The following is a 133,514-nucleotide window of genomic DNA, read 5'->3' as shown; positions in this document are numbered from 1 at the left end:
CAGGGTGGTGGTTGGCTAACAGGCCATAGTCAAGAAAAGGCAGAGCCCAGTCTGTATTTCCAGCTTTTAGACAGGAGCAGTTTCATGCCCCAGGAAACAATGGAGACGAAACGCAGGAGTTCATTTTGCAGATGGGTGTCCTCCGTATTCCTGGGAAGTGGTTTCATCTTCCACCCTTGGGCTTGCTCTGTTTTGGTTTCATGACTTGCTTCTGCATTCTTGCTTTAGAAGTGTCTGAAATCCAAAATATTGTGGATTCTGGTTGGCCTGGCTGCTCACCCCAGCTTTTAATCCCTTTCTTGTCCAGGCAGAGAAGATGCCCATATAGTATCAACAAAATTACTTACCAGGGGAAGTCTATGAATGTCTACATGAACCTGGTGAGGTTAGAGCAGATACATCTTAGTAGATGAAGTATACTCACCAAACTTTCTTGGCTGTATCAGTACCAGCACAAGGTATGCATCAGAATGTGGATGAAACACACTTCACTGCACCCTCACTGTACTGTACGCCTTCTTCCATTTCCTTCATGAACAGCAGGTGTTTAAATATGGATCAAGCTTGCAAGATGCAGAATCTTTTCCCAAGGTGGGGTTGGCCCAGGCAGAGGTCAGGCACTTTCAGGTTCAAATAATTCTGTTGTTGTCTCCAAAATGCATTATCCTGTCTCTGTCCATGGCTAAGTCCTACTCATCTATCATGGGACTTTATTTCTCGTGTAACCTTATGCCTTCCCTTCCAGATCTAATGTAGGTACTAGCCTTGGTACCTGGTCATGAATAAAGGTTCTTCTTTACTGGTGGTTGCAGGCATCTGGTGGTGTACATTGCTAAATACTTTGTTGTTGGTGTACCCTACACTTTTACCCTACTGTTTTGGGTCCTCCCTCAATCTTCCTCAGCATTGAGAGCAAGACGTAAAGGCAGACAAGTGCTTCTTGCTATCTTCAAACTGCCAAGCATGACCACAGAATCATAGAAGCATTTCAGCTGGAAAAGACCTTTAGGATCATTGAGTCAAACCATTATTTAAGTCTGCCAAGTCTGCTGCTAAACCACATCCCTCAGCATCTTTTAAACACCTCCAGAGATGAGGATACAACTACCTTCCTGGGCAGCCTATTCCAGTGTTTGAGAAGAAGTGAAGAAGTTTCTTCTAATATTCAATCTAAACCTCCTCTGGTACAACTTGAGGCCATTTCCTCTTGTCTTATCACTTATTACTAGGGAGAAGAAACCAATCCCCACCTTGCTCCAACCTCCTTTCAGGGAGTTGTAGGGAGCAAGAAAGTCTCCCCTCAGTCTCCTTTTCTCCAGGCTCAGTAGCCGCAATTCCCTCAGCTGTTCCTCCAGTTCTCTAGACACTAATGGGGCAACATCTTTGAAGGTGAGACTCCAGACAACGCCACAATTCCCACAGTTTTGAGTAGGATGTTCTTGGGTATTGCCAGTTGTGATTCTTGCCCTAGAAACCATAAAGTGCTCAGCAGATTATAATGGGGGCAATCATTTCAAATTTCTTCACTGAAAGGGCATTGGAACAGGCTGCCCTGGGAAGTGGTGGAGTGTTTAAAAGATGTTTGGATGAGGAACTTAGGGACATGGTTTAACAGCTGTGTATAGGGATATGTTAGGTTGTGTTTGGACTCGGTGATCTTAAGGTCTTCTGACCTTATGTGATTCTATGATTTAGGCTAGGCTTTCCCATAGGAAGCTGGTGTGCAGCTTCTCTCAGCCCGTGCCACCACATTCAAGTTGCTTTTTCTCAAGAAGGTGATTGAATCAACTGTTTCTCGAGCTCCTCTTACAGCCATGCATAATTCTTTTGTAAAAGTGAAGATTGAATATGTCCAGTTTCTAGCACTGGTCATCTAGCTTCAGGTAGAATCACTTTTAGAACTAGATGCTCTACCTTTTTCCTTTCAAACTTCTCCTAGGTTTCACAATTTTTGTATCCTCAGAAAACTAAGTTATGGGTCAGGTCTAGTTACATCTCCAATAACTCATTTTCATTTCCTCTTTTCACACATGATGAAGAGGTTTAGCCCTCTTTGTGACTGTCCCCTCCCACAGAAAAAAATCCCATGCGAAGAGTAGAGAGAGAAAGACAAAAACATGTTGAGTGATCTCATTGTCTATCTACTGTAGAGATGTCAGTCTCCAAGAAATAGGAAAGGTCAGAGCTGTTTAAAGTGAGGGGGTTTTTGCAATACAGCTGAAAAACCCAGAGTGGAGCTGAAGAATTCATGGTATCCTCATTCCTTGTCTCAGCTTTTCCCAGACAGCCTGGTCCAGTGCTCTGCTACACTCAAATAAAAGTTTTTCCTTATTTTTCACCAGGCTTGGATTTTCCAAAAGAAAACAGTGAAATAAATGACAGATGTTTGCATGGGAACAGTGCAAAAATGTTTTTCCCCCCTTTTAAATAAAACAAAAAGTTTTCTCCCAGAGCTTCTCCTACGCATAACATAACCAAATCCTGGACATTTTCATTGCACCACAACAATTTTATTACTTGGACTAATTAGCCTGGATGGTCACCAGACTTTGCGCAAAGGATAGGAGAGGTGGTGGGTGGGTGAATGGATCCCACCCACGTTCTCTGTGGTGGGTCAGAGGATCACAGGGTGTTAGGGGTTTGCAGGGACCTCTGAAGATCATCAAGTCCAACCCCTCTGCCATAGCAGGACCATAGAATCTAGCACAGGTTGCACAGGAACACATCCAGATGAGTCTTGAAAGTCTCCAGAAAAGGAGACTCCATGGCCTCTCTGGGGAGCCTGTTGCAGTGCTCTGTGATCCTCACAATGAAGAAGTTCCAACTCATGTTGGGGTGGAACCTCCTGTGCTGTAGTTTATATCCATTACCCCTTGTCCTATTACAGTGGGCAATGGAGAAGAGCCTGTCCCCTCCCTCTTGACCCCCATCCCTTAGATATTTTTAAACATTTATTAAATGCCCTCTCAGTCTTCTCTTCTGCAGGTGGCAGGATGGTTGAGATGCTGAGAGCTGCGTCCCAGGCAACTGGTAACGCAGGTCACCCATAGCCTCACTGCAGATGGTGTCAGCCTGCTGGGTGGCTCTGAAGCCTGCCTTTCCTTTAAAATCCTCACTCTACAGCTAAGATGGTCAGGTGGCTCACCTACAGCCACCACGCAGCGACAGGCGCCCGTTAAAAATAGCACCCCTTGATCTCTATCTGCGAATTACAAGGAAATGAATAAATCGAGGTGATGGAAACCGCAAAAAGGAAGTTTGAAATCAGCCTGGAGCTGTGATAGGTCATCTCCAGCCCAGGGACCCTGCTGAACCTTCACCATCCACGGTGGTGGTGACGCAGTCTCCAAAGACAGCCCACCTGTCCTGGCTCCCAGCACGCAAACCCTCATGCTGCTGCCTGCCAGGCATCTGGCCTGTGTCTGCTGATCCAGACCTGTGCCATGGGGGAACCTGCACCCACACGGGAGCCAAAGGCAGCCGTGAGACCGACCACAGAGAGGAGGTTTTCTGGAACCCAATGAGCTCATTTCTGAGAGATGGTGGTGCAGGGTGCTTCAGCACAGGGGGTGTGAAGAGGATTAATGCAGGAAATTGGGGGAATGATTTTCTTTCTTTTTTTCTTTTTTCTTGTTCTTGTTATTTTTCCTTTTTCTTTTTCTTCCTCTTTTTCTTTTTTCTTTTTCTTTTTCTTTTTCTTTTTCTTTTTCTTTTTCTTTTTCTTTTTCTTTTTCTTTTTCTTTTCCTTCTTTTTCTTTTCCTTCTTTTTCTTTTCCTTCTTTTTCTTTTCCTTCTTTTTCTTTTTTATTCTTTTTCTTTTTTCTTTTTCTTTTTTTCATTTTCGTCTTTTTCTTTTTTTCTTTTCCTTTTTCTTTTTCTTTTTCTTTTTCTTTTTCTTTTTCTTTTTCTTTCTCTCTTTTTTCTTTTCCTTTTCCTTTTCCTTTTCCTTTTCCTTTTTCTTTTTCTTTTTCTTTTTCTTTTTCTTTTTCTTTTTTCTTTTTCTTTTTCTTTTTCTTTTTCTTTTTCTTTTTTTTTCTTTTTCTTTTTCTTTTTTCTTTTTCTTTTTCTTTTTCTTTTTCTTTTTCTTTTTTTTTTCTTTCTCTTTTTCTTTTCCTTCTTTTTCTTTTTTATTCTTTTTTTTCTTTTTCTTTTTTCTTTTTCTTTTTCTTTTCCTTCTTTTTCTTTTTTATTCTTTTTCTTTTCTTTTTCTCTTTTTCTCTCTTTTTCATTTTAGTCTTTTTCTTTTTCTTTTTTCTTTTTTTTCTTTTCCTTTTTCTTTTTCTTTTCTTTTCTTTTCTTTTTCTTTTTCTTTTTCTTTTTCTTTTTCTTTTCTCTTTTCTTTTTCTTTTTCTTTTTCTTTTTCTTTTTTTTTTCTTTTTCTTTTTCTTTTTCTTTTTCTTTTTCTTTTTCTTTTTCTTTTCTTTTCTTTTTCTTTTCTCTTTTTCTTTTCTTTTTCTTTTTTCTTTTTCTTTTTCTTTTTCTTTTTCTTTTTCTTTTTTTTCTTTTTCTTTTTCTTTTTCTTTTTCTTTTTCTTTTTCTTTTTCTTTTTCTTTTTCTTTTTCTTTTTCTTTTTCTTTTTCTTTTTCTTTTCTTTTTCTTTTTCTTTTTCTTTTTCTTTTTTCTTTTTTCTTTTTATTTTTCCTTTTCTTTTTCCTTTTTATTTTTCCTTCTTATTTTTTCTTTCTTTTTTTCTTTGAAATCTGAAGCACAGTTTCTATGCTACTTACCACCCTGCAAACTGTGAGGTGCAGATATTTGCCAAGGTTCATTAACTCCACTTCATTTCTGATTAGGAAGGTGGGGGTTTTGTGGGGCTATTTATTTATTTTTTTATTGTCTGTGCAAGATTTATATTAAAGCCAGAATCATAGACTCATAGACTGGTTTGGGTTGGAAGGAGCAGTTAACAACCTGTACTGGAATGTTTCCACGGATGGGGCACCTTTCAGGGCAAACAGCGCCAGGGTCTCACCACTGTCAGTGTAAAACGTTTCTTTCTCCTATCTAGTCTGAATCTTCCTCTTCTAGTTGAAAACCATCACCCCTTGTCCTGCCACAACAGGCCCTGCTAAAAAGTCTGTCCACATCTTTAATATTGGCTCCTTCAGGTCCTGAAAGGCCACAAGAAGATCTTTCCAGTGCTTCTCTTCCCCATGCTGAACAACCCCAACTCTCACCTGTCCTCACAGCAAAAGGGTTTCAGCCCTCGCACCACTGCTGTTGCCTCCTCTGGCCCTGCTCCAACAGGTCCACATCTTTCCTTTGTTGAGGATTCCAGAGGGCCCAGCACTGCATATGGGGTCTCACCAGAACACCAGAACCATTAAGACATGAAGGCTTTGCATGCAATGTGTGTGTGTGCACTTCACAAGCCACCCTCATGCCTAAAATGGCATTCTGCACATCTGGGCAGGTTCACTCCACATGAATGTGGAAGAGGGTGCTGATGATGCCTGAGAAGTTCTATGAAAATCCTGGGCTGGGGAAAGGAGAGAAAGTTCAAGTGAGCACATGTGAATGGGCATCTGCTGCAGGCTGTCCATACTTTGTTTTTGAGCCTCCCCCCAGGAGGAGTGTCCGTTGATGCCTTGAGCCTTATTAAAACCTGGAGTCTGTGTTGTAGGACATGGGCAGCTACTTGTGGTACTCCTGAACTCCATCTTTCCTGCAAGGCCTTATGGAAAACAAAACTGCATGTTCCAAAAGCCTCCTGATAAACCAGTTTCTCCTTCTCCCACATGCTTGATGTTCCCAGGATGAAGACTGCCACTCTGGTACCAACAAACTCTTCCCCTGGTCACTAGCTGGAGGAGGTGGGCTCAGCTTCTGGCAGGGCAAGAGAGTGATTGTGTGCAGCCTCTCATCCTTCCATCTTCTCCTTCCAGCCTCTCCAGCACACCCAGCACATAGGCTGGAACTGAACTGGCAGGATGGAAGCATTATTGGCATTGTTCTTTACCATACCAGCCACGCTACATCTTCCCCAGGAGAAACTCTTTAGATGGACAGAGCCAAGCAAAGGGCTGCAGACATGGACCCAGTGAATGCCAGGAGCAAGCATGGAGGAGGACAGCTGTTGGAGGACAGGACATTTGCCAGGTTTAGCTGGAGATCATTAGGGTCATTTAGTACATGCTGCTGTGGTGACTTAGCTTTTTACAACGTCTGGAGTGGAGAAGTGGATTTTGGCCAAGGAGGAGAAGTCAGCTAGTTCTCAGAAGTAAGGTGGCAAATGGGGAGCAGGAAAAGCATGAGAAAAAAAAAAGTCAGTGTTTAAAGACAGCTCTCACCACTGCTTCCCCCCACCAAAAAAAGGGAAGAGAGAAGGTCAAAGTGGCTGGAGAAAGGTGAGGGCAGGTCTGAGCTGCTGCTTGTGGCTGCACAGAGCAAGACAGTTATGGGGTGAGGGGCAATGGAGCTGCTGAGGGGTCAGGAAGAGGTCTGTGAGGGAGGTGTGAGGAGGCATATCATGAAGGAGCAGGCCAGGAGCAAGCCTGGAAATAGCCTGGGGGAAGATGGAGGAGGGAACAGGGAGAGAAAAGACTCCCCAAGAGGCAGCAGTGGAAGTGGACCATGAGGAAGACGTTGCTAGGTGGAGGTGTTTGGGGAATGTGGTACAGTGACTTGTCCTTGGAATAGGGGAGAAAGCTTGAGAAGGAGGAGAAGGTGGCACAGCAAGAGGAATGGTGCAGCCACTGTTGCAATCAGGAGGGAGGAAGGAAGGCCAGAAAAGAGGAAAAGGATAGAGGATGGCGGTAGTCAGAAATAAAGAGCTAGTTGTGTTAAGAGCGGTCAGTGCTTGTGGCTAGGTCTAGAGGAGCTGGAGGAGCAGGTTATTGGAGGGCCTTGCCAGGAGGCTTTCAGCCACACTGGGAGAATGGGGAAAAGCAGATCTCAAACTCAGAATAGAGCTATGCAGAATGGACCCAGGGCTAGAGAGAGAGAAAAAAGCAGGAGAACTCAAAGCTGTTGGAGAGGTCCTGAGGGAACTTAGCTTTTCAGGGGGCCATGGGATGGCTGAAAACAGCAGCAAAGCCATGGCCAGTGGTTCAGGCAAGGTCATAGCAAGGCCAGGCAGAGAGAGACAAGAAGATGATGCTAAGGGAGAGAAGAAGGTGACCATGGAGAAGGAACCGAGAGCCCAGAGATCAGATAAGGAGCAGTGTGTAGCCTGAAGAACGTCTTTAAGAGGAGTGAAAGTTAACAAGTGGTCCTCATGTGGTGAAGCCCTAGTGAAAGTGGGATGTTGAACAATTCCTCAGTTCCTCAACAAAGTCAAGCAAAGCTCCCTTGGCTTCAGGTAAGCATCTCCCTACAGCACCCACATGTTCCTGCTCCTTCCAAGCTCTCTCCAGCTCCACGTTCCACAGGAGAAGACAAAGGATATTACTCTTGGGATAAAGACAGCAATTTCTGCTGGGTGCATCAGGGAATCTCATCAAACCTGTAAAGGGTTTAATGGGGCAGGAAGGCTGATTTGAAGCAGTGAATGGTTCAATTAATTGTTCATTCTATTGCCTATGATGCAAAGATACCAGCTGCCATAGCTAATCAATACTGCTTCCTTTCTAGGATGTGCCAATCCCTCGGACTCAATGCCATTACTGTGCTCTCAGCAGAAGCCATGGGGAGTTGCATGGGTAAGCCCAAAATGCATGAGATTGCTTTGGACAAGCTGGTTCAGCAGAAACCATCCTGTCCTTTCCATGAGCACATGGAGAGTCTCCATCTCCTCCAAGCCCCTTACATACATTCTGTGGTCTGGGGGAACCATCATTCCTCTCCTGTATCACATAGGCAGAGGGGAGAGATCAAATGCATCAGGCAAGGGGTATCTTCATGATGCTTGAGAAGGATTCACACTGATGGAAGTGCCTGTAAACCTCTCCAATCTCCTGTGTTTTGGGTCTTGAACAAGCATGGGTCAAGGTACTCTGCATGGCAAAGGAGAAGGTTATCCTGAAGTGTCATGGGGAAATGCTTGGTGAAGTTCCTAGATAAAAGTTTATGGTAGGTGTGCAGGCAGCCCATGATTAAAGACTATTCAAAGTGATCCTTCCACCCTTGAAATAGTCCTGTGCTTGTGTGTGAGAACTTAGATCTGCTCTTAACCACCCTGGAAGCAGGTGTGTTTTAAGACAGATGCCCAAAGCAAACATGCCACTTGTCACTTCTGCTGATGCTTAAAGCAAAGGTTTTCTTTTGTCCCTACAGAATGTTGGGAGCTGTGCTCAGCTGTGTTAATGGTGACAGCAGTTACAAGAGCAGCCAGAAGCATTACTTTAGTGGAAACTGAGGTGTTAGTGAAACAGAGAATCATAGAATTGTTTTGGTTGGAAAAGACCTTTAAGACCATTAAGTCCAAGTGTCAACCCAACACCACCATGCCCACTAAACCATGTCCCAAAGTGCTGTGTCTACATGTTTTTTTGAACACCTTCAGGGATGGTGACTCCACCACCTCCCTGTTCCAAAACCTGGTCGCTCTTTCAGTAAAGAAATATTTCCTAATATCCAATCTAAACCTCCCCTAGCCTGACTTGAGGACATTTCCTCTTGTCCTACCACTTGTTATGTGGGAGAAAAGACCAAGCTCCAACCCCACTCCAATCTCCTTTCAGGAAGTTGTAGAGAGTGAGATCTCCCCTCAACCTCCTCTTCTCCAGGCTCTCCAGGATCTGTCAGCTGATCTCATAAGACCTATTCTCCAGACCCTTCATCAGCTTTGTTGTCTTTCTTTGGACATGCTCCAGCACCTTAATGTTTTATTGTAGTGAGGGGCCCAAATCTGAACCCAGTATTGGAGGTGCAGTCTCACCAGTGCCAAGTATGTGGAAAGGCTGAGCTGGGGTTGTTCAGCCTGCAGAAGAGGAGACCTTGTCACTCTCTACAACTACCTAAAAGGAAGTTGTAGTCAGGTAGGGGTCAGACTCTTCTCCCAGGCCACTTGTGACAGGACAAGAGGGTATGGTATGAAGCTGCACCAGGGGAGGTTTAGGTTGGATATTAGGAAGCACTTCCTCACAGAAAGGCTGATTAGGCACTGGAATGGACTGCCCAAGGAGGTGGTGGAGTCACCATCACTGGAAGTCTTTAAGAAAAGTCTGGATGTGGCACTTGGTGGCATGGTTAGCTGATGTCATGGTGTTAGGTCACAGGCTGGACTTGATGATCTCAGAGGTCTTTTCCAGCCTCACTAATTCTGTGATTCTGTGAAACACAAGGGGACGATCACTTTCAGTCTGAGAAAATGGAGTGGGGCAGAGCTGGGGTGGGGGAAGCTTAAAATCCTGCTTCCACTGACATTATGGGGTAATTTGTCACCCTTGATGGTAAAATCTGAGTTTTTAATAAACAGAGATGACTTCAGTTATTTGGGAACAGGTCTGTGGTGTTTCCTAAATGCCGGGGACATCCCATGACCGCTCCAGCCTCCCGTGTTTCGACGGTCAGCTTGGAAGCGAAGCAAAGCGATGGGGTGGAAATAATTATCTCACCACCTGATTTAATCACCCTGGCAAGGTGCTTGCAGAACGTAGCTGCCTCATATAGGACGATAGAAAAGCAGCGGGCTGGCTAATTGAATTCAAAGCAGGGAGCTGCAGCCCAGGCGCTGACAGCACGTGGGAGGAAGTGGTGTTTCCACTGTGACTGGCAGTGAGCGACTAGCAAAAACAAGGTGGTTTGAGGAACGCTTGCGTGTGAATGGCATTTCCCTGCTCTGTTTGTCAAGCAAAGGTGGGAATATAGAGTCAGAATTTACTTGAACTGGTTGTTTTACAAGAAAAGAGGAGGGAACTCCACAGGAACGGTGCTGAAGTGTTGCAGCGTGCAGGCAGTGCCTGGAGCTTGCCTGCAGAGGGGGTGTGTGGGAGGCTGTCCTGGTCTGAGGTAGAACTTAACCAATTCTCTTCAGGGATTTGACTTCTCAGCTCAGTCACTACTCAGTGATGGCACTTTCCGAAGTTCAGGGTAGGTTTTCACAGACAGTGGCTGCTTCTAGCAGTGATAACGCTGATAGTTAGAGTTACTGCCAAGGGCTGGGATGCAGAAAGGTTCTTGCTTTGACTTGCTCCTGGGCAGACCAAGGACACTGCTAAACTTTGTCCCCCATGTTGGGGTGTGGGAAGATGGCACCTGTGGGAAAGAGTGAACAGGACAGGTGGCTGTAAACTGACCAACAAGGGATTCCATCCCACGGATGTCATCTTCAGCTGACTTCATCTAAAGCTGAGGGATCACCATGGTCAAGCCTCTTGTTCAATAGCTGGTGTCTGAGGAGGACTCTGAACATTCTGCCTTCAACCCCTATTCATGTGTTCCTGAATCCAGTTCCCAAATCCATCTCCTGAATCCAGTTCCCATCTGCTGCTGAATCCAGTCTGGGACTTCTCCAGTGCCTGCCCTCAGCATCAGTGGTGATGATGTTGTCACTGCCATCAGGGGCTGGGTTGGATGTTGGTTTGTATCTATTTAATTTTTTTGTTACTATTTCCATTCAAGTTGGTTTTGTTTTCTTTCCCAACCTGTCAGTCTCTCCCTTATTCCCTTTCCCTTCCTTTTGGGATAGGAGAGGGGTTCATAGGGAGCCTCTGTCACTCCTCTGGTGGCCAACTCAGCCCTGACCCTGATGCAGCAGATACCTGAACAAAGTCCCTGTGGATGAAGCACAAAATTATCTCGCAGTGCACAGGGTGGCTGACATGGCAGTTTGTGTGCTGGAAGCTCTGAGCTGCTCTTGCTCTCTTTCTCCCTGCTACAGCAGGGTTCCTGCTGCCAGGTGGCCTCTTATAGATAGAAAAAGGCACCTGTGGTATGGCTGGTTGTCTTTAGACCTGCAGCAGTTGTGAGTCCATGTTGCAGCCATGGGTTCAACAGTCTGCACTGGAGTGTTTCCAGAAGTGAATCAAATGATGGCCATGTCAGACATGATAACCCAACAGTGTGTAACAGCATCTTCCTCCATTTCTGCCTCTCTGTCTGTTCATCTTTCCCTCATTATTAAGCTAAAAAGGACAGAATCGTAGATTGTGCTGGGGTGGAAAGGACATTGAAAGATCATCTAGTCCACCCCTCTGCAGTCAGCAGGGACATCTTCAACTAGAGCAGGTTCCTAAGAGCCCCAAGCAACCTGACCTGGAATGTTTCCAGGGATGGAGCATCTCCCACCTCTCTGGGCAACCTAGGCCAGTGTCTCACCACTCTCAGTGTAAAACATCTGTTCCTTCTGTCTAATCTAAATTCTCCTCTTCCAGTTTAAAACAGTCATCCCCTTGTCCTGTCATTTGATGAGGCACCAGCTGAGAAGTACATGATGCCTCTTGCACTGGGGCAGGGATTCCTCTGGAGCTCTGTGCTCCCACTTACATCTCCTACCTAATCTGAAAACTATCACCCTCTGACTAGTACCCAACTTCTTCTTGTAGGCCAAACTAGGTCTTGTTTCTCCTCAGAAGCATCACAGTAAAAATAAAATATATAAGTAGGTTCTTCCCCTTCCACCACAGCTAATATATTTTGGCAGTTTGAACAGAGGAGAGATGCCCCCAACTTCCCCCCATCATGTTGGAGACAAATAAAGTGGTGTAAAGTGCAAAAGCTCAGGCTTGAACTGACATTACCTCTGGCCTCCCCTCTGCCCATTCTCATCTTCCCCTTCTAATTTTGATGATTTGTTTTGCCTGCACCTGAGTTCAAATTAGACTACAAGCTCTCGTGTGTGCATTTCTCTACCACCAAGAGCTTACAAGCATGTCCTGCAACAGCCCCTGCTGCCACCAGCCAAGCTTGGGTCATCCCCAGGAAAATAAGGTAAGATAAGGCAGAGAGTCTTTTGTGCAATTTGAGGTATCTTAATACTATTGAAATGAGTATTCAGGACTCTTGAAGTTGTTGCATATTAAAAAAAAAATCATAACCTAAAGATATGCCCAAAGCAAGAGCATGGCCATGTGATGCACATGGCTTTACTGCACAGCTCTAGCTTCTTCAGGGCATTTCAGCCACATACTCTAAAAGCATGTTCACAGCTGATGGTATTAGACAATTTGGCTGTCTGAAACCATTTTCATTCCCAGCCATCAGAAGGGCAGCTCCTGCTGCTCAGTAATGGGGATCACATAAAGTGAGCATCGCTAGGGAGGGACCAGGATGATGCACTAGGGGAGGTCTAAGTTGGACATCAGGAAAAAGTTATTCCCCAAAAAAGGTTTTCAAGCCCTGTAACAGGCCACCCAGGGCAATGGTGGAGTCATGTGTAGATGTGGTGCTGAAAGACATGGTTAATGGTGACCTGGCAGTGCTGGATTAATAGCTGGACTTGGTGGTCTTAAAAGTCTCTTCCAACCTAAAAGGTTCTGTGATTCCACCTCCAGGTAGCTGTTGTGAAGCAGTCATACAGAGGCAGCAGCTACCTGACCACATTAACTGAGGTAAATCCAGCCCTGTGGGATGTGGAAAGCCCTTGTCCTGGGTGATGGGAACAGCCCTGTGCCCCAACATCTTTCAGCCATGTTCGTAGCATCAGCTTCATTCTTGGGAATTGAGTTGCATTCTTCCTGGGAGAGGGTTTGTGCTTTTTCTTTCTTGTTTTGTCTTCGTTTTTTCCTTTTTTTTCCCACTTCTCTTGCAGGTCCATCTGCTTTGCCTCTGCCTGTCAATAAGATAGGGCTGCTGGACAATAAGAATTCTGTTTTGCAGAAGCAGCATTGAATTTTGTGACATTTAGGGTTTGGGCTTTTGGTTTTATTTCTTAATTCAGTGAGGGAGGAGTGTGAAGCAAAATTTCATTAAGATTTTTCCTGGGGGGTAAAACCTCCAACAAAAGGAAAAACAAAATAAATAAAACAAAAGAAAATAAAAGAGCAGCCACTCAAAAGCTTGGATAGTACTCCAGACCAGTAGGGAAGCTGGAAATCATGAGGTGAGTGCTGGCCCAGCCCAGTCTTCCCAGTCCCCTATCCGCTCTGGCATGGATACTCATGCTGTCATGACTCAGCAGGTGTCTCAGCAGAGGCATTTACAGAATCCCAACATGATGAAAGTTGGATCACTTACTCCAACACCCTGATAAAACAGGGTCACCCACAGCAGGTCACCCAGGATTACAATGTCCAGGTGGGTTTGGAATCTTTCCAGAGAAGGAGACTCCATTCTGGGAGCCTGGGGAGACAACCACTCTGAGCAGCCTGGTCCAGCGCTTTGGCACAGTGCTCTGGCACCTTCACAAGTAAGTCCTTCCTCGTTGTTCAGATAGAATTTCCTGAGTTACACCTTGTGCCTATTGCCCCTTGTTCTGTCTCTGGGCACTACTGCGAAGAGTCTGGCACTATCCTCTTGTTCCCTGCCCTTTAGCTATTGATCAGCATTGAGAAGATCCCTTCTGCCTGCTCTTCTCTAGGCAAAACAGTTCCAGGTCTCTCAGCCTTTCTTCCTCAGAGAGATGCTCCAGTCTCCTGAGCATCTTTGTAGCCTCCACTGGAGTCTCTCCAGTAGTTTCCTGTCTTTCTGGAACTGTGGAGCCCAAAATTTGACACAGTTCTCCATTGGGACACCCATACACCTCTGTCCTTGGAGGAAGGCCACCCATAGAACCATAATGAATCATAGAATGATTTGGATTGTGAGTGACCTTAAAGATCATCTAGTTCAGACTCCCCCACCATGGGCAGGGACCCCTTCCACTAGACCAGGTAGCTCAAGGCCCTGTCCAACCTGGCCTTGAACACCTCCAGGGAGGGAGCATTCATGACCTCCCTGGACTACTTGTTCCAGTGTCTCACCACCTTCATGATAAAGAATCTTTTCCTAACATCCAGTGTAAATCTACACTCTTCTGGCTTCAATCCATTCCTTTTCATCCTATCAATACAAGCCCTTGTAAAAAGTTCCTCCCCAGCTTTCTTGTAGGCCCCCATCAGGTACTGGAAGGCTGCTATAAGGTGTCCTGGGAACCTTCTCTTCTCCAGGCTGAACAGCCCCAACTCTGGCAGCCTGTCCCCATAGGGGCGGTGCTCAAGACTTCTGGTCATCTTTGTGACCCTCTTCTGGACCCCTTCTAACAGTTCAATGTCCTTCTTGTGTTGGGTGTCAAAGTCAAGTAAGAGAGGCTTGAACTGGATGGAGAAGAGGCTCAGTGATAAAGAGGACACCCCTTCAAGCCCCTGCATTCCTGCTGCCCAGTTCTCTGGTGGTCAGAGGAAAGCCTAGATGGGGAGATACTACCTTGGGAGTCAGGACTGGTCCTGCAGGACTCAGCAGGAGTGTGGTTTCAGGTGCTTGGATGGTGGGTGAAGCAGGAGACTGGAAGCCAGTGGATTCTGGTAGCCCTGTAGCAGGGTGCATGGCTTCTCAAAGCAGTAGACTTAGTCAGAAGCAGAAACAAGGCACCACTCACCCTCACTCCATCTCTTTTGGCTATTGTCCCCATTTCTCCTGATCTTGCCTCAGCAGTTACTGTTTGAATTGCAGCTCAGAAGTAGTGCACAGGAGGAGGAGGGGAGCGAGAATATCTGGGTGGTGCTGGCCATGCTGGAGCTGCTGGTTTGCTGTAGGCAGTTCCATCTGCAGGGGCTGTGTCAGAGAGCAGCCTTCATCCTTCATCCACTCAATGGTGCTTGGGGTGTTTGTGTGGCTCATGTTACCTGAAATGAAACTCGTGTCCCTTTCTTCAGGGACAGACCATTACCATTTTCACCAGAGCTCTCCTTCCTGCTGTTTGTCTTCCTTCTTCGGGTTTTAAAAATTAATTTTTTTAGAGTACAGCCAAGCTGCAGAAGATCTGCAGAGCTTTCTGTCCCTGTAATGCAGGACAAGACACAGCTTTTTTGGTATGCGCTTGGATTAGTCTTCAGGCTTCTCAAGGGAGGTGCCTGATGCCACCTCCAAGAAGGCTGTTAGCTCAAGTGGAAGGAAAGAGAGCCATGGTGGTTTGACCTTACCTGAGATACCTTGATGCTGAAGGTGCCAGTAGGCTGCTTTCAGTTTGTCTCCATCACAGAACTGTAGAATGGTAGGGGTCGGAGGGGACCTCTGGAGATCAACTAGTTCAACCTCCCTGCTAAGACAGCTTCACCTAAATCAGGTTGCACAGGAATATGTCTGGAGAAGGAGACTACACAGCCTCTCTGGGCAGCCTGTTCCAGATCTCCAGTCCTGTCAGCCAAATCTCTTGAGAAACCACATCATTCCCATTAGCCATATCTGACTGGCTAAGGCTGCAGGTCCTTCAGGAGCAATCCTGACTTCCAGGGTGGCATGTCTCCATCTAGGCTTTCCTCCAACCATTGGAGAATGGGGCAGGAAGGATGCCGCCATTGAGTAGGGTTGAAGGGTTGTCTTCCCACTGCTGAGCCTCTCCTCCATCAAGTTCAGTCAGATGCCCCTTCCAACCCCTACCACCCTCTGATCTGTGTGATTCTTCCCCCAGCACACCTCATGATGATATAAGTTGGAGCTGTATTTACTTCATGAGTCCCCAAATCAATGGATCAAGGTCTCTGCTTGTGACAACAATCCTTGAAAAACTCAAGAGGTTTGACTTTACCTCCAGTGAAGCTTGAGATCATCAAACAAGACTTTCAGGCACATGGGTACTTGGTTTTCATTAATTCTCTCCTTTGCTTTGCTCTCTAGACATGGAACCAAAATGAGGTTACTCAGTGCAGTAGAATCTAATAAGGGACGCTTCTGGTCCTCAGAATCTTCCTCTCAAAATCCACAAGGTAAGTCACAGGTGAATGGAAGCATCACTAATTAGATCCCTCCTCCACCACCACCTTTGCCAAATGATGCAAAGTGAGGCTTGATAAGAAAGAGATCAAGGGTCTGGTAATGAAAAATAAGATAAAAGAAAAAAAAGAAAAAAAAAAGGGCTCAGTATCTGGGTGGTGTCTTTTGAATGGAGTCACAGTGATAGGAAATGGCCTCAAGTTATTTCAAGAGAGGTTTAGGTTGGACATGAGGAACAATTTCTTCACCACAAGGGTTGTCAAGCACTGGAACAGCCTGTCCAGGGCAGTTCTGAAGTCACCATCCTTGGAGGGATTTCAAAGCCACATAGAGATGGTGCTGAGAGACTTGATTTATAATGGGGACCTGGCAGTGCTGAGTTAACAGTTGGACTTGATGACCTTCAAGGTCTATTCCAACCAAAGTGATTCTATGCCTCTCTCTGTCTGGAAGTGCTGGGAGTAACACGAGAGCCCTTTTCAGCCCTGTGGTGACATCTGAGATCTCGACACCACACAGAGAGGTGAGCTTGGTGTGGAGCTTGTGAGGCTGCTTCAAGATGGGACTTTCACCTGTGTCTGAGGTGCCAGCCAGCCTGATGGTGGGATGGCATCTAGTGGTTGTGTGGCAGCAGTGAGAGGGAGCTGTAGGCTCAAGGTTTCCTTCAAACTTGCATTTGAGTGGACTGATCAACTTGCTTATGATCACAGGGGAAAAAGAGCTGTTAACCTGGGAAGCAAAGCAAGCTCCTATGCATCATTTAAGCACCATATCAGAAAGGTTTCTCCACCACGTCTTGGAGAGATGGGCCCACAGGGAAGCATCAGAATGGTGGTGGTGATGAATACAGAACTATCTGAAGTAAACGCAACCAATGCAAACCCCCACAACCCATTTTTGAGGGCAATTGCATTCTTTATCCTAAATAAGAAGGACATCCCAGAATTATTCACAAAGACTAGGGTTGACTGAAGGCATTACCCTCTCCTCCTGGTGGCAGGGATCTCAGTGGGTGAGAAAGGAGGCGAAGAGAATTGAAGAACGCAACTACAGCACATGAGACATCTCTCTGTCAAGGTAGGAAAGAAAATTTGAGGTAAGGGATGATTTGGGCAAAGGTCTGAGAGTCTAGAAAGATCTCATTGCCCATGTTTCAGAGGTGCTGACCACTGCTGTAACTCTGTCTGACCTGGTGCTTGTGCAGCTTGTCAGAAAGTCAACCAACACACCCTTCACAAGTCCACTTACTTACAAAACCTGTTGGTGTAAGTGCCTTGCTTTGAACTCTCACAGGAAGTCTCTTTAATCACAGAAGTTTCAGATCACTTATTTGCTTTGGGTTGGCTTTTCTTTTTATCTATCTATCTATCTATCTATCTATCTATCTATCTATCTATCTATCTATCTATCTATCTATTTATTTTATGCTACACTTTATGTTCAATTATTACACCTTATTACATCTTCATCTAGAGCAAGTTGCTCAGAGCCTTGTCCGACCTGACCTGGAATGGTTCCAGGGGTGGGGCATCTACCACCTCTCTGGGCAGCCTGGGCCAGTGTCTCATCACCACCCTCAATGTAAAAAAAATTCTTCTATCTAGTCTAAATCTCCCCTTTTTTATTTAAAAATATCACCCCTTGTCCTGTCACTGCAGGCCCTTTTGTTGTAATCTGTTGCTTCAGCTCTTTGATGTCCTCTAGGTTGCCATCTTCATGACTAGCTCTCATCCAGCATGTCCCCTCTATGCTCCAGACATTTGCTCTAGCCTTGTCCCACCACCAAGCCACATCTGCCCTCTCCTCCACCTCCAGCTCCTTCTGCTCTGCTGCATGCAGAATGGTGGAACCTCCCTCCTGGGTGAAACTACCAAAGTCTCATGGGACATGGTGGCTGTGAGACCAGAATAAAGCTTGGGAGGATTTTTTTAGCTGTCTGGCTTCAGTGAGCACTTGTTAGGAAGATGATTTATGTTCTATAACTTGGCAACATTTGGTGGGAGATTTTTTTGCAAGCAAGCAGCACATTCCTGACAAAGAAGCCAAAATCCTGCCATGTTTTAAGTCCTTTTCCCAAAGCCTGGGGGGCATGAAGGAAAGGTCACCAAGTTTCTTGGAACAGGGTGTGGGGGGGGAAAAGAGCTGATTTTCTTCCAGCTGAATGATCAGCAACCACTTACAATATCCAGGCAGAGAAAAACACATTGGAGCAACTTCCAACCTGGGATATTCTAGCCCAAAGAGCTGTCAATTATAAGTGACCAAAATTAGGAAGCAATAAGCTCCTGCTGGACTTACTGGTGCCCCATCAAAACATGCTTTTTACATGGCTCAAAAAATGAAAGCTGCTGTGCAGGTGTGTTTGCTCTGCTTGGGAAGAAGTTGTTTTTCTGGGCTTTTCTTCCCCACCCCAGCCTCCTTTTTTTTTTTTTTTTTTTTCTCTTTTTTTTTTTTTTTCTGAATGAAAGTGTTTTACAAATGAAAAATGAGGTTTCCTGAAATGAAGAGCTGCCTTTAATTCTGAGCTGGTTTCCATGAAATGCATTTGAACTTGCTGTGGGGTGACAAACAACTGTCCCATCCAGGCTGGCTCGTCTGGACAGAGTTCAGGGGTTCTGGGCAGCCCCAGGAAAAGGCTTGATGTGCTTTTTCTTCCCTGACCCCACATGTGGAGTCCAACTCCATGGTCCAAGGGTTGGTGCCCCTCTGCTGCCCACCCAGACAGTATCACCTACCCCACCTTGGCACCAAAGGGTTCAGTTTCCTGGATCTAGAGTGGGGATGGTGTCCCTGGACACTAGGGATGACCTGCACTTGCCATGGGCACTGCTGGCAGACTTAACCTCCACGCTTTCTGATTCATCTCCACCTCTTTCCTCCAGGCTTTTCTCTCTTCAATAACCTGAAAGTTACTGAAGTTAAAAGGACAGAAAAAGGTCTGCATGGAGCTTCTGGTTCTCCAGGTGGAACAATCCCAACTCTCTCAGCCTGCCCTCACAGCAGAGGGCTACCAACCCTTGGACCATTTTTGTGTCGTCCTCTGAACCTGCTCCCTCAGGTCCATGTCTCTCCTGTGCAGAGGACTCAGAACTGCAGGTGAGTGCTTTCCCTCATTCATAATGCAGATGGGAAAAGTACAACTGTGCAGGAGAAGAGAAACCATCTTGATGAATTAGGAACTGCAGGGATGCTGTGGTGACACCTTCTACCAGGTAGACAAGAAGGACAGGCTCTGCCCAGTGAAACTAGAGCACATATTCCTCCTTGCCACACTCAGGAAGGCATGATGGGTTTTAGAGCAGCTCTGACATGAGTTTTTGCCCTGTGAGGCCAACATAAAAGCCAAGGAGTGAATGTTTGCATCTTTGAGCAGGGAATAGGTCTGAGGCAATTGAGTCTTTGTCCACTCCTCTCTCTCTCTCCCTCTCTCATAACAGACCCACTCCAACAAATCAAATGCATAAGCAATCCCTTCCCAGTAAAAGTCCAACCAAACCAACCAAACCAAACCAACCAAAACACAAGCCCCTTAACAAAAGGACAGCAGTTGGGGTTTGGTGGAACATGGTGAACTGAGCAGAAGAAAACCCAAACAAAATATAGATATGGAAAGTGGGAGGAAACAAAAAACCCAAGATGAAGAATAGGAGGAATTAAAATTGCTGGGGCATCCTTCCAAAATGCTGAACATTTTGTGGCGTGACAAGTCACTCCAAAAGATGCTCTGCCAGCCCCGTGTGGCTGTGCTCCCCTCCCCACTCTCTGCAGCAGGATAAAAGCACAGGAAGGATGTTGGCTTGCAGGTTGGCCAGCAGCTACTCTCAAAGGGCAGTCATTTAGTGACGTTCACTCATACTTGTATGAGCTGAAACAAAACAAAAGAAAACAAAAAATAAAAGAGCCCTGGTAAAGCAGCCTGACTGATCTTGCAAATGCATTTCGTATCGGGCCTGGCTGATGGGAAAATCTCTCTGTTAGAGAGAATGTAGCACCATGACTACTGACAACACCTCCCAGCCAGCCTCAGGCACCCAGCTCCAGATGAGTGTTCACCACCAGGCAGTCAGCCAGGGCTTGCCATATCATGTGCATATCTGACTATTGCAGACTGTTACTATGAGACACTGGCCCAGGTTGCCCAGAAAGGTGGTAGATGCCTCACCCCTGGTACCATTCTAGGTCAGGTTGGACAGGGCTCTGAGTAACCTGCTCTAGTTGAAGATGTCCCTGCTGACTGCAGGGGGGTTGGACTAGGTGACCTTGAAAGATCCTTTCCAACACAAGCCCATCTGTGATTCTATGATTACAACCCCAATCTTGTCTTGAGATATTCAAAGCCCACCTGGATGTGTTCCTGTGTGATCTGGTATAGATGATTCTGCTCTGGCAGGAGAGTTGGACTGGATGATCTTTCAAGGTCCCTTCCAGCCCCTAACATTCTGCGATTCTGTGATTCTTTGATTCTGTAAAGATAATTGTGTATGGGGTGGGGCTTTTGCCTTGTCCTTCACTTCTATTGCATAGTAGAGTTGTCATGCTTAGCCCAAAATCTGGTAGCTGTTCAATCCAAAGTGGTCAAGCTGGCAAAGAAGGCTGCCCAGAAAGGTCAAACCATTTTAAAGTCTACATTTATCACTTGCTGTCCTTGGTAGAAGCTGGTCAGACCTGAGGCTGTAAGAGACAGAGCTACCCACAATATCTCTTCAGTTTCTATCAGAGAAGCTAAGAAAGATTTTTGAGGCTGGATAATATTTCATTCATGAGAACTGGGGTGGGTTTCTAGTTGGTTGGGTTTTTTGTTTGGTTTGTTTTGTTTTGGAGCTTCTCTTTCTATTTCTCTTTCTCTTTCTTTCTTTCTTTCTTTCTTTCTTTCTTTCTTTCTTTCTTTCTTTCTTTCTTTCTTTCTTTCTTTCTTTCTTTCTTTCTTTCTTTCTTTCTTTCTTTCTTTCTTTCTTTCTCTTTTCTTTCCTTTCTTTCCTTTTTTTCTTTCTTTTTGGGCATGGGGACTCTGTACCCCAACACAACCTATGGTAGAGGAGCATGGCTGTGAAAGGCAGAGGTGTTCTCCTGTTTGTGAAGCTGGGTGTGTGGATTATGGGATTGGCACTGGAAAATACACAAGTTCTGATATGCTGTGAAAAGGGTCCCCAGGTTCTTTCAGGAGGCTGAACCAAAGCTTCTGCATCAAGGTATAGAATCATAGCACCACAGAATCATGTTGGTAGGAAAAGACCTTGAAGGTCATTAAGCCCAAACATTAACCCAGAACTGCCAGGTCACCACTGAACCATGTTCCTCAGCACCACATCTACATGGCTTTTAAATCTCTCCAGGGACAGGGACTCTACCACTAACCTGGAAGACTTTTCCAGGGCTTCACAACCCATTCAGCAAAGATATTTTTCCTCTTGTCCAACCTAAAGCTCCCCTGCTGCAACCCAGAGTCACTTCTTGTCCTATGGCTTGTTCTTTGGAAGAAAAGGCTGGTCCCCACCTAGCTGCAGCCTTCTTGCAGGGATTTGTAGAGAGCCAGAAAGTCTCCCTTCAGCCTCCTTCCCTCCTGGATAAACAACCACAGTTCCCTCAGCAGCTCCTTACAAGACCTGTTCTCCAGCCCCTTCTCCAGCTTTGTTGCACTTCTCTGACTTGCTCCAGCACCTCAGTGCTCTCTTATCTTTCAGCATGTGTGGGTGGAGATGTCTGACGAGACACGGAGGAAATTTTTTCATCCATCTCTCTGGTCTCTATTAATTTCTTTTCATATCTACATCTGCCTGTCAGGTTCTAAACATAAGCATCACTGTTAACATTTTGAATTTCAATTATCTCCTGAATATCTGAGAAGATAAGCTGGAAGGGGAAGCCCCTCTGTGAGCAGAAGTGCAGTGTAGTTAAATGACTACAATTTAGCAGAAAAAATGAGTAATGAACAGTGAGGAAGCCTTGTCTCATTTTGCTAATTTTACTTTACAAATTATCTGATTTCACGTTCTGGGCTAAAAAATCTTCTCATCAGCCAAGAAGAGCAAGGAATGTAATTCTCTCGGCTGCAGCAGAATCTGTGGCCACAGAAGTTTTGATGCACTAATGAAGCCCCCCAGCCACCAAAACGTGGTTCTGCTGAGATAGAAATCACCTGGTCTGCTAGGTCTGAGTGGACACAGAGCCTCTAGATAACCTCCTGGGTATCTGCAGCCACTTCAGAACTGCTTGAATTTCACTGTACAGGTGTCATCATGGCACAGAAGTTGTAGCAAAGTTGTCCTTGCCCCTACCTCCACCCCCAAGCTCATTTCAGGTGTGAAAGCAAAGATAATACTTAATTTTTAATATGTATTTAATGCATTTTTTAAAATGAGCTATATTGAAACTATCCTTTCATTCAGGTGCTTTTCCCTGGGACTGGTAAAAGACTCCTAATGTTAAAGTTATTTCAGAAGAGGTGAAAGGGTGCCAAAAAGGGCTATAAAACTAAGCCTGTGTTAATGGCATCTGTTGCAAATAAGGGCAGATTCTGCTTTCCATTGTCTTACTGCTTTTGTCCTCAAGTTGTTTAAATTTTCCAATTCAAAGGAATTTGGCTAAAGATTCCCCCTCCTTGGTCCTGACCTCAATGAGGGTTGCTCCTAGAGGAGTGGTCAGGAAAAATAAAATCTGTTCCATGCCTTTCAGTAGTGAGGGGCAGGAGAGAGAAGTAATACAAATATCTTCTTGGATGTTCAGGCTAGAACAGATCAGATGCAGTAAAGGAGTCCCCCCACCCCCTCTTAACTGATCTCCACAACAGACCACAGCAGATCTGTTAGTGCTGCTACTCTAGAAGCAGCATTTCCAGGCAGAGATAAATGTCACAAACATTGTCATTTAAGTTGCTCACCAGCTTCACCAGAGGTGAACACACATTATTTTTGAAGGGCTCCTAAGGTGCATTGATGACTCTTCAAGTGAAAGTCCCCTTGGACTCTTGAGTAATACTGAGAGAAATAGTTTTAGGTAGCCCTGCAAGGAGCAAGGAGTTGGACTCAATGATCATTATGGGTCCTTTCCAACTTGAGATAGTCTATGATTCTAAGTATACAATTTATACAATTTATTCCAGAACAAACACACTGTCCTGGGATAAATACACAGTTTTGGAGACACTTTCCCAGTATCTTCATTAGAGACAAGCTTTTGGATCTCTGAAGTCTTAACAGCAGAAAGTGAAAGGGAGCTTGATTGCACAAACCTCTTCTTGAACCTTTGGCAGCACTGCAGAAAACCAGAACTTGAGAAAAGCAAAGCAAAGCAGACAGTAACAATGCTCCTGAGGACAGAGCAGGGCAATCAAACCATCTCCTTATCAGGATATGAGCAGATTGGAATGCAACTAGGGATACATGTTGGAGCAGGAATTTTTGGCACAATTTTTTTCTTGAATTATAAGCCCACCAATGTTTTAAAAAGAACTCTGCAAGTTACAATGGTTTTTATTTTCTTTGGTTTTACTTTTTCTTGGGTAAGGGTTGTCACCTAGAGCTTCTCCAGGTACACAGATAGGCCAGAAATGCCAAAAGATTGAAGGATCAAAGTCCTACTTGAAGTTTGTCATCACAATGAACAAATCCCCAAATATTTCAGCCCACCTGGAAGCCTAACTCAAAACATAGAGTCACAGAATGCCAGGTTGGAAGGGACCCCCAGGATCATCTGGCCCAACCTTTCTTGGCCAAAGCACAGTCTAGACAAGTTAGCCCAGCTCCTGTCCAGATGAACATCAATGGTGTCCAGTGTTAAGGGGTCCACCAGCTCCCAGGTTATTTCAATGGCTGATTGACCTTGTGAAGATTTTTCCTCTTGTGTGAGCCATAATCTCCCCAGATTTGGGTCTTACTAGTTAAATACATCACATGCAGCACTCAGAGCCTATTATTAACTCCTGGCTGATGCTAAGGCACTACAATCCCTAACACTTAGGAGCAGACTGCAGATGTTCTACACCTCAGGGGTCCCTCTTTCTGTCCCAGAAGATGCACCTGATCAGATCCTACAAGCCAAAGCTTTACAGTGTTAAAGATCCAGATCTGAATTTTGAACCTCAGGCTTTAGCAGGATCTCTGCACTAATTTTTGCAGTTCTGATGTGTTCTGAGAAAGTTAAAGCTCTTTTTCTTCTAGTTTTTAGTGGTGTTAGAGCCTGAAAAGAGCAAAACGTGTATAGTGTGTAAAATGTGTAAACCTCCTCATTGCTCCTAGGTGCAGACACTTGTTTGGACACAAAGACCATTTGCACTGGTTAATATTCCAAGGAAAATCACAGCACTCAAGACTATTTTAGCAGGACAGGTTCAGAGAAGTTGGCTGGAGTTGACTTAAACGTGGTCTGGCAGCAGGTTTGGAGGCATAAATTCCCTGTTTCAGCATTGTCTGATGATTGTGTGTAACCATGGCAAAGGATTGGTGTCCTGATGTTTCCTTCTTCACAAGGGCAGCCAGAAGAGCCAATAGCATCCTGGCCTGTATCAGGAATAGTGTGGCCAGCAGGACAAGGGAGGTTATTCCTCCCCTGTACTCAGCCCTGGTCAGGTCACACCTTGAGTACTGTGTCCAGTTCTGGGTTCCTCAATTCAAGAGAGATGTTGAGGTACTGGAACGTGTCCAGAGAAGGGCAATGAAGCTGGTGAGGGGTCTGGGGCACAAGCCCTATGAGGAGAAGCTGAGGGAGCTGGGGGTGTTTAGTCTGGAGAAGAGGAGGCTCAGGGGTGACCTCATTGCTGTCTACAACTACCTGAGGGGAGGTTGTAGGCAGGTGGGGGTTGGTCTCTTCTCCCAGGCAACCAGCAGCAGAACAAGAGGACACAGTCTCAAGTTGTGGGTACAACTCAAGGGGAGGTATAGGCTGGATGTTAGGAGGAAGTTCTTCACAGAGAGGGTGGTTGGCCATTGGAATGGGCTGCCCAGGGAGGTGGTGGAGTCGCCATCCCTGGAGATGTTCAAGAGGAGACTGGATGAGGCACTTAGTGCCATGGTCTAGTTGATTGGATAGGGCTGGGTGATCTGTTGGACTGGATGATCTTGGAGGTCTCTTCCAACCTGGTTGATGCTATGATTCTATGATTCTAAGGCTGACCATCTACATTCCGAGTGAAAAAGGAGGTAGATCTGGGAAAATTTTATATTTTCTAGGACTTTCCTTAGCTAAGTGTCAGACATTCCCAGGCAAGAATACATCTCATTTATCAGGGTCAGAAGTCAAAGAGCAGTATGAAATTCTTCTGTCATAATTTTGGAGTCCTGGGGCTTTTTATGTTACTTAAGGAAGAATGGAAGGGGTTTACCCCATCCCAGAATACAATTCAGCAGACTCTTCAAAGAGAAAAATCCTTAAATCCCAGCATGGTGGGGCTTGGAAATGACCTCTAGAGATCATCTACTCCAATGCCCCTTCCTAAAGCAAGGTCACCTACAGCAGGTTGCCCAGGTGGGTTTGGAATGTCTCCAGAGAAGGGGACTGCACAACCTCTCTGGACAGCCTGGTGCAGTGCTCCTGCACCCTCAGGCACATGAGGGCAATGTTAGAAAATCTTCTGAGCCAGCAGTCTCATGTCTACTCAGAGGCCTGACATTCAGCACAAGCATGAAACTTAGCAGAATTGTGGTTCTTTGAATTTTTAAGCTCTGTGGCTTCTATAAAGCTGTAGGAAGGTGGCTAACGATGACAGTGCCGCACTATGAGTGCAGTGTCTAAAGTTATGTTCTAAAGAGTGCAGATGGAAAAAAGAAGCACCTTGTGAGTGAGGAGGGGCAGATTTCTTGTTTCATGCTAGGCTGGAAAAAACCTTTAAGATCATCAAGTCCAAGCATTAACCTGGCACTGCCAGGTCACCACTAAACCATGACCCTCAGCACCACATCTACACAGCTCTTTAAACCTATCCAGGGACAGGGACTCCATCACTTCCCTGGGCACCTGTGAGACTTCTCAATTGTACATGCAAATCAACAAAGATAAAATCACATCTGCTCACCAGACAGCTGCCTGGGGAGGGGTGTGATGGAAGACCCTCTGGAATGTCTGATGAAGATAAAATCACCTGTGTTCCCCACAGAGACAACAGCTGCCCAGGGGGTGAAAAGACTATGAAACAGGTTGGACTTTGATGATCCTTGAGGTCTTTTTCAACCTTATTGATTCTGTGATTCTTTGAAACAAGGCTCCTTTGCACATAGTCAGCAGCCTGCTCCGGGGCTTGACAACTCTTGCAAGGATGAAATTGTTCCTAATGCCAAACATAAACCTCCCCCTGGCACAACTTGAGGCCAGTTTCCTCTTGTTTTATCCCTTGCTACTTGGGAGAAGAGACTGACCCCCACCTGGCTCCAACCTCTTTTCAGGGAGCTAAAGAGAGTGAGAGGGTTTCCCCTGAGTCTCCTTTTCTCCAGGCTGAACAACTTCTATTTCATGAAGTTAACCCTCAGGCATGTATTGAATTCTTCCCTGCTATTTTCCCCATCATTTTACTAGAGAATTTAAATATTTTTCTGTTTCCTTCCTCCCCCCCTTACATCAATACAACATTTGCTTTTTATTAGTACTTCGCCTCCCTCTTGAACTGCTCATGGCCATAGAAAATTAATGTTTAAAATAATAGGAGAATGGCTCAACATCTCCAGAGGCTGAAGATCTCAACACAGCATATTACAGCCGAATTTTCCTGTAAGTCTTAACCTACTTTTCACAAAATCCATTTTGCAGCCTTAGCACTTCCTATATTTTTCTCTTAAATGAAAACTAAAGCTCTTCAGATTTTTAAATGTTTTACCAGTCTGTTTTGATTTCAGATTTTTCTAGAGGTTCCAAGTTCATGTAATAATTCACTTTATTGTCTCTTGTTCTCCACATTTACCTCTACTTCAAATGTCAGAGCCTTTCACTTCTGTTACTTTGATTTCTTTCCTGCCTCCCATTTCTTTGCATGCCCCCAGCTGCCTGTGGATTTCAGTGTGGTCTCCCCATCTTTTCCCACTTCCAATAATATTTGCTAAGCCTTGTTCTAGCTCTGTACAGCTTTGGTTCTTTTTGTAAGACATCCACTGACCACTTCTTGTTTTTAATGGTCATCTTTGCAGAGGAACTGCAGAAGAACATTGGCTAGGGAGTCTTGGCAGTCCCAACTCTTTTTTCAGGTAGAAGGATTCCAACACATCCTGCTGCACACTGAATTCTTTCATTCCACCAAGTGGATTTATGGTAATCCAGTGCTCTGACTTGATCACAAGCATTTATTTCATATCAAGTTGAATTCATGTAACATTTTGGTCCTTTGCACGTATCATGAGTGTCAAGAGGATGGGGGCAGACTCTTTTCAGTGGTGCCCAGTGGCAGGACAAGGAAGAATGAACACAAACTGGAACCCATGAGTTTCAATCCAAATATGAGAAAAAAAAATTCTTTACTTTTGAAGGTGCAGCCCTGGAGCAGGCTGCCCAGAGGTTGTGGAGTCTCCTTCTCTGGAGAGATTTCAAACCTGCCTGGACATTGCAATCCTGGGCAACCTGCTGCAGGTGACCCTGCTTTAGCAAGGCAGTTGGAGAAGATGATCTCCAGAGGTCCCTTCCAAGCCCCACCATGCTGGGATTTGAGAATTCTGATTCTGTGAACATATATCAGTTCAATACAGATGACAAAACATGTTTTTAATACTTAGGAGCATATTTGATACATGAGCACTGGCAAAATTCATAGAGAAATGTTTAGTGGAGAGTGAGAAATTCAAGAAGAGCTTTTGACCACCTTTCTTCATATTTTATTACTCTGAAATCTTTTACAGATGGAGGTAACTGGGTGACTATTTTAGTTAATACCAACAGCTGAGACTACAACCAACTCAGAAAGGACAACACTTAACAAACCAACCTTACTCCAGGAGTTTAACAATTCTCCTGGGAGCCAATAATGACATACAGCTGAAGTTTCAAACTTCCATTCACACGCTATTACTATTTACACACAATTTTAATGAGTAGATATATGTGCACGAAGCTGTTTCTCCAGTATTTAATGTTGAAGGAACTGAATGCTGTGTTTTAAGCACATAACTGAACTGACAGAAGAAAAGAGTCAACATCAACAACCCGTTGGAAAGCTCGGTGCACTGCTTCTAAGAAGTCCCACTCCAAAGGGCTGCAAATGCAGAATGAATAAATCATTACTTCATGATTTACCTGCTAGTTGTGCTTTCAGCTATTAGATAAACCCACACCTCAACCCCCTGGACTGCTTCTATTAGTTGCTGTGTTCTTACAGCTTCCTGCATCGTCTATCAATGCCCCAAAAGAAAGTCAGTGTCAAATCTCCCCTTGGGAAAATGGTCCATGACATATGTGTGTAACTAGAGTTCAGTGGCCCCCAAATTACTCTTTCCTTCTGAATCCCTACTCCCCTGCACACCAATTCCATAAGTGGTGGTGAGGAGAGACTAACAAGAAGGAAGAGGAAGATGGTGGTGGTGAGCCTGTAAGAACAAGACAAGACAATAGGAGTGAGAAGCAGCAAAACCAACAGCATGTTGCGCTTCTCCTTTCTTCCACTGATGTGAGGGACTAGCAACTTTTCTATGTCTTAACACCAAAGAGCATTTCATGTGAACATTTCTACCAATCTTACAAACTCTGAGTGCTTTTCTTTAATTACCAAAGAAAGAAGAGTTTCTCTCAGGTTCCCATCAATATTACAATAGAAGGGAGAAACAAAAGATGCAGGAATATGTTTAATTAAAAAAAGCAGCAAGAAAATAAAAACCTCCCACAAACTCAGACTTAAGACCACTCAAAAGACACCAGGAAAAAAAATGATCCTTTTTAAATGCAAGAGCAGAAGTGCCCTTCTCCATACTGTATCTGAGCACTGTATGTAGTAATTTTTATTACATATTTCTGAACAGTTTACACAAGTTGGGTTTTCCAGTCACACCAGTATTGTTCTACAGCGAGAAAGTGACAGGCTGATACATTGAACAAAGTGAGTAATGCTCAAATTCGAGGTGACATTTGCTAAAAATACATTCCAGTGGGTTAAAAATACATTTTTAACAACTGAAGCTGAGATTGCAGTACCCCACTGAGTATTTCCTCATAAATGTACAGCCAAGAGGAGTGTATGTAAACAAAAGTGGCTTACTTCTGTCCTCAGAATGAAACAGAGTGGACAGAAAATCATTTTGTTAAGGTATCTATGTCCAAAAGTCTCACTCAGCAGGATTCCCCACACCGTTACACAGAGTTGTATCTCATGATCATTTAAGTGAAATTCCTTTTTTCTCCAGTCTTCAAAGGAATTGAAGAAGTACTCAGAAAACAGCTGACGTTTCTCTTCTGAGCTGGCTGCATTGTGTTGTTGTCTATGTTTTCATTGTTGCTGATGAAGAAGCTTGAAAACAGGTCAGCTGCAAGTGCATGCTGCTCTTGAACTTGTTTAGCAACTCTTCCAGCAACCTATAAAAGGGAAATTGTTACAACTTCCACAAACTCTCAAAACAGAACAGTTACCAAAAGTTTTGGGTATTCTGAGACTTCAATAAAGGGCCTAAAATTGGATCTGTTCAAGCATCTGAATATTGTAGATATTTAGAAGTGTACCAACTGAGTTGGGATGATCTGCAGCTGGAGGACAATCTAGGTACAAAGATGTGTCTCAGTTTTAGGAGCAAGACAAGCTCTCCAACTCTTCTCAAAGTAGTTAAAGAAAAACTCCACACAGGATTGGATAGAAATACAGAATGTTGTTGGACATTTAAATGGAAGTGCTATTCCTAAACTCCGTATTACAGTGCAAAGCGTATAAAACACAAAGAAACCCATTTGCCACTGTTATCCAAGAACCTCCTGAGGCCAAAGTTTCCCCAACCTCCACCAAACCAGGCCAAAATCCAGGCCTCAAATGCCCCCTCCCCTATAAAGCCTCCCTGCACCCCCATTACCAAACCTGTGTGATGCAGCTAAAATTCAGCCAAGGCCAGTCAACGCCTCGCTCCCCTACATTGCAAAGATAAGGGAACAGCGTTGCGAAGGAGAGAGAGAGGGAAAGGGGAAGAAAGGGATAGGAACAGCTTGTGTTGCCCCCTATAAATGGGAGATGCAGGCATTTGGGAATGAAATAACAAAAATTACACTTCCCAGTCCACCTCCTGGACCTGCCTAGCCTCTGGAGGCCTGTACTCTATGGTTTCTCAAAGGCATCCAATCTCAAACCAAGACAAGATGTTATCAAGGTGATAAAATGTGTACTTCTTTACAGATAAAGATCACCTTAAGAGAAACATCTTTACAAAACACAGTGGCCACAGGACTGGTGGAGAACATCATAAGATACTTCTACAAGGAAAATCCAGAAGCTGCCTGTGTGCCACAAACTCAGCATCATCTCTTCTCAAGGCCATGGCTTCTTGTGTGTAGCTTAATTTCAGGTCTTTGGAAGGTATTTTGTAGATTTAAGTACCATGACTGAAAACTTGAAGCTGGTTATGACTCTTCTAGGAGAAACATTAATTCACTGGAAACTGTGTTCTTGTCTTGTCTAGATAAACTATGTGGGCATTTACTCTGGAGGATAACAATGGTCCCTTTACATCTGCGTAGCTGCCATCAAGGTGCTTGGTGCAACGGACAATATTTATTGTAATCTGCAAGTTGCAGGTGTGGGACCAAGGATGTTGATGGCTCTGGTGTAGGAGATATTTATGGTAGTGGAGATGCAATAGGAAGTTTTTTGCCCTTGCCTGGGTGTTTTATGTTCCCTGCATTCCAGGGAAGAATGAGTTCTCTGAATTTCTTGCTCTGTTTCAAACCCAAGCTAGACAGGGCAGACAGGCATCACCTCAGCTGTGATTGTTGAACAACTGATAACGGAAGAAATTATACAGTGTGTTAAAAAAAAAAAAAAGAAACCCAAGAACAACAAAGTGAACCACAAAATCAGTCTCTGCTTCCTCATTAGGTCCTCTGGAAGGTGACTATGGCCACACTCACCAGTTAGTGTCACAGCAATGCCTATGAAATAAACACATGAACAGTGAACTGCTCATACTAACAGGCAGAAAGGAACAGCTCTGCATCAGGGTACAAATGGGTGTTACTTCACACAAACTGATGACAAGCTGCCTGGAATGATGACAATTAGGGTGTAACAACCTGGGAAACAGGACCAGTTCTGCACTGTCTAGGACTCAGAACTCTGAGGCAGATGCTAAAATGATGCAGTTCTTAATTCTCATCTGTCCTATGAAGCTCAGATGCTTGTGATTAAGCGTAACACAAAATAATTCTACAGGTGTTTCAGAAAGTCTGACCTGAAAGAACGCTCCTCACTCAAAACTGGTGCCTATCTCTAATAAGGAATAAGAGCCAAGTAAGGCAAGGAGGCAACTTAAGACATGTGGCGAGCAAGGAGCAAGTTTGAATAGATAGAGGAGATCTGGAAGAAGGTACAGCCCATGGAGCACAGGCTGCACAAAGAGTCTCCTCAGGTGTCTGCAAAATATCCTAAAATTCTGACTGTTAAGTGTGAAATGACTCATGGATGCAACTCAGTTCCTGAAAGCACCAATCTCAAGTTCTGAACATCTACACTTACACCAACAAATTTGTTACAATCCCATTCTAGCTTTACTTTGTTCTTCTTTATGAAGCTGGGCTTGTAAACCAAACATGGCATGCTAAGTGTGATGCAGCAAAGCAGCTGGGCTGTCAAAGATTGCTATGGTGTGGAAGGAGGAATCCAGAACTCCTGATGTGTAAAAAGAACCACAGACTCTTACTTGTTTCAAAATTTAAACAGACCAATTTGGGGTGTTGTCCAAATACCAGCTGGCAAAAGCTTGGATTATTTTCCTTGGCTTTTTTTTTTTATTGCTGTTAAGCCAATAAGAAAATACTCTGGACCTCATAGAAATTTTAAAATGAAAAAGACTAAAATAGACTGAAATGACAAAATAAATACAAAGCTAAACTGAAATGGTAAGACTTGGATGGGCAAAAGGGATGTGTCACAAAGCTATCAGCTCTTCTGTGTGATTTAACAGGCCATGGTGAACAAAACTTGGTTTATATGTAACTCTGTCCAAAGAGGTTTATGCTCTGTAATTCAGAAGGCTCAAATATAGTAAAGGCTGACCCTCTTATAACAAAGTTCTCATAAAAGAGTAAAAAGAACTGATTCTAAAGACCAGAGAGGAGGCAAGAAGGCCCATTATTACACTTACTTTTTGTCAGTCCCACTTGAGAGCTGAGGCAAGGCTTCCAAAGCTTGCTTGAAGCTCGACCTATGAGGAAAACAAAAACATTAATTTTTCCCTGGTACAAGTCCCAGCATTCAGAGTTTCTCTCTTCACATTCCATGGAGATAGGTTACTGATTCTTATTTCAATAAATTAACAGAATATTAAGTTGAGAACTGATGTTCATATGCAAATTGAACATAAAATAGTCACAGGTGTGATGTTCACCATAATTCAATGGGAAGTGTTACAACAGTGGCTGATTCAAGACTGTGCTTGATGTTCTGGACTCTTTAGGAGTTACACATAGCTTCCAACCTCCCTCTGCCTCAAATTACGTGACCATCAGAGCATGAAACATGAATAAAATATGGATTTTTTGCTTTCTGTGCTCAGGTCACTGCATTCTACCCTACAAAAGTATTGCAGTGGGTTTGCAGTGAGGTAGATTAATAGAATAATTTAGGTTGCAAGAGACTTCTGGAGGTCTTCAGGTCCAACCTCGCTTTCGAAGTAGGGCCAACTTTGAGATCAGAGGAGGTCTCTTGGGGCAAGTGTTGAGCAACTACAAAAATGGGATATCTACACCTCTCTGGGCAGCAGATGTAGACCAGAAGTGCAGGAATGATGAACTGTGTCAGCAAAAGGTTAATATGGTGATGTGTGGCAACTGTTACTAGTGACAGTCCAGGTTTTGTTTTTTTTTTTGGTAAATTTGCCAAGTTGTCACATACTCTGGAGTGTGTCCAGAGCAAGGCAATGAAGCTAGTGACAGTCTAGACAAGAAGTCCTATGAGTTGCTGCTGAGGAAACTGAGGTTGTTCAGTCTGGAAAAAAGAAGGCTGAGGGGAGACTTTCTCACTCTCTACAACTCCCTGAAAGATGTTGGAGCCATGTAGGGACAAAAGCAAAGAGTCTCAGGTTGTATCATGGTGGGGGGGAGGGTTAGGCTGAACATTAGGAACAATTTGTCAGGCCCTGGAATGGGCTGCCCAGGGCAGTGGTGAGTGGAGAGGCTGAGGGATTGTTTAGCCTGAAGGAGAGGCGGCTGAGAGAAGACCTTATTGCTCTACACAGCTACCTTAAAGGAGTTGTAGTGAGGCTGGTGTTGGCCTCTTCTCCCAACTAACTAATGACAGGAGAAGAGGTAATGGCCTTATGCTGTGTTGGGGAAGTTTAGATTTGATGTTAGGAAGAATTTTTTTACTGAAAGAATAGTTAGGCATTGGAACAGGCTACCCAGGCAGATGGTGGAGCCACCATCCCTGGAGGTGCTAAAAAAGAGAATGTGTCACTTCAGGACACAGTCTAGTGGTCATGAAGGTGTTGGATACAAGGTTGGACTCGATAATCTTAGAGGTCTTTTTCAACCTTAATGATTCTATGGTTCTATAGAGGTGGTGCTGAGGGACATGGTTGAGTGGTAATCTGTCCGTTCCGGGCTAATGGTTGGACTCGGTCATCTTAAAGGCCTTTTCCAGGCTAAATGATTCTGTGAGTCTATGATTGTATTCAAAGTAAAAGTCCTTATTTTACATTCTTTAGCACGTGTATTGAGGATTCCATTACCCTGAAAACCGGATCCTGCAGCACATCTTACCTGCTCTCAGGTGTCAGGTATATGGCCACAGTGTCCCTCAAGGCACAGATTTCAAGTCTTGCCTAAAGACAGAAATACAAACATTGAAACAACATCATCAGGTGAACACCAGTATGCCAAAGCTTCATTTTTTTAAAGGCAAATATCACCATACACTGCAGCTGTGGCTTTGAACAGTTTGTTTCCTGTATTTTTCGTTGCCAAGCTGCTGTGTGAAGAAGACTGTGAAAAGGAACAGTTTCCTACTTTTGATTCAAGTCAAAGCGTTTGTTACTGAGAGAAACCAATGTTTTTACTGCTTCACTGTGAAGCAGTAAAAACATTGGCTTGTCTCAGTAACAGCAAGACATCTTCCCTGTACTGTGACAGGAAGACAGAAGGACACAACCTTAATTTTTTTATTAAATACAGTGAGATTAACTTCTCACATCGCAGCCCAGCCACAAAGAAAGAAAACACAAGAGCATAAAAATCTGTCAATGTACATTGTGTTCTTGCTTTTCCTGTTAAATTCATTATTTTCCCATCAGATGTGTGCCTGTCACCTGGTGGGCACACAGGCTTGGGAGTTTTACCCCTGCACTTCAATGTGTGTCTTGGTGTTAATTTTGACCTGGGCAGACTGTGGTGGAGGATGGACTCAAAAGATTAAAGTGATTTCATAGATGGTCCTTTAGTCTTTGAAAAAAGAAAATAAAATCATTATCATCACAGATTTTACATGGAACAGAAACATTATGTGTGTGACCAATACTTTAAGTCATTTCAGTGCAGAATTAGGCAGTGGTTTGACTTGATTATCTTAAAGGTCTTTTCCAATCAAAACAATTCTGTGATTCTATGATTAAAAAATATAAAGTGAACTTCATCCAAATTTACATTGTTTGTGTTAATGATAAAGATAAAATTTAACCCAGTTAGCTATTACAGAAATTGATCTGTATTCAGACCTAATCAGGCATTAATCTTCCAAAACAAAACCTTTTATAAGGTACCACTGACATCTAATTCCAGTTCTAACAAAAGGCTTTGGCTTTTGGATCTTCCCTTCACTTCCTCCCCAGATAGGAAGCCAGCAGAGATTTCAGGTACGTAACCAGCTGGGGTTTAAGGTAGGAAGCCAGCTGAGACTTACGCTTTTAGTGCCAAACTTTGTGGTACAAAATCTGACAGTGCCAACCACCAATTTTATACTCCTAAGAAATGATTTGCTCACCACAGAAGGTTTCATCTCTTTTTCTGTGGAGTTCCAAGTTGAATAGTCTTGGACATTTTGAATCACTACCTATCAAATTCTGGAGTCTTTCCTACATTTTAGGAGGCAGCAGCACCACGGGGAAGTGGCATGTTCTCAAGTACCTCAGCCTAAACAGAGGTGGTGGAAAACCAGGGGTTATGGGATGTGGGAATCAGGCTTCTCTCTGGGAACAGGTATTTTTGACCACTCTGACCAGGCTCAGTTAACTCACGCCGCTGCTCTCTTCCAGACAAGAGTTTCAGAGGAACAGAAAATGACTGTGACTGAAAAGTTTACAGTAGGGAGAGGAAATCCAGTTACAGATTTAGGCAGCAAGTTCTTACAGTGGGTTATCTACTCGAAAATGATGTATGAGTAGCTTTGATTTGGTTCAAATAGATATTCACTGATCTGGCTTTAAATGGGCAACCAGTCTTATTTGGCTGTGATCTTTCTATATTAATTACTACCAGCAAATGGAAAATAAGGCTTGCAACTGGGCAATCACTCTCCCATCATAATGCAGAATGGTGCCATGTACAATGGAAACTGCGAGTTGGCTCTTCTGGCTTGTTACAGCCACAGCAGTCAGTGTATCTCACACAATAGAGATGACTTTTTATGCATGCAGACACAAAGACAACACCAAAATACAGTCAAACCCAAGAACCAGTATTCCAAAGGGTATTCATCCATGAATCTGGAATAGGTTGTATACTGGTATCTGATCCTTTTTATCCACTTGCCCTTGCTGCTGCAATAAATCCAACAACTACAAAGGTGATCCCTTCCCTCTGTTCTTCTCAGTGTTCTAGACTAAGATGTTGGACAAAAAACCCAAGTACCTGTAGAGCTCCGTTTTTGCTGAAGGATGACACACATTGCATCAGTCGACTCAGCTCTTCAGAGACTGCTTCTACAACCCTTGACATCACCCGAGGAACCAAGTCTTTGGAAACGGTAAACACCTGATTTTTGTGAAAGAAGCAGTGTGAACACAATAGTAGTATGAACAGAAATATCTTCTACAGCAGAATTTCAGTAGAAAGCTGAAAGGAGACTTTTTACAAAGGCATGTAGAGACAGGACAAGGGGTACTGGCATTAAACTTAATTTAGATTAGACATTAGGAGGAAATTCTTCACCATGAGGGTGGTAGGGAACTGGAACAGGCTGTTCAGAGAAGTTGTGGAGGCTCCAAGCCTGGAAGTGCTGAAAGCCAGGTTGGATGGGGCCTTGAGCAACAAGGTCTAAGTAAGAGGTGTCCTTGCCCATTGCACGGGGCTTTGACTAAATGACCTTTAAGATCCCTTCCAACCCAAACCATTCTGTGATTCTATGATCAAGACCACCTTTTTAATGCTTAATTTTATAACTTTTTAAACTGGTACTTGGATTCTTCATGTGAGGTTCAGAACAGCAGCTGCAACACAACAGTCATACAAAACTAAATGTTAGATCTATACCTGAAGGAAAGCATGAAGAGACCAATTACCCTTAAAGGGAGCTTGAAGGAAGTGAGAAATTGTTGGTGAATTAAAAAAAAAAAGTATGATTTTTCTACACAGCATTGAGGAAAAGGGAAAGAGGTTGGAAATAAGAGGAAGTGAGATTATAGGTTAGACAGACCAAACCTGTGTCAAGACTCAGAGGTGATCATAAAGCTGTCCTAAAACTGCACAGGGTTAGGGGAGATTATGACATAAGGAACTGAAGATCATAGAATGGTTTGGGTAGGAAGAAACCTTAAAGTTCATCTAATTCTAATCCCCTACCATAGGCAGGGACACAGATGATACAACTGGAGAGATGCAAGAAGGAAAAATCAGCTGCAGAGTTTTTAAACACTTCTCTTCTGATATTTGCCTTAAAATTATCTAAAAGTTAAGCAGCAGAACAAAAGTTTAGCAGTCTTGCTAAAATGCTTTGGATTTGTGTGAAGTTTTGATCTCCTGACAAGGAGATGCAGTAATTGACAAAAACTATTCATACATGTGTGTACAAGTGAATTAGGGAGATAAATAAATAAATAAATAGATGCAGGATTTAAGTAGTGAATCATGTATCAGGAATCCCATAAAGCTGCTAAGTGCACTGACCACCAATGTCAGCTCTCAGCCACTGAATTAGCATTGGATAATCCAAACATGAGCCTGTTTTAGCTTCTGTGGTTCAAAGCAGTTAAGTGACACACTTAGCTGTACAGTAGGAAAGAAGTCAAACAAGTGACAAGTTGGGAAGGGGTCACCTTACTCAGCAGCAAATATTGCCGAGCAATTCAAGACAAACATACCAGGAACATGACCCAAAATCTTCTACTGAGAAAAGAACACTTGCATCCACAAGAAGCACTCTTGAAGTTACTATACAAGATCCAGAAAAAAAGAATTCTCAGCAGTGGTGAATCATCAAAAATTTGCAGTGAGAAGCCCTTATTTTGATCGCAGTTGAACAAGAATTCAAAGGCAGAGAAACAACTTTCTTTCCGCTCCAAGTCTGTGCTTGCTGTTCAGCTGATGGTTAATTTTTTGCTGTTTCAAGCTACAGAAACTTGCTGCCTTGCTAAATAAACTTCTTCAGCTCACAGAATTTCACCAGAAAACAGTGGAAATGGGAGTTTCATCTTGACACACATTCTCATCTTTCTGTAGTATTTCACATTTAGAAATTTATTTGGGCCAAAATCAGTATTGGTGCCGATGAAATCAGCAAGGCAGAACACTTCTCTGTGGCAGCAATCTAAGGAGTGTGCACATTTACAGGAGCAGCTCACAAATGTCTTTGACTCTAAAGCAAAAACTCACGTTTTTATTTTCATTATTTTCCACTATACTGATAAAACCAATGTTGGGATATATTTTTGCTGTTGCTTATTCCCTTTTTGGAAGCCGTGGGTAAGATCAGCAAAGCTTCTGTGAAAACTGCTCTGAGTAAATACTGAAACTGAATAAAAACTATTCCAAGTGATATTTAAAGCTTCTGAAAAGATTTCAGTTTATGTGAATTCTGGTAATTTAAGGAGGAATGAAATTAAACTCCCAAGTGAATTTCATCAGAATTTAAGTGGATGGAAAAGGTAGAGCAGCTACACTTGTTGTGTGTTGAAAAGGACCAACAGTGATCTGGTAACACTCATGATGGTTAGAAGGAAGGAGGCTGGAATTTAAAGGACTATAGAAAATTCCTGCATATTACCACAAAAGGCCAAAGAACTCAGCTCCTCGAGCATATTATTTTAATAATTTAATTATAATATGCAATCCCTATTGTAAGCCACTACCTACCCAAGTATTGAAAACAATTTGTGCTGCTCATACACTGTAAAACTTTCTGGGTGAAGGTTTCAGTATTTTATTGTACAAGAATGGCATGTATTCCCTTTTCATCCCCAGGGGCAGGTGTTGATCTTCTCTTCTGAAGTAAAGCACAAGCTCATTTCCATATGTTGTGCAAAATAAAGTTAATTAGAGAAAGTCAGCATGGTATCTTTCTATATCTCTTTATAGATATATTTAAACTGCATGAAAAGGGAAGAATTGAGCTTTACACTTTGGCTTTCTGCTTCATCAGAAGATGGAAACTAAAAGGTGTGATGGAGTGTGAGTGAATATAAACAAGAACTGCTCTGAGAAGTCAGCAGTTGCCTACTTGGTTGGCTAAATCTAACCCAAAGCATCTACTTCTCTAATGAAGACACTTCAACAGAAGTTCAGTTTTCAGGGGTGATGAAGGCCAGGATTTACGAGGCAAAGCACAGTAAAATTACCATAGGAATGCAAGAATGGAACCATCTAGATTTTCCTCACCTCTGCGTGCACAGCAATGATGTTCACTAATGCTTCCTTCAAATAGTTCCTGACACCTGAAACAAAACAAATGGGATAATTAATTACTTTCATCCTGTTGTCTCAGCAAAGATGACTTTTTCTTTTCATTCTTTCACTAGGGCTTTTGCGACCAGAGGCAGAAAGAGAAAGTTCCACAGCCACACCACCAGTCTATTTCCTTTTTTCAAATCAAATGGAGAAAGGCATGTTTCCTTACAGTAAAAAGTTAACAAAGCCAGCAGGTTCCTGTTGTGGAAAAGGATGACAGGACCCCCCTGCATGATGAATGCTTTCATTGCCTGGGTCTACACTGTGTGATGCAATGGAGTTTAGGCTGGAGGGGGCTTCCTGGAGAGTCTCCTGTTGGAAGCGAGACAGCTTAGGGGAAGCAGAGGGAGAGGTCTTGACTGGTGACTCTTGTTCTAACGTGCAGCTGGGACAAAGCTGAGCTCTGCACCAACACAGCCTCTTTTCCAGAAATTCGTAACAAAGAAGTGTCAAAGAAGATTTTACTGCCCTCACTAAAAGCAGCTTGGTTTTTGAACACACAAAAGAATTAAGATTTTTTTGAAAGGAATGTTCTGTTTTCAATCTAAGAGATATGTGAATAACAAAAAGGTAAAGAAAAACACAAACCTTTCCCCAAACATTCCAAAACATCTCTAGTGCCTTATCTCACTAGCTTTACTCTTGAAAAATCTCACTTTTTCCATCTCAACCAGCAAGCCAAACAGCAGAGTGTACTAGGTGGCAAGCCTGTAATTTCTCATTATCTTCATGATTTTTTTGCAACAGGAAAGGAAGGGAGAGTGAATTAGAACAATACTAGAAATTTTCTGACACTGACTTTTTTTATCCTCCTCTGTAATGTGCAAAACAAAGTATGAATGCTACACACCACTACTCGAACCACACCAAAGGATCACAGGTATATGTGGAAACACAACACTCCCTTCCTTTTTCCTCTTCTACTGTTGTCGTCCTCCTACTTCACTCTGCCCCAGTTTAAATCCTCTGCAGGCTTCCTATCACAGAGAACATTTGTATCACATCCCCCAAGCAAATACAACCTGAAGAGACACTGAAAGGTGGTATGCAAATCACTTCAAGAGGTATGAGGAAAATTTGGGAGCTGGTTTGCAGTTAACCTCAGGGTGCAGGGTGTTGATTTTGGTCTACGAACCCATGCAGTATTCAGCTTTTTACTAGCATCATCTTGTAACAGCAAGAACATTCATGTGGAAACCATGTGTTTTCACTTTTGAACCCCTGCTGCACAAAATGAAGACTTTGAGGGTCTCCCTTCTCTATGGATGAGTCATGGATTAAGTTGAACCTACTGCTGTTCTAACAGAATCCTAGCATGGTGGGGTTTGGAGGGGACCTCTGGAGGTCATCTAGTCTACCCCCTACTGCTAAAGCAGGGTCACTCACAGCAGGTTGCTCAAGATTGCAATGTCCAGGTGGGTCTGGAACCTCTCCAGAGAAGGAGACTCCACAATCTCTCTGGACAGCCTGCTTCAGGGCTCTGGCACCTTCACAGCAAAGAAGTTTTTTCTCATGCTCAGATGGAACCTCCTGGGTTGCAGTTTGTGCCTGTTGCCCCTTGTACTGTTCCTGTCACCTAAGCACCACTGAAAAGATTCTCTCCCCATTCTCTTGCCCTATACCCTTTAAATACTGTTACCATTGAGAAGATTGCTCTTCTGCTCTTCTCCAGGTGAAACAGCCTGAGGTGTCTCAGCCTTTCCTCCTCAGACAGATGCTCCAGTCCCCTCAGCATCTTTGTAGCCTCTACTGGATTCCCTCTGGTAGCTCTTTACGTGTCTTGAATGGGGGATCCCAAGAAAAGGGAGCTCAGCACAAGCTCAAGCATTTACTCAGCTTCTTAGACAGGTTTTGCAATTTAAGAGCAGGTAATTCAGCACAAACAGTGCAAAGCTGTGCAGTTTACAGACAGCCTGTGTACAGGAAACTATAGCTGCCTTAATTGCAGCATTTAATAATCTAAAAGACCTTGTCTTGGTAAGAGAGAGGATGCAACTGCACTCCTAAAATGCCAGCACTTGGAAGCAGACAAGAAGAACAAGCTGAGGAGAAGAACAATGCTGGCACAAGAAAGAAAGGTAGAAATGAACTGACCATCAGTGAATTGAGAGTGGAAATTGAAGGTAATGGTGTAACAGGTTTGCTCTGACTATGCTGCTCAATAGATGGTGTTGTGACAACCACTGCTACTGGGCAGCCAGCTTCCTACTGAGAACAGAGCATACAAAAAAAAGGTATTTCCCCCTCCAGCCCTTGTTTTTGGTCTTATTTGTGAAGGATTTTGATTTCTGCATGTGGAGACAAACCCAAACATATCTGAGAGTCAGGACCTGCAGGCATGTAACAACTGTACTGCATTCTGAAAAATTACAATTAAGAAATATCCAGTTTCTGATTTATATCACCACAGTGTTTGTGGCAGGCTTCGCTGAAGCAAAGCATTACTTTCCTGGAGGATGATTCACTGGAAACGCAAGCAGCAGCACCCAACTGTGAGTTTGTTGTGAAATTCATTTGAAAAAGTAGAAAAAATTCTGTCTGGAATAGAATTTGTGTGCAGCTTTCTGTAGGCCTACTCAGCAGCCCACGCACTTACAGCTTTTGGGACACCACGCTGCCAGCCCTATTATACAGCACTGAAAGCTAACGCACCACGTAGCTGTAGGTTGCAACTAGGAGGCTAACTGAGTGAAACACAACATTCTGAAGATGAAAATACCTCTTTTTTAGGATATTGAAGCATAAACACAATGCCTGCCCATAGCTCCTGACAGAAAAGTGGTAAAGAAAGTCTCGACAAGTTGCAGTTTCTCTCCTGAAAATGTTATTATTGTTACAACATCAATGCATTGCACTCCCACTCCCACTCGCTGAGATTCCAGCTGCCACTAACAAAGCCCCAGTGCTGCTTGAGAGGAAAATGGATGGGAAGACTTTAGACATAAAAATGAAGGACAATTTCAGCCATCAACCATCACAATGGCTGACAGAAACTTTAAAATAGCACCTTCCAATTTTGGGCCCTCCTCTCTAGACCCCTTTACACCAGTAAACATGTAACAAGATTATCCATTAAATTTAACTCCCAGTTTACAGCACCTACTAATTTACCTTTTTTTTTTTTTTTCCCTCTCCTCTACAAATTAAATCTATCACCAATTTTAACAACACTGTAAAACTATAGCAAAGATGCTTGTGTGAACTATGGGAAAAGCAGAAGGGAGAAAGATTTGTGGTTCTGAGGAGTAACGGAAACTCAGCTTCGAGCTTGCCAATGCGGGAGTCATGCAGAAGATCTTCAGATGGTGTACTGCTACCAGTTGTCCCACATGTAGTTCTCAGAGCTATGTTTCCCCCAAGTACACAAATGACACCATGCCACTACAAAACCTCCAGAGTGGCTGAATAAGCCTGCAAGGGCTGGAACTGCACCAGCAGATGTGTAATTTTAAGACATGGAGAGGCTAACAAAAACTGCATGCACGAATAGAGCAAAAGTCACACATATGGTCAAACTGAACTCATCAGGATGCTGCTTCTGTGCCAGAAGGCAACACAGGTCTTCAGATGTTCCCAGTCCTTCTAAAGTAACTCAAGAGGGAGGATATGAGCATAAAACATGTCTTCAAAAGCTCAAAGATTGAACTGAGATTCAGCAAGGACAACTAAAGCACACAGGAAATTTTAACCCAAGCATATGGGTTTGACACATTTAACTCTTCTGAGATTGGAACCTCCTCTGAGATGGACAATTGGGAAGCTGAGGCAGGAATATTGTTGGTATTGTTGGTATTATTGATAGGACAAGAGGAAATGGCCTCAAGTTGTACCAGGGCAGGTTTAGGTTAGACAGAAGAATAACCTCCCTTGTCCCGCTGGCCACACTATTCCTGAAACAGGCCAGGATGCCATTGGCTTTCCTGGCCACCTGGGCACACTGCTGGCTCATGTTCATGGTCTACTATAGACCAGCACCCCCAGGTCCCTCTCTGTCTGGCTGCTCTGCAGCCACTCTGTCCCCAGCCTGTAGTGCTGCTTGGGGTTGTTGTGGCCGAAGTGCAGCACCCTGCACTTAGCCTTGTTAAATTTCATCCCATTGGCCTCTGCCCACCCATCGAGCCTGTCCAGGTCCCTCTGCAGGGCCCTCCTACCCTCCAACAGATCAACACCTGCTCCTAGCTTGGTGTCATCTGCAAACTTACTGATGATGGACTCAATCCCCTTGTCCAGATCATCAATAAAGATATTGCACAGGATGGGGCCCAGCACTGATCCCTGGGGGACACCACTAGTGACTGGCTGCCAGCTGGATGTGGCATCATTCACCACCACTCTCTGGGCACGGCCCTCCAGCCAGTTCTTGACCCATTTCAGAGTAAAAATGTAGATGTGGTGCTGAGGGACATGGTTTAGTGGTGACTTGGCAGTGCTGGGTTAATGGTTATACTTGATGATCTTAAAGGTCTTTTCCAGCCTAAATGATTCCGTGGAGGAGTCAGGAAAGCCATCACTGGGAACACAGTTTGACAGCTGTCACTCAGTTTCCTTTTTTTTTTTTTTTTTTTTGAAAAGCAAAGAGAAGGAGCCACTGAAGAGGAATAAATGGTTCTTCGTATGTCAACCAAGCTCCCAGTCCTGTTTCAAGACTTAGCTGATGGACTTATTAGAAACCTAAGCTGTGAGGGACTGAAACAGTACAGAGGTAGGCACAGAGCCACCAATTTAGGAAACAACAGAGAGCATTTGGCCTCTGCAGGAGGGCAGCGCTCGCATGGGCAGCAATATTCCTCAGTGCCTCAGAAAACAACACTAAATTTGTTGGCCTTGGGCCTTGAACATGACTTGGTTGAGCTGGGAAAATTGATGCCTGGGAGTCCAAAATTTCAAATTTTAAACCTATCCAAGGGCATGAAATATTTTTACAATTTATTGTTCTGTTGGTGAGTTATGCCAGCAATGGTCAGACAGCTCAGAAATTTTTTTCCTCCTGATTACTTTTTATTAAAAACTTTCCTCAAAAATAACAACAAACTATTTGATTCCAAAAGATGAATATTTTTCACACCTAGCTAATGTATTTTATACTATATTGCTCCTGTTCATTTACTATGCTGAGAGTAAATTTAGAGGACAAATGGACAGAAGTTGTCTGACACCCTGTTGTCACATTTAGCTGAACTGATATTGGAAATGGTGCTCTCCAAGCTTTAGCTGTGTCATAACCAAGCTTCATTGCAAGTCACACACATAGTGGTTTGAACCATGTGTCATTTAAGCTCCTGCAACTCTTGAGTTTTTAATCTGCTATAGGAAACCACTGGAAAAAAACACCAACCTGCAGACATCTACTGCAAGTCGTTAATCAGTGCTGTGTAGCACACATTAAAAAAGAAACTAAAGCATGGTATCCACAAAACCATGGAGCTCTGTTAAACAGTCTGATTTTAACTGTTCCATTTCCTCCAGGTTCTGGCTGTTTTGCAGGTGAAGCAACAGCAGCATTTACCAACTACTCTAACTGCTAGTGTGATTTCCAGTGGGTCAGGATGTTTTTTCCCCTGTAGAACTTCATATTACACAAACAGGATGGGCTAGCAGGATGCCCTGCGTGATGGCAGCCCATCAACTGTATTTCTGCAGGTCTTAATACTTCCAGTGAGAATTGTCCTGCCCATGCAGAAGGCTCAAGGAGTTGAAATACAGGTTGGATGGATGTTTCCTGATAGACAGCCTGCCCCACTGCTTGGCACACCACACAGGATTTCACTTTTCAGTCTAACCTAACCCATAACTTCCGACTGAACTCAACATAACTTTTTTTTTGCAAGGTAAACCACCAACAGGTAAGATAAAATGGATGGGAGGGGAAAGAGGCTCTATGAAATGAAACAGTGCTTGAGGTCACAGTGGGTCAGAGTTTCCTGCATGTAGAAGCTGCTATATGAATTTAAATGAAGAATCTGTGCAGATATGACTTGGACACAAACTTTAATCTAAGAGATGCACAGAATAGCTTCAGACTTCCTGCAGCTACATATAATCCCTTCCAGAGCACAATGAAGCTCTATCCATCAACTACCTTATCCAAAGAAATAAGCAAGAGGCTGTGCAGATTAAAAGTGAAAATTAAGATGAACACTAAACTACTTTTGTTTTGACTATGCAGCATTCCAAATAAACGTGACTTACAATAATCCTTAAAGTGTAAAACATTTGAGGCTATAGAACTATGAAGTACGTATAGTAAAAAATATTTTTCATTATGTTGGTACTGTAGAATCATAGTGACATTAGGGTTGGAAAATACCTCCAAGATCAAGCCCAGCAGAAGAGCATCAGCTTTTAATAACAGAGTTGCTTAGACTGGAAGAGACTTTTAAGATCATCAAGTTCGACCGTTAACTGATCCCTGCCAAGTCACCACTAAACTGTGTCCCTCAGCACCACATCTACACAGCTTTTAAAACCCCCAGGAATGGGGAGTCCACCACTTCCCTGGGCAGCCTGCTCCAGGGCTTGACAACCCTTCTGAGGAAGAAATCATTCCTTATTATGTCCAGCCTAGACCTCCCACAGTGAAACGTGAGGCTATTTCCTCTTGCCCTATCACTTGTTCCTTGGAAGAAGAGACCAATCCCCCCTTCACTCCAACCTCCTTTCAGGGTTGTGATACTATTTTGAAGAAATTTACGTATTGAGTCTTCCAGAGTACTTAACCTGGATTGGAAATGAAACAAATAAACAAACCAACCAACCAATCAACCCCCAACTCTCTCCCCCCCCAAAAAGGTAAAGAAATTAGAACTTAGAATTCCAGAATAAGATGAAAGAAGAAGGTGGCATCTGATACAAATGGGGACCAAAATGTGCTGCAGACTACACGAAATACATCTGAATCAAGGTGTTGTCCCCCAGAATTATTTAGAAATCTGACATTTATAATCAAGGAAAATTTAATGTGACTGAATTTGTTTAATTCCAACATAGGAATTAAAATTCCATGATGAATGAAATGCCCTAAGTTATTCTACATTTCTGGAAATAATTTTAAAAGCTGGGTATTATTTACAATTACTATAGTGAATACAACACCTCATTTAGAGAAACAGTGTTTAGATTTCCAAGAAGCCTAAACCTTTCCAGACAGGCTGCTAGCCCTGGAATAGCCAAAAACTTCAACTCATCTACAGCCCCAAGCCTTTCATGGACTATAGGACTGACATATGAGGATGTCACATTAGTTTAGTGAAGGGCCCCCACCTACACAGTGACATCACCTAACCTGACAATTGAAAAAAACCACAAAAACCCCCACCAAAAACCAAAGCTGAGATGTAACTTGGAACTTCCCCCTGGACATAACAAAGCAGCTTCCCTCTGCTCGCAGGTTTCTCCCTTCAGATGGTTGATAGGAAACTGGCTTCGGATGCCAGTACCACCCATGGTCTGTTTTCTAAATTAAGACAAACTTGTTTGCTTCTTCCTAATTGCTAAAAATTAATTTGCTTTCATGCTTTGCTGTTTGCCCTGGATAAAAACATTTTGAGTGGATTCTTAGCAGGATGTTAAGAGCAGAACACAGATCTGGCGGCAGCTCTGAAAACAGAACTCCACCAAACCATGACTTTTACCACCACTTTGGCTGCTTTATTTATTGTATTCTCTCCTTGTTTTGACTCATGAATAATTGTCAAGTAGATTTTAAATAAGCTAATAAATAGTAGCTGTCAAAAACTTAACAGAATGGTTTTAATTTGGTTATTGCTTCTGCTTTGCCCAAAGAAATTGGACACCACCTCTTGGAGAACTAAATGGACATCATCATGTTCAGTAAATTCCCTCATAGCAAGTGTTGAGCAGTCTGATTAATAGCACTATTTTTACATTAATAACACTATTTTTACATTAATAACACTATTTTTACTATCTCCTTCTCTGAAGAGAATTCAAACCCACCTGGACCTTGTGATCCTAGGCAACCTCCTCTGGGTGACTATTCTGTTTTAGCAGGGAGCTGGACTAGATGAACTCCGTGGGTCACTTCCAACCCCTACCATACTGTGACCAAATGTGACTGGATATTAACAAATAAAACCAGCCTCAGGTTAAAAACAAACAAAAAAAAAAAGGGTAAAGTAGGAGAAAAATGATTATATTATAGCAGTGTAGAATTGAATATACAATTGCAGCATTCACAGACTTGTGGATTCATATGATACACCTGACTAAATGTCATACAACTGCTCCTGTGTTATCAGAGCAGAAAACAACCCACTTACAGGCAGGAACTCCAAAACCTCATTTGATTTTAACCAAGAATGTAAAATTTTTCACTAGGCCACTTCCTGCTGTTGATGGAAACATTCCCTCCTTTAAGCAGAGCTGGATTTCAAGGTACTGTACTTAGCAGTGTTGTTTTGAGAGCACATTCAGAAGAAAATGTGAACGTGTAGGCAAATTGGAAACTCTCTGGAGAGATTACCCAGTTATTTAACCACATTTCCTGTTTTTTAACCCATTTGTCCTAAGTCAGTCCTTAGCCTGCTGACAAAAATAGATACGAGTGTGCTATAAATAGCTTATTAGTGTAAAACTGAAAATGTTTTGATAAATCTATTGTTCTTACTAACTTCATGCTAATAAAACTGTGAATTAGATTAATGTTTCCTTGAAATCCTCTGCATAGCTCATGGTAATGATAAATACACAATGTCCTTAAGAGTCAGAGAAAGTCCTAAGTGCTAATAGGGACCTCAAAAGTAGCCATCAAGAACTACTGTTTAATGAAGAAATTACTGGCAATGTGGGCAAGTGTTTTCAGAAATCTTGGAAGCAAGGGAGGACAGAGCCTGATCACTGAGAGTCAGAACCTAGATAACCATGTTGAGGTCTTAAGGTGATACATCTCTGAAGTAGGTGCCTTGCTTTTGTTTTCAACCATGACACTATGTTGACGCAAACCAGCAGATATCAGTGGAAGGACCTGAGAGAAGTAGCCCCAAAACTTCCTTCCAAAAGCATTAAACACAAAGGCTTGCAAGACTTACATGACTTGTAAGGTTTGAACTATTTTAATTCAAGCAACAGAAGTTAATGCCACGTTGTTCAAAGAACCTGAAAGTTTCTGTGTTTCAGCTGTCTTGGAATAGCAAGAGCTCCACCAATACTGTGATTAATAACTTTGTCTATGCATGGATTTCACTTTACAGGAGGAGAACATCAGGAGAACAACACTGGTGCCCCATGGCATCATCCAAACTAAGATGTCTTTTATAAAAAGGTGCTGAGGGAGTTCTGAACCTTCTGCTACTCCATCCCAAGAACCAGAAGGATTTGAGAGACATCTCAAGAAGTCTGCAATACAAATACTTGCTGCTTTCTGACCACACACATCAAAGTCCACTGCTTTTTGGGCCAGAAGATAATTTGCTTTATCATTAAGAAGATGAGGAGCATTTTTGGCCTTTAAAGGCCAAAAAGATTAGAAATGAGAAGCCCAATGGTGCTTCACTTGGGAAGAGGCTATGTTTGCTAGCAACTCTGACTTCAAAGCTGTGCAGGTGCTGAAGGTCAGTTTGATAGGTGTGCATTTTCTTGAGAGAATTTGGGTAAGATACAGAGTTACTTTCGTTTTTCCCATCAAACACAGGAACAAAATGTAAAGGGCCTTTTACTAACCCAGGCCTAAAGGTCTTGAGGGAAGGATGCATACAAAAGACTGAGAGGGGATCTAATAAATGTATATAAATATCTGAGGGCTGGGTGTCAAGAAGGAAAGGACAGGCTCTTTGTGCTTGAGCCCTGTGATAGGACAAGTGGCAATGGACGTAAATTATAGCACAGGAAGTTCCACCTCAACATGAGAAAAAATTTCTTTACTGTAAGGGTCACAAAGCACTGGAACAGGCTCTCCAGAGAGGTTGTGGAATCTCCTTCTCTGGAGACTTTCAAGACCCATCTGGATGCACTCCTGTGTGATCTGCACTAGATTCTATGGGCCTGCTCTGGCAGCAGGGTTGGACACAATGATCTCCAGAAATCTCTTCCAACTCCTAACATCCTGTGATCCTGTGACAATAAGACATTGAGAACTGAACTGTAGAGAGTCTCAAATTGCTTGAATTACTGCAGAATAAGCCAAATTTCAATCTGTTAAACTGGCAACATGAAATGTAAGTGACAAAAGAAAAATTAAGTAATCAAAACCTTCTAAACCACACAAAATGCCTGTGCACTGGTGTAAGAAACTACTTATTTGGGAGCCTAGAGCCAAATCAACACCTCTTCATCTGAGCACACACAGGTATCAGTTCACCCAAACCACCACTTGAAAACAAATAACCCTTAGCCAAACCCAGTACTTGAGATACAGAAGCCATAGAAACCTGTCCTCTTATGACTGTCATTTAACTATTAACATAATATGGCACAGCTGCAGCCATTAAAAGGTGCTCCTCAGGTACAGTTGCCCCATCAGCATGCAGCTGTAACCCATAAAGGTTGAGACCTTCAGACATAACAGGAAAACAAGCACTTCAGAGCCAACACTGTGCTGACCTACAGCACTTAAAAATAACTTATCATTTCTACTTCTGCATTAATGGTATTTGGGCTGTTTAGTCTTTTTTTTTTTTTGGTTGCATTTAGTTGGCTATCTATGTTTGACTTGAGGGGAAGCCCAACGGTATCAAATACTCACACCTATCAAATATTTTAAGTAGCTGGTTTGAGGGAAATGAAAAAACCCTGCACCACAAGAAAAGACATTGAAGCTACAACATAGCATGTGCCACCCAAAACAAAGGCATTGCTCTTCCTGATGGGGGCCAAAAAGGTTCTGAAGAAGAAACTGAGTCTTTCCAGGGGGGTGGAAAGAGAAGAAGGAGAATTTTTTCAAATGCATGAATGTTAAAAGGAAGAGCAGACAAAAGTTGGGCCCACTACTGAATGATATGGGAGATATGATAACTGATGATGCAGAGATGGCAGAGTTGATGAATGCCTTCTTTGCCTCAGTCTTTACTCTTAAGATCAGCCCTCAGGAACCTCAGTCTCCAGAAGCAAAGGAGCAGAACTGGAGGGAAGAGGATACTCCAGTGGTCAGTCAGGACCGGGTTAGAGATCTCTTATACCATCTGAATACACACAAATCCATGGGCCCTGAGGGGGTGTATCCACAAGAGCTGAGAGAGCTGGCTGATACTGATAACCTCTCCTCACCATTTTTGAAAAGTCATGGAGAACAGGAGAGGTGCCTGATGACTGGAAGAAAGCAAACGTCACTCCAGCCTTCAAGAAAGGCAAGAAGGAGGACCCAGGCAACTACAGACCAGTCAGCTTCACCTCCATCCCTGGAAAGATGATGGAGCAGCTCATCCTGGAGGTCATCTCTAACCACATGGAAGACAAGAAGGTTATCAGGAGTAGCCAACATGGATTTACCAAGGGGAGATCCTGCCTGACTGATAGCCTTCTATGAAACCATGACCAAATGGGTAGATGAGGGAAGAGCAGTTGATGTCATATACCTTGACTTCAGTAAGGCTTTTGATACTGTCTCCCATAATATCCTCATAGAACAGCTCAGGAAATGTGGCACAGATGGTTGGTCTGTGAGGTGGATTCAAAACTGGCTCCACAACAGAGTTCAGAGGGTTGTCATCAGTAGCACAGAGTCAAGTTGGAGGCCTGCAGCCAGTGGTGTTCCCCAGAGATCAGTACTGGGTCCAGTTTTGTTCAATATCTTCATCAATGACCTGGGTGAGGTGATTGAGAGTACCCTCAGCAAGTTCACTGATGATACAAAACTGGGGGGGTGGCTGACACCCTGTCAGGCTGTGCTGCCATCCAATGAGATCTGGACAGGCTGGAGAGCTGGGTGAAGTTCAGTAAGGATGAGTGCAGGGTTCCCTGTCTGGGTAGGAATAACAAGAGACACCAGTACAGGTTAGGGGCTGCCCTGCTGGAAAGCAGCTCCATGGAGAAAGACCAAGGTCTTTCTGTCCTAGTGCACACCAAGTTCTCCATGGATCAGCATTATGCCCTTGTGGCCAAGAGAGCCAATGGTATCCTGGAGTGCATCAGGAAAAGTGTGTCCAGAAGGTCTAGGGAGGTTCTTCTCCCCCTCTACTCTGCCCTGGTGAGACCACACCTGGAATACTCTGTCCAGTTTTGGACTTCCCAGTTCAAGAAAGACAGAGACCTGCTGGAGAGAAACCAACAGAGAGCCATGAGGATGATTAGGGGACTTGAGCATCTCCCCTGTGAAGAGAGACTGAGATCCCTGGGGCTGTTTAGTATTGAGAAGACTGAGAGGGGATCTCATCAATGTCTATGAATATCTGAGGGGTGGGTATCAAGTGGATGGGGCCAGGCTCTTTTTGGTGGTGCACAGTAAAAAGACAAGAAACAATGGATACAAGCTCCAACATAGAAGATTTCACCTCAACATGAGGAGAAACTTCTTTACAGTGAGGGTGACAGAGCACTGGAACAGGCTGCCCAAGGAGGTTGGGGAGTCTCCTTCTCTGGACACATTCAAAACCTGCTTGGATTCATTCCTGCGTGGACTACCCTAGGTGATCCTGCTTTGGCAGGGGGGTTGGTCCAAACGATCTCTGGAGGTTCCTTCCAACCTGTAATGTACTGTGATACTGTGAAATGTACATGTGAGATTCCTAAATGCAACAAATCCTTCTTGACGTGAAAACGAATACATCCAACAATGTCTCAGTATTACCCAAACTTTTTCACAAGCAATCCATCAGTTCTAGGATGGCTTTGTAAGTAAATATTGCTTACCAATTGTTAGCCAACCCCCTCCATCATTTGCAGCATATAATAGCCATAACATTATGGAAATTCTAATATCACTAGATTTCTCTTACAACAACAGTTTTGATGCTGAAGGATTTTCTGTTGCTAAACCTTACCAATAGGTAACGTGCTGAAAAATCCACAGGAAAAATGTCCCCGGTATGACTGTGTTCTCACTGATTTGTAAAGCAGGATTCAGCCTGAGTGTGGTAGCTTGTCCTGTTCGGTGGTCCTTGCCAATCCCAGCCACATTTCGCTTTACAGACACGCAGGTTAATACCCAGTAACAAGTCCCAGTGGTTACTGAGGTCAGCAATACAGACCAAGCCCTTCACACTGCCCTCAGATATCCTCCTGTTTAGAAAGACTTATCACAGAATGTTAGGGGTTGGAAGGGACCTTGAAAGATCATCTAGTCCAACCCCCCTGCCAGAGCAGGATCACCTAGAGAAGACAAGAAACATCACTTACAAAGTATGTATATCACAGATAAAAGAAGGTAGCTTTATGCACCAGAAAGATACAGAATGACCAATTCAATGGGAAAAGCAAGTCACTGCAGTAATTGTAAGGTATACAAGAAATCAACAGCTTTATCAAAACTGGAACAGTTGAATTCAAAAATCTCAAGCAATATTTCCTTTCATTAACACAAACCAAGCATAGTCTGCAAGAATATTCATTTATTTCTTTCAAACACATCATTTTTGAGGCACCCCAGAGGTGTCCTTTCATGATTTTATAAAACCTAGAATTATTAAAACCTTTCAAAACAGAGACTTGCGCTTGGGAAGCGGCGTGTTCTTCTCAGAATTCCTGAAGCCAACGGTACTGTAATAATAGCCTGTCACATGCAGAATGACAGCAACTTCACAAATGAAGAATGGGCATAGAGATATACTGTGTTTATGAATTTACTTTGCTTGTCACTCAAATATTATTATTATAAGAAATGAGAGAACTGGAGCCGACCGATCCAAAAGAGACCAATTTCAGAGAGAAAGTATTTGGAACTATATAAAATCATAGAATGCACTGGGTTGGAAGAGACCTTTAAAGGTCATCTAGTCCAACCCCCCTGTAGTCAGCAGGGACAACATCCCCGACTAAATCAGGTTGCTCAGAGCCCCATCAAGCCTGACCTTTAATGTTTCCAGGGATGGGGCCTTCACCACCTCTCTGAGCAACCTGTTCCAGTGTTGCACCACCCTCATATAGTAAAGAACTTCTTCCTCATGGCCAATCTAAATCTACCCTTCTTTACAGACACTAATGATTTCAGTGTCTGGTTATGTTCTGTATCTCTCTAACCTTCAAGCTTCTGAGAAACACCTCAGCTACCAGTGAAACATGTCGCATGTTTATTACAGCAACTTAAGGCAGGTAAGAAAAGACAAACATGGCAAAAGGAAGTGGAGGATGGCCTATTTTTAAAAAGGATATTTTAAAGTAGAACCCTTTAAACATGGTGCTCTCAGCACAGAGAATTCTAGCAGCAATAAGACACGCAATTTTCCTGTCTTTTACGGTATCACAGAATCCCAGCACATTGGAAGTTGGAAGGAACCCTCCTGACTCTGCAAAGGTCTGACTGTTCTTAAACAAATGATGCACCGACAGGCATCACAGGACTGGCTGTTAATATTTTTACATCCTTTCTTCCCAATTGCTTTGTGCTCCATTTGTGGATACACAGAATTATCAGTCCTTACTAAATTCAGCAAATTTGCAAAAAAATCAAAGGTAGTGTTACCTTACTAACAGGTATACGGTGGAAGTATCAAGTCACAGGAAAGATCTGATTGAAGCAAACCTTGGCTACGGATGTAGTGGATTCTTTGGAAGCTGTGGAAGGAGGTTGTACTCTGCTTAACTTCATCATATTCTCAAATCTGAATTCTATGGTATAATCTAGGTGGTTGTTTTATCCAGACTTCAAAGTTTGGGATGACACCGAGGAGGAATTCATCAGCCTGACTTTCAGCCAGCATTTACAACTGTACCATATAATGCAGTCAAATGCAGGTAGATCAGCAAATCAATAACAATAACTCATGAGAGTGTACCTTAAATTTATGGGAAAAAATGCCACAAACTGAATTTCAGGTAGAACTTTACTTATCTGTCTAAATAAACAGTGAGTTGGGACCAGACCACAGCAGCTTTTAGAGATATTACTGCAGTAAAAACCAAACTGACACCAACAACCCAACCCAACCAAACCTGATGTTTTGGGCTCTCTGCTCTGCTAAGAAAAGGTAAAATGGGATAAAAATAGTTGTGAATGCACATACAGTATTCTCTGGCCACATACTTATCCTATTTATTCAGGCAAAGGTGAGAACTTACACTGGCTTCCCCTTCCAAGTTTCACTGAATCCCTACAGCATTTTGAAAAGGGCACAGATTTGAAACGAAGAATGTCTTTGCATGACCTGAACAATAGATTCTTAAAAATTGTTTGCATCCAAAAATCGACATTTGGAAGCTATCTGGACTGAGGAGTGACCCACAATAACTGGAAAGTTTCAGCTTTTTTACAGTTCAAAGTAAAGGCTTTTAATAATTTTGAATTACTTCAGGCACTGATCAAGTCCAACACCATAATTTCGTTCACACATCAATAAAGTTTAAGTGTTTCATTAAATTTAAATTGCTGTTCACCGTGTAAAGAAATTGTAAGCTAAGGAAAAGCTTTTTATTACACTGGATCTGCTGCACTCTTCGAAGTTTACCATATTTTCCCACTTAAAAAGTAAGAGTTCAAGCGCTTGATAACTTGGCTACAGAAAGAATATGCTCCCGGCTGAATTCTGTATAGAAATTTTGTATAGAAAGCTGAGATTCTTCATTACATTAAAATTCTCAAAACCAAGCACAGCCCTGGGCAGAAAGTGCTGCAGAAGCACCAAGCAGCTATATGCTGACTCTGATAGTTTGGCTGTTCAGTGGCAAGATTCAGCTTGGAGATTTTATTCCCACTAGTGTTTTTAGTATGTTAATAACTACGGCATCCCTAACTACTGCAGGTATCAAGGGATTAGGAGGACAATCCTGTTTATCACTCCTCTTCTATCATGAATTCGGTATTGTGTTATGCTTGATTATAAACCCCTTCAGCACCATTTCAAACCACAGCCAAGAACATGAACTGACCAGTGAGTTTACCAAGGGCCTCTCCTGCTGAGCTGCCTCAGGTAAACCCCAGAGATTTTAAGATCACAGAAACCCAGCATGGTGGGGGTTGGAAGACACTTCTGGAGATCATCTAGTGTAATCTTCCTGCTAAAGCAGGGTCACCCCAAGCAGGTTGCCGAGGATCGCAATGCCCAGATGGGTTTGGAATCTCTCCAGAGAAGTAGACTCCATAACCACTCTGGGCAGTGTGGTCCAGGGCTCCAGCACCCTCACAGGAAACAAGTTTTTCTTCATGTTCAGATCAAGCTTCCCATGTTCCAGTTTGTGCCTGTTGCTGGATACCACTAAAAAGAGTCTGCAGGTGTTCCTCCGTCCAGGAGATACTACAGCACTGTATTTTGTATGGCCCTTGAAGTATCTCCACCACAAGACACTGAACACCTTTATCAGAGAACACACAGTATTTTGGATTGTTTTTAACTAGTGCTCACATGCTAGAAGTTAGCAAGACAAAACTGTTCCCTAAGCACAAGAGTGAGAATTAGAGGCGCCACGCAGGCAGCTATCCACACAGACACACCCGGTCCTTTTAATACAGATGTCTTTAGTAAGAAAAAGAGTTCAGCTGTAACTTGGGAATTCCCATTTAAATATCACACACATTAATCTTTTATAATTTGACAGAGATATGAGTCCTTCAGCAACTTTATTTGCCAACGCAGAGCATTTTTTCTTCCTTAATATTATAGTATCTATTTCTTAGGTGCAATAGAACTGTGTTGTTGTTTTCTTCTTGTTCACATACTAAGAATAACAGGCATGTTACAGTCCTGCAGCAAAATAGCAGAATTTGGCCTTTCTTAAGCACAATAGGCCAAGCCACAGTTAGCCTGGAGAAGAGAAAGCTCCAGGGAGACCTCATTGTGGCTTTTCAGTACTTAAAAGGGACTGATAAGAAAGATAAGGACAGACATTTTGGCAAGGCCTTTTGTGACAGGACAAGGGGTGATGGTTTTAAACTTAAAGAGGGGGATTTAGACTAGACAGAAGAAAGAAACTGCTTACACTGAGCCTAGTGAGACACTGGCCTAGGTCACTCAAAGATGTAGTAGATGCCCCATCCCTGGAATCATTCCAGGTCAGGTTGGATGGGGCTCTGAGCTACCTGCTGCAGCGGAAGATGTCCCTGCTGACTGCAGGGGGTGTTGGAGTAGACGACCTTTACAGGTCCCTTCCAACACAAACCAGTCAGTGATTCTATGATAAAAGACAGACAATTCCTAAATCCAGGACATCACAGTATCACAGTGTATCAGAGGTTGGAAGGGACCTCAAGAAATCATCAGGTCCAACCCCCCTGCCAGAGCAGGATCACTTAGGGTATTCTGCACAGGAATGCATCCAGGTGGGTTTTGAAAGTCTCCAGAGAAGGAGGCTCCAGAATCCCCCTGGGCAGCCTGTTCCAGTGCTCCGTCACCCTCACTGTAAAGAAGTTTCTCCTCATGTTGAGGTGAAATCTTCTATGTTCAAGTTTGAACCTATTGTTCCTTGTTTATCACTATGAACCACTGAAACGAGCCTGGCCCCCTCTCATCAACAGTTTCAGATCTGTTGGGAGTTCAAAAGTATCTATGCCTGGCAAGATAATTCTGAAGCCAGACATTTGAAGTGTTAGAAGAAATCTAAAGGGTTACAGAGATTTGAAACCAAACTATTTTGTATGTTTCAGTCAAAAAATAAATGCCTATATCTCAATAATAATAATAATAATAAAAGGATTTCTACTATATCCAAATGTTTTTAAGATGTAAATGTACTTGTCATCTTGCATGTAAGCAGGGTGCTGGTGCCCCAGATTAAACAAGAGAAGAAAAGTTAGGGTTGACAAGTATGTCACTGTGTAACTACAAATTAAATATGCCTTTTCAGAGTTCATTTTTAACTGTTGAGTCCCTTTTCATCAGGTTGTTGCCATCACATGTTTTTTATTAGATTTTTTAAATTAGACAAATAACAGATAAGAGATGTGACAAGTATATCAAATCTGATTTAGCAGATCTGACATGCTTAATCTTTTACTTTAAGAGTGGCATTTGATATATTTGAAATGTTCCAAACAATGCTCCCTTAACATGCCAAATGAGAAGAAATAGAGATTTAACTCTATGATATTCAATTTATGCCAAGTGCAGAATGAATAGATGTAAAGCACAAACAATCAGCTTTCAGCTGGAAGTGTGAAATCACCTGAAGATTTCAATGCAATGGGAAATTTTAAATACTACTAAAAAATACAACCCAACATCTGACACAACCAGCTAAACAGAAGAGATGTATTTTAAGTTTGTTAGACTAGCCTCTACAACTCTGTATGCTGTCAGCTTTGAGTGAATGTTGGCCAGACTGCACAGCAACTGCAGCTCAAAAGTAATTTATGAGGAGAAATCACAATATCTGAATACCTCAGAAAAATAACACCCACTTTTGTGTAGTAAACAAATCCACACTCATTATAGTCCCAAATTTATGCCATTGTTGTATATGGAAATAAATAAAATATGATGAAACTTGTCACATTATTAAAAGTAATTTGATACTTGCATGTGAAAGCTCACATTAATCATCTGAAAGGTTGAATGTCCACATAGTGCACCGCTTGTTCCGGTGGTAAGGCACTGGAACAGCCTGCCCAGAGAAGTTGTGAAGGCTCCAAGGCTCCAACACAACCAAGCCTGGAAGTGTTCAAAACCAAGTTGGGTGGAGCCTTGAGCAATCTGGTCTAGCAAGAGGCGTCCCTGCCCATAGCAGCGGATTTAGACCTACGTGATCCCAAAGATCCCTTCCAACCCAACCCAGACTATTATTCAATGATTCTACTTTTTGCTTGCACTGCCCAAACTCCAACACACAGAAATCTTTTCTACACAGATTCAGAGCACCACAACCACTTTGTTCACCCTCCAAAAGACTACAGTTTTGGGATCCAGGAGAGATCAGAGAGCCTAATTTTGTCAGGTGATCAAGACAAAATATATGCATTTCAAAAAGAACTAAAATCCAACACAACCTACTATTGAAAGAGAGAAGAACAAACAAGCACACACCAAAGCATTTTGTAGGCTGAACTAGCAGATTGACCAGTATACACAAAAAACATACTTGGCAACTGATTCGCATTCTGTTTCCCATTATTCCTTTCATCTCTCTTAATTCTGTTAATAATGTAGATTAAATTAGACCAGTTTCAAACAAGAAAAAGCAAACCAAAGTAGATTTCATTGCTGCTGCACGTTAAAATTGAAGTCTTTATTGTAAAGACTCAGAACTCAGCATCAAAATTAAAATGTAAATGAAAGTTATTTATTAACAATAAACCTAATTAAGTTAGTAATGCTGCCTTCTAACACCTCAGATCAAAATCAAGGGGCAAATGTTTAATTTCACTGTGCTCAAGTTCTGTGTGACATTCAGAACTTTCATATTGCGAAGGGCAGTTATGTCGAAAAAACTGAACAATAAAAGTTGTGGCATGCAGGCTAAATTAAAATTTGCCCCGTGCAAACAATTTGTCCTTCTTTCTATTTAAAAGTGTAACAAAAAACCTATGTCTAAGTAAATATCTGATCACTACAGGACAGTTGGCCAAGTAAGCAGAGCACAGGCTTTTACCAGGCCGAAAGAACAGAAAAATACTTAACATTTAATGTTTTGTTCCAATATTAAGTATTTTTCAAAGCTTGTTCAAAATTCAAGCTGCTTAATTTCACTCTGATTTATTCTCTGGAATTGTTCCCTTATTACAGTTCTTCTCATTATTGCATTTCCCCATGAATTATATATAATTTTGCAATATTCAAATCTAAGAAGCAATCAACGCAGTACATGTTGTCATGTCAATCACTGATTTACCCCAAATTAAGACAAGATCCCCTTCAAAATGCCATGTTTTATGTTACTGTGACTGATGTATACTTGGTATTAACCAGGCATTCACATGCTAAAGGATTGAGATGGATTAGTTTTAGATATGACAAATTAGATAGTCAAAAGGACCTGAATGTTCTGATGTGCACAGTATTCATCACTTAAAAACTCATTCACATTATGTTTACTTAAAGCATCTAAATAATGACTAACACCGCAGTCATCTTAAATACTTTATAGTTGCCCTTCTCCAAGGGTTGAACGTTCTTTGCTGAACTACTCTTACAACATTCATTTTCTCATCATGTTACTTTTCAGAACTGTAATTACATCTATTACAAAAGTAGCCAGATTCACTGGGGAAAAAAATTCCCAAACAATCCTAATGAATTTCATAAGCAAACAGCAAAGATGTCTTTTAGAATACCTCCTATTATATATAAGCAATGAAGCAAAATAATCACAAAAAACAAGTATTAAAGAGATTATCAATGATAAAAGCTGCCTTAATCACTTGGGGGCACTTGAAAAATGATTTAGGAATTAAGTAAAGCCTGTGAGAAAGAACTTTTAATGAGGACTTGTCAAAAGTTGAACACATGTCCTAGAAAAAAGTTTTTAATTGTACAGTATATTTTAGCTCCTATCAATCACTGCTAAATTAATTTTAGAGTTTAATAATCAGGTATTTACCTGCTGGAACGAGACAATCTTTCCAATCAAAATATCCTGCATAAATGCCAGGCTCTAAGGACCCAACGATTGGATCTGCCTTGAATTCAATGTACATTTCAAACAGTCTTTGATCCAGCTCTTTCAAGGATTCCATACTAACCTGAAAGACCAAAAGGATAACACAATAAATAGTCAGTAACTATAAGAATTAAATCACGTCCCCAAAAAATTACTTCATGCCTTCTTTAATTTTTGGTGAAGAGTAGCAATTGCATTTCACTTCAAAATTACATATATAAAAACTTAGGAAATTCCACATTATTTCTACACTCTACAGAGTATAAGTTTGTTTTTTTTTTTTTCTGATTGTGCTCAGGAACAGGCATTTTTGGGAGAAGTACAAGGAGTACCAGAGAAAGTAGGCTGCTCTTTATGTCTAACGGCATCTTTTCCTGAGTGTCAGCAGGTCTGGATCATGCACCAAGTAAAGAACTAAATTTGTCAATGTTTTGAAATATTCCCATAATAGTTTTCATCTTAATAAGAAGATTTTCATATAAAACCTAAGATCTACCAATTTTAATATCACTATCTGCTCTGTACTTCATAAAACTATAGACTGGTTTGGCTTGGAAGAGACCTTCAAGACCATCTAGTTCCAATACCCCTGCGATGGGCAGGGACCAGGCTGCTCAATGCCTTACACAAACTGACTTTGAATACTTCCAGGCTTAGAGACTTAGAGGAGTTTAGGTGGCAGGGATTGGAACAAGAAGATCATAGAATCATAGAATGGTCTGGGTTGGAAGGAACCCCTGAAGGTCATCTAGTCCAACCCCCTCTGCAGTAAGCAGGGTCATCCTCAACTAGATCAGTTTGCCCAGAGCCCTGTTGAGCCTCACTTTGAATACCTCCAGGGATGGGGCTGCAACCACCTCCCCGGGCAACCTGTTCCAGTGTTCCACTACCCTCATGGTAAAGAACTTGTTCCTAACATCCAATCTAAATCTACTCTTCTCTAGATTGAAGACATTGCCCCTTGTCCTATCACTACAGCCCTTTGTAAACAGTCTCTCTCCATCCTTCTTGCAGGCCCATTTCAGGTACTGGAAGGTCATTATTACGTCTCCCCGGAGCCTTCTCTTCTCTAAGCTGAACACCCCCTCAGCTCCCTCAGCCTGCCCTTGTAGCAGAGGTGTTCCAACCCCCTGATAATTTTTGTGGCCCTCCTCTGATCTTTAAGGTCCCTTCCAATACAGACTGTTCTGTCATTCAATGACAGAACAAAAAGCTGAAAAAAAAAATTAACCAAGCCTCTAAACCTCTGTAAGCTTCTAACCTCCCTTCAAATAAATGATGTGTTCAAAACTTGCCCTCTTAAGATGATCTAATTACCCCAAATCCTCCCAGCTACCATGTCTGATTGATGTGTACTGCTCCAGGCAACACTTTCAAAGGGTTAACACAGATTTGCAATTAATCTGTGACATCAGCATTGGAATTGTGTCACTTATAAACTTTAAATGGTAACACTTGTGATGTGGCCATACCAGACAGAGTGGAATATATACATAAATGATGTCTTACTTGCTTATCTAGACAACCCCAACTGCACCCAGATCAACTCTCTGTTGCCTCAGAAGCAAAGGACAATATTCAGAGTGATTCTTGAACTGTGTTAACCGTGCAACTCATAACAGCTCCATTTAAATGCTAATCAAAATTACTTCAGCCACAGAAATTCAAACAATGCTCTGGCGGAAGGGGATTAAGGAAGTTCTGAGCAAGTTGGAGGGAAATGCTACACTGTGTACTGGAAAAGATAACATTTTACTTCCAAACAACAAATGTTTCTGGAAATAAACTAGCTACGAATTAAGCCACGACATTTCTCATAAAAAATGATTAATCTTTACAAAAAGACAGGAAAATGAGACAGCTATTGACACCCACTTCGACATTTTCATTCTTTGAAAGAAAAGAAAACAAAATACAAAAAACCCTCCTGAACTAGTTTACAAACAATAGCTATCAGTAAGACTGATTGCAGGATGAAAATATTTATCAAGTGTATTTCTGAGATATTGATCTTTTATTCTCTGCATTAAGAAAACACAGTGACATTAAGCTGCCTTACTAAGAAATCTGATAAGTTTTGCCACTGAAGCCCTGAGGAAGAGGTCACATTTCCTGTACCAGCTATTCAATCCTGATAGGAATGCACACAACCACGTTACTGTTGGTTCCAATTGATGCTTGGAGCCCCACTCATTTGTAGGAGGCTCACCCAAGAGTCCCTCTGGCCATCCAAACACTTCCACCTTACTTTCACAAGAAGTAAAAAAAAAAAAAAAAAATAAAAGCTGTTTCCTTCAATCAATGACCTCTCATTCCAGTGCTCTCTCATCACTTACTTGAATTATTTTTTCAACTCCCTGGAAGCCGTGCTTCTCAAAGTGCTCAGCTATATTTAGGAAGGTGTGACGCTCCAGGTAACGACAGTTACTGAGTGCAATTAAAAGCCTCTGCTCCTAAAAATGTGTTTGAGGAGAATAAAGAGTGTAACAGTTAGAAAAAAAAAAAGAAATATCAGCATAACCAATAATGTAAATACAGTGCTTCACTCTGTGTGTGATAAACATGCTGATAAAATAGAGTTTGGAGAGATTTTTCTCAATAAACTCCCAAGAACTGAGTGAATGTGATGGTTTCAGGCATGACGGCTGAACATGAAGTCTTTGTCTTACAGAATCTGGAGCATTCACTGGATGACTAATACGGAACTGTGGTTAAGGCTTCTCCACTAAAATCAGGTTTGGACAGCTTTCCAGGAAGCTCTTTCTGGCCTTTACTTTGTTTCAAGAAATATGCTACGAATTATGATCATCAGTCGAATCAACCGAAGATCATCTTCACCTTCACTCGAAGCTGGTCCTGAATGAATACACTCATTCATTACATAATACCTGAATGCTCAAGAAGGGTTCAGAAGTACATCATATAATTTCAGCAGTTAATATGAAAAAAAAAATCCAGGCATTTATAACTCATCTCTGTCCTTCAGTGATTTTTCAATGATAAGAAGGTCAAATGTATTCTGAAGTTGAGACACCAGACCTCCGTGCAACAAGGTCTAGTACCCAACGAGGCAAATAAGCAGACAATCTGCAACTACTGTTTAAATGGATTTGGTCTTCCTTCTTCCCCAATCCTTCTTTCAATGAGAAGATATTTTTCTACCTCAGATGGAAGTTCAAAATGACCCTCAGGAAATACTTTGATAACAAAATTATTTGCCAATGAATTCATCAGACTAGTGCGTATGTGCTTAGAAATGGTGTTAGTTTTCAGAGCCAAGAGAACTCATGAGAGGTTTTATCCCAGTGGTCTGATGACTAGCACTGAGATCTGCAGTTGCATACTGCTTTCAATTACACTTACTTGGTTACAGACTATTAAAACCCAGGGAATTCTAAAGGTACGGTGACAAATCTTACTCTGGCCACCTGCATTCTTTGCTATCATCACTCAGTCAGGAAAGAGGACATAAAATGTCCTGGGATTTACAGAAAAGAAATAATACAGTGCCATGGAAACCAAACATTGCCTAAAATTGTTGATTTCCCTTTTATTTAAATGTTCATACCTATGACATGTGGGAAGAAACAACAGTCACAGAAAGTTATTTGTCAGCAATTAATATCAGGATCTATGTGTTGTAAGAATAAAACTATGTAAAGAACTAATTATGACAATCTGCAATCCAGAAACATGGCCTGATTTGGCACTCATTGTAACAGGAATGTTTATTGCTCTTGTAAATGGGACAAAGCTGGGCTTTGGACAAACATTTCGAACTGGTAAGAAATACTAACTTCATAAGAGATTTCTTGCAGGGAACAGCTACATTTACTACGTTTTTTTTTCATTGGCCACTGGACTAGAAGAAAGTATGTTAACCAAAGTCAAAGCATCAAGAATATGAACCCTTTTTTTCCTATTTCCTCATAAAAGAAAACCAAATCAAAAGTAGCCAAAGAAATACTGATTCTTAGTAATTTTCTGTGGAAGATTTAAATTACTGAATATATGCATCTTTTTATGGGTTTTTAAAAGTAACTAATACCAGACCATTTCTTATAATTTAAAACAAGGTGATAAATCCATAGTCAGTTCTGCTTTCACTGATTTCCATAATCCATTTTAGTATGAGGAGGAATTGGTTTCACAAAGTGTCTTAAATTAATTACATTAAGATGTGCACTAAGATATCATAAACAAGCAATGCTTTTTAAAATAACCTTATATTCAAAGCCTTATACCCTTATATTTTCTTATGCTTATATCCATCATACAATCATAGCAAATGCCTCTAAAATACAGAGCTGCACTCTAAAAGAGGAAAACAAAATCCTGAAACACTGAATTAAAAGAAGGATCACATTCCTGGGACTTTGAGAAATGCTGAATCAGCTGCTAGAAAGAGAAGTCAAACTTACTGGAGAGAGACTTGAGTCTTCATGAATGCTCCCAAACAAGTCTGGAGATGAAACATCAACTGAAAGACTAGGAATAGGGTTTAATAGGGTTTAAAAAGTGAGTAGAATAGTGCTTTGGATTACTGGATACATGGTGGATTCAAATGGACAGTTGGAATGGAATGGAATCTGGCTTCAAACCCACTCACACAAAATAAAGCAGTCCACAATGCTTGGTTTTAACAAGGTGTCCACAAAGTCTGCATGAGCTCTGTGGACAGATATCACTATTCTACCTAGAGACCTTTCTTCCTACTGAAAGCATTTACATTTTCTATAATTTCCCTGGCTGACCAGAGATCCTATTTTATTTTTACACCTGTCCAACTAGTTATCCAAATAGTAAAAAAAAGTGGCATTAGGAACACAGTTAATGTGCCCATTCCTAATGCACACTGTGAGTACCAACATTTGCCAAGTCTCTGCCTTTTCACAAAGAAATGCTGGGTGCTCTTGGAAATTCAGGCTACTCTGAGTTGTCCTGGTCTCTAAAACAAGTGGATCATGAGCAAATATCAAATAAACTTCTATGAAATTTAGCTGAAATACCAACAAAACAAGTCAAAAATAGAAGAGAATAAAGGCAAGGGCTGCTTCTCCATGACTAGACTTTACTTAGTGACAATTCATTCTATGTAAGGTCATGTCAAAATCAGCTTCTGTCACTGAATAAAAAGGCACCACATTCATTAGCTTGCACAGTGTTAGATGGTGGTGCTCCGTTCTTCAGCAGTAGAAGTATCTGCTCTTATTTCAAATCATCACTAACAAGAGGAAAAAATATCACAAGAAATATGAAACAGCAGAAGGGATAAAACCACACCACATCTGGGACTTGCACCCACCATTTCAGAATGCTACTACTACTTTAGGTCCTATTTACTTTACTTACTGTGCTGTATCAATGTCACCATCAGGTTTGGTACTCAGTTGTTCCAAACAGTCTATAAAGACCTAGAAAACAAAACAAGATCTAAATTTACTGCCAAAAGTACACAAAATCCATATATCTACTTTTAACTATAGTCAATAGAAGCAGAACAATCAACATCTTTTTCATCTTAAACCTCACCTCCGTTCAGTAATTCTAGTTACACCTTTTGAATGCACATTTTCCATTTTATATGCAAGTGTCTCTCAACCTCTGAACAGTCACAATGAGTAAAACACTCGAATATGTCACTTAATTCTCTGAGGGTTTGATATCATCAGATTCAGCTAGCAAGCTCTACATAAAGTCAAGCATGTCTCAGTATCCCACAGAGCATCAGAGGACTAACAGAGTCATCAACTTGTGGTATCTTTAGAGAGGTGGGCACAGTACAGAGCACACATTTGGTGGTTGCTTGTGTTCACAATTTCATACTTCAAAGCACTTGCGTTACCTGCATGATCCCAATGCTCAGCTGGCACACATCCTCCTGTGTTCTCTGCTGCTGGAAAACCTGAGGATGCAAGCAGATTGTTTCAGCAGGCCAGCTTCATGTGGCCTTATTCTCAAGGAATGGATGAGTAACCTATCCCTGAAGAGGCGACACAATTATGGGAATGGCTGCTGGGAATCAGCTTCAGTTTTCCCTCACCAGAAAATGAGTAGAGAGAATTAAGGTCCAAATAAACAGCTTGAAAAGCATGAGGAGATACCACACTAAAAAGGGAAACGTCCTGGACCCTAGCATATGATATGTATCATTGTTGGCTAATGGAATTGCAGCAAAACCTCTCAGGATGTTCAAAGGTCTCTGCACCATAATCAGAAGGATTTGCCACATGCAGCAGAGTCTTTTGAATGTTTATTTCAGAACCTAGACAAGCTAGGTATTAAAATTAAGGCAGGAGAGAGAAGCAATCCAGAGGGGGCTGAGGGACTCTGCAAAAGTGTCAAACTCCCTTAGATCACTGGAACCTGAAAGAAAATATCAGTACCACAATCAATCAGGGCTTCAAGGTACTGAGGGGATGGGGAGAATCAGGAATCTTGATTTAGAATAAAGTTTACAGAAGAAAAAAAAGGCCAAATCTAAGTTTCATAACCAGTTGGGTACAACACTGAGTGAAAGAGTAACTTCTAGGAGTTTTTTCCATGTAAATATACATCTAGTGCTATCTCAAAATTACATTAATAGCTTTTTTAAAGATTTAATGGTAGATCCAACCTGCCCCAGACACACACAACTACTCCTAACAAGGGAAACACAATCAGAAATTTTAAAAGCTAGCATCAGAAAAGTGTACATGGAAAAAATGAAGCTCAAAGCTCTTGTTCTGAAACCCAATGGTAATTTACATGAAGAGAAAGAAAACAAAAGCAGAGCTCCTAACTTACGCTGGCTTCTCCAGGTTTGCAGTCCAGCACAGTTTTCAGAGATTGCAGGGAATGAATAATGCACTGTTCAAACTGGGATGGCTGGAAAGCAAATCACTTGTCAGCTTCAGAGCCAAAGGTGTGCTAACCAGAGGTATAAAAGCTTTTAGGCCACACAGTAAGATCTTCATTTCCATATAATCTCAAACGAAGGAAAAACCCCCACAACAATCACAATTTATAAATTACCAGAGGACCCTTTTGTTCTGATTATGCTTTTGTACTTTACTGCAGAATGTTCACCATAACTCAATGTATCCAGTGTGGGCTCAGGTAGACAAGAAGGCCAACAGCATCCTGGCCTGTATCAGGAATAGCAGGACCAGGGTGGAGGTCATCCCCCTGTACAAGGCATTGGTGAGGCTATACCTTGGATACTGGGTTCCGTTTTGGGCCCTTCACTACAAGAAGGACAGTGAGGTGCTAGAGAAGGGCAGTGAAGGTGGTGAAGGGTCTAGAGGACAAGTCTTCAGAGAAGCAGCTGAGGGGACTGGGGTTGTTTAGCCTGGAGAAAAGGAAGCTGCTCTCTACTACTTAAAGTAGGTTGGAACAAGGTAGGGGTTGGTCTTTTCTCCCAACGAACAAGCACCAAGGCAAGAACAAATGGTCTGAAGTTCTACCAGGGGAGATTTAGGTTGGGCATGAGGAAAAATTTCTTCAATGAAAGGGTCGCAAAGCCCTGGAACTGGCTACCCAGGACAGTGGGTGAATCATCATCTCTGGAGGGATTTAAAAGCCATGTAGATGTGGTGCTGAGGGACATGATTTAGTGGTGGACTGGATAGTGTTTGGGTTAATGGTTGGACTCAATAATCTTAAAGGTCTTTTCCAGCCTTCTACGTACGTTTTTGTTATCTGAATGAGAAACTTCTAAACCAAACAGTCTCCTCTAAAATGGTCATGAAGCATTTTTATTGCTTGTTTGTGGTGCCATATATCAACAATTACATTATAGATGATGCCAGTGACACCCCCTCTTTGATCTAAGCTGGGACAGAATGTCACATGATTCTTCTGCACTTGATTTCAGCAAAAGATTTCTAAGAAAAAGGGATTTAAATTGTTTTTACATGAAGGAAAAATGCCCACTGGTTTGGGGCCTTTTTTTCCTTCAGGTTTCCAAGTCTGAAGCATGAATGTCTTGATGCATGTACCAATTTCACTCCAAAAGCGCAAACGAGTTCATTAACAAGTCATTAGTCAGTTTTTCCTTGTCTTTCTCTCTTGCCTGGGAAGTCACACCTTTTTGTTACTGAGCCTGCCTACAGGCATTGGGCAGGCAGCTGCTGTACAGGGCAACACAAAAGAGTGAGATGTCACTGCACTGGAAAATGGAGACATTATCCTATTGGATTCAGGTCAAAGACATGGACAAAAACCCAACCATTTAAACATGCTCCTCATCCAGCAGATAGCTCATGGCACGTCAGCAACTTTAGGCTCAGAAGTGACTTTAGTTATGCCAGTGCTGGTGTGGAGGCAGATCATGGAAGTGATGCCTACATGGCAAACTGAAAATCATGAAAAAAGCTACTGAAGCAATCTGTATTTATTATTTTTGGGCTGACTTAAAAGAAAATGAACAGCAGTGAAGTGCTTCCTTGATTTTTTTGTTTCTGTATTATGTGGAAGCAATCATCATAGTTTAGGAGAAGAAAGCTATTGAGATATGCTATGTTGTGAAACTGAGGAAAGCTGGTTCTGTGTCTTACTTTTCTACCTGGAATATAAAAGGGTTATGAACCAGCATTTCCTACAACTTCAGATACAGCTTCCCCTTTAAGCCTAAAATATCCTCAAATTTCTGCTAACAACACAATCAAAATGAAGTCTGCTTTAGTGGATACATAATTCTACCATCACAAAACTATTAAAATTTGGCATGTCTCAACCACAATCTCCAAAGATACCTAGGAAAGTGCTGTACCCAAGGAATTTGTGGGTGATTTCAAAATACAAATAATAATAAAAAAAACTACCCACGACTTAAGCAAGTTTTTAAACAAAGATGGGTTAAGATACAGCAAAACCATAAGGAAACAAAGCTTTGGTGGAAGATTCTTCCTCCTCCCTCCAGTTTCAGATGAATGAAGTGAAGAACGGAAGAGTTAAGGGACTTGCCCAAGTCAGCAGCAACTGAAACCAAGACCAGAAGTGTAAATCTGGATGTAATACTACTACCAGCTCCAAAACACTCCTTCCTACAATGTGTATATTGTGATTGCCTAATGCCCTCCTACTCAACTTTGAACACGTATTTTTAGATGCAAATAAGAAAAACTAAGAAAGTTTGTGGAGCATTCTGTTAGATAACACACACAAAGCAACTCTCCCTCCCACAGGGCCCTTTCTGCTTTCGCTGATTGTTTTTAAGTCACACCTACAAGGCGCTGGCTGTGTTTTAGGCATTACTCATTACTGTTTATTTCCAGAAAGCATCTCTCTAATTTATCTGAATTTGGTTTCAAGGCATTTGTTGCTTGTGTGTAGGCAATCTCCTAAATTAGTTGCTTTTCAGTTCAGTTTCTCATTATAAGAAGTAAGCAACCTATTTACACAGCTACAGACCAATTCCATGGTAGTGTTTCTACTAAGTTATGAAGCGTTTTGATGTCAGCTGAACTTGTGACCTCAGCAATTATTTACTTCAGTAAAACATCCCTAAAATAAGATACTTAACAATGAAAGTTACTATTATACCAGCAAGTCATGCTAGAGGTCAGCAGCAGAACTTAGACACTGAAATAATCCTACTTAAGGTAGAAAGTCATGCTATATACCTTGATGAAGGAATCATTAAGGTTGGAAAAGATATTCCAAGATCAACAAGGCCAGATGTTAAACCAGCACTGTCAAGTCCACCACTAAACCATGTCCCTAACTGATGCCCAGTTCTTATTAATTTTTTTTCTCTCAATACATGGCACAAAGCTGCAAAGCTTTTATTTAGGCTCTTTCTTTTTCTCCCCATTGTGCAGCTTTGAAAAATATTGCTGTTCAGTAGTGCCATTAACACTGTAAATTACTTCAGACAGAAGAGTTTAAGAAGAACAAACAAAAACTTTGTAAAAGCAAGAAAAGAAGACGACTCCAACTTTGTGTGTCGTGATGGGATCTGTTGGGAGAGCTATTGGTAACCATTCAAACAATTTTGTGTTTTTTTTTATCTTCCTGTATTTTCATATTTTAACAGAACTACATATACCAGTATATACAAATAGCAGACAAAGTCCAAAGTAATTCAGTTTTTGGAGAATATAAAAACCAGTTTCATTACACTTGCAAAACAAAGCACCTATAAGACCCAGAAGTAGACCCAGAAATGTACCCACCAATGATGTCAAGCCTTCATTGTCAACTACCCAGTCTTCTTTTTCAGCTAACCTCTTTATATCTGCAAAAGACAGCAAGAGAGGGCGGGGTGGGGGCAGGGAAAAGACACACTAATTTTCAGTATTAAACATCATTTGAACTTGAAAAGATAAACCACAGACTCTGGGACTGCAATGAGTAGTAGGCACCCTAGCAACTAGCACTAAAAGCTTCAAAGCTTTCAGCATTCTCAAATGACTAAAAGTGGAACTCATGTATGGTATGCTGGAGAGACCACGTAAAGAAGCAGACTTGTGATACATGCATGAAGCACAACTTTTACTGGAAAGCTTAAAATTAAAAGGAATATTGTGAAGGTTTGGAGTTTGTATTTGGTAAATTTTTCACCACAACATAAAATACTGCACTCGAGAAGGTTTCTGGTCAATTATACTTCATCTCTTAATTCAGAATAACAAAAAAAAAAAAGTGCCTAACATTTTAACAAAGCCAGGAAGGACAGCATGTAATTCATATTTAATAACTGTAAAAGAGGCACAGAATGCCCACTTGGTGACAAGGATCCTGGTGCTGGACTGCTTTCAAAAATACCTGAAGGCATAAGCAAAATGGTCTCTTCTGCTACCCAGAAGGTGTCAACTGACAGTAAGAGGAGCTAAGTGTTCAGTTTTCAGTCCCTCACTACAAGAAGGACTTTGAATTGCTGGAGCAGGTGCAGAGACTGGGAAAAAAAAGTGGGTGAAGAGCCCAGAGAACAAGTTTTTGAGGAGCATCTGTGGGACCTGAGGTTGTTAAGACTGAGGGGAGACCTTCTGGCTCTCTACAACTATCAGAAAGAAGGCTGGAATAAGATGTGGGTTAGTCTCTTCTCCCAAGGAAGAAGTGATAGGACAAGAGGAAACAGCCTCAAGATATGCTGGGAGGTGGTCTGGATTGCACACCGAGGAACAATTTCTTCCCTAAGAGGGTTGTCAAGCCCTGGAACAGGCTGCCCAGTGCAATGGCAGAGTTCCCACCCCTGGAGGGATTTGAAAGCCCTGTAGATGCAGTGCTGAGACACATGGTTTAGCAACGGACTTGGTAACATTGGGTTCCATCATCTTAAAGGTGCTTTCCAGCCTGAATGATTTGGCAATTCTAAGGCAGGATGTGAACACAAAGCTCATGTGCTGTAAACAGAATTCCTCTATGGACACATGTATGCTGCATCATTGCTTTCTTGGGGGCTTAATCAGCTTATAAACAGAATAAAGATGAACTGTGTGCAGTTCAGACGGATTTCGACACAGCTTTTCATACAGATTGCTCATCAGAACTGTCTGAACATCATGAAACTCCCTTTTCAATGAGCAAGTTTCAGTGAATTATCATCTCTCCCCAAAATCCAGGAAAGAAGATAACTAATGTGTGCTGCAAGGTATCCTCACTATCTTGGTGCTTTAATTAGCCTGGTTATGGTGTCATATCCTGCAATTCTGCGTCTCATGGAAGTAGAGACTTGGTGAGGATAGAAAGTATTCAGGGATTGTGCAGAATTACTTTGTCCATTTACCTATTTACTAAACCACTTAATTCAACAGATACTTGTGCAGGATTTAGGTTGTGCTGATTAGCCTTTATATGCTTTTGTGGGTGCTCACTTTTGCATTCTATTCTGAGCTAGTATCAATACAAAAGAAACAAATTTCTTTCTCGTATTTCACAGCTCACCAAATTCCAGTCACATACACCGATGTAAACTCCCCCTCCAGTCTAGCATTCACTTAATCTGGCTTTTGTGACCTTTCTGGCCAGTGATCATATATGAGAGGGAAAGAACACAGACTGCTCCTCAAGGCCAGCATGAGTAGATGGTGTTTATCGTAACAAAAAACCCCTCTGTGTGTGGGCAGATTTACCCTGTTTAAACAGCTAATGATACAGGACTTTAGCAAGAATTTCAACTGATCTGAAGGCCTTTACGAACTTACAACACGCAGCACGAGATGAAGTTAACTTTCTATCAACAGCATATACCAAGATACTTCAGACAGATTCTAGAAGTGAGATTCATCTGCAGGAGAAGCCTTTTTGACTTACATGTTACAGATATAAGTACATCTGAGATTCATGAAAATACCCATTCTTTCACTGGTCCCCTAAAAAGAACAGTTTCTCCCAGGGCCAAATTAATGTGGCCCTGTCCAGAAAAACTATCCAAATATATTCAACACAGGCATTTTTGCTTAAGCTAGGAAATAAATAAGGCACACAATGCTACAATATGAAATGGGAATCATCATACAGGCAGGTGTCTCTGCTCTTTTCCTGCTTGATGGTACAGTCAGTACATGGAACTGCTTCACTGAGAGAGGATGGAAGCAGCAGTCAAGGGAAGCTGCTGTTATCAGCTAGATGAAAGGGAAAGATGCTATCCAGTCAACATAACATACTGGCATCTTAAAGGAGCAAAGTGCTCTTGTGGCAAGAAGGCCAATGCCATTCTGTGGTGTGATCAGCTGGTAGAGACATGTTCTCCTTCCTCTCTCCTCTGCCCTGGTGAGGCCACATCTGGAATATTATGTCCAGTTCTGGGCTCCTCAGTTCAAGAACAGGGAACTGCTTGAAAGAGTCCAGTGCAGAACCACAAAAATGATTAAGGGAGTAGAACATCTTCCTTATGAGGAGAGACTGAGGGAGCTGAGGCTCTTTAGCTTGGAGAAAAAGAGATTAAGAGGTGACCTTGTTGATGTTTATAAATATGTAAAGGGTGAGTGCCAAGAGGATGGAGCCAGGCTCTTCTCAGTGATGCCCAATGACAGGACAAGGGGCAGTGGGTGGAAGTTGAGGCATAGGAAGTTCAATGGAAACATGATGAAAAATTTTTTCACTGTGAGGGTGACAGAACACTGGAACAGGCTGCCCTGGGGTGTTGGAGTCTCCCTCTCTGGAGATATACAAAACCCACCTGGATGTGTTCCTGTGTGATCTGGTATAGGTGATCCTGCTCTGGCAGGGGGATTGAACTAGATGATCTTTTGAGGTCCCTTCCAACCCCTACTTCTATGGTTCTGTGACATCCCAATTCAAGTCAGAAAAGTATGAATTAAAGACATTCAGACCAAATTGCAAATCATTCATAGATGGTAAATCTGCTTGTACCAAAACCTAAGGCATGGACTACCACAAGAGTTTCTCTTCTATAGACTGTTCTTGGCCAGCAATCAGGTCAGTCTGGATCTGAACACTACACTGGGCTATCGCTATAATGTGAGTCAGAAAAACTAGCAGGATAGCAGACTTTTTGGCTGAGAGCTTCATCATTAATCATGTACCAGAGCTCACTGGACTGCACTGGAGAAGTTTGGCTGGAAAGCTCAGAGATTTGGTAAGGAAAGAGTCAGCAAACTGGTTTGGTTTGGAGCTAGATTCTTCCTTTGAAGCAGACAGGACATCTGAAAAATCAACTCCTAGACAGAGGGCAGTCAGTCCAATAGGACCAGCCTCAGGTAATAATTAAACAAAATAAATATTTTCATCTACCAACTGAAAAAAAACCCCAAGTATATAATTGATGTCAACTGTACTAAGTGAAGAAAAGCTAAAGAGAGCAGAATTCAAAAAAGCAAATAAATCCTATTTCCAGTATGGGAAAGATGCATCAGGAGAGAAATCAACTGTCTCAGTGCAAAGAAAACAGATCTAAACTCCTGTATCCATTAGACTAAGGGATGAGAGGACTCATAAAATATTTCTCTCAGGAAAGTGAGAGGCAAAAAAGACAAAGTAACCCTAAGCAAAGAGAGTTGCAGCTTTCTCTTACCTTCAGCTGTGTGTTGTAAGGTCACCATGATGCAACGTACACGAAGGTCCAAAATAAGGTCCTGGATGATCTGAAGCATATCATTGGGTATCTCAAGTGCAGTAAGAGACTCAGAACTGAGCCTGGAAAACAAATAGACTGAAGTGTGAATCTACAGTGTTTTTAAGCTGATAAAAATTTATTGGGGTTGTTTTGGGGTTTTTTGACAATTTTTGTGTATGTGAATACAGTAGCTCAGTTTGTCTTTGAGAACTGATTATCCCATTCAGATAAGATTAATTACTTAATTCAGAAACTGGCAAATACAGGTTTATTAATTACTCCTGCACATAGAATCTTAAATGTCCCATAAGTAACTTTTGTAATCCTATTTTTGAACGTGTTAACCTCCTCACTACTCAGGGTATATAGTGCAACAAACAATTTGTCTGAAAGCATACAGACATTCCAGGAACAGCATCATTTTGTAGGTCCACAGATCCATTTACCTCACTGTCTGGATAACATGTGTTAGCCACTGGCCAGAAAGTTCTGATTTCATCTCCCAGCCACCATACTCTCTTGATTCTCCTTCTCTGAGGCTGAATGGAAGCAAAGCTCCACGGATAAGTTTCACCAGAGAGTGCATCACTTCCTGAATCATTTTCTGCATCAGAAGAAGGGGGAAAGTTAAAACAAAAGTGAAAAGCTCTGTTGCTGTGCTCAAGCAGCCATGTATTTGCTGTACACAACAGCTTGAAATGGATGATATATAGGTAGCCCCACATGTAAGAGAAGAAGGAGGTATAAGGGCACAAAGATGATTTAAGATATCTGGTATTCAAAGTGGAGACAGTAAAGTAACTTGCTATGGAGCACAACTGAAGGAAATCAAAGTTTTCCCCACAAAACTTACCTTGAAATCATTTTGTCTTTGCCTTGCATTCTTCTTTGATCTTTCCATTTGGCCAGATTTTTCAGCAGTCTTGTGAAAATGAGAACATTGAAAAGTGTAAGTAACTCATAACCACCACTAAAATTATTGTGAAAAAGGGGGTTTGAAAGTGAAGAAATGAAAACCAACAAGTTCATGATGCAATTACACAAACTAACTCATGGTGCCTAAATAAGCAAAGACTAAATATACCAATAAACTCTAATTCCTGCAAATTAGTGCAAAAATGTTTAATTCTGAGGAACAAGGATAAGAGTAGCTCTAACAATACAACCTTCATGAGGTCAAAGTTCTTTCACTGCAGTGTTAGCAAGAGCTATACCATATATAGTCCAATTGTGCATCAAGTTTATAGTGAAGAAACTCTTATTTTATCAACATGAAAGCTGCCCAGAGATGGACAAATATTTCAACTGACTGTAAAGGACACTTTGCAAGAGCAGCAGCATCTCCATAGACACCTCACTTCTTTGCAAACCCAGGAACAAGAGCACACACTGCACGAGACAGTTACAGTTGAAGAAAAACATGGTTTGACTAATAGCCTTCCTGTTTGTAGGTCTAGCTTTCTGTGGAGCCTACTGAGAGTACCAAAAATTGTACTGAAAAAGTGATTTCAAATACTGAGTTAAGTGCAGATGCAGAAATTTACAGTGAGATTATCTCCTTGTTCCTGCATGTACAGCAACATCTACTGGACATGAGGAGCAACGCCATGATGAGAGTGCTCTCAGATCACTTTACTTTCAAGTCACTAACTTGAAACGCTCTGTGTTTTAACTTCCTTCTTTCGCTAAAGCATCACAGAATTTTAAGGTAAAATAATTTGAAGTGAAAGAAAAATAAAACTGCTTAAGCGTTAGAAAATACATAGCTATGAAACTCTTGTACTTTAAGGCTCTGAATTACACAGTTTCAGTCAAGAACAACAATGAAGTTATTGCTGCATCTAATATCCACTCTTCTAATGCCTTGAAAAAGAAAATGAGTTGCATTCCTTTAAACCACAGGCAGCAACTCAAAATCCACAGTGTTTTACAGATGGATTAAAGAACAAGATTTCACAGCTCTTCGATATATTTTTTTTTCTTAGTGGTTTTGCTGAAACCTAATCTTAAACCTTTCCTGCACAGGCAGACCAAAACTATCTTGTGGTAAGACCAACGGTTACTCCCCATGTATGTGACCTCCTCTAGAGTGATTCAAAGAACTCAGCTTTTTAAACTGTTGAAAATACCATGTAAGTCTTTAACTGACAATATTTTAGGGCATACAGTGAACCTTTCAGAGCTAAAAAAGCACTAAACACTGCTCTGAAGCCTACAAACTGAACATGAGAAAATACAGCTTGAAATTCCTATGTGGGAATTTTCTTTCCACACTTTTAAAGGCCATGAAGACTTGGATAAGCTAACTGAAATGATCCTCTGTACCGTGGTCCAGGGCTTGTAAAACTCTGCAGCCATCATCATCCTGAATGATAATAAATAGTGAGCACCATGGCAAAGACATTTCACAGACAATTAAAATCTGTATGGCTTCTGATAGTGAAATATAGACAAACTTTAAATCCTGAATGTGACAGGGTGACAGATCTCTTTAGGTGCTTCAGAAGGAGTTTCCAAGTTCATGCCACTCCTTTGTCCACTCATTCTCAGTGGACTGTGGCATGCAGACCAGAAAATGAACTGAGAACATTATCCCTCCTCTCTGCCCAAGAACTTGGGGGGCATGACATAACAACCAAAAGAAATCAAGTGTGTGGGTAATTAATTCCTCACAAGCTCAGAACTCAGAATACGGCCCAACAAAGGAAGAGCAGATGAACTTTAAAGACTAACAGAAAACTACCTCCTCCTCCTCCTTTTTTTTTTTTTTTTTTGGCTAAATATATAGAAACAATGTTTTGCTCAGACATCATAAAATCATTGCCTTTTCCACTTGCAGTCATTTTCATCAGCAGAATTTATCAACCTTGTTGACAGTTCAGGTCTCAGTTTCTCTAGAACTTGCTTTCTTTTTCATTGTACTCAGAGAAAACAGCATCATAGTAAAGTCCCAGTTCTAATGGCACTGTTGTCAAATATAAAGGTTGTCATTTCCCTTATGACATCAATTATTTTCATGAAAGTCACCAGCACTGAGGTTTAGTTCTGATTTTCCTCCTTTCACTGAGCATTATGAGTGTCTCACATGTTCCTTTTGACATTATGATGTAAAATGAGGATCACAAACTGAATCTATTTCACTGGAGCTGTAATGAATTAATTACATCAAGTGTAATGTGTCTTTCTATTAGTATCATCATATGAAAGCATTATATTTATCTATAGACAGTGTCAAAAACCAGAACAACCACAAGAAAAAATTAATTCTTTAGCTGGAGAAAAATAACAAAAGAACTTCCAAATTTCCTTTTCTTGAGATTTTTGTCTTATTTTCTACTAAGGCTGCAATGAACATTAGGTATCTATGGCTGCAGTTCTGCTTCAGGAATGATCCTGAGGTGGGATATTGTAGCTGTGATGACTTAAGGTTTTAAGCACAGCAGGACCCTCTAAGCATGGCAGGATAAAAACAATGTCAATAAAGTAAATGATACTGCAACAGCTATACTGAAGTTTTAGATGCACAAACTTTTCAGTTCAATATAGAAGCTGATAATAAAAATATATGTTCAAAAGCCTGCTTATCTTCCACCTGCTCTGTGTTATTCCAACTATCCCTACATTTTTTCACAGATTTTGTCCTCAGACTTCTTTAGGACCCGGAATGAGTGGCCCAAACTGCAGTCAGTGGGACTTAGGCAGTGGCAGCTCTGCAGATGAGGGATGAACTAAAGCCTCATCATCTGTTGACAGAACAGAGAGCTGCCTTCCACAACCCTTCAACCATGTGTTTATGTCAGACCTGCTCCTTGCATATATGCCATCAGTATCATTCTCCCTCTGGAGAAGGAACAACATGGCTTGAGAAGCAGAGGTGAACTCTGCAAAACAATGTTCCATGAGCAAATTTTAGCAACAAGAGAAACCCCAAAGCTATTCTATTTGCCTAGTACAGATTTTGATGGTGATCTGTATGCTATAATAGGGTGTATATAAAACCAGCACATGGCATGAATCATACTTATTTTTATTTTATTGCTTCTTGGATTAGCAAGATGATATTTATATAATCTGCAAAACCCAAGAAGAACACAGTGCTGGTGACCTGCAGACTAGACTCACTGTAGCATGTCTGTATATACCACTCAGAGCTTGGTCATTTTGGACTCTGGTCTTGAACCTATCCTCACTTACAAATACTTAACACTTGAGAAATGAGTACTCCTCTTCCAAAGAAAAGAAACATTATTGTTTTATTCTGCATGACTTTGTCTTCTACGTATCTCTATCCATCAATTTGCTAGATCTTTGGATGACCAAAGAAGAGCAGCTGGCCAGCTTGATACAAGAGGTGAAACGACACAAATATTGACTCCAGTCTCTGAAACACACATATCACTGGCAAAATTCTAAGTGACTCTGCTGGGTGCTTTTATTCCTTTAAAAAGAAAATTTGCTTCTACAGGTTAGGACTGCAAGACAAGTCAAGGTAGCATCTCTCAAATATCTACACTGAGAACATATGTTCTATGTTCTTTTATAAACTTATCTGACTCACTTCTTCTAGTGAAATGTAAGACTTTAAACATAATCATTATGGAGCTTTGTTACTTAAAAGCTATTTATCCAGAAGAATCCATACCTCACTGAATAAACTTCCATTTACATAAGAAATCCAGAGCTTCCAGAAGTTGGGCAGCTGACTGACAACAAGCTTTGTCAACTTTTCCACAAAGACAACTTGTTGAGGAGCTTTATACCGCCAGGCTAAGACAGGAAGAGGGAAGGAAAAAGCAAAATTAAAAACTCTGAATTAATAATTAAAAAGGTACTGACATTAGACAGCTTCATGCAAGGCTTTGGGCTGAGAAAAGACAAGGGTGACAGTAATATAATTATTCGGTACACACATGTTTTTGAAGAGTGTGTGCACTTTATATTCTGAAATACCAATATTCAACCTCAAACTGCAACACAGTTGTATTGGCTTGCATGTGAAGATACACTGTGGCAGCAGAAGAACGTCCAGTGCTCGTTATTCTTCATTCTGTGCTCTCGAAAGATTCATAGAATCATCAGATGTTTTGGGTTGGAAGGGACCTTAAAGATCATTTAGTTCAATGTCCCCTGCAATGGGCAAGAACCCCTCCTACTAGACCAGGTCACTCAAGGCCCCATCCAGCCTGGCTTTGAACACTTCCAAGCTTGGAGCCTCAACAACTTCCCTGGGCAACCTGTTCTTGTATCTCATTACTCCCACAGGGAAGAATTTCTTCCTAATGTCTAACCTAATTCAAGCTTCTTCCAGTTGGAAGCATAAACTCACCTCCTGTCAATACATGTGTTTATAAAAATTCCCTCTCCAGCTCTCCTGGAGGCCCCCTTCAGACACTGAAAGGCTGCTACAAGGTCTCACTGAAGCCTTCTCTTCAGTCAGAACAACCCTAACTCTCTCAGCCTGTTTTCATAGAAGAGGTGATCCAGCCCTCTGACCACCTGCACAGCTGCCTCTGGCTCCACTCCAACATGTTCATGTCTGGACCCAGCACTGCAGGTGGAGTCTCAACAGAGTGAAGCAAAGCAGCAGAACTGCTTGCTTGGGCTGCTCATGCTGCTGGGGATGCAGCCCAGGAGAAGCTCATACTGAGCTTCTCATGAACCAGTACCTCCAAGTCCCTCTCCCTTCAACCCTACTTATTGATGGGTTTTCAAGGGAGTCCACAAAACTGAGAAAAAACATCAAAGCCAACCACAGCCAGAAAGTTCTTCATAAACCCCTTCTTTCTGCAAGCAGTGATGAAGGGCATTGAAGACACTTAGGCTAAACAAGGGCTCAGCTCATTGTGGACACATAGCTCAAGCTCAGTCACATGCTTTTTCTCCCTTTCTGGGTTTGCAGCATTAGAGAACAAGGACCAGACACTTGAAGTCACAGGAGGAGCAAAGGCAAGGAGAGTCACACACATAAGGTTTAACAGCAGCAAAAGGTGGTAGGCAAAAATAGCTTTGTTTTCCAGAAAATACACTCATTATTTTGATGACATTTTAAGCAGCAGATTTCACTTACAAATTGCTCTTTGCATGCAAAAAACAGAGATCTCCTTTAACCAGCAATGGTAACGCATGAGAAAGGATTTTGTTTGACAACAAAACAAACCACATGCACAGAACTTGGATTTCTGGTTGGTTGGCTGTTTTTTGGTGTGTATTTTTTTTTTCACTTCCCCCCACCCCGTACCACACATTGCACATAGAGAACAGCATCTTTTCTTTTCCAGATAAAACCAATGCCTACCATCATCACGGCCAGCCTGAAAGCTGCTGCCCCTCTTCAACGAAGCAGTTTGACTGAGATGGCCAATAGGTGATGGACGCACATCACTGTCCAGGTCTAGCATGGGGCTGTGGAGCAGTGGGTTGCCTAGGGAAAGGGGAAAGAAAAAGTTGTAACACTTTTGCATGACAATTGACACGAAACTGTACAGTGCAGGTGGAACTCCAATTTAATTCTGAAGTGACACAAGGCAAGATTTATCTGGCAAAAACATTCTTAATCACAAAATCACAGAATTGTTTTGGTTGGAAAAGTCCTTTAAGATTAAGTCGAACCATTATCTAACTCTACCAAGTCTAATGCTAAATCATGTCCCTCAGCACAACACCTATGCATCTTTTAAACACCTCTGAGGACATTATGTAGCACCCTGTCCAACTGACTGTCCTCACAGTAAAAAAAGTCTTCCTTACATCAAGATGAAGCTTCAAGCACTTAACGCTGAAGTTTGTAGTGAGGATCACAGTATCTGAGGTTATATTGCTTGATCTTTTCCATCAGTACCCACACTCACAATAACAGGAGGGTCACACAGTAAGAGAACCAGCTGCAACACTGCAACGCACAGATGCATTTGAAGAATATTCATTCTGAATTCATGCTGCTTTCAGACCAGCATAGCAGTAAGATATACCCAGTGATTTTACTTCAAATGCTCGAGCTCAAAGAACAATAGTGAGTGCTGTGGAACAATCCCAAACTCCCAATAACTTCCCTTTTGAAAGAAAGTCTTTCTCCCATAATTCTTATATGGTTGTTAAAGAGGTTTCCTGTGGCCTCATCAAACTGACTGTTGACTCCTCCATTCATCTTATAGCTCTTCACACCATCAAATACCTCAGAAAACAGATCTATCTGCTAAGCAGCTCACCATCATGATGGCCACGCTGCTTTAAAAGACTGGGTGAACCCATCTGTGTGATGATTTTGTTGACTATTTAAATCCTACACAACTTATCTTTACAATTGCTGAGTTTTCAGCAACAGGGACAGTGCTACAGTGATTTAAATGTAATATCCACCATCGCCATAGAGAATTTCTGCAATGAGTTTGAACACGAATTTAGGGGCAGCCTTTTCCATCTGAATGAACTAAAAATGCAGAATAAGAAGACTAAGAAAAATATCAGAAGCTTTTAAAGTAGCTCTTAGAATTAAGTATTAGCTTCAAGTGCAAATACTTAGTTCTGGACATATGCTATGCAACTGCCCAGATAAGAGATTGGTTTAAGGTCACATGTTATCTGCACCATCAATTTAAACACCTATGACTGCTAAAACATATTTCTATTATTCCAAATTCACAATGGTAAGTTCTGCATAAACACTCCAGCAAGCCTGCAGAAGGAAGTAAAGAAATAAAAATTCTTCCTCACCATATTAAAAAGGCACACAATTAATACTTAAGCCTGGAGAAGGCTCTGGGGAGACCTTATTGTGGTCTTTCAGTACTTAAAGATGGGGATAGAAGGAGGAGAGAGTCAGACTAGATAGAGAGGAGAAATGTTTTACACAGAGTGGTGAGACCCTGGCACAGGCTGCCCAGACAGAGGTGGTAGATGCCCCACCCCTGAAACCACTCCAGGTCAGGTTGGTTGAGTCTCAGAGCAAGCTGCTCTAGTTGAAGATGTCTCTACTGACCGAAGGGGGGGTTGGATTAAATGACCTTGAAAGGTCCCTTCCAATCTAAAGTATTTGAAGATTTTATAGTATCTTACAATGTTCTCTTTATTCTGGGTAGAATTTCTGTATAAAGAAATTTTAAGTGACTCATAGCTCTCAGGCTTCCATAAGAATTTGACTCTGAGATTCTACATATCTGCATTTTATTTGGGTGAAAAAAATGTAATCTAAGGACAAATCAGAATTGTCAGAGGCATTACTTGTTAAAATACGTACTAAAGACCCAAACAAACACAAAACCTCACAGAAACCTAAAACCTTCAAAGTGCAGCAATGTTATCTTCACAAAAACTGCCATTAGAAAAACCTTGATACACCAAAACATCCTCTTTAATGCCTTCACGTGGAATTCAGGCTCTCGCTTTCCAAACAATTTGTTAACATGAGGAATTTCATGTAAGCAGCTGGTTTCTAGAAATGACATTGCCAATTAAACCTTGGAATTAAGACAAGCACACTTACCAAAATATCTTCATGTGAATTGATTCAATTAAACCCATTTGCCTGAGGTGGCTGAAAAGTTCAGTGTCCTGTATTGCTGCTGATACACCACCCCCACCACCCAACTGGTTTATATACTCCTCAGTAACAGAAAACATGTAAAGAATACTCTCTTGTTCCACCAGAAAAACCACATCATCAGCATGCAGCTGTACCAGGAAAAGAAAGTTTAACATGAGCTAATTTTTTAATTGGTTGTCTAGTATTACAAGCAAGCACAAGGCAGCAGCGGGGAGTTACAACAGCACATATACCCTCAGGACTCATCAGCATCTGGACCACATTAGGAAAGCAGATTTTGCTTTCCCCTGACCAGAAGGTAGCGCTTGAGGACTGCAAACCAACACTGAAATTGTGTGAAAAAGGGAGAGTTCACTGACAAACAATCTTTCTCCTACCCCAGCTTGGTCCCCCACTGGAGCCAGCAGCTTAAATTTAGCTGCATAATGTAATAGACCAAATTAACGGTAGTGTGGATGGCAGACAATAATATTTATGAACCTAAATAAACTAGCCAAATTATTATTTACTGCCTATTCATGATTCAAGTTGTGTACTCGCTCAGCATTCCTGGCCTTGAATATAGGCAGCAACAATATAAAGTTTACTTTTTCCTGTGCTACCAGGTTTTAGGATGTTGTATAAACAGCAGGAACAACACAGTCTTGGCAGATCCTCACTTTTATAAAGAATATTTCACAGCTTTGAAGTTACAAAAGCACATTTTTCCACAATACAGCATCTACATGGAGCATATCTGTCAGTGGCTCCAGTGCCAAGTGTGTATTTAACCAAAGAAACACAGGAAAAATAAATGTACTACATTCTCCTCTGCCACCAAACAGTCATGGCATGCCAGCAGTATAATTATAGCCTGATTACATTTACAACTATAAAACCATGAAAAGATCAAATTAAAAGTTTTAAGGATCTTAATGCTGATTTAATTTTAAATGGATTTCACTAAGTTTCAATTTTTTGTGCACAGGTACCTTACAGGTTTGCAGAAGGAAATGAAAACACTTTAAAGGTGTACAGAGTGAAATAAAAGCATTCCAATGCGTGAAAAATAAATTGTTCAACAGTTTTATTCAGAGCTCTCCTCTTCAAGTGTAGCAAGAGGATCCGAGCCGAAGAAAAGCACAATGCTTTTAAGGTCATTAATTTGTGCTTTCTCTTTCTGTGGATCAGAAGTTATCTGTGCTGACCCTCAGTTGCAGGTTTTCCCTGACTTTATTGGTACTGGAGTTGTCTTATGTGCCTACAGAACCTACAGCTCATCTTGACCCTATGTGTTGAGATGCCACTTGCATGCAGCATGTTGCAGCCTCACTGAAAAAAATTATTAACGTGAAGTTTGCCTACAATAGGTTTTCCCATGATTTGCAACCAGTTAGTGTGCATGATGGTGTTGGTTTGACAACTGAACTTGATGGTCTTAGAGGTCTTTTCCAACCTTAATGATTCTGTGATTCCAAATCTCTAAAAGCAGCTTTACTTTGCTATTTCAAAACTGTTGCCCAGCTGGGTATAAAATCACTCTGCAATATCTGTTGCTTCACAGTTCTGCTTGTTTTTCCCTCCGCACAGTCTGACAGGCAAAGGTTTATCATGGAAGTCACATATCCCTCATCCCTCACCTCCTTTCCATAACCCAGACTCAGTCACCTTGCAATCTGCCAGCCTGGAGCATTGCTGATGGGACTGGGGGATTATTTTTGTAATTAGTAATTTTTGTAGTGACAAAGAAAATTGCTAACAAGTGACCAACCTCAGGCTGAGTGGTTTTTCAGCACGATATTCCACACAGAATCACAGAACGGTGGGGGTGGGAAGGAACCTCTGGAGATAAGAGCAACCCCGCTGCTAATAGCAAGTCAAACGCCAGGCATTATGCAGATTTCCTCACATAAAGCATGCAGATGAGTGAGCTCAAATTAAAAATACAGAGACCCTACAGATGTGCCCCCAGGTGAATACAGCCACTGTGTCCTTTCATCCATTATGGATCTGAGAGTGACTTTTTTCTTAGCAGCTACAATAGCGCGGGAGGCTGGGCTCTCGCCTCGGGGCTCTCCGAAGGGCAGCAGACTTCCTTACCACCCTTAAACACCTTTGAACAGTTTTTCCTGCACACAGCGGGTCCTTGTCCTGTGCTACAGCCTGACCACCCACTGCTGCTTGTTGACCAAACACACAGTGCCTCCAGCCTGCGCTGACACCACCCGGCTAAGATTCCTTTCAAGGACACCGTGTTGAGAATTTCCATTTGTCTAGGCAAGAAGTCAGGCAAGTGGGAGAAATCACCCCAAAATTAACCTGCTCAGCAAATGAATGGCTGCATTTTAGGTCAGGTTTGTTTTTTTTTTTTTATTCCTGGAGTACTTTCTCCTTCTAACCTTTCATTTATTAGGAATTGGACTTTTTTTTTTTTTAATGATCAAGATGAAAATGGGTTATATTTCTGGGTTGTATTTCTAGCAGAGGGACGAGTGCAGAGAATTGAAGTGTTGCAATCTCTGGAAAACACATTTTGAAAGGCACTAAAAATGCAGTAATTTTTTTTTTTAATCTTATGCTTAGTATAACAAAGACTAGCCTTAATTATAGTGAAACTATTTTCCTGTTTCCCACAAAAAGGGTAACTCAGCCCATTATTTCTAGTGGTGTTCCAAGTATTTTGCAGCCTAAGGGTAACCCTCCTTGTTAGTCCTGCAGGCCAAAACACACTGAAGTGAGAGCCAAACACCTCAAGTTCAGCACAGAAATAAAAACTACGTCATTTTACTAGCACTAGTAAAATGCACCAGCAGACATGAAGATCTTCAGCAACTTGGAAAACAACTCTCTTTAACTGAATTGCCCGAATAAGGACTTAAAAGACCAGAGCAGGAACCAAGCTAAAATTCTGGGCACAGAAGAGTTTCAACTGACCTTCAGCAGTACTAACCTGCTCAGTTTTGATTTTAAACTACTTGTGCTGCTTTTTAATCCCAGTATTTGCTGTCTGCTCCTCAAATATTTACTGTATTTATAATACTTTACATATTAAATTATTAACTATTGTGGTTGGATTTGATCTGTTGTTGCACTTGATGATATGAAGGTCTTTTCCAATCAAAATGATCCTATGATCATTTTAAGTATTATATAAGAATGCCCCTTGTACTTCTGAATGTGGCAGATGCTACTAAAAACTCTAAGTCAAAGCAAAGTTACAGACACAGGTGGTAAGAAAATTGCACCAAATTCTGTACAGATTAAATTATTTTTTTTAAATTTAATTAATAACCCATTAAGGGTTTGCTTGACATCTGCTGTCAAAAGGGTATTTCTGCTATGGCCAGGGGATGTGGTTTAAATGTGAAATGGCTCCCAGCTGCAAGAAGCCTTCTTCCAGATGTACAGTAAGCAAAGGCAATGGAAGAGAACCAGCTGCTAGGATAACAAATTGAAAAGGCCCTTTTGACACAAGCCCTGACGGCCTGTCTGATCTAACAAAGATGGACCATTCATTGCAAGGTGAAGAGAATCTCAGCGTGGCACAGAACAGCAACATGGTCTAAGCATCCATCTGCCCTTCACACCATGTACAGCTGCTGGTACTCTGGCACAGAAAAACCCTGCAGAGACTTACACAGTATCTGTGCATGATACTCTGCTGCAAACCAGCTCTTTTTTTCCAGCAATAAGAATAACAGAAATCACGACTGAACTCATACATTTCTGTCTTGAGAGCTATCTTCATGTTAGGCTATTTAACACAGGTTGTGTATTGCATATTTTGCAACCCAAAGGGTCATGAAAAGCTGACATGACAACTGTGTTAGTGCTTCCATTGACAGCTTTAGTGTCTAGAGGGTATTAACAGACAGATAATTTGCTATAACCTATTATTAGAGCTCCAGAGGAGGGCCAAGGAGATGATCCAAGGGCTGGAGCACCTCTTCTACGAAGATAGGCTGAGGTAGTTGGGGTTGTTCAGCCTGAAGAAAAGAGAAGGCTCCAGGGAGACCTTTGAGCTGCCTTCCAGTATTTGTACCAGGCTACAGGAGAGCCAGAGTGACTTTTTACAAAGTAGTGACAGGATGAGGGATAAGGGCTTCAAAATAGACAAAGCTCAATTTAGATTAGATATTAGGAGGAAATTCTCCCTCACGAAGGTGACTAAGCACTGGAACAGGTTGCCCAGAGAAGTTGTGGAAGCTTCAAGCCTGGAAGTGATCAAAGACAGGTTGCATAGGGCTTTGAGCAACTTGGTCTAGTAGGAGGTGTCCCTGCTGACAGCACGGAGACTTGGAATGAGATGATCCTGAAGGTTCCTTGCAACCCAAATCATTCTGTAAGCGTGATAATGTTTATCATAGCTCAGAAAGGTGTGTTAAGAAACAAAGACTTTTTTCAGGCAGTTTGACACCTAGATTAGAATCCATACTTGTTTTAGCTCAAAGAACCACGAAACCTTCTAAGCCATTATTAAAATCCAAGTAAATAATCCATGGCCACACAGAAACCAGCCTTAACCTCCACAGCTTCTTTCCCCACTACTCACATTAAGAATCCCATTGCTTAACTCATTCTGGCTATCTGCCCAGTGCCCCAGGCGCATTTTAAACTAAACCTCATTTATTTACATTTATGTTCATGTCATTTTACATCATTATATCTCCCATGCTTCCTGTACTCCAACAAGTCTGGGAAGTATAAACTATAGTGGAAAACTACAATTATGCCCTAATAATAGGGGAATTAACAACTAAAAGCTACAAATATGTAAAATCTTAATTGAATGAAACTATTTACTGTCCAGGTACTAGGTTTGAAAGTCCCCAGACATCTACATCTTATAAGTTCAAAATTCAGAAGCAGCAAATCAGACTTCAGTCACTACAAGGCATGAAATACCAGCACAATTCAGTTTATCACTCAATCATCTCTTGCTACAGAATTAAGTGGGAACAGTGCTCTTCCAGCTTAAGCTTTATATTCACAGCCTTCAAAATGTCTCTTTTTCTTGTCTGTTCAGCCACATGCATCTCCCTTACTCTAACAAGACAGCAACGAACTCTTTTCTTCTGGTCCTTCCAGTGGGCAGCAATAGTGGGTGTGATCAGATTTATAAAAGGAATTCATTAATGCTTCTGGAAATATATTCACAGCCATACAATAATAAAAAAAAGGCTTCAAATACAACAGAAGAGCACAATCACTTGTTCCATTTGAATATGCTATTCAATAGAAACCAAAAAAAGTTAATAAAACCATATATTTACCATAATTACCACATCACCAGACCTAGAGCTCCAACCACATGGAGCTCTATGGCACATGGGTCCCATATCCACACCTGCACCTTCAAAGGAAGAAACTGACCACACAGAAGCAGGAGAATGACTTACTACAAGGACATGAGCACTGGAGCTTTATGATTTGGGCATCTTCTGCACTGCCTCATGCTTCCACTCTGATTTTGGCTATGCTGTTTGGTCTCCTTGTCCTGGCTGCTCATAATTCAGAGCAGATTTTGATCTTCTGTCACAGATACATATTCACTCACTCAGTAAAACACATGGGCTTGGATTCCAACAAGTTTTCATGAGTATCATTTGCCTGCTTTTTTTTCACCTCACAAATGAGGAGGGTCTGCTATAGCTACACAGAGCAGGAGACAGGCTAAAGGCAATGATGGGTGAGTAACAACAGCCACAACCGAGCATGTAATGGAACGTTCATCTACATAATTCAAGGCTAATCAGCAAACCAACAGGGTTGTTTAGACTGAGAGGAAATAGTACTTTAATACATCTGGGTATGCTGTAAGGGTGGCAAAGCACTGGAACAGGCTGCCCAGAGAGGTCATGGAGTCTCCTTCTCTAGATACTTTCAAGACCTGGACACATTCCTGTGCGCCCTGCTCTAGGTTGATCCTACTTTGGCAGGGGGGTTGGACTTGATCTCTGGAGATCCCTTCCAATGCCTACTATTCTATGATTCTATGATGTCAGAAAAAAGTTCATTACCATGAGGGTGGTGGAACACTGGAGCAGATTGTCCAGGGAGGTAGTTGAGGCCCCATTCCTGGTGATATTCAAGGTCAGGGTCAACAAGGCACTGAGCCACCTGATCTAGTGTAGGATGTCCCTGCTCACTACAGGAGGGTTGGACTAGATGACCTTTGGAGGTCCCTTCCAACGCAGACCATTCTGTGATTCTGCAGAGATATTCCTAAAGGGACATGTGCTCCAAAATGCTGCTGTGAAGTACTTCATACAAATGGCTTGAGAAAATTCTCCATCATACTTGCATCCATCAAAATAAACACAACCAATTAATTGATTATTAGATTACTGCAGCTTTTATGATTAATAATCATCTATTAAAACCAAAGGGAACATCCAACTGCAGAATTTGCTGTTGGGAGCTGTCAGCCTTTTAAAGTCACACTGACAAGTCATCTGACAAAGCTTAACACAGCTTGATACACCTTTCAGCTTTGGGAAATCAATATTAACACAAGCTGAATAAATTTAAAACAGACAGTATTTGAAACACACAGGATTTCTGTTAACCCCTGAAAAAAGACCATTACAGCCCAGTTCCTCCTTTCAGGCTTCACCACAGACTGTGCTATGCTATGATCCTTTACAGTTCTAAGACACAGAACTGCAGAATATCTCTATACAATTAACTTAATCTCTAGTAATAACCAAACACAGAGGTTGTTTTTTTGTTGCTAGTTAAACATTTCATGTGATAGTACTACTGAGAGTGAAGGATTCACATTTGGATCAAAAATATATACTTAAACTCAAAATATATACTTAATATATATACTTATACAAAAATATATACTTAAACTCAAAATAAACATGTATTTAAATACACCTCTAATACATGATTTTCTGACAGTACCTTCAACCACCTCAGCACATGTATTAGGCTCATTCCACTTTTCAACTATGCTTAGGAGAACCCTAAAAGTAGTTCTTAAGAAAAGTACAATTGTCAGACAACAATAAAGAACCTCCAGAGGATGCAGAAAAGTAGGTTTTCTACTTGCCAGTCTTAAGGATTTGCCCTAGTAGCCTGGATGAGATATATCACTAGATCTCTTAAAGAAAATAGATGCTGCTATTTCTGTATAAGAAAATTAAATTATTGAAGTTTTAACGACTAAAGGGTCAGCTTCCTAGTAGTGTGGAGAGAACTGGAATGATTTTGTCCCAGAGTATGTTGTTGGCTTGCCATACCAGTGACTGAATTTTTCGTTAAGTTCTCCTTGGAGTTCACTTCAGTTTGGATTGTAACTAGTTTAGCAAATAACTCCAATATTAATGTTCCCTCCCTGAACACACCACAGCCAGCAAATAAATTATTTGAGAGTATTTACTGATTGAGAACCAACCTCAAAAATCCCATCCAAAATGTCTTACAGAGTCTCAAAAGAGACTTTTCCATGTAAGAGAAGCCAAGGCTTTTGTCTAATCCCAAATCCATTTCAGGTAGTAAAAGTCACATTTAACAACTCAGAGCACAGCTCTGCTTTAAAAACTAATAACCCATCAGCAAAACAGTTTGGCACAAACTCAGCTGAAACCTGAAAATTTGAGCACAAATACAAAAATAGACACAATTTGCTGCTGAGGTTGAAGTTCACCATGCTGGAAAGTTTTGTCTCAGTCAGTTTGAACCCACAGACCCACGGTTAAAAGAACTAAGCTAAGAATGGTCAGAAATTGTTGATATGTTCAAGGTGGGACTGGAACTGCTGTCTGCTTATTCCAGCACAGGCAATATGAAGAAATTGCTAGAAACAAGGTCCATTATTCCCTGCTGTTAAAAGGGAACCCCTTTTCATTAGAGTATCAGCCTTGTGGACTCACCTCTTCCTCCAAATGCTTGATATACAAAAGAATCTTTTTTTGGGGGAGCATGTTTTAAAGTGGAGGAGTTTAATGTTTGAAAATTTACTACTATTCTCTCTTAAAATAGCCTGTGAATTTATGACCATATAAACCACACTTCTAACTTGGTTAAGTTGATTAGATTCCTCAAAGTCCTGCAGAACCGATTTGATATCTCTGAGTAAAAACCCACATTTTTCCTGTTTGAAACCATCTAGTGAAGTAGATTAAAACACATTCCATGTCTCTGATCACAATCAGCATTCTTCTACTTGGCAGTTAAAACCAATTCAATGAGTTCTTCTTTCCTTCTCCCATCTTGTGTATGCCAAAATTAAAGATCTACAGGAAGGAGAAAAGGCATTTTAGCAACCTTCGTTTGTCCTACTAGATACTAAGTGAGGAATTCCACCAACTAGGGTCAGCTCTTGAGTATTTTACAATTTGTACATAAACTACATCAAGCAAGGACCACACAAAACGATGGAAGAAAACTATTATAGACATTTGACAATACCTACAAATTTCTGGCCAGCACGGCAAGAGAGGTGATTCTGCCTAGCATTCTAGAACACCAACGGTTCCACCTCAACACAAGTTGACACTTCTTTATGGTGAGGGTGATGGAGCTCTGGAACAGGCTGCCCAGAGAGGTTGTGGAGTCTCCTCTGGAGACTTTCAAAATCTGCCTGAATGTGTTCCTGTGTGGCCTGCTCTAAGTGATCCTGCTTTGGCAAATAGGTTGCACTCCATGATCTCTGGATGTCCCTAACATTCTGTGATTCTGTGGGCAACACTGAGAGACAAACAGAATACAAGCAGAGTAATAGTAATAGGGTCTTTATTCAAGTATTTGGGGAGGAATACCTGTACCAGTAGAGGTTAGACACTGCCCTGGTGGAAAGCAGCTCTGCAGAGAAGTTCACCATGAGCTAGCAACATGCCCTCATGGCCAAGAAAGCAAATGGTCTCCTGGAGTGCATTAAGAAATGTGTTACCAGCATATCCTCACCATCTCCTCTGCCCCAGTGAGGCCCATCCTGAATATTGTCCTGTACTGGGCTCCCCAGTGCAAGAGAGACACGAAACTACTGAAGAGAGTGCAGCAGAGATTACAAACATGTGGGGGTGGGGGGACTGGAGCATCTCTCTGAGGAGGAAAGGCTGAGAAGCCTGGAGAAAAGCAGACTGAGAGGGGATCTTCTCAATGCTGATCAATAGCTAAAGGGCAGGGGGCAAGGGGATGGGGTCACACTGGTTCCAGAGACAGGACAAAGGACCATGGGCACAAAGTGGAACCTAGGAGATTCTATCTGAACAGGAGGAAAAAATTCTTTCCTGTGAGGGTGCTGGAGCCCTGGAGCAGGCTGCCCAGAGCAGTTGTGAAGTCTTTTCTGAAGAGACTCCAAACCTGCCCGTACGTTGTGATCCTGGGCAACCTGCTCTGAGTGACCCTATCTCCAGAGGTCCCTTCCAACCCCCCACCAGGCTGGGATTCTGGGACTTATACTGGTCTTGACATAACAGTGCCTGAATATTCTGTTTGTCCAACTCACAGGTCTGAGCCCAAACAGCATAATCTGGATTTTGAAAATGCAGACAAACAAAGAACAAGAGAATACCAAATTATCATTCACTGTGTATCAAGAAATTACACTTTATTCCACTAAGCCCCATGACCTGCATATCCATATGCTAATGGTATATCTTATGACAAAGAAATCTAACTGGCAGATTCAGACAACCATCCAAACTTCGTGTGACCTCAAAGAAATATTTTTGGAAGACAGTAAACTTAAGATAAGTGATTGAAATTTAATGCTTTTCCCATGTAAAGAGCTTAAAAGTCTTAAGTTAAACAAAAAGAAAACTCCAACTGCTGTTTTGTTTCTGTAATAGAATAAAGGAAAAAAAAATACAAGTTGGTATTCAACTTTGTAAAAAGCTATCAAAATTGATGGCAAAAGCACTCAAATACCATTTGTACACTAAAACTTGTCAAATAAAAGGCAATGCCAAATTCCTAAGTGTCAAATATATATAAACCAAAAATATGTCCTTGCCTTTTTGTTCTTTAACGTAGCTCTCCTTACAGTTGTGCATGAGCTGCAGAATCCACTGATGTTGAGCACCAATGCACTGCCAAGCAGGGTCCCCAGGCGCGTGAAGATCAGAAAGATATCTGCAAAACCCAGTCCAAAAATCACAGCTCTGGCTTGACACGCTGAAAGCCTCATTAAAACAGCACTCAAAAACAGTTGTTAAGATACACTCATGCCTAATGCAAACAGAAGCTTTATATCCACCTTTCCTCATGTAGGGATGTAAACTTTAATCAAAAAGCATGTACAAACAAACAAACCCATATTTATTTAGCAGCACATTAATACATATTTTTAGTTGTGTTCTAGTAAAGTACTTGGGAAACCAAGCTCTTTAGCAGCCAAGGCTGCAGTTCAGTCCTTCATGTTTCACTTGGAATCAGAGACGACATCTCAAGCACATAAAATGTGGTGGTTTTCTTCCCACTTCATGTGTCTTGATTGTATCACCATGTAACCCTAGCAAGTACAGAAGGAATTCATTTTTGGCACTCGTTAATTTTAGCATATGCATGCAGAAAAAAATGTAAACCAAGCTCCTCAAGTTTTTAGTTTGTTCTGAGGCGTTTTTGCATTAGGATGTGCACACATAGTCTGAGAAAAACTCCAGGAACAAGGGGAGAGATAACAAAAAGGATTTGGGCTTCCAATATAGAGGAGCAAAACAGCCTCTTGTCATTCAGGAAAGCATTTGAAATCTTACCAACTGCCTTCTGAGAGAGCACAGAAGTAGCATTGTCTAACACAGAGCATTCAAAACTACCTGCTCTACTATTTATTGCACTCTGTTACATTCTGCATTAATGCCACTTGGGACAGATGAAGCAATTCAAGACGCTCAAGGTGAAGCACAGATTCATCATGTTAAGCAGCACAGGGAACGCTTAACACCTTCACAAATGCTGCATTACTAGAATAATATCTAATGATCACCAGGAGTGTGTTGCAAAGTTCTGTCATTGTTAAGAACTGTCTGCAGTACTTGAACAAAAAATAAACTGTCAAAGTAGAATTGTTTGGAGGAATGAGAATATTACACAAGCAACCATCCTGACAGGGTGGAATTTATAGATTACAAACTCCTTCCTCAGTGTTAAGAAGGACTTCAGTCTTAGACAGAAAATAGTAAAAAGTTACCTTGGTTGTTAAGTGTAAACTGTGTCATGACTGTAATTATCATAGATTGGTTTGGGTTGAAAGGAACCTTGAAAGGTCATCTAGTCCAACCACCATGCAGTCAACAGGGACATCTTCAACTACAGCAGGTTGCTCAGAGCCACCTGGGACAGGGACGGGGCATCCACCACCTCTCTTGGCAACCTGGGCCAGTGTCTCCTTACCCTCAGTGTAAAAACATTTCTTACTTCTATCTAGCCTGAATCTTTCTCTTTTAGTTTAAAACCACCACCCCTTGTCATGTCACTACAGGCCCTGCTAAAATGTTTGTCCCTGTCTTTCTTATAGGTCCCTTTAAGTACTGAAAACCCATGATAAAGTCTCCCCAGAGCCTTCTCTTCCCAAGGCTAAAAAATCCCAACCCTCTCAGCCTGTCCTCACAGCAGAGGGGTTTCAGCCCTTGCATCATTTTTGTGGCCTCCTCTGGATCTGATCCCCCAGGTCCATGTCCTTCTTGTGTCTGAACAGTATAAAATAATTATCAGTGTAAATCATAGAATGGCCTAGGCTGTAAGAGACCTTAGAGATCATCTAATCCAACCTCCCTGCCAGGTTACTCAAGGCCCCATCCAACCTGACCTTGAACATCTCCAGGGAGAGGGCATCCACAGCCTCTCTGGACAACGTGTCGCAGAGTCTTGCCACCCTCATAGGGAAGAATTGCTTCCTAAGATCTGATCTAAACCTATTCTCCTTCAATTTAAATCCATTTCCCCTTGTCCTATTGGTGGACACTCTTGTGAAAAATACCATAATAAAGTGAGAGGAAAATATGAATTGAAGCCTAATTATAGACACTGACTATGTGAGGGGAAAACCCACAGTATTTCAGGTCTTGCTCAGTGTGATGGTTTGAAACTGTCTTTTTAATTTTTCCTTGCAAAGTTCAGAACAGAGAAAGTGAAAGAATGTAAATAAGTCACTATTGGGTGTAAGAAAGCAAAATAACGATTGTTCTAAACACTTCCATTGGATAGATAGAAATGTTTAAGAACTATTACCCAAAACAAAGTAGGCACTCTGCACATTCTGCGTTCGGCAGTGGGGGCAGTTGCTGGGCTGTCTGGCTGCTGTTTCTTCTTCTCTTCTGGCTGAAGATAACACACTGACCTTGGCAGCTAAGTTAACAACTTTCTGCTTAACTAACTCTGCTTCTCTGTCCAGGGGGGTCTGGGGGGAAGCTCCTCGGAGAGAGAGAGGCTCCTTTGGGAAAGTCCCCTTGGGGGGAAGCAAAGGGAGATCGGTTGTGCTTTTCTGTTGATTGTATATATTTGTGAATGTTGTGAATTTTGTATATTTGTACATATTCATTGCATTTCATTGTAGATTTTAGACTTTGCTTGTAAATACAGCTTTTCATTTGCTTCCAGACTGAGCTAGCCTGGTTATTGTTGGTGGGGGGGGAATTTCAGCTCACACCAACATACTCAGACTTAGATATTGGGCATACACAAGATAAATGCACAAAGGAAGAAAAAGAAGGTTTGTGCAAATGATTTTACAGTCCAGATTTTGATGACTTCCTCTTAGCTGAAGTGCTCTGGAGAGAACCTTCCTCACACCTCACCTCCAGAAGACTCACGATAGTATAACCACATTACTACACCTAGAGTGGTGGAACTAATTTAATTACTGTCTGCTGGGATTATGTTAATTTGTCAATTTGTTAGAACTAAATTATTCCACACCTGTGCACTTTGTGCTGTGCAGCTGGGTCTGGTTAAGTGTACAAAACATTGCAGACCTCACACAAATGCCAGAGTGTTGAGGATACTTTTCACACAACATGTTTGGGCTACGTCTTTTAAGGTAACTGATACAAAGTCAAGCCACACAAGTAACACCCAAAACTCAAGAGCTTCTGAAATAAATACATTGAATGTTCCAGAACACTCTGAAGTTTGGCTCCAAGGATCACAAAGCGAATTAATACCTATCAGTACAACATCCAACCAGCTCATGCCAGTACACCTACAACAGACTTTGACAACAGCTTTGTGAATGACAGAAGATCTAGGAATTTCAGTGAAAACTGGGGAACTGGTTCATGTTCAGGAAATATAAATGAACTACGTTATTTAGGCTGAGTAGTAAAACAAAAACCAAACTTAAACGAGAGTCTGGCTTAAAAACTCCTTACTATCTGACTGAGAATGACTGCTTTTCAACAGCAAGTCAAGATAAAGCATAAAGCAAGGTAATAATTAATCTGTTTTGAGATCTGCAACATGTGAGTAACGCTTCAGACACAGCTTTCACTATGATGGTTTGGAGAAAGCAACAGAATCTAAACTAGTTTGCTCTTCAAGAACTTTTTCAATCATCAAGTACCAATTCATCACAATTATAAAATCTCAAATACTCTACTTACAGCTTTAAAATAAGTATGGAAATCATAATACAACCAGTCACCACCTTGTTTAGGAAAAAATTTAAATACACATCTAACACCACATGCTAAAGACACTAGTGAAATGATTACCTTATATAACGTTTCTGATCATGCAATGTTGATGGAGTTTCAAGCAGCTTATCCAACAGAAGCTCTCTTAAATCTTCAATCCTGGTTTCAACTTCAGCATAATCTAGGAGTAGGGAGAGGAAATAAATCCAATGCATGCCTTCAGCAGCGGTACAAACTGGAACTTATGCTATTTTTCTAAGACAGTAGACACTGCTGGAGTTCATGTGGAAATCAATAGAACTCATTTTGTAACAAGCCACATCTGAAAGCTGTGTATACAAGAGTTCTGCAAGAACAGAAAAAGGACTGCAAAGTCTCTCCAGCAATATGCCAGTGAAAGATACCTCAAGACACATTTTAATTACTGTGACTTTTTTTAATGTCCAGGAATACCAAGCTGTAATCAATAAATAAAATTGGCTGCAATTTCACATTGCTCAGAAAACCTCTAGAAATACTGCTTAGAGTCATTGCTTCCTACAAATCTGTAATTTTTAGGGATTAAAATGCCTGTAAAAGCCACATAAAACTCTTTAGACTATTGTGTGTTTTTTAGCCTTTAAGAAAGAAAGAAAAAAAAAGGCAGCAGCAAACAACAAAACCTACTTCTTACATTTTTTGAATACTTGAACCTCTGTCTTTCCAAAGAGTGACTTGGCTTTTTCGTAGTCATTAATAACCACATCATAATCGCCCTTTAAAAAAAAACCAACAAACAACAAACATTTATATTTGTCAAGAAAAAGGCAACAGGCTGATTTCAGAGAAGTATTTTTGAGGATTACAGAGGATTATACCTTCTGGATATTTCTTTCAATATTCAAGGGAAGGTTGAAAAGAAATTTGAACCGCTGAAGAACATTAAGTGCGTTTCTTGTTGAATCAGCTTTGTCCTTACGACCCAGCACTTCTTGGAATAAAGTGTCTGCTGTGTTGCTGGCTCCTGGTTTAAAAATGGTGAAAATGAAATGCAGAGTAAGTAATCAGTTCAAATGACACCCAGATCTTCCTCATTTTAATGAGTCATTCAAGTTATTTTACAGCAAATGAGTAACTATTGCTAAATTTCTAGGGTCGTTAGTCCAACTGTGTTAACTTTTTACAACGGATGAAACACAATTTCAAAGCAAACCACTTACCATTTTCATGTGGTAAGACCCCTGTGCAATTAAAAACAACCACTCTTCCCCATTTCCAACTTTTAACTTGACTGTAGATACTTTATAGCTTGCTTTGGCTCCAGCTCTGCATTTCACAACTAAATTATGCAGCTCAGGATATGGAAGAAGCCACAGAAAGTTTTCTTTCTCAAAAATGGATAAATTCCGTGATATTAATTAATGTCACAACTCTAAGATTTATCATTGGGGTTTGCAAACAATGTTTTAGGTGTTTAAATTAAGTCTTTAAAATTAACAACAATATTTGACATCTGAATTACTTAAAAGTACCAATGGTTAAGACAAAGGCATGGCTGAAAATAGTCTAATTCACTGCTGGCTGCAACAGAACGAATATGAATTGTCTTCATGTCACACTAAGTCTCACTGGCTTTGTCACCAACAGCATCAACTGCGTGAAACTGTTGAACAAGGATGAAGTTTCTATACTGTCTGACTATCCTTCAATAAATACAGCCTTTTCTATCCAGCCTAAAAAACATTAGAATGTTTTGCAAGAAGGCTCATTTCCCCACACAGCGTAACGGAGTTCCATTTACAGGAGGGCAGATTTACACTGCACGCAACTATTGGCGTTTTTCAACTCATGACTTATTTTTAATTAACACACACATGCACAAAAAGGAGAAAAAAAAAAGTGGAATTGTTTTGACCTTTTTTGATTGTTGCGTGTAGCAGTTTCTCCATTATCTGGTCTGGTGACTATACTTTAAGCAAAGATGAAGCCAGTTACATCAGTCTCGCTGGGTGGCTCGCATGCCATTTTCCCCCGTCAGCACCGTGGGTGGCCGGCTCATGTTAAAAGTAGTCTTTGTAAAATAATTGTTATAGCTAAATAATGTTTAAACTCTGCTGAAATTTTGAAGCCTTGATTTAAAAAGAGCTCTGTCAAGGCAACTCTTTCTGCTGCATGCTATTTAACCTAGCAGACTTTAATCCATGAAGGAGAAACGTGCAGTGCAAACAGCTAGCTGGCCACTGACATACAAAGTATGATTTTTTTTTTCTTGAGGTTACAATTAATTCTTGTTTGGTAAATCCTTCTAGCAAGCAACATTTGTTTTGTTTGAATTCATATATTGTTTGTCCATTCTTTTAACAGCCAGGAAGTAATGTACTAAATTTGGGAATTAAGGTTACATCCACAAAATGTTGGATTTAGCTCAATGCAAATGTTTTTAAATGGCAACTGAGAATTGTAGGACAGTGATTTTCCACCTTTAGTTTAATGCTACATGTCTTCATCTTTCTATGGATTCATTTACTGTAGAAATCCTCAATTCAAGTAAAAAGTAAAATATTTCATTTTTTTTAAGGGTACTTTCTCTGTTTTACATAGAAATTGAAATATATCAGATTATTCATTATTGTCTAAATGACATTCAGTACTTTACACAAAAAGGTCTGTCTTTTTAAACTGAAAATACTGTAACATTTCTTCCCTCCTTAGTCCTCTAAATCCTTTATACATCAACACTAGCCCTTGATTAGTGACTAAAACCCATATAATCCATGAGTAAAAATTCAGGTCCATGTTGACTCACTCTGTTGTCAAAATAGATGATTCGTTTACTTACTGTGTGCATTTCTCATTTTATTTGAAACTAAAGCTCTAGCTACCCACTTGTCTTTCACAGAACCTGACAAAACCCCCCCAAAATGGCACCTTATGGATCCTCCTTTAAGATACAATGCATGTCACCAAGAATTGTAACACACCATGCTTTTTAAATCTGCATTTAGTAGCTTGTTTAGCAATTAAATGAGCAATTTAGGAAGAGTCCAAGTGTTTGTAATTCCACCTATAACACCAGATTGCGCTTCTGCTATCCCACACCAACTCAGTCCAATAATTTGGAATGCTCTTAATATGCATTGAGATGTTGTGGAAAGCATTTTTATTCTCAGGATTTGGGATCAAGCTCACACCACCAATTCTCTCTCAAAATACGAACCTACAGTCCAGAAAAATCTAAAATTCAACTAGAGATTCGAAGTAATTTCTGAAAGCAGCCCCTGTTACTCAAGGATTATGGAAGCTTTTCAATGGTCAGACGAGAAACAAAGCTTTGATCCTAAACTCCTTTGCATAATATTATTTATTCTTTTTAAATCCTTGTATTCCTATTTCCCTGCCTCTCCCCCATGTCATGACTTGCAAAGCACCAGGAGGAAAGCAGCCAATTCTTTCCTCAGCAGAGCCAAACTTAATACCACTCTGAAGTGCCTGGCACAGGTTCCTCAACAGACCCAGATGAAAAAAATGCATTATCTGCATACAGACTGTAGCCACCAGATACCTCATGGAATAGTGAGTACATATTATAGTTGATTTGTCTCAGATTAGTGCATGGAGAGAAATGTCACGGACCTGTATTTTTGCTTTTTTACTTCAGGTCTGTCACACAATTTTCTCTGTCCAACAAATCTGTGCTTAGTGCACAACATGGAATAAAAACAGAGCACTGATGATTGCACTGGCAAACTTCAGCAAATGCTTTTTTTCTCTTAACCTACATATATCAAACATTCTGCACATAGACACACACCATAGTCTTCATATAGGTTTTTGTGGGTGGTTTTGGTTGGGTTGTTTTGATAATTGTGGTGGGTTGTTGTTGTATTTTTGTTTTGTTTTTCCTTTTTTTCATTTGTTGGTTTTGTTTGTGGGTTGTTGTTTTGTGGGTTTGGGTTTTCTGTTTGTTTTGTTTTGTTTTTTTTGGTGTGGGAATAAGATGAAGGAATAACAATAATCAAACCATACCTTTATTGTGAGCATTAATGAATCTCTGCTGAAAAAAGAGCTAGAGCTATTCCTAAAACCCCCTGCTCTCTTTGTGCTCCCCACACAAACACACATACAGTTGCTGCTTTCTTCATGCCAGAGAAGAAAAACAGTGAACTTCCATGTCACTGTCTTGATTTCATAAAACACACTCAGCCTTTCCAACACTGAGTCAGCTATCTGCATGTCATTCTTGCTTATTGATACAGCAGTAAGGGAAACATCCCTTCCTCTGTGAAAAAAATCACAATGAAACAAAGTCAAATTATCTTGGCTGAAGTCCCAGAGTTAAAAAAAAAGAAGAAAAAAAGGACTTTTTTGATCTGATGAAACAAACCCAAGTGCAGCACATTCAAGCTCTCTCTCAATGCAAGCCTACAGCTAATAGAGCGAGAGAAAAGGAAGCACTGACAGCTTGACTTTCAAAGGTTTTAAGTCACAGAATTGCAGGATGCCAGGTTGTAAGGGACCTCAAGGATCATCTGGTCCAGCCTTTGAATATTGATTCCAAGTAGCTCAAATGGTAGAATATTAATTGGAAAATACTCTCTTAATAGCCTTTGTTATTGCAAACAGTTTATTTTGGGGTTGGTTTTCCCTCTTTTACTCAAACTTAGCCCTGGTATTTAGCTTCATTCATGCTTTCACTATTCTGTTTATTCATACAGCTCCTCTGTTTTCTTTGTCCACTCAAAATTAAGATGCCACCACAATTCATTTAAAGTAAATGTCTTAGGACATCTTTGTTTTATCTGTTATCAGAAGCATTGTTGAAACTCACAGCAAAAGCTGCTGCTTATTTCCCAAGCTGGGTTATCACACCCCAAAATCACCACGATCACACAGGATGGTTTCTACTTTCCATCATACTCCTAGGAATACATTCAAGCACTTGTTAGAAAGCCCAAAGTCCATAAATAGTTGCTGCTGGAAGGACAAAACTCACTGTTCAGTACATTCTCCAGTTTTTGCGTCATGGATCCTTCCACTTTTTCCGTTCCGTCCGCTTCCAGTTTTTGATGGATGGCTGGAATAAAGTGTCTCGTTAAAACGCAGGCCGTTTTACTAGGTGGGAATACATTACATCAAAGTGACACTTTTAAACATTTTTAAAATTAAAAATAAAGTGTTATTTTTCTTGTTGGACATAAGAAAAAAATACAAACAGGCTTCATGGCAGCAGAGTCTAGTGGAAGACAGGGCTTGGAGCCAGATGTTGCAGCATTTTAACTATTGCTTTGACACAGGCTCTATCTTCTTGAACAAGAAAGTAACAGTTAAGGAGAAAAAAAAAATACATGCAGAATAATGCCAATTAGGTCTCCTGTAGAAGAAGTACCAATTCAGTTGAGTATTCTGAAAACCAAGTACCATTTAAGCATAAAATACCTTTGCTCTGTAAGGCAACATTTTTACACTGATCTCACCAAAAAGGAATTACCAATAACTAAAGGGCAGAGTCTCATGAGGAACTTGGATGGCCCTGAAATTAAGTGCTAGAATGCTTCCCTCTACCTTACTTGTTCTAATCTATGAAAATGCACTCTCAAAACACACATCAGAGAAGGACAGAGTAGTTTGGGACAGAAGGGGCCTTAAATATCATCTACTTCAAATCCCCCTGCCATGGGCAGGGAACACCTCCTTACTAGACCAGCTTGCTCAAGGCCCCATCCAACCTGACTTAGAACACTTCCAAGCTTGGAGCCTCCACAACTTCTCCAGGCAACCTGTTTCAGAGCCTCACCACCCTCTTGAGAAGAATTTCTTCCCAATGTCTACTAAATCTAGCTTCTTCCAGTTTGAAGAACTCTGCTTCAACAGAGCATCTTCATTCAGATTGGTGATGGAGCTATACTTCTGCTTCCCCACTCTTACACAGTCTTCCTTCCCTCCTATTCCCTGTTCAGTACAATGAGCAAAGCTCATTGTTTCTTTTTACCTTTCTGGGTTTTTTGTTTGTTTGTTTGCTTTGGTTTGGGTTTTTGTTGTTTATTTTTGTTAAGGTAGTATTTCTGCATATATGCACACAGAATACACAAAACAATTATTTGAAGATAGGATATTTCATTCAAATTGTTAATCTGTTAACACATGTAAAATCTGCTCTATCAAACAGCCACCAGTTCCTGCTGTTCTAGATAAAATTAAGGCTTCTAAAAGCCCCTCCTACTGCTTCCTGCTGGTTCTCAGTAGAATGAAGCTAAGCTACCCCTGAAAACAGTGACACTCAGGGCACACAGCTTTGAAACCAGGCTCCCAGTTGTCCCACCTTACCTTGTTTTGGTTTGCATGGCAGGTCAACCCAGCTGGATTCTTGTAAGATGAGACAAACAAAATTACACACCCCATGAGTGTACTTGATTTGCTCCAGAATTCAATTCATTGGGGGATTCTCAAGCTAGTCTAAAATACACATGCACACAGAGATGTCCTCACCAACTAGTTTTCTCCACCGTGCCATCCCTTACTTGCCCATGCTGTGTAGATGCAAATTAAGAATGAGCGAACAAGGACAGAAATTACCTTTAGTCAGGCAGCCCTTTGGCCTCACCTTTTAGTTTCTAAGATTCCTAAGCTGGCTCAGAACTGATACAGATCTAGGGGGTTCCTCTGGTTTAGATTTAGAGAAAATTAATTTCACAGACATAATGGCAACAGAATGATCCTGGATCACTCATGCTCAGCCTAGAATGGACCTGAGGGAAGGGAATGTGAAAAAAACCTGTTCTAGATAAAGGAAAAAAAGCAACAAAAAAAACTCAAATGCTGACCCAGATAAAGGATCATCTCAGCTAGGTAAGCGTTATCATAGCTTATACATAACATAAGGTATTAGACAAAAAGCCAAGTGCTGTCCAAGTTCCCCATCTCACCCTGCTATTCCCAGAGGCCACACATCTAAGCAAGAGTGGACAGGGTAAAGAGGAACAGTGCTATAATAGCTGGCAGTGCTGGTTTTGTACAGATTTTCTGAAAATCATGTAAAACATGTATGTAGTTATACCTGCACAAGAAGAATTCATTGTGCCTGATCTGAATCTAAATTTGTTCAACATATCCATGTCTCAAATACAACACAGCATTTTCTTTACTTGCCAGTATAGATGTCATATTTGGTTTTGCATAATTGAGTGACTGAAGTGGTCATTTCCCTATTTATTTTTTTTTCCTTTCTGCAGCCTCAGGCTCTTTGTGAAGATCACTTCTGAAAAAGCCTATTCAAAGGAAGTTAATTTGTTAACTTTCCAAAGACTCCTGTGTGGGACACGACTTGCTCAGGACAATAAACCCCTAACTTGTCTACAACCACATAAACAACAGCCCTTCTAGGAATGCAACTATGTAGGTTGCAATCAGTATTATGGGAAAATAAATCAGCTGAACTCCCCATTGCTGACAAGTGGGTCAAGTTGAGGTGAGGCAGTTCCCCCCAGCTCAGTTTACAGCTCTCTTCAGCTGACGAAACAAACTTCCTGTGGAACATCTTGTCTAAAGCGAAGCCACTGTCAGACTGTCAGCAGAGAGACATGAGGGTCTGACAAGGCAATTCTTGTTTTCCAGAAAATTAAACCAAAGAAACCAAGGTCCTGGCCTGTTTAATTTCTTCTTTTCTTAGTAAACAGCTAATAAACCATAAAATAAACCAAACTTCTCAGACAGCTTTTTATGTTTTTTGTTTCCTACTTGTGAAAATATTAATGCTCATTTAAATGTGCACCTAAGGGGGTCTCTGGGAGGAAGACTTGAATAAGCCACTTTGGTTACAGACAAAATCTGATACCAAGAACTACAGGAGTCATCCCACGGTTTGAGCTCATAGTTTAGCTAAAAGACTGCACTGATAAACCCTAATTTTAGGTAAAAACAGCACTCTGATAAAAAGATGCTAAATAATATTATAGCTATTATAAATTGAGAACATGGCAGTTAGGGAAATAAACTAGTTTGCTTTCCCTATCATTATCTCATTAATGTTTTTTACATTCCTGCTTGCTGACTCCACAATTATCAGGAAATGAGTCTCTAAATGCAAGAAGCCTACAGATGAAAAAAATCACTCATTTATGCTCAGTCCTTCAAAACCTCACAACATTTATGGTTTGCATACTCCTAAGTATTTGCTGGTCCAAAGAAACAATATTACAAGACAATACATGTCTACCAGCACTACTCTTTACCCACAGCAGTAATTTTTTGGAAACAAAACTCTGAATCTTCTTAAGAGCATTTGATACTCTATATGCAAAGCAGAATTGGTTGTGTAAAAAGTCACTCTTTACTATTTGTTCAGGATTATTTAAGATTTTGAACTGTTTCAGGAAAATCAGGATTTCAACACACAGAATCCCAGCAGGGTGGGCACTGGAAGGAACCTGTAGAGATCATGGAGTCCAAGGCCCCTGCCAAAGCAGGGTCACCCACAGCATGCTGTCCAGAAACACAATGTCCAGGCAGATTTGGAATCTCCTCCAGAGAAGACGACTCCACAACCTCTCTGGACAGCCTGCTCCAGGACTCAGACACCCTCACAGCAAAGAAGTTTTTCCTCATCCTCAGAAGGACCCTTCTGGGTTCCAGCTGGTGCCCGTTGTCCCTTGTCCACCAAGCAGCACTGAGTTTTTCCTAGCATGTAATAAAACCTCATCTTAAAAAAAAGTTCCTATATGCCAAATGCTGATTCTTTTTAATGCCTTTTTCTATGACTACCACCACACTCTTTAATATTTATGTTATCTTTTAATGCTTCTGTTATTGAGCCTGAATAGATTTAGGTCAGGTTTTACCAAAATTGATCAGTAATAGGTCAGTTGCAGTGGACTGATAAAGACTTGTTTTTTTCCCACAGGATAAAAAAAATCAAGAGATATCTCAAGAAGAGGTGTTCCCTACCAAAGGATGTTTGCACTGGAGGAAAAAGTTCTCCTCTTAAAATTTCCCAAATGAGTGTGTATTGTATTTTCCCTATGGCAAGTCAGAGGGTACTGGCTATCCATATCAATGTTACAGCCTGACTATGGGATAAGACATAATAAAATCAAGTTTTTAACTTCTTACAGTTTGTAAGTCATCTCAATATGATCTCCAGTTTAACATTTTCTCTCTCTTTGGGATTTGTGGTCTAAGAAGGCCAAATGCCTCCAGCTCCTGTAAGATATTTGGTGCCACCTTTTGTGAATTTACCACAATGACCAGCTAGCCAGTCCCAGCTTGTGGTCAACACAGCACAGATTTTGGGCTCATTATACACCTGAAGAAGAGACTGTGAAAAAAAATAATGCTTTTCACATTAAGTTCAACCATACACACAGATACTATCTTTTTTTTATACTGTATTTAGTAAGTGTGAAGAATCTTTACCTGACAGGGCATCTTGTGCTTCAAAAAACGTACTGAGACCTCCTTTGACATAGGCCAGGCTCCCCTCATTTTTCTTATTGGCTTGTTTCTTCAAGTTTACAACTGCTGTTTTGAGTTGATCAAAACTGAAAACAGATATGAAAACATCCATGGCATTCAAACAACCAGTAAGCTCAGCTCCTGAATCAATGGCACAAGACGCCTGGAAAATAAAGCCAGCTACTATTGCAGCAACTGTTAGGGACTGAGGAATTGCTAAGGAGAGTGCTTCTCAATAATGATGATTTACTCTTAGTTGAAAGAGTGTTAGGATTAAACTATAGAGCAAAATGGATTAACTTGCATTTAAAACAACTGCTTACACAAGAGCAACAAACCTTGTTGTTGAGTGATTCTCAATCAGGTACCAGGCAGCAGAGAAGTTTTCACTTGTGAAATCAGCACTCATGCCAGGAAACAGTGCCTCTAAATCTTTCTGAGGAAATCTGCCTCTGAAAAAGGAATGTTTGTTTCTTCAGTGAGACATGTTCCCATCAACAGCTTACAATTCAAAGTGTCACATAAAAAAGAAAACACCAAACCCAAAAAACCCAACAAAAAAACCCAACACAAAAAAATCACCACCAAAAAAACCAAATTATGTTCCAACAAGAGGTAAGTAAGACTAAACATGTATCTTGTCATGAAATTAAATCTGGTTTTACAAACACATGTAGTATGACTGGGGAAAAAAAAAAAAAGAGTGAAATCTAACCTAAGTAAAACTGATTTTACCATTTTAGTTGCACCATTACACAACAGCAATGTTGTCTGTACAAAATGCTTCTAAAGAAAGAACTGTTGGCTTCACAGAATAAGACCAGACAGACTCACCGTGGTACTACTAATACTCAAAGACAGAACCATAAAAGCTGAGTACAGGAGAATGAACACCTCCCTGTTCCTGCTGGCCACAGTGCTTCTAATACAAGCCACTGCTATTGGCTTTCTTGACCACCTGGGCACGCTGCTGACTCCCTGAAAGAAGGTTGGAGCAAGGTGGTTGTTGGTCTTGTCTCCCTAATAACAAGTTATAGGACAAAAGGAATGGCCTCAAGTTGCATCAGGGGAGGTTTAGGTTGGATATTAGAAGAAACTTCTTCACTGAAAGTGTTCTCAAAGAGTGGAACAGGCTCCCAAGGGAGGTGGTTCAATCTCCATTCCTGGAGGTATTTAAAAGACATATAGACGTGATGCTGAGGGACATGTTTTAGCCCCAGACTTAGTAGAGTCAGGTAATGGTTGGACTCGATGATCTTACGGTCTTTGCCAACCTAAATGCAAGTGCATGAAAAAGTACAAATCCACAGAAACAGAAGTTGTTTTCCCTACGTTTCTGTGCGTACCCAACTGACCATTAGCACTGGCATGCACAAGGCCCTGCATACATAATGCCAGAGCACAAAAGTCTTTCCTCAGCAGCACCTGATTACAGCAGGGGCATGAAACTATAAGACAAGAAAAAACAACGACAACAATCTCAAGATGCAAGGAAAAGCAATGATAGACATGAAATGTGGAGAGATGGAAAAAACAGCATGAAAAACAAACCTAGCAAATAAAAATGAAGGTCCTAGAATTTCTGTGTTTAAAGTAAAAATGTTAATATAAAAATATATAAAGGTAGATAGTGAAATTCAGGTTTAGAAATGACCTGAAATCTCCTGAATGCCAGTTAGTGAACAGAAAATGCTGATGGATGTAATGAGGAAAAGAAAGTTTCCTTTATTCCTTCTTTAAAAACATTTTAATATACCTTAGTTTTCACTGACAGCAGTCAAAGGTGCCCAGGAGGCACCTGAATTTGCAGGATAGAACTTCACAGGTGATACATGGCACAGCTCTCCAAAAAAGCTCTTATATTACAGATTCACAGACTGCACTGGGTTGGAAGGGACCCTCAAATGTCATCTTCTCCAACCCCCACTCATGGTGGCATCTTGTGGGCAACTACAATTTCTACCTCCAAAAAGACTCAGACCTCCAGCACAAGCACTATGTAAGTGCAGGCACACAATACAGAAGCAGGATTTTGTTCAGATTTTTTTCAGTTTCAATATATTCCCCCCAGGAGCCAAAAGAAACAGATACACTCAGACAGACCATTACCAAATGCTACTTATTACTGCAAGATTACAAGACATGTGAGTGACAGCTTAAGCTTATGCATGAGCTATACAATTCCTAGGGGAGAAAGCTCAACTCTTTCATATACATAGGGAGAGATAAAATTCAATAATTTAGCTTGGGATGTAATAAATTCCTGCAAATGAGTTTTGCCCATAGACAGACGGACAGAAATGAAGGGAAGGGTTTTTTTTCAGTTTGGTGCTTGACTGCATTGAAAAGTTCTTGTGAGCTTTTTTTCCCAGCAGCTGTATTCATGCAGAACCATAAATTATCAATGCATTATGGGTGCTTTTATCTGTGCAGACATATTTTAGATGTAGTCACAACAGAGCAGAAACATGAATGTGAATGTGTGCAGTATGTTAACAGCATGTCATACTCTGTGCTGCAGTATCCTTACTTTTATCATCAATGTCAGCAGTAGTTTTTCCACTAACAGATACCAGGAGCTTGGGATGACTTGCTGCAGCTGTCTTCTCAACAAGAGGTTCAGACTGAAGGCAACTGCATGACTAAAATGCCTGGCCAGATGTAGCTAAGAAGAGACTGATTCCACAGACACACAAGTTCGTTTCATTAGCTTCCATTAGCAAATTAAATAAGCCAGTCCTGGGAAGTTGTTCTCATGAAAACTCGCGTAATGTTTACTTCTAAACAAGCACATCTGTGACTTGAGGAACTTTCTGCTCTGCTCGTTCCAGCATTATGGAGTGAATATGAATTAGGAGCAAGAGCTGAGACCACATTGACACGCAATGAAACTGCCGATGGTTGTTCTCTTGAATTGCTCTTTGTATAAGAATCACCTCAGGGAGCAACTCTGAATCCTTCAAGCACTGATTAAAAAGCAATCACTGCAAAAGAAGCTGGGAACCACAAATTGAATCCAGAAAACCTCAGAAACAGGAGAGGTGGTTTACCATCTCTGACAGCTCTACATAGGCTCCCCAGGGAGGTGGTTTAAAAGACACAGACATGCGGTGCTGAGGTACATGGTTTAGAACCAGACTTGGTAGAGTTGGATAACGGTTGGACTCAATGACCTTAAAAATCTCTTCCAACCAAAATGATTCTATGATTTCATTACCTTTAGAAGTTTAGCAAAGGCATGTGTTGGATGTATACAGTTGGACTTTCTGCTAGGCAGACTGTTTTATTTAAAACACAGCCAGGCCTGGTACTAGCCCTACAGTGAACATGTTAAAGTAGACTGATTTCATCCATCAGTGATAACTTTAAATCCAGTAATTGAGATTTCAGATATCATTTATATTCATGAGGACTATCATAAAAATAAATGTGGTTTCAAGTCATTGCACACTCACTTCCCTCAAACATATTTTGACCCTATCCCACACAGTCATGCAGCATTAGAGGTAGTGGTCCTCGCACGTGCATGGCGTGCACATCTACTGTGGATTCCAAACACAGAGGTTACAACCAATTCACCTGCACACACAGAATCCCAGATTGGTTTGGGTTGGAATGGACCTTTAAAGGTCACCTAGTCAAACCCTCCTGCAGACAGCAGGGACATCAACTGGATGAGATTTCTCAGAGCCCCTGACCTTGGATGGTTCTAGGGATGAGGCATCTACCACCTCTTTGGGCAACTTGGGCCAGGGTCTCACGACCCTCACTATAAAATATTGCTTCCTTAGATCTAGCTCAAACCTCCTCTCACATATGCCCATCAATACAAATCCTTCCCACCACTACCCTAAACTTCAGGTTCTGTATAGTCTGATAAGAAATGTGATAAAATTTATCATCTCTTACAAATTCTACTACAGAACTTTTGCACATGCAGAGCATTTCTGTTCTCCAAAGGTTTAAGGATCTCCATGGGTAGTCATCTCAAAGCAGTCACAGGTCAGTAACAGCAACAAAGTGCAATGGGTGCTCATGAACCCAGCACCCAGCTAGGCTCACAACAAGCTGGAATTGTTCTCTAAAAGTTATCCTGCTCCCACAGTTTCAGAACCTCATAGTGTACTTTGTCAGCACACATGACAGTGTTTGAAGCTTTAAGGCAGGTCCCAGAACAGGATACAGCCACCAAAAAGGTAACTTGAACCTCAATTCCACAGGATTTTGTAGGTCAAAAGGAGCAACTTTAAATAAACACAGATTCTGAATAGCAACCAGCATAAAACAGCTCCATCTCAAGCTGCTGTCAACTCCTTGCTCTGTGTGTACCAGCCAAGCTTTGCAGCAGCTGTGCTGTGTTAGTAAGACATACAAGACCAGCATAAGGGACATGGGAGTAGACTAAACATGACAAATCAGAAGGTGTTAACAAAGGAGAGACCCTCCCAACAGCAGAAAGAAAAGGATGCACTCTGGCAACTACTCCTAATAGTGTTGAGTTTGTCAGAAACAGGACAACAAAATGACAACTCTGAAAAATGGCAGAGCATGGTAAGAAATCTGCTAAGGCATGGTACGTAGCTGCAATGGATGCATCAGCCTTAAAAGCAGTAAGTGTTACTTTATTTTTTATCATCATAAACTAGGACTGTACACTACTCTATAATGCATCCACCTTCTACAATTTTTCCTCATTCACCTCTGTGGTAGAGTCTCTACCAACCCCTTACACTGACCACATCTCCATACAAGCCACTTAAAACCACATCAATCCCATCCTGGGTTGCAGCCCCGGCAGTGTGAGCAGCAGGTCATGGGAGGGGACTCTGCCCTTCTGCTCTGCTGATACCCCACCTGCAGTGCAGGGTCCAGCTCTGCAGTCCTCTGCACAGAAGGGATGTGGACCTGTTGGAGTGAGGCCAGAGAAAGCCACCACAATGATGTGACAGTGAAACCCCTCTGCTGTGAGGACAGGTTGAGAGTTGGAGTTGTTGAACCTAGAGAAGAGAAGGCTCTGGGGAGACCTTTTTGTGGTCTTCCAGTACTTAAAGGGACCAGTAAGAAAGATGGGGGCAGACATTTTAACAGGGCCTGTTCTGACAGTAGGAGGGGTTATGGTTTTAAACTAAAAGAGGGGGATTTAGACCAGATAGAAGGAAGAAATGTTTTACACTGAGGTGAGATACTGGCACAGGTTGGTCAGAGAGGTGGTAGATGCTCCAATCCTGGAAACCTTCCAATGAGGCTGTCTGGGGCTCTGAGTAACCTACTATAGTTCCAGACATCCCTGCTGGCTGCAGAACAGTTGGATTAGATATCCTTTCAAGGTCCCTTCCAACCCAAACCAGTTTATGCCTCTATGAAATAAAATACCCAAGCCTCCAGAAGCTTTTTCCTGACCTCCTGGCAGCAGCTGGCATTTACCATTAGGTGGCAGCGTAGGCTCAGCTCTTCCCTGCTCCAGATGGACAGTTTTGGAAGCTGGCGTGGGAAGAGGAAAGCATCTGTGTTGAGTGGGTGGATGCAGAAGTATGTGGAATGTGCTTAGCATGTCAGCAGTTGCTTTCATGTAGGAGATGGATCCACCATCATGACCTCTGCTACATGCGAAATGACAAACACGCTTCAAAAACATCCTAACCACCACTGGATCTGGCTGTGGTTCCTACTTCGCAGAGAATGGATTTTCTTAGCCTGGCTCACTAGCTGGAGGAGGCAGGGAACCTTTGATTGAGCAAGGACTTGTGCAGGAGTGAAAAAAAGTATGTGGAGTATCTGACCTAGTAATTAATTCACAAGTCTTATGTTGATCTAAATTTTCCACCGACAGATGTCAAACAATGCCTTTATGGAACAGGCAGCACATACTCTCCAAGAACTGTTCAAAATGCTGAGCAACCCTACAATGGTAGCACATAACCTGCCAGCCTGCTCTTGTAACAGCTCTAAACTGCTGAACCTAACCCGAGTGCTGCAACATCAATGTTTATGTCAGCATTTTCATACCAAGCTTCTGTACTTCTCAGAGTGGGCAAACGACTCTTTTCCTTCCTAAAAGCTATTCAAGCCTTCTTTAAGGGTTTCTGGCTACATCTGTCCAATACCACAGCCAGGAATATTCCTTGGAGAGGAATGTGACAGAGGATTTGCTTTGCACTTAAAGCCAGCATAAAGGATGTTGATAGACAACTAAAGCTTTGTATCAACCTTCAGTCCATTCTAAAAATGTTAATGCTAGAGTTCAAACCTTTTGAATATCTCTCTTCTAGTGTGATGAATACTTCAGAGCACACACACACAATATGCACTAAGTGGCAGCAACGTGAAATAACTCATCTAACTGCATCAACTCTGTTTTAAAAGATGACAAACAACTCTTAGCAAGGCAGGAAAACAAACATGTGCAAACGTCCTCTACCAACACATTTTTGACTTTAAGGATCACCACTAAAGCATAACAATCAGTGAGTTCAAGTCCGATTACAATATAAATGATTTTATTATTTAACAAGCGAGATCCTCAGTTAGTTGTATGGCACAAGGACAGCAATTAATTCTTGGGCAATAGGAAGTATTTATCAGCCAGAAATTTTGTGTACTTGTTCAGCTTGCAGGCTAAAAGTTGATGGCTTGCACACTGTGTACACATAGAACACTGGAAATATCTTGACTATGTACAAACTAGGAGGATATCCATAGTCTTTATCCTGCATCCTTGCAACATTTCAATATGAAAAGAGAATTCTAGTGCATATATTGTTCTTCCTACAATACATCTCATCAATTATTTCTTACAAGTATTTGACAGATGGTAAAATCATTAAGAAGACTCATTTGGACTGAGAAGATAGACTTGTCAAGGAAGAACAAACAAAGGAATACAGTCAAATGCCAAAAATATATCACTAGGATAAAGGAATCAAGCCCATCTCTGCAGAATAACAAGCAATCATGCCAGCAGCCTGAGTGTCAAGCCAGGAGAATCAGCTAACAAGCCACTCACTGCTGGTTGACAATCCAGCACCCTGGTCAAAAGGATTATTATGGGTCTTTTAACAATAAAACAGGGGCTGGGAGAGTGAAGGAGACACAAGTCTACTAGTTAGAAGCTGGAATGAAGAGTCCTGGCATCCATGTTATAATAAGGCTGGAAAACCAGAGAAGATGAAAGAAGGACCTGTCAGTAGCTGTGTCAGAGGCTGGAGAATGGTACTTGGAGATAAAAATAATTCACCTTATTACAAAAATTCGGTTAGTACTTTAAAAAGAAAGAAAAATACATAGTCAAAGTAGGAAAGATGCAAAGTCAGAGGCTGGATAGTGATGCTGGATCCATTAGAAATCCCATAGAGATTTTGGGAAGGTGCAGTTTCTCCACCATAAGAAGGTAACAACTGGCACTGCAGGCTTTCTCCACTGCACTCCTGCTTACAAACAGAATATTCAGCAGGTGAGATCTCTAGTAACTGTTTAATTTTAAATAACCTTTGGCTTTAGTAGAACTGGTGTCCTGATCAAGAGAAATATTATTGCTCATTTTATTTCTAGGAGTTGGGCAGGTTTGGAGCCCTAAAGGCGTCCCACTTAAAGCCCTCTAATTCCATTTATCATTCACCAGAAAGTTTCTATTTCAGACAAAAACATGTCATAAATTCCACGATACTTATGAACAAAAGTCATCTCTGGGTTGGAAAATAGTATTACTATTTCAATAACAAACTAGTTGATGATAATTCACATTTTACAGTGCAATTTTAGCAACCCATGGCAATCTAAACATCCTTAAAAGCCCTGTGAAACTCCAATGCAACAGTGAGTATTCCATAATGTCGATATATAAATCCAGAGCCCGAGGTTATTTACCAATCCTTAAAATCTAAACATCTCTGGGGTTCTATAAATCACAATTTTAGGTTATCTACAGTTCTAACTGATGATCTAAACACCAACAACTCTCGAGTACCAAACAGCATCCCAACAGCTAATACAGTGTGTGTATTTTAAAATCTTTCGCTGCCCCATAAACCATTAAACTTCTCTGGAATTCACAAATGGCACAAATCAAGAAAACCACTAAAAAAGTGGATTAAAGGCATTTGGTACTCACTTGTCTATCTCAATACCAAGTGGATTAGCCGGACGCAGGGACAAGGGGGGAATCCCTTTGTTCCTATCAGTGCGCATGTCATAATAGTTCATTTCATCCACCCAGACAGCAGACGGATCCAAGATACCTAGGGAAAACAAAGCACAGATCCTTAAAACAACAAGGGCCTTCCAGCACCATCAGCTTCTGACATGCTGAATTAATTTGAGAAATCCTGATAAATATAAAATGCATGCCTAGGTAATATACTGGAAGATACATGACAAAACAACCTGGATGCAATTATGCTACATTATTTTATTATAGCTGCTGAAATGGCGCTCGTGGCTTGGCGTCAAGCGTTACTCTCTGACACAGGGCACAGTTTCAGGTAAATTAAGAGCATTTTCCTGATCACAGAGTATTTTTCAGTGTCTGTCCAAGCCTTGCCATCCCTTACTTCCAAAATGAGCAGTTACCTGGAGATGGTTTTACTTGCACGTTTTAGGGACAATTCTTTTTCTCTGTGCCACTCACTAACCAAAACTAAGTGAATTTTGGCTGTATTCCAAGATGGATGAGACAAAGGACACAGGGCTGTTTCCAAAGCCTTTATCACAATGTATGGAAGCGAGGCACAACATTGACCTCAAAATGCATCCAAGAATACTCCAGTTCTCCTCTTCCATCACCAAAAGCTTGACAGTGCAACATTTGCACTTGATTCACCTTTCTGTAATTAAGTTCTTAGCACATCTTGGCAGACACCATGCTAACTGAACCACAGAGAAGAAAAGCCTCAAGCAGTTCCTGTGGGAAGCCCTATGTTAGAAAAGAGAACTACCCAGTTTCATCAATGGGCTGTTCTGAAAAAAGCCATTTCAATCCAGAGGGTATTTAGGCTGGATTCTACGTGAAGCAAAGGTCCTAGACTGCTTGGCAACATTATTTTAATGGTTAAGCATCTCATGAGAAATCCTTAAGACTTTCTGTCTTGCAGGATGGTTTGAATTACAAGTAAGAAACAGCACTGAGGACTCTACTTTTTTTCAGGGATTAACTATCAGCTCAGGATTTAGGTGTAAAGCTCATGAGCTGACTTATATTTTGTATTTATCTGGTACGCTTAAGAGTCATTACTGAAGCTGTTCTGAATATTACTTTTACCATCTTAGAAGTTTAATACTGTTCCTTACAGAGAAATAAAGGGCTACTTTTCCTAAGTCACTGAGGGGTTAATCAGGACACTGAGATAGGATTAGTTTCATGTATACCATCAATTTATCTATGTATAAATTTGCACATTTTACTGATATACTGAGGGTTTTTTTCTAGACAATTGAAGACTGGTCCTGAAATAGATCCATTTTAAACATACATTTTAAAGAGGTGCTCAGTCACCTTATCAAAGTAAACAGATGAATTTGAACAAGGAAAATACCTATTTTTTCAGGTTTAAGCAGTTTGAAGGATACTGTTGAAGTTCCTCTGCCACCAGACTTAGTAGTTACAATAATGTCTCCCTTGTCGTTTTTAGCCTGCCCGACTCGGCACACAATTTTACTGGCAGACATCCACTCAGCAGTTAGCAGACAGTTGTGCCCACAGATTGTTAAACCTGGGAAAAAGACAATAAGAAATATTTCACTGTGAATAGAAGTACCTTTTGAAATTGTGCATTACAAAAACATTCACGATGCCTCATTTATTTTACATAAATTCACGACCCTTCTGCAGTCCCTTAGGGCCAACTACACTGACAGTCACAAGTTCACTTTTCAGATGTTCCTTAGGTGACTTCAGGACTTTTGGCCCACTGACACTTCATGTGCTGCTCAAAACTTACTTTAACCTCTTCCACCAGTTTTGGGCCACAGCAACTTTGACTTCATATTGTACAATAGATCTTCTGTTTGCCAGACACCAGAGAACTGCTGTTCAATATCGTACTTACATCAAGCTTCCAAACTGAAAAAAAATCTTTCCTAAGTTCACAGCAAAAAATTAAAAAAGAAGATCTGCAAAATGTTCACAATGAACAATGTTTCTTTAGCTCTACATGTTTAGCTGTACTTTTGGGGACACACAAGGATTTCTGGGTAAAAAAAAGTATTAATTGACAACTACTCTGTCCTGGTCTCTCCTTTACAAAATCCATGATGCAAGACTGATTCTGCTGAATAAACTGCCCTTGTATGAAGGAACAGTTCATGTCTTTCCCTTTCTAAGCTTCCTCATAACAGAAGTACAAATGATAAACTATGAAATCAAAATACAAAACATTTTAACCATGAAGCTGTCTCACAGGAAAAGGTGAATTAAAATACATCAAACTTTAACAGTTAAATACATCTCTTAACACAGAAGAGTCAAGGTACACCTTAATATATGATTCAAGGCTTCCTGAGGCTTCATGTCCAATTAGTTTGAGCATTTCATCAATGTGATTCTGGTCAGCCTGGGACTCTGGATGCTGCAACAGATGGCTTGTTTTCTCATATCTAGAACAATTACATTCCAGATTCCTAATCAGATTTCTGTTGTTCTGAAGAACTGACAAGATCCTAACTTAGGAGAACAACTTCCTTAGGTCCTTCTGAAATGAAGCCTTACCTAAAAACATTTTTTGCCTGCTGTCCAAAAGGACACTCCTATACTAGTGTTGGCTGTCCTGGAGTATAAATTAGTCAGGCACAGCAGTCCGTCCCTCTTGGCCTGGCTTTTGTTTTTACTTTATAGAAAGCTCAGAACAATTTAAAAAATACTCAACAGACAGAAAAGGGTCAGTGTTAAGTGGCTCAGCACCAAAGCCTCACACTTACTTTTTCTCACAATGTAAGTCTCTGACATTACCCAGCAGACAAATTTGGCAGTTTTCATCGTTGTCAGATGTAAAAATGCCTTGCTCCCTGCCAAAAACTATTGTGAAAACAAGGAGCAAAAAATAAAAAACCAGAAAGGCACCGAATTGTGTTACAACTGAGAGTGATGTGACTGCAGCAAGGACGCTAGATCTGGTTCTTAAAAGATTCCTGAAGGGGAAGGGGAGAGCAAAATAGTATACATAAACCAAAAACCTCTTAAAATACAAAAATATTTCATCTATTATTTATTTGCAACCTCTTAATCGGGCTACATTTTATTTTTCAGAGACAAAGGAAAACATAACACATTTATGAAGCACTGGTTTTAACCTGAGGATGTTTTCACATCTCTTCTAGTTTTATAACATCTCTTCACGATTTATGTTAGCAACTTCTCTGAAGGAAAAAAACAGACTGTGGTAGAAACTAAGACTAACTGAAGTAGTTTGTCTGAACCATCCACAGAGGATTTCATCCCGAAATTTTAAAGGTCTGAATTTATGCTTAAACTAAGTAATACTTTAAAATCATGATCTGAGCTGTAGCAATTTAGTAGGGTAAACATTTTTGGACAACTGTTTTAAAGATCCTTGTGTCGATTATATTCTACTTAAGAGATTCCTAAAGCAGACAGGACCACAAAATCTGACACTCCTGAAATGGAGCTTTTGTCTGCATCTTAAAAATGCAAAGAAAATAAGTCTATATTAACACTTTCTACACCACCCTAAATAGAGTAATGGCATAAGACAATTTCCAAAATGACTAAAGCCACGTTGGTGAAGGTCATAAAACATATTTTCCTCCAGAGAAGAAACTTCCCTTTAAATAACATTACATTTTAATCTGTTGCATGGTACAAAGATCCTTGAGAACATTACAACGAGGTTCTAGCTTTTATGTGCCTTTCAATTAACAGGCACAAGTAATTCTCTTATGGAGGCTTCCCAAATTTCATTATGCTTATACTTTATATATAATTATATATAATTTTACAATGCCTACAAAATACAGCTGAAAATGTCTTAAAGACAAACTAAATGTTACAGGTATTTCCTGGACTGGACTTTTTGTACCATGAGCTATAGAACTACAAACAAAGAGTTGAGTTGATTTGATTTCAAAGACAAAGATTACCAGTAGGCCCTCTCCTAAATGAGACAAAAAAGTCTGTTCTTCTATCACGTGATATTCTGTTTGTACATATTAAAAAGTTTCTTGCTTTTCATTTTACTCTAACACAAAGAGCAGATTATAAACCGTAACTCTCAGTTCAGCTTGCATCAATCTCATGCCTACAAGGCTCACTTTTGCAAGTACTTCCATTCAAGTCACAGGGAATATTTACATGCTTCATTTAACCGTGAAAAGAAATAGTTACATATCTGGAGCCTTAGTCACTCACTGAAGGAAGCCGAGAACTGAGCTAAGGAAACAAAAATTAAAAATAAAACATGGATTGTCTTATTTCTACCTCAAAGCATGAGATTATCAGCAGCTATGTGATACTAAAGTGACTCTCAAAAACAATACGACAAAAAAAACCCTTAGCAGCTAGTCAGCTGTAATAGTGAAGCACAGTTCAGGAGATGTCTTCCTTCCAAAAATCCAGCACTGATCATTTCTAAGAGGATTGAACTAATGAATCAACCACATTAACACAGAGAAATACACTGACCTCTAACATCATCAGTTATTTGATTATTTCTCAGTAAAGATTTCTTAGTGTACTACAATCTTGTCTAGCAGCTCAGAAAAATCCTAATTCCCCTTCTGAGAGGCAGCAAACAGAAGAAAAGGGGAATCTTAAGCTTGGCCATAAAGTTCATTGTGGTGACCAAGATGGAATTTGGGAATCTTGGTTTACAGCCACGAAGTGAAAAATTGTTTCTAGCAAAGCCAAACAAAATTCCAATGGACTTCAGAGGAGTCACAATTCCACAACATATTAGATAAATTGTCTCTAAAATGAACACTGAATTACACATATGATCAACTTACAAAAGAAATAAGGGAAATTCCAGCAACTGGAGTTAACTTGGATTTCCAGAAGATTTGACCAGGAAAATGAGCTCTAGGGTATGAGCTTCAAAGGGTTAAACAGCTTGTTAAGATAGAAATAATGTCACACTAAATGGCGTATTTTCGCTCAGGAAAAGTTTCCACAGGGTATGTGCTGGGATTGCTTATGTTCAATGTATTCCTAAATAAGATGAAAAGGTTAAAGTTTGCTGATGTTAATCTATTCAGAATGTAAAGACTAAAAACAAGGAAAAACATGGGACAGTTCTTATGAGACTGTGTGGATGCACCATAATGGGGAGACCTTGTTGCTTTTTACAGCTACCTGAAAGGAGGTTGTAGTCAGGTGGGGGTCAGCCTCCTCTCCCAAGTAACAAGTGACAGGACAAGAGGAAATGGCCTCAGATTACACCAGAGGAGCCTCAGGTTGGACATTAGGAAAAACTGTGTTACGAAAGAGTTGTCAGGCATTGGAACAAACTGCCCAGGGAGGTGGTGGAACCACTATCCCTGGAGGTGTTCAAAAAACATGTAGACATGGAACTTCAGATCATGGTTTAGTGGGCATGGAGGTGCTGGATTCATGGCTGGAGTTGATGATCTTTTCCAACCTTAATGATTTTCTGATGTAGATGCTATAAAACAGCAGCTGAAATTCAACAATAGCATGATGCACACAGAGAAAACCTTGACTACTTGCCCCCAGGCATTAAATCATGGGACTATAACAGGCTGAATAACAAAAAATAGCTCAGTGCTTACTAGGTGTTACAGAGAAAACTGAATCCCATGGAAGAAATACAAAACAAAAGTGAGGATACAGCATTGTGCTCAGTGCATTCACCTCCCAAACACTACATGTAACCAAGCTGACCTTCACCCCTGCCTGGTAGTGATTGACTGAAAAGCAACAAGAAAGGTCAGAGACACAGAAAATTTAAGAACTTTTCAACCTGGAAAAGAGACAACAAAGCAGTGATCAGCAAAGTGTGTATGGTCAGGGGAGTCAGATAAAATTGCTTGTTGCCTCTTTAGGAAAAGAGTTGTGATGAGTTAGATACAGTTGGTACATTAAAATCAAAACAGCAAAGGAAATGACTTCACAGAACATGTAGTTAAATCACTGAACCTTTGAAACTTTGTCAGAACTGCTCAGATACACTAACTCAAGGACTAGTGATGCTCAGTGACCACCTCAATCCATTGAAAACACAGAATTCTGATAGGAAAGGCTCCATGCTGAAATTCTCAGTGCCTGGGAAAGCAACAAAAGAGCATCTCATACATCTACCTTCCTTTAGGACATTCCCACAGGCATTCATTCTTCATGTTCAGTACAGGATACTAAGCCTGGCTAAGTGTTCATCTAGTAAAGTAAGGTCACTCTGATTAATACATATTGGACTGCATCCTTGAATTTAGGGATTCAAGGGCATATCTGTGCAAAGGGCATTCCTCGCAGCATAGATTTTGCCAGTCAAAAGAATCCTCTCTCATCATATCCTGAATGTGACCTTCTACAGTCTCAAAAGTACGTTGTTGTTTTTAAAACTTACCTATGAGGTCTGTTGGCCCAGTCCCCAAATTTTCTCCTCTAATTGTCACTTTTGTCCATGAGATGCCTTCATTGGGAGAGATGCCTGTGACGAGCGGGGGCTGCCGTGCTCGAGACATGATGTCTATTCAGCTGTTGAGAGCCAAGTTGCTTTTTACCTGTTCAGCAAGAAACAATCATTTAAAAAACCAATAATTACATTAGGTAAAAAAAAAATAACAAAAAGCTTTTAAGTTGTTCTAAAATGGTAGAGAAATACGAACATAAATATGGAACATCACTCAAAGCCTCTTTGCCACAGTCATAAACTCATCAAGAATATCTACACCTCTTTTGCTAAATTAAGTCAAGGTCTAGTTCTGAGCTGTGAATAAAATCATGTTCAGAAAAATAGTAAACCTTCAAATGCTTAATGAACTTATATACACTCTCTGACTCGTTTGTGTTATAATTCAAAAGGAGCCTATTCAATGCTCTGTTAGTGAGGACTCCACCACTTCCCTTAAGGAGGTTATTTCAATGGCTGATTGTTCTTGCTGGGAAAGATTTTCTTTGTGTCCAACCACAATCCACCAGCAAATTAACTATTACCCCTATTTCTGTGGGAATCATCATCTTTGTAGCCACAGTACTGTTTCTGAGCAGGGTGCTGATGTAGGAACCGTTTCGTACAAGGTCTTGGTTATCAACATAGTCTGTGCAGCTTTCCTCACAGATCCCCAGCAGGCTTCAAAGATACACAGGAGCTGTAAAGAACTGGAGAGCTTACATCTACACACACACTTACCTTCTTCAGAGAAAAGCATAGGTCTAGAGACTATTAAGACAATATAAGCCACTTTTTTTTAGCATGATTTTTGTTCAAGATTTAGAAAGAATATCATTTAGTAACACAGATGTCAAAAATCCATCTTCAGGAACTCATGGGTAACAGAAGAGGGAAAAATCTTGACAAAAACAAGTAAAATTGAAGCTATTTGGGTATTATTTGGTTGATTCCCTCCCCTTCCAATAAATATCATGGTTCTCTTGCAATGCAGACACTGTTTATTTCAAAATACCCAAGCACCATTGGCCTGAATCAATACCAAAACTCAAAAGTAATATTACAAGATATTTTTCTGGATTTCAGAAATTGGCACTAGATCCCTCTTCATGATTGAGCTAAATAAATGTAATAAAAATGCTGAACCTCCTGAGGTCTAGTATTCCTTCTGAAGTATTTCCATCTCTCCTGCAGAATTGCTTTAAAATACCTCACTGGAATGAGAATACCACAGTAAATCTCAACACATTACAATACCCTGACTCTATTATTAGCATTTTTAAACAGCAATGGGCTGTCTTTATTCCAAAGAGCAAGTGAAGGAACTCTTCGGAGCCTGTCCTTACTACAAGTACCAAACAAACCCTTAAGAGCTGTCAATTTGTTTATATCTCCTCTCCTCCTTCTTCTGACTAACATGTCAATAGTTAAAAATGACCAAACTACTTATTGAGAAAGTCAGCCAGTGATCTGCTGTGGCCAAAAGCAGGTTTGTAGGCAGAGCTAAAAAAATAAAAACAATTATCTGCTTTTCCATTTCATGTGAAGATACAATAATGTAATTAAGAGCTTTTGTCACAATTCTTTACATTGCCCTAAAGAGAAATTCTATTTTGTTATGTATAAAATAATAATGATAATAGCAACAAAAATAACAATAACAATAAAGCAGCCCTCTTACTGAAAGATTTTTTTCTTACAGAGACTAGGGGAGACAGCATAAAGCCCATTCTCTATCCAAGCTATCTCCTCTGAGTAGCCAGGCTCATTGAAGAAGCATTAACAAGGTTTTTGCAGTGGACAGTCTACCACCAAACTAACAGAAGACTGCCTCTTCACTCTCTCCACCACTTTAAACTTCATTTCCTCACAATATCTCCCAACAGTTTAGCAGGGATGACATCTGTTCGACTGCTTCCATGATCTTGCCGATATTATTCTATTATTCTGTCATAATTCTTGTTATGAAAGTGCAAGAAGTTTGAAAGCCCCTGCAAAGACCACCTACTACAAAGCCACAGTGAAAAAATGCCTTTCATAAACATCAGCTTTGTCTTTACATGAGCTTCTCAAATAAGATGTCCTCTCACAAAGGTTTGGTTAAAAAAAAATACACCACAGACAATTCTAAGCATTACAAGCTTGCTAAGAGCAGACATCTTCAGTCTTCATCCTAGGTAAAGCCACTTTAAAAACAATTTGTGAAGACACAAAATATGGCCCAACACAAGAGAAACCATAAGTGTAGTGGTTTAAAAGCAGAACTTTTATACAGGTTTCTGTATCCAACTTTCATCAGTGAGCAGAGAAGAAAAACATCAAATGCGCAATGCTGCTCTCTGTTCTGCAGTGCACAGCATTGCTTACCCTGGGAGAAGTAATAAAATATGAAATCAGTGGACACCTAAATTCAGGATATTAAATAGGCTGGTAAATTCAAATCCCAGAGTAAAACTGCAAACATGATGAGGGCACAGAACTCTGGAAGATAAATAACAATCAGGTGCCACCTTACAAAAGTCACCAGTGTTAAAATTAGTAATTGAAATTTTAAAAAGGAGTTTCTAACTTCTAAAACAAGAGAACAAGTAGGTTTCAGTGACTGACAATTCAGTGAAGTTGAAGTTTTCAGTTGTACTTTGTCACAGACACAAGTTGAAAGACTCTCCTGGTGCAAGACAGGCTCAAGGTCAATGCAAGTGCCATGGTCACCTAGCAAAGGGAATCTCAGCTGTCAAGAAGAGAGGAAAGAAAAAGCCTATTTGTCATCACTGAGAAAGTCTAAGTTACAAGCAAGCAGGCAAATCTTCAGGTGTCAAGTATTTCTTTGTCCTCAGTTATACAGATATGACAGAATGCAATTTAAAAGTTTTGAGGCAGGAAGAGCAGGAATGATCAAAGCATCAGCCATGTTCAAGCACATCTCAGATATTGGTGTTTAAATCTTACAGCACAAATCAACCCGAAACCCACTGCTGAGATGCTCCCCACACTAACATCCCAGCACTGAATGCTTTCCAAATGAACAGATTTATGAAATGCCCTTTTTTAAATAAGCCATAAATAGTCAGATGCCAGAAGCTAGCTTGATGGTCCTTTCGCCTTAAACTACACAAACTTATACTCCTACTAAATAAACCTAATAATCCATTTTCACTGGAAAACCCAAGGAGTCCCTCAAGTGCAACACACTACAAGTCACTAAAAGGAGACAGCAACTGACCCCAAGCAGGACAACAAAGCAAAAAAAAAAAAAAAACCAAAACACCAAACCACAAAAACAAACAAACAAAAAAAAAACTTCCTACATGTTCGTATTCCAAACCAATACAAAATGATGAAAACCACTATTACAACCTTTTCCATGCTTTATCTGCCCAACAACATAAATTCAGACAGACAATCTCCATAAACCAAGATTTAAAAGCATCCCAAAAGAAGCGCTGTGAAAATAACTGACATTTATTAACCCCTCTGGAGATCTTCAGTGCCCTAGAATTTCCACAGCCTTCAACACTGCATTAATAATACAAAGTCCATTCCTGCAAGGCTGCCAGAAGAGACTGGGAAATGAATAAGCTAAACAATGCTGAAATTCCAAGTGATATTAAGAATTCGTGTGTGTTTATTTAAATAATAAAAGAAGACTTGTCAATTTAAACAAGAAGCACTCAGAAATCTTACATTTTGGGGTGGAGGGGAGGAATCCCTTCAAAACACCACTAAGCTACTTATAGTTAAAGATGTCCCTGCTCACTGCAGAGGGGGGCTGGACAAGATGACCTTTGTGGGTGCCTTCCAACCTGATGCATTCTATATTTCTATGATGAAAAGATAAGCAATCATTAAAAAGGGGGTAATTTCCCCATCACACAGAACAAAGCAAGCCTCATTTGTTCTGGCATATCCAATGTGTCGATTCAAGCCAGTAGTAACACTGACTAACACATTCACCTGCAGGACAACATCAGATGCCAAAATTAGTTCCAGTTTGGACAGACAGGCAAGCTTTGTGATGGACAGGGAAAATGGCAAAGAAAAAAAAAGAAAAAAAAAAAAACACACTAGATTTGGAATCCTGGATGACATAATATGATACCATTCTCTTATTTAAAGGGCTCTTGAACATTACAATCACTTGCAAAGCGTGTACTAGAGATTTTAGTTTGGGGTAGCACAGCAGTTTTGCTTTCACAACAACCAGACTTGTGCATTCCCTCCGTATCTGAGGTCCTGCATCCCTTGACCCAGCAACGTACATCTCCATGGCTATAGATCTTGAGGGGAGTGAAAGCAAAATAATCACAGCACTCAGCGATGCCATTAACATTTCTGCGTCCCAGGGGATGAAAAGGTTGGCCCCGCGGCAGATGCTGCGGGAGCCCTCGGCAGAGGAGTTCAGCTGTGAGGGATTGACACTGCTCACCGTGGAACCCAGCTTCGGAGAAACTCCGGGCACAGTTCCGGCATCCGAAATAAATTAAAGTAAACAGTGTTGCTCTCTCTCCTCCACCCTGTTCGCAGCCTCTGGGTTGAGTTGGAGACCACACACCCGGACCACACAGCACCAGCTGAACTCGCTCGCACGCAACATCTCCAAGCTGTCACTCTGCGGAGGTACGAGAAGCAGAATGGGGGGCAGGAACCCGAGTGTGTTTAGAGAAGCTGCCCGCTCTCTCCTCCCATCCCCACAGCTGGTGATGTCCTGCGTGGTTGGGAAGGAGGAAAAGAAGGCAGGGACAAAAAAAGACCTATAAACCTCGCTAAGAAAACATACTGGTCTTGGCCTTTGGTAGTAATGATCTGCACTCCTTCGGTACTAGTTTAGCGGCTGATGAAGGGCTAACAGAGCAGCCATTTAACATCAATTAACCTTCTATCGGCCACATGGCCAAAAGAAAGAAATCCAGACTAACATAAATCCATTTCCTCGGACTTTATTAAACGGCAGCATCTTATCAGTTAAGATGTACAACCTACAAAGACAGTGATGTGTTTCTGCGTCGGGAATTTTGTCATGCTATTTATTTGGGGAAGGGGGAGATTCTCCTCAGAGAAAAATGAACCACACAAATGCCATTACAACATCGAAAGGCTGAATTTTTTCCACAAGCATTCTGTTCCGAAGTGACGTTTTGTTCATTAGCATCCTGCACTATAAACCACCTGAAGGAAATAAAGGAGCCTGCAACCAACAAAGTTTGTGACTCATCAGCCAGTTTGGATTTGTGACCCATCGGCAAGCAGTAAAACTAACAGAGCTCTAAAAATAGATTAAAAATAAAACATTAATCTATAGTAAAAATGAACAGAAACTCTTAAAATGGTAGTTGTGGGGGGAAATTTTTAGATCAGAAAGATTATTTCATCTGCCATATATATCACCTGTTCAAACAGAAGAACCTGAATAAAATGGTTGAAGAGTAGTAAAATCTATTTTAGTCAGCTTTAAAAAAAAAAATTCCACTGCTCCACTTTACTCCCATGAAAACACACAACCCTCTTCCATCACACTCACCAGCACATGAATTTGATGTATTCCATATATAGCATGAAAAAGCCAGAACCACAGAATCCATCTCGACCTTGGCTCCAAAACTCTTTACCTAAGTGATTGTGACAATCAGTACTACAACAACCCAAACAACAGTATTAGCCCCATAAACACGGATTAGGACATTTCTCTTGGGGCAAATCTCAAAAGAAAATTCCTATTCCATTTTCAAAAGAGTTGACTTTAAAGTTCAATAACTTCACACTGAAAATACTATTCCTCCAATTTATTTATGAGCTCTACATGCTGGTTTATACCAGTTCCTGAATACTTCTGCTAGTATATTCGATGTTATAGCACCAAGACTCTAGTCAAATCAGTTTAAGTTTTCTGAACATCTGCTCTGGTCATACTAAATTGGCCAGAAAAGGCCAAGAGCATCAAAGAAAATGCAATTTAAGACAGTCTGAATACAGATGTTTCTCCCCAAAATTTCCGCTCTTTTCATTACAAATTGCACTGCAGCTCCCCAGAAATTCGGCCCTCTGTTCGGTTAAAAGCTTCTGTATTTATTACGTGACACACCACTATAATCTAGCAGCGTCGTGAAGAAAAGCCTTAAACATGTCTATATAAACATATAGAGGGAAAAAAGTCAACTCAGCTGTACACAAAACTGTATCACAGATGGCCATAAATCTCCCATTAATTTCTAAATGCTCACAAAACACATGCTGTCCTCCATCTGCTTGTACCTCCACCAGCCAAACTTTGCTTCACCTGGAAGCCGTTCTTACCGTCCTCCAGTTAAACCAATCATACTGGTTCTGCTCTAAAGTTGTTCACAATTTTCTGCTCATCATTTTAGTTTTCAGGAAAACGGAAAAGAATCTTAATACTCTCATCATCCCTCTATCTTATGTTATTCACAGGCAGAAACTGGAAAAGCATACTTCAAGCAGCAAAACCTTTCAAATCTGTTCACGCAAGTGCATTCAGAAAGATCCAGAAGTTCAGCAAAATAAACTAATGAAATCCCAGTGGGATGGGACTTTTTCCCCCCTAGAAAAAAGAAACAAGACACCCCTCAGATTTTTTTCTAAACCCTGTAACTATACACAATATTCTTTGTAAACCCGCAATAACCGCAGTAATGACACATCTCACATGGCCAGAGTTTTAATTTGGGTGCTTGTAGGGCTGTAACACTCAATTTAACATTTGCTGTGTGGCTTTCTTGGCAGTTCCTTTTGTTTCAGCAATGTTTAGGTGATGAGACATGCATTTGTGTTACTCAGATCGCTGTCTTCCTCATGTTTTCTCCCAAACCCTCCTAGCCTCTGTTCAGGGAAGCAGCAAACCCATAACCTATAATGTCTCTCTCAATCTGCACACTCATGGACTAAAACACTTCACTGCCTTACAGCCTGTGCACACAGGTATTTTTCTGATACATTTCAGCCTGACTCTGTCTTACATACTCTGTCTTTATTTCCACCTAAAATCCTAACTCCTGTAAGGTACTATTTGCTCTCAGAAGAGTGAAGCTGCATTGTGAGAAACAGAAGCTCCTCTGCATTCTATGCTGCTGAAAAGGAACCACAAGAAAAACCCACCAGCTAGGTACATGCCTAACATTTTGCCTAAAGTTTAACATTGTTTTCCAGCAAGAAGCTAAGTACCTTTTACAAACACAGTGAGATTCACAGTGTCACAAGACTCAGAAATTATTAAGCAGGAAATTTAAACTGCCTTTTTTTTTTTTAAATTGAGGCACTTTAGGGTTATCTCCAAAAATCAGTTTAGTTTGTCCCCAGAACAAAAGTAGGCATTTAAAAAGGAACTTTTGCTCAGTACACCCTGCTTCATTAACCACTACTGCCAGCTTTTTACTGAACTTCCAAATACAGTGTACACTGTGTTCACGTCGTCCACAAAGTGAAAGGAAAAATGCAAGTCTAAATATACCTAAAAATCACTGATTTATATTGTAATCTAATTCACAGACACTTTTACACCACCAAAGTCCCCACCAGCTTCTGTACAATTTAGGCTGGGTTCTACCTCTGAGAATTAAACTGAAAATCTGACAATTTGTAGTTCCCTTCAGGTCAAGAGAAAGTCCCAGTAAGGGCTTGGTGTCTGGAAAATTTTGTGTTCCTCACAAACAAAACAAACCAAATTAGAGAGGAAAACCAGGTTTTCAGAGCCAGCACTGAGTGTGATCACAGTATTTTCTACTGCAACTCTGAATTTACTGTCTGCAAACTAATTAGCAGCTTCTGTTGCAAAGAAACGGCTACGCTGCCCAAGTACCGCTTGAAGAAAAAAGGACTACATACTCCCAAAATAATTTAAAAAGGACAATTAGAAACAGTTTCTCCACAGGAGGAAAAGGAGGGGTTTGTATTATTCATAGTATTAAATACCTAGTCTACTTTCCCTGTGCAAAGTTGCTTCAAGTTCTTTTTTTTTTCCCTTTTCAGGAGATCACAGAAATGAATTCTCCCTCTTGCCCTTCCCTCCTCCTCTAACTTTTGACCTTGAGAGAGCAATCCAACTATTTTGGAGCTGCACCACTGACAGGCACTCTAGGAAATAATTTTCAGGTTGAGGTACAAACATTTTAATCAGCTTTGTTTTTACACTGATATTTTGCAAGCTGCAAACACAGACTTTGCTTTCATGTGCAGTGCCAAAGCCAAAACACCAACCCAACGTGACCGTGCTATGAGTGTGCTGTCTAATCACCCCTCATCCTACAAGCACCTTTACAAACAAGTTTTCCCCCATTACCAAGCACTATATTTCTCCCCGGGGAGAAGTCATTTGAAAGACAACAGTGCATAGAACAGATCTGCAGAACGTAGGTGGTCCAAAACAGAAGGTGAAGCTGAAGACCTAATGTCTGACTTATGCTAAAAGATCGTAGTTTAGCTGGTGTTGGATTTTGACCCTTTGGCATACTGAAATACAAAAGCAGACTCCAATTTTAGGGAAAAACACGCACATAAAATAAGTTCACTGTAAGATGTGCAGTCTTCCAGGTATATTTTCCAGTCTGCACCGTAAAATAAAGCACTAGTGATTCTGCCTGTGGAAGATTTTCTGTGCCTGTTTGGGTAATGAAGTAGAGATGTGCAGACATTTAAAACATACAGCAGGTTGCGTCTGTCTGTGTCTCACAGGCTGCTTTGTCCTGCAGAACAAAACTCTGACTGTAGATTATTTCACAGCTACTTTCAGTAGCTGTCAGAATCCAAGCTTTTAAGAACACCTTTCATATTCAGCCTTCTGTCACCATCCTACTGAGTTTTTTTTTTTCTTTTCTCTTTTTGATCAGGATAGAAGAAAAACACAGAATAAACAGGATGAAAATAACTCAAACATGATCTTTAGTTTCAAATACAGCTCTTGAGACTTACTGAATTAACAGCTAAAAACAACAGCACATTGAAAGAAATTAATTGTGTGGTTTAACATAACACATCAAAGCGTTAATCACTAAGAGAAATCACTGGGCTCTGTCTTTCTAGTCAAACAGCTTCTTTTGCTTTAGTCCAGCTTCCCTATGAGGAGCAGCATACTGAAGAACAGATTGTTTAAGTGGATAGAGTTCTTTTCAGTAGGATCTCACAAAAACAATTGCTAGATTATATATTTTAACCTCTTTATTGTCTATTTTCCCTGCAAACAGTCTCAACAGCCAGCAAAAGAACTTCTGCTTATATTCACAAGAAATCCTGCAACTCAAAATAAATCTGAATGCTACAGGTTCAGAAATACTTAGTGTGCACTACGTTTTGCACTGACGACAGAGCAGTGTCTCCATATAACAATATCTACTGCTCAAAGGACACAGCATGAAATATTTTTCTATAAAGGCTTTTTTTTATTTTAATAAGGGGGGGTTTAGAATTCATTTGAAATGTCTGTTAATTAGGCTGTTAACCAGCACTACTATCTGGTGAAGCAACTAAAGCATTAAAAATATCTGTTAAATCTGTAAAAATATTCTAATTTATAGAAGGAAGGCCATGAAAACACAACTTTCCATTTTGATTAAAAAAAAAAACAAACCTCAAGTTTGATTAAGATGCTTTTAATTAGATATTAACATAGTAAACAAGTTAACATTTTCCACACAGAAACCCCCTTTACCCTTACAACATGAATTACTGGTATTTTCACTGAGGTAAGTCATACCAGTACAAGGAAAATAATTGCACCCTGGGTTAAATGATGTTTAAGACAAAAGAAATCCCAAGGTGGGGGGGGGGGGCATAAATCATAAAATCTGTACATTAACATATCCATGGGAAAGAAATCAGGAGCAGAACATGCCTTCTGCTGCTTCAACAGACACTACAGAAACAGGAAACCAGGAATTACAGAGCTTTTCATTTTCAGGTAAGCAAAAGGGAAAGCAATGAAACAGATCTTTATTTATTTGCAGTTTTCACAAAAGAAAAACAAACAAACAAACCAACCCCCAAGCAAACACAAGTGCTTTAACTGTTTTGACAACTTTATCAAAACCAAAACAGAGTTTCCAGTGATGAAATCCACACAGTTCACTAGAGAGAAAAGAATGACTTAAGAATGACCAGAAAGCCTGGAGATTTCAAACAAGATCATGATTTTAAACTAAACTTCAAAGAAATATATTTGGGTATAAATACTGTATTGAATATTGTAAATGTAGGTTTACCTCAGTGTTCTCTCAGAGATAAAATGGCTAATGTTTCATTGGCTTTCAATGCAAAGCTTTGGAGTGTATGGCTAGAAGCTGATAATCCACAATAAGAAGCAAATTACTGGAAACACTGAAAGCACAAGGGAAAGAGAAAAGCTGGTGTTGTAGAAGGAGAGCTACTTTGAAACCCAGTAAAACTGGATAGAATGGGAAGCTCCCTTTTGGAAATAGGATCATCCCCAATTTTGGACATCGCCTACTCCTCATTAAAAGATGTTCCTAAGTAAGATATAGAAGGGGCAAGGAGGAAAGACATTTGGTCACTCCACTCATGGTCCCTTCTGGACTACTCAAGGGAAGGAGAAATAGAGAACTGGGTAGGAAGTAAAAAAAGCCACAGAGGAAGCGGAGTGCTTCCAGGTAGACACCAATGAAAGCAGTCACCTGTCAAACACCGTATGTTATTGTGATTTGCCCCACATCCCTTACTATGGTACTTTAGTGTGTGTGGCAGCACACACACTTTTGGGGAGTGATTTCTGAGACTTCACGGTATCGCTGGATGAAAGTTAGGAACAGAACCAAAGCAGACGTGCAATGAACCAGCTCTTCCTGCGCACATCGCGCCTCTCCCTTGCTTATTTCCTCTACTCCCACACACAGGCTTCACTGAGCTGATCGATTCAGGCAGTTCAAAACCAGATTGATTTCACCGCATAACCAAGCGAGCCCAGGAACTGTCAGCGATGGGAAATCAAGGCCAAAGCCACCGAGCTGCTGCCCTGCCGCTGTCTTGCTGGGCCAAGAATAGGGCTCCTTCACAAGCCCACCAACGGCCGGAACACCGGAGGGCAACCACCAGCACCCAGCGGACACCCACCCGCCCGCAGAACATCGGTAGGGGGGGTTCAAAGGTGAAGGGGAAGCGCCGTGGCCATCCCCGTTCCCTGCCAGGGAGCTGCGGGAGGAGGCTTGGCTGAGCCTCGAGGAGACGAACGGGCCGGTACCGGCGCGTCTCCGCTGCGGGGTCAGCAGGTGCCTCCGGAAAGGTTGGAGCCAGCAGGAGACCTGCCACGTTCGAAGGGCCAGTAACGGCAGCTCTATCCCCGCTCCCCGGGGCACAGGCGGGGCGTGCGACGCGATAGTCGACCCCGCCCGACGGGCCAACCCCCCCCTGGAGAGCGAGGGGAGGGAGAAGAGGGGGAGGGAGAAGAAGGGGAGGGGGTGGGGGGAAGGGAGCCGGAGCTGTCCCGCTGAGCGCCGGCTCCACAGAGCCCGACGGAGGAAGAGCGGGGCGGGAGGCCAGAGACTGTCACTCACCGGCCGCCGCCGCTGCCGCGTTCGTATCCGGCACCTGGGGCGGCTCCGCTCCCAGCAGCGCCTCCGCGTCCGGTCGGCGCAGGCAGTTCCAGCCGCCAACCGAGACAATCGATGGAGCGCGGCGACATCAAGGAGGAGCCGCTAGGGATGCCGAGCTCCGCCCTCGTCCAAGCACCACCCAGCGGTCTTCGTCCTTCCCGCCATCTTAACCCTGGAAGCGTGGAGGGCAGCGCGACCGGGTGCCTTGGCGGAAGAAGAGCAAGGGAAAAATAGAATCATTATAACGATAATGACAACAAGCACATCCACAACAATAAATTGGGAACAAAACCAGCCCCTAGCGCGGTGTGCAGAGCAGCGGCACTGTGGGGACACCTGGGCTGTGGCATGAGGAGTGGCTTGAGGGTGGAAGAAGGAAGGGTGGTGGAGATAGGTGCCTGGTAATGCTGTTAACCAAGGCTCTCTTTCCAGTGAAAAAGTAAAAATGTTTCTCACCATGCTGTCTGTCTAGGGGGTGTTCTGAACGTGGGCTTCTTTTGGAAAGTCAGGAGATGTTTTTCTCCTTATTGTGGTAGTTTGAAATTCAGTTGCAAACGCCGAGTTCAAAGTCTTAAGGAGAGGAAAAGCAATGAGAGACAACATACAGGAGGAAGAAGCTATTTCTTCTGCCAAACCAAGCCTAAACCAGGACATTAGTGGGAAAATGAATTACCTTTTGTAAAACCTCAAAGAATTTAAGCAATGTAAAAATCATTATGGCCACGACAGAAGTTTCCTCACAAGTCTCGTAAGTGGTGTATGTAGGTTCATCAGAGGCATCCACACAGACTAACCCTCCTATGGCAAAGAGCAGCATCCAGGACTCTAGGGATCTGCAGGGGCCCTGCACAATGTCCATGAAGAACTTCCTGCACCTTCCAGTAGATTAACTTTGTCGAATCTAGTGTGGGTGGTTTTCCCAGCTGATGTGTGGCAACCATCACCCACCCCCTTGGTGACTCCAGAACAAAAATGATGGTGACTGACTGTAGATTTGACCCACTGGAGAAAAGAAACACCCACACATCTCTTTAGAATAAAAAGAGGGAAACTAGTGCTGTTAATACATATACCTCTCATATATACAGCTTATAATGTATATACCATAATATATAGTATATATTTACTGTCATATATAATGCTGCTAATATAAATATATTACTCCCCGGAACTCCAGATGCCATTAAAGAGATTAATATATGCTGTTAAAACTGAGGAAAGAAGTTGCAAGTTGTAATATAATGACCTGGTAAATGGTATTATACCTCATAGAGGTCATGGGAGTAATTGCTCATTCATGCCTGCTTCTAATCCATTTATGCAGATTTGACAGTGATCTCTAAACGCTACATCTCTCTACAAAGTTGGGTAAACAGATCTGAAAGCCAAGAGAGATTATGATGATCATCTTGTCTAACCTGAATATTGAAAGCTGCAGAATTTCCTCCAGCTGTTCCCACACCAAGATCTTTCTAGAGCTGTTTCTTAGAAAGACATCTTTGTTTTATTTGAAGGAGTTGGATAAATGGTGAATTCATCACTGCACTTTTGAAGCTTTCTTGGTGGTTACCCTAACATGTGAAAAATATCCTATACAGAAACATGACTGTTGTTTGAAAGGGTAAATTCATCTAACCACAGTATCTGCCCATTGCAAGCCTGCTGCTTCTTAACAGAAATATTTTCATTTTGAAGATGTTTGTAAAGCACAGCAGTTACTCCTTCACTTTCTCCTGATGAATCGATGGATTAACTTTGATTCTGCCTTTCCAGAACCGTTCTCCTTACTGAGTGCTTCCAAGCTCACAGTTATCACCGTACTTTTTAAAACATGTGTACGTATACACCAGGTCTCTCCCTACTTCTGTTTGAATTTGTGAGATGAATATTTTAACCAGGGAAATCTAAGGCACAAAAAAAAGTTAAGAAGCTCTTAAGAATTCACCCTTGCTAGTCCTTTCCCATGCTCTAAGACAGGATCAGCTACTCCTTTGTTCTAACAGAACTATTTTATCAATCTTGTTCTTAAAGACTTCACAGCGTGGTGCTTTTCCTACCTCCTCAGGCAATCTGTTGTAGTGTTTCCCTACCCTTACGTATACTCTGAATTTATGCCCACTACAATTTCAGTCCATTAATGAAAAGGCTGCCTTTGCTGGCCCCAGAGAACAGACTGCTTGCTTTCCTCTCTGTAACTGTCGTTTACATCTTTAAAGGTTCTGTCCTTTGTATCTTCTCTTCCTCAGTAATCCAAACTATTTCGTTAGTATCCTGATATTTAATGTTTTCTGGGCTGGTGATCAAGTTTGATCTCCGCTTCACTTTTCTCCAGTCACTCAGTGTCACTCTGGGAGCACAGTCCCCCAAGGCAAGCCTGCTTCTGGTGAAAAACACATCAAAACATAAGGAAAACCCAAACTTGGAGTCGTACCCTGGGTTAGCAGAGCAAAATAATTGCTTTGCCTCTTCCTGTTCCTGCCCCCCTCATGTGGCAATTGCCTTTTCACACCAGCATAACAGTGGTGACGTGGGTGA

The 133,514-nt window shown here is 41.2% G+C and overlaps 1 protein-coding gene across 1 annotated transcript; it reads right to left on the bottom strand.

Moving 5' to 3' along the window:
- Window positions 1-28,952: 28,952 nt before the first annotated feature.
- On the bottom strand, window positions 28,953-119,503 carry EXOC2 (exocyst complex component 2). Its single transcript, XM_054381832.1, has 27 exons — window positions 119,386-119,503; window positions 114,385-114,561; window positions 112,965-113,091; window positions 105,196-105,309; window positions 104,819-104,943; window positions 100,404-100,484; window positions 96,289-96,434; window positions 96,105-96,186; window positions 95,510-95,612; window positions 91,813-91,931; window positions 79,623-79,748; window positions 77,970-78,094; window positions 74,181-74,249; window positions 73,774-73,931; window positions 73,286-73,407; window positions 69,483-69,544; window positions 66,112-66,192; window positions 65,171-65,230; window positions 64,678-64,739; window positions 63,747-63,813; window positions 61,662-61,778; window positions 59,266-59,407; window positions 38,626-38,681; window positions 35,665-35,787; window positions 33,583-33,644; window positions 31,968-32,027; window positions 28,953-29,202 (listed from the first exon to the last, which is right to left on the bottom strand). The coding sequence occupies exons 1-27, from the start codon at window positions 119,501-119,503 to the stop codon at window positions 29,109-29,111; spliced, it is 2,778 nt and encodes a 925-aa protein (XP_054237807.1). The 3' UTR covers window positions 28,953-29,108.
- Window positions 119,504-133,514: the final 14,011 nt, after the last annotated feature.

The sequence above is a fragment of the Indicator indicator genome, chromosome 6 (genome assembly GCF_027791375.1).
Source record: "Indicator indicator isolate 239-I01 chromosome 6, UM_Iind_1.1, whole genome shotgun sequence".
NCBI classification, from domain to species: Eukaryota; Metazoa; Chordata; class Aves; order Piciformes; family Indicatoridae; genus Indicator; species Indicator indicator.
This window is presented reverse-complemented; position numbering and strand designations above follow the sequence as displayed.

Excerpts from the sequence above, each read along its gene's own strand:
- EXOC2 (XM_054381832.1), bottom strand. The coding sequence starts at position 119,503 with ATGTCTCGAGCACGGCAGCCCCCGCTCGTCACAGGCATCTCTCCCAAT. Across the intron at positions 69,545-73,285 it reads CTTACAACACACAGCTGAAG|ATATAAAGAGGTTAGCTGAA; the intron begins GTAAGAGAAAGC and ends TGTCTTTTGCAG. Across the intron at positions 66,193-69,482 it reads ATGAAGGCTTGACATCATTG|CCATCCCAGTTTGAACAGTG; the intron begins GTGGGTACATTT and ends TTTGCTTTCCAG.